Raw genomic sequence first — 106078 nt, 5'->3', positions numbered from 1 at the left:
TTTACGTATTAGGCGCGAGACCACAAAGGGTCTGCAGGCCGAGCCGTGACGAAGACAATCCGGTATCCGGGTGAATTCCGTGGACTTTCACAAACACTTTACAGGAACTTGACTTCACACACAGACGCCTGGTACAGAAGAGAACGAATTTTCTGGAAGCGAGCTTCCTTTTTGCCTTCCAATTTCTCTTTTCTTTCCTCCTTTTCCTACTCTGTGAATGGGCGATGGAATCGAAAAGTTATTCTTTCTCTCCTTAAGAAAAACCCTTTAGAACTGTCAAAAGTTGGGTGAAATTATAGCTGCATCCCACTTGCACTGATGCAAAACCATCACCCAAATTCGTCAGCGCTTCCATCGCCTATTGACAGCCGCCAGCAGGAAAATGTAGCCTACTGTGGTGGTATCTTGTTGTGAGACTAGACAAGGAACATGAATTTTCTAGAGCTAAACATACAAAACTACAAAATGAAAACAAAAATCAAACGATTTGTAACCAACCGGTTACAAAAATGACTCCAGGATTGTTTACCTTTTTAGTATAATGGATGTCATCACCATTTAAGAGAAAAGAAGAAGGCTCAATTTCAACCTTATTTCGGGAAAAGAGAATGGCTTTGCTTTTGGCTGAATTGATAGGTAGAAGGTTCATGAGGGACTAGTTAAAAAGATTGTCCAAATCCGCGTCCAATTTAAAAGCAACTTGTGAACGGTTATGTATATCCACCTGCGTTACATAAGTACACTTGAATGTCATCGGCAAACAAATGAATATTGCAGTTATCACGAACTGATGGAAGATGATTAATAAAAAATTAAAATAACAGAGGGCCTAGAAAAGATCATTGAGGATCTCCATTAGAAATTGTGGTAAACTTTTATAGGATGTTATCTTGAAAAAAACGCTACCATCGAAATAGGACTTCACCAGATTGACTAAGGGTGAACTAAAATTGAAATATGATACAAGCTCCTCGTAAAGATTTGAATGTGAAACTTGTACAAACGCTTTTGAATAATGAATTAGCAGTAGGGTTGCGACTCTTTTTTGATCGATACACCTGGCACATTATCGTGAATTTTGATGAGTGCTGTTTCGGTACTATAATTTGAGCGGTATTCTGATTGAAATTCTTTGACCCTTCAATTCAGAATTTCTTCACTTATTTAAAAGTAAATAACTGATGTCAGAACAACTGCAATCTTGAAAAGATTGGGAAATGAGCATTTTTGTTTGCTTCAAACGAAAGTACTTTCCTGTGATTTATGGGTAGCTGTTCGAAATATCTATCTTTGATTAAAAAAAAAACCCCAACATGCCCTTTACGACTTGAAAAAAGAAACGAATATGTCCGTCCACCCGCACACCATTACTCATTGTGGGGGCAGTGAAAAATCAACCGATAAATGAAAACAGCCGATTCGCAACGACAAATCAAAACAACGCGAAACCTAATAAGCGCTTTGCCCGCTTTTTCCTCCTTCCAAGCTCCATTCGCTTTTCTCCAATTGATCGGAATAGAGATAAGAAATTTCCCAGAAGTTTCCCAGAGATCTAACGAGTTTTCTCCCCGAAAACCCAACTGCTCGATTGAGAGACTACACACTTAATTGGTTGATCATGGGTCTGGCACCGAATTTTCTTCCCAAAAGATCTGATTCTTGAGGAAAAATCTCTCAGATCAGATCCCGAGAAAAGCTAGCGCCAAGCCAGATTTTCCCGGGAGAGACTCACAGCGAATGGTGATCTCCGTTTCCTCGAGAACGCAGTCTGATTAATACGGTCGAGAAAGTTAGTCGCACACGCAAATTGGGTCAACGGATTGAAGTTTGAACCGAAATTAGAAAAAAGAATAACCGTTTCAGGGTGAAATCGAAGGCGAACGGCAGTAAATCTACTAGTGAAGATAAGTAGGTAATCGAGTAACTTCACCAAATAAGAGCATTTTCGAGGGAAGAAAATTGCTCCAAAGTGCCTTTTTTATGAAAAATCCGTTTGAAGTGAAGATTTATTTTTCAATGGTGAGGCCTGTAGTGAAAGATTACGTAAGCAATTTTCAGTTCAGTGATCGAGAAAACCACGCGGTCGGATGGGCCTTCTGATGTATGTACAAAAGAAAATTCTTTGATCCAGCAGCAAGTTGAAAACCCCAAATCAATTAAAAAAAACCTTAACAGCCTCTCAATCGAACGTCAGCGGGTGTGACGACCAAACAGATGATCGAAGAAAGGTGATTGTTATTTGACGACGCGGTCGATCGTCGTCGCCATCCGCGGTTTTTCGCACGATTTTTCCCCAGATTTGGGCTGGCACGTATCGAAAACGATGGTTTCGGGGAGACAATTTTGAGACGAAAAGCGGGAACACCAAAATTCAAGAAGGGAAAAAGATAATAATAGCACATTTTTGCTGTCGCGACCACATTTTCCGAACAGGCAGCAGCGCTCCTTCTGCTGGTTTATTTCGACTTGGAAGTGAGAAAACTCGGAGGGAAAACGGCACTTTTCTTTTATTTATTTTTCCTAGACCTTTTGCCTAGACACTCTAAACCTAAACACTCACCTAAAGAACTAACTTTGCTGCTCAACTAAGCCGCAGAGAAAGAGTGTTGTTATTGTTGTTCAAGTTAAGTCGAGTCAAGTCGTTTTCCCGTCGCTCCCACTTTTGTCACCTACATTTGCGCACCGATATGCTTTTCAATTTTGTCACACTGTGTTCACTGGGCCAGTGTTTATAATTAGTGACGAAAGAAAATTGTGCAGTTTTCTTAGTTTTTTCTCGTATTGTTCTGTTGTCGTGCGGGACTGTGTCAGGAAAATATGTATACTTTTGTTGTAACAAGACGCGGTTTAAGCTTAAGGTTTGCTTAGAAGATTAATCACTCGGGCACACTAGGATCGAAGTTAATATTTTATGAGATTTTTTTAAAGATTTCACTAACAAAAAAAATTTTTTAGAGAATTACCCATATTAAACCCAAAGGTGATGCAAACATAAAAAATCTCTATTCGTTTACCTTTTTGCTTTGCCATTTAGAAACTGTCTCTTCATATAAAAACAATGTTAGTCCAGCTTATGTTACAAGTTCATTTCTTAAATTTTCGCTGTGCGAATGAGAACTTCATACAGAGTGACGTAAATGAAGTTTGATGAAAACCAATTATTTTGAAAGATCGTTATTACAACCATCACAAATTTAAAATGGTCTTCCATTTACGCTAGGGTGGCAGCCAGATGGGTCATGTGGAATTTCGAAAGCCGACCATATAAGTTAACTAGATTGGCTCAAAAAACTGCCCTGTGCAAAATTTCAGCTCAACCGGACTCGACTTAGGGGTGCCTCAAAGTCGTCAAATTTTCGATTTTTTGACTCCCAAAAATTTGAAAATCTAAATTATAATTTCGATGCTAAATGACTACAGAATGCATTTTAAGTCACTTAAAATAAAAATTAAAATTTTTATTTTTCCGATTTTTTTTTCATCTTTTTAACTAGAAAACTTGCTCTTTGTGGGGATTTTTTTTTATTATCTGACAATTTGCGCCGAAGGTCTTAAGATTTTCCTCAAAATTAAAAGTTTGATTCATTTTTACGACTTAAAAAGGTATTTTTTCAGAATCCTAAAATTAGTATTTTTCGAGCTAGATTATTATGTTATTATGTTATTCTTCAACGAAAATCATAGAATAGCACATCCAAACGCATTTAAATTTTATGTTTTTCAAATCAAATACTTCGAAATTTTTGAACATAAAAAAATTAATATATAAAAATGAATTGGACTATATACGTTTGTTGGTTTGTTTGTTTGTTTGCACCTTATACAAATCCACACCGCTTAACCGACCATCTAGCAGACTTCACGTGCACGGGCTAGCAAATCAAAACCTGCTAATGATTGAAAATTTAAAGCGCAAATTTTGGCGAGTATTTTTTTCCATCAACTATTCAAAGCACGTGGTACCAGTACGAGATATTTGGATGCAATAATGATCGTACATTTTGGTTTGATAAATACATACAACTAGCCTGTTATGAATATTGAATTGAATTGAAGTGGTTTTCTAAGTGCTCCCTACCGCCGCTGAGGGCTTCTAGAGTTTATAAGAATATTCAGTGAACTGGAAAGTGAACAGTGAATTGACTTTCTCCGCTGAATAGCTAATTGGACTGAGTGCCGAAAACTGATAAACCGATTTTCATAAATTCAGCTTTTAAGAAACAACCATTTTCATATTTTTCGAATTCCTCTTAGAAAAAGAAAAATAAATTAGATTCAAAGTTATAAGTCGAGGGCTACGATTTCAAAATTGGTGAGATAATTAAATATTAGGTTTTTAGTTTTATACAATTCGTAACTTTTGAGTTATTGTTGGTCATCCATGGGTTCAATTCTACCATCCAAATTTGAGAAAACTTATTGTTGAATCATGTTGTACTGCGAATTCACACAAATAATATTTAAGAATCTTTACTTTGGTCACTCTTCACGATAATCAATGGGATAATTGTGTCCAAGAAAAGAAAAATTTAAACAGAACTCAAAAACCTTTTTCAGAACATTTTAAAATGGGCGATTTTTCAGTTCCAAGATGATTTGTTCTTGATAACTTTAAAAACTATTAGTGGAACTTTTAACATTTAACAAAAACTAATCATAAAACAGTGTGAAATTAAATAGTGAAAAAAACACACATAAAATTTAAAACATGCAAAGTAAGCCTTCAACAAGGTTCGGAAATCTTTTAGAAATTTCTAATCAAATAAAACTTGAAAATACCATTGCACGAGGAGATCATCCATCTTGAAAGGTGGGATAATCTCCGAAAGAGATTTTCATTAGATGGGGGATGGAAAAGATAAAAAAAAAAGTTTTATCTTTTAAAGATAAAAAATATAGGGCCATTCTATTCAAGCTTCCTGAAAAATTGTGGGTAAAAATAATGTTTTTCGTGATAGAATACATTAGCATTCAAGGGTTTTTTTTTGAATTTCTATTAATTAAAACTAACTATTAGTGCGAGTTGAATATTACACGCCTGAAAAATTATGCAACGTGTAATATGAAAGTAATGTAAATTTCAAAGCCACTGAATTTACGAAAAATATCCTATTGGAATTTGTTTTGTTTACTTTTTAAATAATACGATTCAATGGAGTTTTTTCATCTTTTTATTAACAAAACAATCTTTAAATAATGAACTTCGTTTGTTTTATTAATCTTCAAAAAAAAAATTGTCTTACACATTAATTATTTTAAAATTAACTTTCACTTTCTTTCGAAGTACAAGCAGAGTAACGTGGACCTCTTCCAGAACAACTTCCGCTGTCGCTGCTTCTTAAAAAAATCCGGAACAAACGAAATCGATGACAGCTTCAACAAATTACTTTGGCTCACGACTTGACTGAACACTTTGTATACACTTGTGTGTTCCTGTTTTTAACAGGTTTTATTTTTACATGACATTATCGCGTTCAGTTTAATGTAATACAGGGCCGTAGGAAGAACCGGCTCATGGGGATTTGACGACAAATTTTTCCCAAGAACATTTTTGCTTAAACAATGCCTACACAAGTGAAAAATTGTATATGTACTTAGTGCAAATTATTCAGATTAAAGTTATTTTGCATTAAACTGAGTTTAGTTTTGAAAATAAGTCCTAGGAGAAGCCAATTTTGTTCATGAAGCTTTCAAAAATATGGGTACTTGTGATATAACTCAGTTGATAAATCAGTTGCCTCCTGAGCTGATTTCATTGAGTTCGAGTTCAAGAGTAAACATCGATCACAGTTGTTCCAGATAGGTTTTTCAATATCTGGTGCGCCAACTGCATCGATAATCGAAACAAAAAAAAGGATTTTGAACTTTCATTCTGTAAATTTATTTTTCGGCATATCGGTGAAAAGTAGTTATGAAATTGATAAAGATGGATAGAGAAGTGAGAAGAAAATTTACAGATGTTGAAAAGAGCGAAAGAGCATTTTTGCGAGGAAACTTATTAACGTACACCATACTTTACCCTGCAACATTTCATTATTTAGGAGAAGTAGTACCGGGATAGAGGTGGCACTACCTTAACCTATACAATGAAATCTGGTTGGTCCGAAGTCTACATGTGGTGAACACGTATACTCCGGACGGGCCCGTCCGGAGTATACGTGTTCACCACATGTAGACTTCGGACCAACCAGATTTCATTGTATAGGTTAAGGTAGTGCCACCTCTATCCCGGTACTACTTCTCCTAAATAATGAAATGTTGCAGGGTAAAGTATGGTGTACGTTAATAAGTTTCCTCGCAAAAATGCTCTTTCGCTCTTTTCAACATCTGTAAATTTTCTTCTCACTTCTCTATCCATCTTTATCAATTTCATAACTACTTTTCACCGATATGCCGAAAAATAAATTTACAAAATTAATTAACGGTGGTTAACTTATCTTAAAGAACTTTCATTCAGAATTTTTTTTGTTAACTCACTTACTTTAGTAAGCTAATTCTTCTGAACCATAAGCATAAACATTTCAAGCATTGGGTGAAAATGTATCAAATATTCAGAAATAAATGTAAAAAATAAGGTTTGCGGTTCAAATAAGGTTTTTTTACTACTCTTGTAAACTCAATTAAAATTTAAGACTTAGTTAGAACCTTTGATTTTGATGAATCTGCAATATATGTAAATTTTGAAAATCAAATTTTCCAGCTGCATTTTTATAAGGATAAAAAAACAAATTCAAAAATTATCATTTAATATTTAATACTAGCTGATCCCATACGAACTCCGTTTCGATTTCAATTTAGAATATGCCCTGAACAGTTTGAATGAATGTCAATTTACAGGCATTGTTCAGATGCAATTCCGAACACACACATATAGGATCTCAGTGAAACTTCATGTTTCTTTGAAGAGATCTAAATTCTACTTAAGACTACTTACATCTTTCAAGGATATAATGGCTAGCATCTTATTAATGCTAACACCACCAACCCACAGAAAGAGTACTATGTATGCCGTGACCGAGACTCGATCTCATGACCTCTGGCTTAGAAGACTTGAACGCTATCCTCTAGGCCACAATCGTGCGGCAAGTAATTCCGAATGCTTTTTTAAGAAAATGCAAAAATGTTGAACACGTTATATGTACGATCAGTGATGGTAAATTTCGCCCGTCACGCTTGACCCGACTAATTTTGTTTCATCAAACGACTGGCACTGTTCTCAATTGACGGAGCCTCACTACTCGCATGACGGATAACGCACGACAACAATCAACATTTCTCCATCATCGATAGGCGAAGCTACTACACAAGGTCAAAATTTCTCTTGAGAGTGACTGGCAAATCTCTTCACACTTCGATCGGCTGCTGACGGCAGGTACAACTAATTGAACGACTTGCTGGCAGAGAGCAACAATAGCAATAAAAAACTGAAAACGAGCTTGCTGGCAGGAGCAACAATAATAATAAATGCGTTTCTTTTTCGTCATCGGTCGTTTGAATGCGATTGCTTGACTATGTCATTCTTTTAGCTTCAAATGACTGGGGAATGAATGACTGGCAAACGAAGTGACTGGTCGTTAAGGAACAGTCAATTGAGTTTGACGGACCAAGAGGCTTCACAGTCTCAGCTTCACGCCTCATGACGATGACTTTTGCCAAGCCTGTGTACGATCACTTTTTCTGTCGTTTTCTACTAAATTTGAAATCAGGATCAATTGACGGTGCCAAAACACCCCCGGTTATTAATTTTCGTTTCGATACGATACAAACTCACGTAATTATTGCAAAGCAAATTCCGCAACTAATAAGACACCCTTTTTTGTCATTTGATACACATATTGAAATCAGAAATCAAATGAACCTCCCAACCCCAATAAACCGTGAATAATTTTCGACTCGATCGTTGCAGATCGGCGGCCTCTTTTACGAACTTTTATCTCTGAAATCAATTACCGTTCCTTCAAAACTTCCGTGTGCAAATTTTCAAACCAATCCATTGCATAATAACGTCAATATCGCAAAAAAAACAATGAATAGTTAATATGGACGTCTTCTTTGGCCGACCCCTGACCCAAAATTGGAAAATTGGAATCAATTGTTCGTCCTTAATAATTTTTTGTGAGCAAATTTTCATTTCAATCCGATGTATAATAACGTCAATATCACAAAAAAATTGAAAAGATATCATATGGATGACCCCTTTTTGCCGGTCCCTTACACAAAATTTGATATTAACCTGAAATTGTTTGCACATCATTCAAAATTCTCGTGTACCAATTTTCTTCTGAATCCGATGTATAATATCATCAATATCGCAAAAATTGTGAATAGTTAATATGGACGACCCCTTTGACTGGCCTCTTATACAAAATTTTATACCGGCAATAGATTGCGTTTCCCTAAAAATATGTGAGCGGAAATTTTCTTCTCAATCCGATGAATAATAACGTCAATTTCCCAAAAATATTGAAAAATTGATATGGACGACCCCTTTTGCCGATCCCTTACACTAAATTTTATTCCTGGAATCCTTGATTGCTTGTCATTTGAAACTCTCGTGTACCAATTTTCATCTGAATCCGATGTATAATAACGCCAGTATTACAAAAATAGTGAACAGTGAATATGGACGACCCCTTTGGCTGGCCCCCTACCCAAATTTTGATAGCGGCAATCGATTGCCTGTCCCTAAAACCATCCGAGCGCAAATTTTTATCTCAATCCGATGTACACTAACGTCATTATCACAAAAATATTGAAAAGGTAATATGGACGACCCCTTTTGCCGGCCCCTGACTTCAAAATTCAATACCTGGAATCGATTTCTCATCTCTCAAAACCCCCATGTGCACATTTTCATCATGATTCGACGAAAAATAACGTGAAAAACGCGAAAACAATATTTGTCTTCTATGGACGACCCCCTTCAGAAGGGGTCAACCCAAATTCAGAAAACATTTTTCATCATTCCCGGTCCTAATGAGCACCCATGCTAAATTTTAGCTCTCTAGCACTTAAGACGACTGAGCCTATAGAGGACAAACAACACAGTAATTAAAGTTTTCAAAATCGATATCTAGATTTTTCAAAAAACAAATTCTTTGAAAAGAATTCAGATCTTATTTTTTATATGTGATTTTCACTAGGTTTGTGTTTCTAATCAGATTTTGATGAATTTAAAATTTTAATTTTGAATCTAGAATCGAAGTTATGAAACTCCAATCTCCTTCAATTTGAATCCCTGATGAAATTTTAACATCGAAATTTTAATATTGATCAAAAAACTTAAATTTGAGCTTAATCTGAATACAGACCCCGTTCGATTTTGGCAACATGCCCGTACATTTTGTGTTGCCAAAATCGAATGTTGCCAAAATCGAACGGTTTATTTTCTCATCTTTTTTTAAGTTATTTTTATAAAATAACTATGATTATTATCAAGAACGTTGTTTTCAGTAAATTTTCGACCATTTGTAGTAATTTTTTAATTTTTTCATCATGTTTTTGATGCATTTTGCACTTTTCTTGTTTTGTTTATAATATTTGTTTTCTTCTGTCATATTTGCTGTTTTTGTCATTCTTCATCATTTTTCAGTTGTTTTTGTCTTATCCAGTCTTTTATTTGAATTTGTTTTTTAACTTTTTGGATTTTTCATCTTTTTGTCATTTTTGAGTACTTCATAAAATTTTTAAAAATTTTTGGTTTTAATTGTTGTATTTAATCGCCATTTCAGAGCATAAAAACGTATTTATGATGTTTGTCTGAATTAAATTGGTCCTTTTATAACGAAAACTAAAAGGAAATGTTGTTTCCAAAAACCGTTCGATTTTGGCACATGTGCCAAAATCGGATGTTGCCAAAATCGAATGTTGCCAAAATCGAATGTTGCCAAAAACGAACGGGGTCTGTACAAACCTTGAATTTTAGTTCCAAGTCTTAATTTCGCATTTTGAACCCAAATTCTAAGCCTGAATCTAAATTCCGGATAAGAAATCCTATGAAATTGAAACAAAAACTGAAATTTGTATCAGAACCCTTGACCAGAAATCTTGTATTTGAATTTGAATTTATGGTTTTGAATATAATTTTTTTTCAATTATTTATTCGTAATTGAACTTGAAAATTTTTATAAAAATTGTGAATGACGCAATTTTTACATATTTTTAATTTCTGGACTCATGAAACTTTCTTATGATTCAACTCTGCACATAAATTGAGAATAAAAATTTCAGATTCCAATCTTAAAAGTGGTTTGAATTTCAAATATTTTTTTCATATTCCGAAATTCAGAGTTTTGAATATGAAAAATTCATCACATTTAAGATTGAAATGCAACACTTATGTTGGATCAAGTATCCGGACTTGGCAAATCCAGGCAATTTTATCCTGAAACCTTGCGAAATAAGGGCATATTATTTCAAGTTTTTCTTAAAAATCCGTCCTATATGCAGGCAAATTTCGGAATTATTCCTCTAAAATAAAGAAGAAAAAGACACGGAATACTGTTTTTTTATTTTTTCGAAAAACATCAGGCGATTCAGAATCATTACAAAAACCAGGCTTCCAAAAAATCGTTTATGTTTTTTGATAAAATTTTATTGAAAAAATAATTTGGAGACAAGATACATGATTCTAAGGACTCAATTGAAATTTTCGTTTGATTTTGCAAATAGAGTGAGAAAATCTGGTCCAAATCCGTACAATCTGGTAAGCTTAGTCTAACTTTATTGGGATTCAATATTTGGGACTCAATTACTACCAACAAGTGAGAAATTTTTTAAAAAACTGTGGTCCTGGAATGAGATTTCAAGGTTTTGGAGTCAAAATTGTTACACTATTGTTACTCTTGAATCATTTACGTAGTTGATCAAAATTTGATTAGAAAATTCAAATTTTATGTTTAGTACAAAATTTCACTGGGTATCTTCGAACCTTCATGGGGGGGGGGGTTTAACCCCCAAAAACCTCCCCGTTCCTACGGCCATGATGTAATATTATTTAAACTCCATGGCGTCGTACATTCCGTGTCGTGTAATTTCAGAAATTTCTAATTCAGTGCTGTTAAGAGTTTTGTGTGACCAGAAAAAAAAAGTAAAATTACATCATATATGATGTAACGAAAACGAAGCATCACTTATGGTGGAATTTTCAGAGCGAGTTGAATATTACACGTCTGTAAACTTCGAAAGACGTGTAAAATATGAAAATATGTAAAATTTTCAAGTCGTGTAATATTTAATTCGCACTGAAAATTCCGTCATATGTGATGCTTCTTTTTATTTACATCATATGTGATGTAAATTTACATCAAATAATCGCGTTCTGTGTCAAGTAATATTCGTGTCATTAAAATTCCGTGCTGTTACGGATTCAATAATTTTTAGTCTGTTATTTTACATTAATAAATCGCGTCTATATCATGTAATATTATAAATTTTCAATTTCAGTGTTATTAAGGATTCAGAGTTTTTTTGCTGTGTAGAACAATATTTACGTAAAAAATCATCGTCGGAGGCATTTGCAACTGATTCAAGGAATGTTTTGAGGTCGTGGCATGGAATTTCGATCCAATCTCTATTTCTTTTTTCCATTTAATGTTATTGCCAAGGTTCCATAAAATGTTGCTTGTTTTTCACAATTTTCAATTTAGTCTCCCCCCTCTCCCTCTTTCAAAATGTAGAGAGCTCATAAAAAAATTATTTGTGTCTAATAACGTCACATGCCACATTTAGCTCCATTTGTTTGATAAATTTTCAAGTTATGCGAAATGAAATATGAAAAAACTTGTCTTCTTTCCTACTCAGCCCTGAAAAAAGGGAGGGTCTAAAATTATTCGTACGCAAACAACCTCTATTGTAAAAGATGGTTCTTTTTTATTGATAAGTGCTAATCTTTTCCCCACCCACCAGCATTTCTAATAATCATACCGAGCGTTCAAGTAGGCGTTGCCTTGTAAGGACGATTTTCGCTTCAATTAAAAAGTTATTCGGAGTTCCTCTTCAGCCTCGAACGAGACCGGTCGCTTTTTGTGTTCGGTCTTCGTCCTCGACAAAGGTTATTGTTCTCTGAACTAAAAAGTGAGAAGTTGTAGTGGCGCGATCAGCCCATCGCCCGGTGAATCCTGACAATGTCTGTGTATCTGTGTATTGTTCTCGACGTTTTTGCGAAACTCGGTTACACAACTAAAATTATTTTTATCTCTAAAAAATGGTTTTCTTTACTTCATTATATATAAAAGAACGAAAAAAAAACAAAATTGTTTAAAATTTCCTTCTTCATAGTACATATCATAAAAATGATCACTCCAAGAACCGTATCCATTTGGCTTGCTAGCAACATCTAGCAACATCAAGATGATCGTAAACATGACGTCAAATTATAAATGACGTCATAGACACGAAGAAAGAAATTACAGCCCTCACTCCCACTCAGATTTGCTGTCGTCATGACGGAAAACTGTGAGGGAGGAAGAAGAAAGCTTTTTTAAACCAATTATTTTAATTTATTTAATAATTTTTATTTTTATTTTGTAGCGGACAGTTTACAACCGAACCAGTTTAATAATTTTTGGAGCCGAAGTTTAAATTCATAAAACCTTAATATGGTTTTCACCAAGGGCTACAACCTCGAAATTATTTAGAATAATCAATCATTGAAACTTCCTTCCCACATCGTATGGTACGATAGCGATTGTAACTTCGATACTTCGCCCAACGCTAGCAAAAGGTTGCTATGAGAAGGAGAAAACGACGTAAGGGACGCGTGCGGACAAAGCACGCCATCTCAATTTCCTTCATGCTGCTCGTGTTATTAAATATGAATTGACAAAAATTACAAAATTACAAAAATGACAAAATTGATAAAAATGACAAAAACCACGATAATGACAAAAATAGCAAAATTTCATCACTTGTCACTATTGTCATTTATATGAATTTTGCCAATTTTATCAACTTTAACTAGTTGATCAGTTTTATCAATTTTGTAAATTTTGTCGGTTTTATCAGTTTTGTTTTATTTTATTTTTTCAATTTTGATCATTTTATCAAATTAGACAATTTTTTCACCTTTGTCGATTTCGTTGATTGGATTGATTTTGCATATTTTGTCAATTTGATAAATTTCTAAAAAAACGATGTCGCCAAATTTGTCAATTTGGTTATTTTCAACTATATTTTTTTTAAATTTTATCATTTTTTCATTTTTTTTTAATTTTTTTTTTCATTTTTTTTTTTCATTTTCTTTTCTTTTTTTTTTTCATTTTTTTTTTTCATTTTTTTTTTAATTTTTTTTTATTTTTTTTTTCATTTTTTTTAATTTGATTTTTTTATCATTTTATTCAATTTTGGCAATTTTCCCGAAATTGCTCGTTATGTCAATTAGTTCATTTTTAAACTTTTTAAATGTTTTTGATTTTTTCCACCTTGTCATTTTTACAAATTGTGATATTTTTGACAATTTAAGCTTTTTTTTGTCAATTTTGACTTCTGTTGATTTCTCCAATTTTAAAATTATAAAATTCGAAATATTCACATTTTCAAAACTGTCAAAATTTAAATATGTATATTTTATTCGACCGATTATTGTACCCATGTAGCATCGTATTTTACTCTAGAAATTGTAATTATACTCAATAATTTTTCAATATATTCGTTTTATTCATTTCAGTGGTTACTCAGAGCAGACGTTTTTCTATTCATTTTCGATTTACTACGTTCGAAATTTTTTGATCATAGGCTACAATCCAGTGTCAAGTGTATTAAATCGTATTTTAAGGAGTTAAAACCATTTTTTTTTTCAAAAGCTTAACACATCTCGGACCAAAACCGAGATATCTCGTTTTTTAACTTACCGTGAATGCCCTACACTCAGAAGCATAACTCAAATGTTATAAATTTAAACATTGAACTATATTCTACAAAACTGAACACGACGCTTTTAGTTACTCAGAAATACTAAATTTGTAAAACTTGGGCCAGAGTGTTTCTCGGCTTAAATTTTTTTGCGGTCTTAATGTGTTAAGAAGAATCATCTTAAGAATGAAAAAATGTACTGACACTGGTATATGGGCAAGATTGACCCCATACACGTGCCTTGTACGACACACATTGTTAATTTATTTGATTCATTATCAGCGCCATCATTCACAGAGTTGTTTGCTGGCAAAACCGATGCTATACCCGTAACGTGTGACGTTGATAAATAACAAACAACACAGCACAAGCCCAGAATATCCCGTATCCCGCCGTATGCTTAAAATTTATTGAAGTTCGGTTCTAAAAATACAGCGCATTTGAATTTTGGGCAAATTTCTGTCCGTTTGGTTCAGATTTTGACGAGTCGACCCAAAACACAACACAACAATTGGTGTGAGACAAAAAGTGATGCTACCACAAAATGGCGTTCAACAGAAACGTTCCGTCCCAACTTACGTTTGCCGGTAGGCAAACATGTCAATGCTCTCTTTCCCCAGACTGACTGAAAAAAAATCAGCATCAGCTTAATTTGTTGGGGAGTTATTTTCTGCTGATTGAATACACCTGACAGTTTTTCACCGTTGAATGATCTTCTCGTATGGTTTTTCCTTCGATAATGAAAACTTGAAGAGAAGACGATCATTCTATTAAAATATATCAACAGCTATTCATTCATTCAAGCAAAAAAAACAGTCTGAAACGTTCAAGAAAAGTTCAATGACGAAATATTTGGCAAACAAACTAAAATTTTGACTAGCATTTGAAAAATTTAATCGCAAAAAAGAGACAAGTGCAGAGAAGCAATTTTTGATATGCAGTTCAAAATCTCACATTGACGTTTTCGAGAATCGATTTGCCATCGATTAAAATTTGAAATATTGAGACTATTGAATAAGGAACTACTGTGCCCACCTGTATTTCAAATTTTTGGCAACATTGATTTAGCCACACCAATTTCCACATACGAAATTTTATTGTATGAAAAAAAATGCAAGTCAAGGCGGTAAAACACGAAAAAACGATCACGCGAACGGTCAAGAAAGATAAACCCAACTGTAACATTTCGAGTAGGTATACACATATTAAAAATAGACCCCCTGAGTCCGAGGGCATTGCCTCGAGTTTGGTTTTTTGATGTGTGGATTTTGTACACGACAAACACCGAAACCCATCAGCGACTGTTCAGAATTTTTTTTCCTTAGAGTATTTACATCTGAAACGTATTAGTTGTTGGGGAGAAATTTTCCGATTTGGCATATGTGGGCAGAAGAAAAAATGTAAATCCAACGTTATGTGGTTTTAACCTTCCCAGCTGATCGAGCCGGATCAACGAAACTAGACTAGCGGAATAGCGTGATGGGCGAAGGTGAATCACATGTGCGAGGGTTTTCTGCTTGAACTTCACCTTAGGTTACACGATTTCAAGAGGTTGTTTCCACTTTAAGTTAATTTAAGATGGCCTTCCGGGGGATCGCCGAATATTTTTTGGGGAAATAAAACTCTTGTACTCAAATTTGAAAATTGTAATGCAGATGTTCAGATTTTTAGGTACAGTTTTTGGAACAAGATTAAAAAATAAAATTACAATGATCAGTTAAGTTTAGTTTTTTTTTTTTTCAAACTTACCAGACTGTGAAGGTATTTCCAGGAAAAAATTTATGTCAATACAGGTTATAGATCTCAAAAACTTTTAAAACTGCTATCGAAAATCTTACTTTCTACATTTCCTTTACGGATTGTAAATGTACTGTTATTATTCTGAAATGTACCACTCAAACGGATTTTTCGGCAATTGGTAGCCATGTTTAGTTTTTTTTAAAGCCATAATAAAAATTGAACCATCTTTTTGCAGCTACATAAAACAACTCAGGCATGGCGAAGAAAGGGAAAGCGAAGAATGGGACTGGGAAGCCGGACGAACAACCTGCTGCAGTCGTACCGGAACAACAAGCCGCGGAGACTGCTCCTGTTGAAGAACCGGTAAAGCCCGCCGAGCAAGTGAAACCAGCTGAACCAAGCAAAGCGGAACCTGCCAAACCGGCCACCAACGAGAAGAAACCAGCATCCCCGAAGCAAAACACCAAAGCAGCACCGGCCGCTAAGCCGAAAGATGTCAAGATCAACGAAACACCGATTGTAACCAAGATTGCTGCAGCCCCGGTTCGAAATGGAGCAACGACTGCTGGTGAAACAACCGGTGCCGAAGCGACTGCTAGCGAAGCCGAGGGAGCTGGTGGAGATGCAACCAACAAGAAAAAACGCAACCGTCGTCATCGTAGGAAGAAGCTGGAGCAAGGTGAAAACGCTGGAGCTTCCGAGGACCAAGCGAAGCAGGAACAATCCGGGGAACCGAAGCCGAAGAAGGAACACAAGAAAAAGCGAGCCAAGAGACTGCGGGCCCTTGCACTTGCCGAAGCATGTGCCAATGCTCAGATTGCATCTGCCGAGGGAGCGATCGCTCAGGATGCCACCAAACCTGCCGAAACCGTTGAAGTTTTACAGAAGAAGATCGTTATCGCTGAAAAGGTGCTGCAGCAAGTGCAACAGCAAACCAAGGAAGAGCAGAAGAAAATCGAAACACTGAAACCGGAGTCACCAAAATCGCAGCAGAAAAACAAGCAACAAGGTCGCAATCGTAATGACTCTGAATCGCAGAAAATAGCACAGAAGCAAGCCGAGGCTAAGCGATTGGGCGAAGAAAAAGACAAAGTGTTGAAGGAAACTCAGCGACTGGAACAAGAAAAGGCGGCTAAACAAGCTCAGCTCAAGGAACTGCAGGCGGAACAAGCGCAACAAGAAACAGCCGCACGCAAACTTCGCGAAGAAAAGGAACGCATCGCTCAAGAAACCGCTAAACTTACCGAACAATCGGCACGCGTTGAAGCAGTTGAGAAGAAGATCAACGAAATCGAAAAAGTGAAACAACAACGCAACAGGAAAGACTCCGACTCGAACAAACAGAAGAAGGAACTGGAACAAGAGAAGGCAGCCAAAGAGGCTCAACTCAAAGCACTGAAGGCGGAACAAACGAAAAATGAAGAGGCTGCCCAAAAGCTGCGTGACGAGAAGCAGCGTCTACAGGAATCTGCAAAGCAACCCGAACAACAACCCGCACCAGCAGATGTGGAAAAGCTGAAGCAACAGCGAACCCGGAAGGATTCCGATAAACAGAAGAAGGAACGCAAAGATTCAGAATCGGCAAAAAAGCAAAACGAAGCGCAGGCAAAAGCCGAGGAAGCTAAGAAGCTAGCAGCCGATAAGAAGGCGGCGGATGAGAAGGCAGCTGCCGAGAAAAAAGCCGCCGAGGAACAGGCGAAGGCAAAGCAGTTAGCGGAGAAGAAAGCAGCCGAAGAAAAGGCTGAAGCCGAAAAGAAGGCTGCCGAGGAGAAGGCCAAAAAGGCGGCAGCTGAAAAGGCGGCCGCGGAGGCCAAGAAGGCCGCTGAAGAAAAGGCCGCAGCTGAGAAGAAGGCTGCCGAAGAGAAGGCAAAGAAGGCGGCTGCCGAGAAGGCTGCTGCTGAAAAGGCTGCTGCACAAAAAGCAGCAGCTGAGAAGGCTGCTGCTGAAAAGGCCGCTGCCCAGAAGGCTGCGGCTGAAAAGGCTGCGGCTGAAAAAGCAGCTGCAGAGAAGGCCGCTGCTCAGAAAGCAGCAGCTGAAAAGGCTGCTGCCGAAAAGGCCGCTGCTGAGAAGGCCGCTGCTGAGAAGGCTGCTGCCGAGAAGGCCGCTGCTGAGAAGGCTGCTGCCGAGAAGGCCGCAGCTGAAAAGGCTGCTGCTGAGAAGGCTGCTGCTGAGAAGGCTGCTGCCGAAAAAGCCGCTGCTGAAAAGAAGGCTGCCGAGGAGAAAGCCAAAAAGGCTGCTGCAGAAAAAAAGGCAGCAGAAGAGAAGGCCGCTGCAGAGAAAAAGGCTGCCGCTGAAAAGAAGGCAGCGGAAGAGAAAGCTGCTGCAGAAAAGAAAGCAGCTGATGAGAAGGCCAAGAAGGCTGCTGCTGAAAAGGCTGCTGCTGAGAAGGCCGCTGCTCAAAAGGCAGCAGCCGAAAAAGCTGCCGCCGAAAAGGCCGCAGCTGAAAAGGCTGCCGCTGAAAAAGCTGCTGCTGAAAAGGCTGCTGCTGAAAAGGCTGCCGCTGAAAAGGCTGCTGCCGAAAAAGCCGCTGCGGAAAAGGCTGCCGCTGAGAAGGCTGCTGCCGAAAAGGTCGCTGCTGAAAAGGCTGCCGTTGCTAAAGCTCCAGTCGCTGCCGAGGCTAAAAAATCTGATAAACCGAACGAAAGTAAAGGGAAACAGGATTCTAAAGGGAACAAAAACAAGAATAATAAACGTACTCCAAAGAGCAGTGTGTCAGAAGAGGAAAAATCTACCGGTCCAAAAAACGTGGAAAGCAGCGGTTTTGTCTCATCTGCTAAACCCGAGCCAGTTGTCGCAAAATCGCTAGAAACTGCTGCCGTTACTGCTGTTGCTGCTGCCTGTCCCGTAGCTGCTGAAAAGAAACCTTCATCTCCAGAAAAGGCTGCTCCTCAAAAGGCTGCATCGAATGACCAAAAGAAGACTTCACCAACGCCAAAGACAACAGCACCCCCTGCTACCAAAGCTAAAACTCCTCCTCCAGCATCAGGCAAACCCAACACACCTTCCAAGTCACCAGAGAAGACAATTCCCAAAACCTCTCCGACTCCTACCCCACTTAAAAAAGCTCCTTCCCCGCCGAAAACTGTACCAGCAAAAGCCGCTCCAAAACCAAACACCCCTCCCACGACTCCAAAATCTAACAAAAAACCCGAACTTCCTCCAAAGCCCGAGTTCCTTAAGCGAAAATCACCTTCCGTAGAGAAGGAGAAGCTACCTGCCGGCAAGCCAGCGACTCCACCAGCCACCCCACCGACCCCCACGGAAGCTGTTGCTGCACCACAGGTATCAAATGCAACCCCAGCTCCCAGTCCTGCATCCACACCAGCAAGTCCTGCCCCACCTTCCCCTAGCACTGAAGCGCCCTCAACTTCGGACGCTGCAGCCGTTGCTCGGTTATCAGACGAGCTGAACGGAGCCGCCAAGAAACCTGCCGCTGCCAACAACAAATCGAAACCCGCCCCCAAAAAACCCGAAGTTCCTCCAAAACCCGACATCCACAACAAGAACGCAGCCAAAATGAAGACACCCATCAAACAACCTGCCGCCTCTGGAACGAAGGCTTCGACGGTAATTAGCAAACCGATACAGAGTGTAAAAGTGACATCAATTCAGTCTGATTCCAGGTCCCCAGCCACGGAGCTAAGTAAATCGGAAGCATTTAAGAAGAACATGGAGATTATTTCCACCCTAGCCGACATCCTGCTATCCCATCCCAAGAAAAAGAAATCCTCCCTGTCCCAAGATCCCGAAGAATCCGTTTCATCAACATCTCCCAGCAACAGTGACTCAGTAGACACATCTCAATCTTCACCAGACGACACCACACCTTCAAAATCGAATTCCAAAAGTCGAAAGTCAAGCTTAAATCTCGATCGCATTCTCTCGATCCTCCAAAGTGGTACACCAAATCCAAAGCCAGCTAATGGCAATGGTGCTGGGGCCACAGCCGAGGACGTCCAACCATCAACATCATCAGCAGCTTCATCGTCCACCAAACAACCCAAACCTACATCGCTGAAGGCCGATTCATTCGCGTCCCATCAATCCCTGCTAACCAAGGAAGCTATCCGTTCTCTGATGCCTACCTTGCAGGAGGTAAACCTTAAGTTTAACGTCGAAAAGCAGCTAGCGGCACTCAATGCGACCGCTGCCGCTGCCAAGCTGATGCCCAAAACCCTTCCACCGGGCACCGACACGACCGAAGACGACGAACTGGAGGAAAGCTTCGACGAGGAGGAGGAAGCGATCGAGTACAAATTCGCCCCTAGACCGGTATTTCTCGCCACCAACTGTCAGGTAAGCAAGGTTGTTAAGATGCGGTTGAGTATCGAGGATGCTGAATTTGTACTTTCAGATCTGCAAGAATCCACTGAGGAACATCGTCCAGTGCGAAAACTGCCGGATGGTGTCCTACTGTAGCGAAGAACACCGAATGTCCGACGGAAGTGTCCATCGAGACCTATGCGGTGTCATCATGGAACTTGCAAAGAGGAGAGGTAAGAATTTCAGCATCCGTTTTGAACACTTACTAACGCCGATGTTTTGCTTCCAGGTGGTCACATCTACAACCTGGCACACAAGTTGTCCGATCAGGAGTACCGCAATCTGCGGGTGCACACCTTAAACCAATCGGAGCAAATGCTCCAGCGGCCTTTGCAACCATTCGAACGAGAAATCCTTCTATTCCCGAGAACCTGCTGCTCACCGATGTGTCGCGAGTGGCGCCAAGATCTACTCACCGAATGCAAAGACTGCCGACAGGTTTCCTTCTGTGCTGAACATCCCGATCACTTGCTACCAACGCACTCCAAGTGGTGCAAATCGTTCTTCCTTTTCCAAAAGTTGATCCTCCGGCAGAAAATTCTCGGCCGCATCGAACCGGTTCTACCGATGCGAATCTTCAGCAAATCATTCCCCATTCCACCGAACATCGACGAAGTGATGAAGCTGCTGTATAAGAACTCAAACGGTAAGTCTACCACCTCCAATAATAAACCCTTTGATGAACAATAAAAGTAACCTTAACACTTTTTTCATCCATCCAACAACGTCAGTGCTCCGTGACGAGTGTGTCTACGCAACGCTGACACAGATCGCCACCGCACCGTTGACCGCACTGCACGGCTACCTGCAGACCGGTCTCAAACCATCAGAAACCTTCACCATCCATCTGGTCGGTGCCGAGTTGCAGTTTGAGGGTGACACCCTGGACAAGTGGGAAGCGTTCTTCCTGCATCTTGTGCCGGAGATCACGGAACTGCGCGTCGTCTTCGTCGGGCCGGAGCTGAACGTCGAGAATCTGCCCATCGATATCATCAGCCGAATTAGGTAGGACGTTGGGCACTACTGATAGGTGGTAGCAGCGAGAGCACTGTCGCGAGAAGCAATTGAGATTGCTGCTGATGGTGCCTGCGCTACGGAATGATCGTTATTTTGAATTCCAGCAGTCATGCGAGGCTTTGAAGATCAAATGCTTAGAACATTTCCCCGTCCGAGCTTCGTCAAAACAGTACTACCTATTTGTTTGTTTTGTTCCAAAACCGAGTTTTTTTTTATTACAATCTCCTCCATCTTTTTTACTTGTTTGGATGAGCTACTTTTTTATTATGGACATCCTTTAGGCACATCTGTACTTTTGTGCTATTACGACTACAATTCTACACATAATCAGGTATCAGAATGGAACTAACGCCTCTGTTCCCGGACATCGAGCTATCCTACCTCGATCGCAACTCTTCATCCAAGAAGTTCAATTAGCTAAACTTGAGTCTTATTGATGCATCGGGAACATTTGCAAGATTTATTGGACTACGCTAGACGATATGATTTTAATTACACCATCTTGGTTTCTGGTGAGCAAAGTGCAAACTTTTGAGCCTGGTCCTTGCTGAGCCATGTCGTAGAGAGCCATTCACTAGAACGACTAGATCGGTTGAATGTTAAGAACGGAATGACAATTTATCAAAACATGCTACATGCAACATGCATGCTGCTCAATGCTTCGAGGCGGAAGCATTGAGTGCTCTGAGAGGGAGCCCACACCTGGACAGCATACTCCATGATACTACGAACGGACGAGCAGTAGATGGCTTTCAGTGCATAAGTGTCGTCAAAATCACTTGTGTTTCGGCGAAGAAACCCAAGTGCTGCAAATCCCTTTGCCACGGTTAGCGCGATGTGCTCGGCGAAGGTGAGCCTATTGTCGATTTTAACCCCTAGATCAAGAATAGATTTTGTATTTTCCAAATAGAGGCCGGATAGCTGGCAGTCAAAATTTATAACATTTCTTGATCGGGTTAAATTAATGATCTTGCACTTTTTCAAATTTGCTTGCTTCCGTTCATCCGACACCAGCTCTCTAATGAAGCGATGTCGGCTTGCAAGGTGAGACATTCTACAGTGCTGTGAATCTTTCTAAAAATCTTCAGATCGTCGGCATACAAAAGAGTGTCGGATTGAAGAGTTGCACAAAGGTCGTTTACAAAGATTATAAAAAGAAGCGGTCCAAGGTGACTCCCCTGAGGAACTCCAGATGGGATGGCAAACGTTTCCGAGCACGAGTTTTTAATTTTCGTGAAGGCACGCCGGTCCGTGAGATATGACTCAATCCATTCAAGCGCCCATTCTGCATTTCGGACCTTTGGAACAAGCAGGCTGTTGTTTCTGCTTCTCGTTGCTAGCCCGTCGTTTGGTTGTAGCCAAGGCGTTGTTTTTTTCAAATTAAATTTCTTTTTCAAGTAAGTAAGTTCAATTAGTATAAAATTCAGGAAAAATATTCAGTTAGGCTTCCGCTTTTCCAAATCCGAATTGCCTTACGCTTAACCCGTGCCATCAGATTTTGTACAGCCACCTTGTCCACCTTTTTCACCGCAGAAAGCCAGTTTGCCTTGAACTGCTGCTCTTCCTTAGCAGTTTTTTGGTCTGCTTTAGGTTCCGCTTGACAATAGCCCAGTATGTCTCAATTGGTCGGAGCTCTGGCGTCATGGGAGGGTTCTTGTCCTTGGGAATCACCTGCACGTTGTTGGCGGCGTACCACTCCATGGCCTTTTTACCGTAATGGCAAGATGCCAAATCCGGCCAAAACAGTACGGAACAACCGTGTTTCTTCAGGAGAGGCAGCAGACGTTTATCCAAACACTCTTTCACGTAAATTTCTTGGTTGACTGTCCCGGAAGCTATAAAAATGCTGCTTTTCAAGCCACAGGTACAGATGGCTTGCCAAACCAGATATTTCTTCGCGAACTTTGACAGTTTCATGTGCTTGAAAATATCTGCTACCTTTCCCCTTCCTTTTGCCGTATAAAACTCCTGTCCCGGAAGCTGCTTGTAGTCGGCTTTGACGTAGGTTTCGTCGTCCATTACCACGCAGTCAAACTTCGTCAGCATCGTCGTGTACAGCCTCCGGGATCGCGCTTTGGCCGTCGTTTTTTGTTTATCATCGCGATTTGGAGTCACAACCTTCTTGTAAGTCGATAGTCCGGCTCGTTTTTTGGCTCGATGCACGATTGTAGACGATACACCCAGCTTATTTGCGGCACTCGGAGATAGAGGTTAAGGGTTCGCTTGAAACTACCGGCAACTCTCTTTGTCGACTCAGCGGCTTCCGGTTTTCGATTTCCACCTGATCCAGACTTTCTGGCTGTCGACAAACGTTCCCCAAACACTTTAATTACATTTGTAACGGTTGATTTGCCAACTTTTAGCGATTTTGCCAGCTTTGCGTGCGACTAGCTCGGGTTTTCGCGATGCGCGAGCAAAATTTTGATACGCTGCTCTTCTTCCTTGGACGGCCTCTTGACAACTGAAGAGTGAATTCCAAAATCAAAATAGGAGCAACATTCTACACACACACCTTCAAAATGAGGGGTGTTCAGGTTTTTTAAATGCAAAATTGAAAGAAATACGTCAAGTTGATATTGACCAAATTTTGACCGTATCACCTTTTATGTAGCATGTTTCATATCTCATATCTCAGATCTAATGTTTTAGGTCTCACTTCTCAAGCCTCAAAGGTAATTTCACTACCGATTTAAAAAAAAAAAATCAAGTGGTTTCGATCAAAAGGGACTGTGTTCTTTGAGATATCGATGTAAAAATACGTCATAATACAGTGTTAAAAAATCCTTGTTAAAAATTCATTCAAAAAACGTGTAAAAATGACCGCAGTTTACCTGCAAATCAAATCTTAGAAGACCCTTCTCGTGTTTCAATTCAATTTTTCAAATAGGAGTCGTATACATATTTAAGTCTTCTGGAAAACTGTACAAAAGAAGCGCTAAGCATAATTCTTCAAAAGTTTAGTATCAACTTTGCAGAGCCTCAAGGACGCAACGACCACAATTTTAGGCATTAAAAAGCAAATTTAAGAAAAATATTCAATCTGAAATTTCCATTTCATTTCGCATATTCCTAAGCATATGAACCATTACAGTCATGCTTTGTTTCACTTTTTTTTCCCCGTGATCATTGATCCAATGCTTATAAAATCGGTGTTAAAACATTCAACAAATATTGAAAATTTGAACTGCGAAGCATGCTACATCCAGAAGTTTCCAGAGAACCTCTTCAATCTGACGGCTTGACCCAAACCAATACTGATTGCCCCAAGAATGGTTTTTAAAGTTGATCCCCTGTGCTGCCGACCCTTCGCTTATGATGCCCAAACAGATAACCGGAAGCACCCTTCAAGGTAATTACCTTATCATTCGAAACTAGCAGTAGGTACGATCCAACTGATTGTTGTGCTAACACCCGTGTTCACACGTTCCAGAATGTGCCGAGCCTGCCGGATCAAATTCCGAACGGTGAAGTTCGACTTCCAATGCCGGCGGCTGTACCACGACTACTGGAAGGATTCTTGCTACACCAAACCAAACCTGGTGTGCTTCTATAATCCGGGACTGCACCGGTCCACCGGATTCGGTTTCCTGGATAGTTGGCCCCGAACCATCGCAGCTGCAACGGTAGCAAACTGTCCCATTTTGGTGACCGCTTACACCGAATACGAGAGCCCTCTGGATTTGGACCGATTGCAGAAAGAGACCCAGCGACCGTTGGCGATTGTGCAGGAACCGATCCCGAATCCCTTTGCTTCGCAGCGTCCCGATAGGAATTTCATATCCGAAGAAATTGCCCCTATGATTTTTAAGAACTTTTATTATTTTGTTGTTAAATGAAATATCAATTGTGCTTTTCTTTTTAAATTATTGAAAATCCTAAGCTAAATTGGAAAAGTTCCCCCATGATTGCTGGTTCACAATAATTCGAATTGGGAAATCTTTCCGACCCTACTAACATCTATTTTTCTCCAACTATCCTCTTACTTCCGTTAGAATGTGCCGCACCTGCCGGCTAAAGTGCCGGGTGGTCAAATTTGACTTCCAGTGCCGCCGATACTACCACGACTACCGTCAGGACAGAAGTTGCTATTCCCAACCGGATCTGATCTGCTTTTTCAATCCAATCCTCCATTCGACGGCCGGCTTCGGAGGATACGATACCTGGCCCCAGACCCTACAGGCGACGGCTGCCGTCGAATGTCCGATCGTTGTAACGGCCTATACCGAACTGGACGCCCCGCTGGATTTGGTCCGATTTGCCCATGAAGCCAACCGACCGCTGCAAATCGTCCAACAACCGATCCTCAACCCGTACGGATCCAAGAGGCCGGAACGAAACTTCATCACCGACGAACTGGTGCCGTTCATCTTCAAGAACTACTATTACTTTGTGGTGACTTGATTCAATCAATCTTAAACAAAAACTACGAGTGTCTATTGCTGTTCTGTTAATGGAACTGTTCACTACCTCTAAAACCGAAAAAAAAATCTTACAATAATCGAAACAACTCCAGAGATCCCCCACCCGCACCCTTAGAACTATTTCCGATAATTTCCATATTTTTCAACTTCGAAGCGTTTTATGCTCACGTACTACCAATTGTTTGTCGTGAAATAAACATTAAGTAATATTTTAAAGCTTGTTTTGGTATTTGATCCGAAATTTTTCGAAACTATAAGAATATCAGGAATACCAAGGTTATTTGAAAAAGAACTCAGAAGTGAATGTTGTAGAGAGTTATTGAGTAGAACGACTAGATCGGTTGAATGTTACAAACGGAATGACAATTTATTAAAAGATCATAATATCACCTTAATAACTATGACTTGCTACGACTTCTTCATTTCAACACTCCTCCCGAAGACGTAGTAATGCCCATACTGCTTCGGTTGATTTCAAATTTCGTTGATTGTAGAGGTTTGGTTAAACCGTCGGCCATCTGCTCCTCCGTTCCCACGTAGATTAGATCAACGACGCCTCTCTCGACAACATCGCGAACATAATGATGCCGAATGTCGGTATGTTTCGTTCTCGGATTGTAGCTTCCATTTTTAGCAATCGCGAGACAACTTTGATTGTCGCACCGGATCTCGATCGGTGTCTGCTGCTGACCAAACATCGCCGTTATTCCATGCCACAAACTTGCTTCCTGGATCGCAGCCGATAACGCCATATATTCGGCCTCGCACGTTGATAAGGCCACTGTCGTCTGCTTCGTACACGACCAAGATATCGCTCCTCCTTGCGCCACGAATACTTACCCGCTTGTAGACGTGCGCTCATCCGGATCGGATCCGAGATCAGAGATAACGCATGACGTGCTTTGGTCCGGGATTCTTGTTAAACCGGCTCAGACAGTTAACAGCAAACAAAATATCTGGTCGGGTGCTCTGTGCCAGATACATGAGGCACCCAACTGCTTCTTGGTACGGAACATCCTTCATGGCTACCAATTCCTGTTCGGTTTTGGGGCTCATCTCGTTCGACAACCTCTCGCTTGTGTTCATGGGGATTTTCACGGGCTTGCTGTTTACCATGCCGAACCTCTTGAGCACCGACTCCACGGACGCTTCCTGGTCCAGTGTAATTCCATCCGCCGTCCTTTGAATGCGGATGCCTAGACAGTGATTCGCAATACCCAGGTCCTTCATGCGAAAACTGCTGCTCAATTGATCCTTCAGCTTGTCCATTTTGGCCCGCTCGTTTGACAACAGGATAATGTCGTCAACGTAGATTGCAACGATGAGAAGTGTATTGCCATCTACATCCACGTAAACGCAAGGATCGTACATCGTCGAAACCATGCCAAACTTTTTCAGTGCTGCGTCGAGTTTTTGGTTCCACACCGGGCTTGATTGTTTAAGCCCGTACAGAGCTTTATTCAGCTTACACACCTTTGTTCCTTCGGTAAATCCCATCGGCTGCTCCATGTAGATTGGTCACGGCGTCCATTTGGTCGAGTTCCAGATTGTACTTCGCGGCTAGGGCGAAGAGATATCGCAGTGAACTATACCTAACGACAGGAGCGTAGGTCTCTTCGTAGTCCTCCCCCTTTGGCTGCGAAAAACCTTTTACGACAAGCCGCGCCTTGTGCCGCTGCACTCGCCCATCGCTGTCCAATTTCGTTTTGGTTACCCACTTCATTTTGATTGCCTTCCCCCCAGGAGGAAGTTTGGAAAGGGACCACGTCTTGTTGGCAATCAAAGCATCGTATTCATCCTGCATGGCTCGCTTCCACAATTCACGGTCGTCACTTTTCAGAGCCTCTTGAAAAGTTTCAGGATCATCACCGAACCTCGCCAGCGGTTCGGTTGCCATCGCAACGCAACCATCGTCGTCGGAAGGCCCAGCATCGTAATCGTCATCGGTAAAACCACGGAAAACCTCCGAATCTTGTGAGCGGGGAGTCTGTGAAGGTTTGGAACGAGGAATACCAGCGCTTTCAACAATAAAATCCTTATACTTGCCTGGTAGCACGTGCTCCCGTCCGCTGCGTCTAAACACCTTTGACCTAGGTGGTTGAAAATTTTGTTGCGAAGGGAGCACAAGGTCGGTCAAAGTTGCTGTGAATGTATCACTCTCGGGGCTTGAACTTCCGGAACTATCATCGTCTGTGCCGGAAACATCGCCACAAACAACCAACTCGGATTCGTCATTCACCAACGACGCATCGGACCTCGGCTTCATTTCCTCGAACTCTTCAATGTTCTATTTCACTTCGGAGACAGGCTTGTCTCGTAGCACCGTGAAACCACCAATGCCGCTTGGTTTGCCCTGGTTCAGGAAAACCACTTCCCGACTGATGAAATTGGATTTCTTATTCGGATCGTAACACCTGTATCCTTTGGTTTCTTCATCGTAGCCAGTCATGATGCATTCATGTGATTTCGAATCCCACTTGGAACGCTTCTGCTTGGGGATCTGCACCATGATTCTCGAACCAAAAATGCGAACGTGCAAAGATTGGGGTTTCTTCCACACCATGCCTCATCGGGAGTCATCTCATGACCACTTGTTGGAGAACGGTTGATTAAGTACACCGCACACGCCACTGCCTCGGCCCAGAATCGTTTCGGTAATTTTGCTTCAAACAGCAGACAACGAGCCTTCTCGATAATGGTTCTGTTGGCCCGTTCCGCTGAACCATTCTGTTGTGGGGTGTAGTCCGTCGTCGTTTCGTGCCGAATGCCAGTGGATCTAAAATAATCTTGGAAACCTTGGTTACAGTATTCCTTACCATTGTCGGTGCGTATCGCCTTCAATTTCTTCCCGGTCTGGCGCTCCGCCATAGCGTGAAATTGTTTGAATACTGCCAACACTTCATCTTGAGATTTCGTTTCAGGAAATACACGAACATGCGGCGACTTTTGTCATCAATAAACGTGATGAAATAACGATTGCCGCCCAAGGAGTTTTCTTCCATCGGCCCAACTAAATCGGAATGAATTAGTTGTAAAACCTCCGTCGAACGTGAGCCACTTGTGCCAAACGGTAGCCTCGCCTGCTTCCCTATTTGGCAGATACCACAATCCTCAGATTCCTGAGTTGCGATTCGGATACCGTTCACCAATCCATTTGCCAACTTGTGAATACTTGGTACACTTAGGTGGCACAGCCTTTTGTGCCACAGATCCATCGACTCAGTTACGCTGCATACCATCGCTTTTGAGTGCCGCACATCCTTATCAAGCTTGAATTGATTGTTGATGTGACTTCCAATGGCGACCAAATCTCCACCGGCGTTGAAAACCTTGCATCCATCGTTCGTGAAATTCACGGTGTAACCTTTTCGGACCATGCTGCTGACCGACAAAAGATTAGCTGAGAGTGAGGGAATCAGCTGAACGTTGCTCACAGCTACACCTTCATTGTCGTTCCAACACTTTGGCCAAATTCGAGCTGTAGCAGATCCAACGATATCCATTTTTCCGCCATTCGCCGCCATCACAGTGCCAGAACTGTTCTGCACATCCTCCAACAAATCCTTGTTGGCCGTCATATGAGCATATACGGCCGAATCGAAGAACCAATCGCTTTTTTCACACGAGTCAAATGTGGAAAAAACCGTGCAAAAGGATTCACCTTTCCTTCCATTCTTGCATTGTTTGGCGATGTGTCCATAGTTACCACAGATTCTGGATTTCAGACCTTTAGAACAAGCAGGCTGTTGTTTCTGCTTCTCGTTGCTACCCCGTCGTTTGGTTGTTGCGAAGGCGTTGTTTTTTCCGTTGCTATGGTGATCATCGATTTCTTGAAGAAGTTTGGTTCTTACGTTATCACCAGAAATGACCACGCCGGAATTTTCCATGGCCATTATCATGGGCTTGAACTGCTTCGGTAACCCAGCAAGCAGCAACATACCGACCCACAAATCCGGAATTCTGAATCCAAGTGAGTTCAGTTGATTGGATGTTCCACTACTTCGTTGACGTAATCCTCCGAGCTTGAGCAAGCGTCCAGGGTCAATCGGAGTAATTTGTGAAGGAGACCAACCTGTCGAGCTAGACCCTTGTCTTCGAACGATCTCTCCAAACGGTCCAACGCTTCACGAGCCGCTTCCGCATCTTCGATATGGGTGTACAGGGATGGATCCACCAGTAAGATGATTTTCAGCTTGGCTTTCAAATCCGTTCTTTCGTCGACGTCTTCAAATGTCCCGTCCGGCTTTTGATTCGGCTTCACTGCGCCCCAAAGTCTCTCCAGCTGAAGAAATGTCTTCGCTGCGAACTTCCATGGCGACCAATTTGCTCTTCCGGTCAACCTTTCGATGGCAGGAAGACTTGATCTCACGTACGAGGTTCCAGCTACTTCGCCTCCGGCAGCTACAGTTCTTGACGATCTTGTTGTAGACATTTCAACCTTCTAGAAAACTTGCAGACAGGCCCATAACCTGTTGTAGAGAGCTATTGAGTAGAGCGACTAGATCGGTTGAATGTTACAAACGGAATGACAATTCATTAAAAGATCATAATAACACCGTAATAACTATGGCTTGCTACGACTTCTTCATTTCAACAGTGAACCTACATAAAATTTAGTATGTATACTGACGATAAGCCTTCCAGCGGGATTCAAACTAAAAGGGGGATCATAGACGTCGTGTTATTGTTAGTGACGAGGATCGTATTGAACAATTACAACAAACCCTATGATAGTAGATAGTTGATATCCTTGTTGAAATTTTTCGTCATTGGAAATAGAAGGCCCAGGAGGCTTTTAGAAACTCTGGCGACGATGTCATTGGCGTGAATGTTGAAATCCAGCCGCTGTCAATAATCACACCAAGATCTGTCACATTCTCAACTCGAACGGCTGCCTCGTTACCAAGAAAATAAACGACTTCTAACGGAAACCACTGACGGTAGAATTAAATTGCTACACATTTACTACGATTCAAAAGCAATTTAATGCCATCACACCAGGAAGCGAAGACGTTAAACTTGTCCTGCAGGAACTCGTTGATGTGGTAAAAACAATTTTAGGTCGTTGGCCTTAGCTAATTTTGGTCCAAGCAACAGCACATCGTTGAAATAAATCAGGAATAATATTGGTCCTAAATAACTCCCTTGTGGCACTCCAGATAAAGCAATAAGTTTCGTTACCAGATCCTGCCAGGTAGCTACAGAACCATTCCAGTAGGGATACCATTTTCCCGTATGTTTGAATAACGTGCCGCTATTAAGCCTTCTCCCATTCTAATCAGAGGGACACTCAAAAACGATTACAGTCGAGTTTGCCAATAGATTTTTCATGAATGAACCTGTCGAAAGCAGCTGACAGGTTGGGGTAAATGTCGTCGGCTGAGATCCTGAAGCAAAGCTGTCTGGTACAGTAGACGTGGACACCAAGGGGTGTGTGGGTCTCATAGAGCGCTTAGGCATAAAATCATGTTATTCATCTTTTTTCGTGAACCGGAAACATATAGGCTTCTTTCCATAAAGTAGAGAACGTTGACATATTGAGCGAGGCTTGAAAGATTAGTTTTATACTTAGAGGTGGCTGGTCAACCATCCGCCTTCATAATGGTATCATTATGTCTGTGGTATCAGCATCGACCACAATTCGAAAAAAAGAAGTGCTCAGTTGAAGGACGTTGCTTGCCACACTGGATAATTGCTCCGAGGATGTTGTGCCAGAGGCAAGCATACTACGGACTTTCTCTGCGAAAATATTATATATTTCACGGTCCGAAGTTGCCGACATATCAACCAAGAACATGTATGACGGCAAGCCGGTTTATTCCCGTTGATCCTTGAAGTAACGATTTAGGTCTAGTTTTAAAACCATACTGCATCCGGTTCAGGAAGCTCTGGAAGCAACGCGTACATACAATATAGGCTTGGTTGAGTTTGTGATCCTGATATTTGGCGTGAAACGACTCATGCCTGATGACAATCTTCGCTCGGTTCATTGGACAACAGGATGGCAGCGAAAAGGGTCTATTTGAATTCCGAAAAGCGATCATACATATTTTGAGGATTAGCCGAAAACACTTACCTGCATACAATTTCAGCTCAATCGGCCTTGATTTATAGGTGCCTTAAAGGGCTCAATGTTACAATGTTTTGACCCTTAAAAATCACCAAAGTAGGGATCAATGGAAATCGGGAAAATCGGAATTTTAATTTTGATGTGAAATAACTTGAAAATGCGTAAAACGTCGAGATATAGTGTTATCTAAAAAATCCGAATCTACACCCAAAATAATTTTGAAATTTTTTCTACGGGATTTTTCACGTAAATTTAGATTTTGTTGCATCCTATCGATTCTACGTGAGTTTTGTGTAACCACAGAGTATCAATAATGACCTGGTAAAAGCTACTTTACTTTCACATAACATACACATGAATTTCACGTAAATTCCAAGTGGATGATAGTGGTAATAAATTCTTATTCGAAAAGGGACTTTTTGTCAGTCAGCTTACTTGTTTTTTTTGCTATCGTCGGAAGTCGACCAGTAGACCACACTTGTCATCCTGCGGGGCCCTAGCACAAGCAATGCAAATCCGAGCGTCAGCAGCGTGGAGGTAAGTGTATATGGATTTTCCGGTCGGAAATTAATTCATTCTAAGCTGAGATTTGTGTTTGTTTCCAGCTTCGGAGAAAGCTTCTGGAAGCTCCGCCGAGTAGAAAAGGAAGGACCGTGAGAAGGAGCCGTCGGCACCGAGGAGACGATTCCAGTCAAGAAGGTGTTGGAGGTATATTTCAAGTGGCAATGGAATGGCGCACAAAGGTACATTATTCACATGGTTGAAATAAATTATGTTTGCGATAAAATAAAATTTATTTTTATTTTATATTACCGAAAGCAGAGACGAAAAAATATTAATAGAAAAGATTCAAACATCATTTCAATACTAAACACATTTCACGTAGCTTCCATCATCACATCGCGTTGAACTCACTTGAAATTCACGTAAGTTGTACGCGATATTCACCAAGCAAAAATTCCTATTGGGGGAGCGTTTACTTATTTTTTTCGTACAATTTACGTGAAAATCAATTGGATAAAAATTATGTAGTTTTTCACGTAGCCACGACGTGCGGATTATTTTGGGTGTACATTCTGGGACGTTTTTCGGAAATCTCGTGGCTTTAATGTAATATTTCAGAGTTGCCTTGTAAAATAAAACATCAATCGCTACAAACGACATTAACAAACTGGACGTTTACAAGTTATCTAAGACAAGGCTCAGACATCTGAATCAGATTTAAGATTCAGATTTCAGATTCAGATTTCGGATTCAGATTTCGGATTCCGATTTCAGATTCAGATTTCAGATTCAGATTTCAGATTCAGATTTCAGATTCAGATTTCAGATTTAGATTTCAGCTTCAGATTTCAGATTTCAGATTTCAGATTCAGATTTCAGATTCAGATTTCAGATTCAGATTTCAGATTCAGATTTCAGATTCAGATTTCAGATTCAGATTTCAGATTCAGATTTCAGATTCAGATTTCAGATTCAGATTTCAGATTCAGATTTCAGATTCAGATTTCAGATTCAGATTTCAGATTCAGATTTCAGATTCAGATTTCAGATTCAGATTTCAGATTCAGATTTCAGATTCAGATTCAGATTTCAGATTCAGATTTCAGATTCAGATTTCAGATTCAGATTTCAGATTCAGATTTCAGATTCAGATTTCAGATTCAGATTTCAGATTCAGATTTCAGATTCAGATTTCAGATTCAGATTTCAGATTCAGATTTCAGATTCAGATTTCAGATTCAGATTTCAGATTCAGATTTCAGATTCAGATTTCAGATTCAGATTTCAGATTCAGATTTCAGATTCAGATTTCAGATTTCAGATTCAGATTTCAGGTTCAGATTTCAGATTTCAGATTCAGATTTCAGATTCAGATTTCAAATTCAGATTTCAGATTTCAGATTCAGATTCAGATTTCAGATTTCAGATTTCAGATTCAGATTTCAGATTCAGATTTCAGATTTCAGATTTCAGATTTCAGATTCAGATTTCAGATTCAGGTTTCAGATTCAGATTCAGATTTCAGATTCAGATTTCAGATTCAGATTCAGATTTCAGATTCAGATTTCAGATTCAGATTTCAGATTCAGATTTCAGATTCAGATTTCAGATTCACATTTCAGATTCAGATTTCAAATTCAGATTTCAGATTCAGATTTCGGATTCAGATTTCAGACTCAGATTTCGGATTCTGATTTCAGATTCAGATTTCAGATTCAGATTTCAGATTCAGATTTCAGATTCAGATTTCAGATTCAGATTTCAGATTCAGATTTCAGATTCAGATTTCAGATTCAGATTTCAGATTCAGATTTCAGATTCAGATTTCAGATTCAGATTTCAGATTCAGATTTCAGATTCAGATTTCAGATTCAGATTTCAGATTCAGATTTCAGATTCAGATTTCAGATTCAGATTTCAGATTCAGATTTCAGATTCAGATTTCAGATTCAGATTTCAGATTCAGATTTCAGATTCAGATTTCAGATTCAGATTTCAGATTCAGATTTCAGATTCAGATTTCAGATTCAGATTTCAGATTCAGATTTCAGATTCAGATTTCAGATTCAGATTTCAGATTCAGATTTCAGATTCAGATTTCAGATTTCAGATTCAGATTTCAGGTTCAGATTTCAGATTTCAGATTCAGATTTCAGATTCAGATTTCAGATTCAGATTTCAGATTCAGATTTCAGATTCAGATTTCAGATTCAGATTTCAGATTCAGATTTCAGATTCAGATTTCAGATTCAGATTTCAGATTCAGATTTCAGATTCAGATTTCAGATTCAGATTTCAGATTCAGATTTCAGATTCAGATTTCAGATTCAGATTTCAGATTCAGATTTCAGATTCAGATTTCAGATTTCAGATTCAGATTTCAGGTTCAGATTTCAGATTTCAGATTCAGATTTCAGATTCAGATTTCAAATTCAGATTTCAGATTTCAGATTCAGATTCAGATTTCAGATTTCAGATTTCAGATTCAGATTTCAGATTCAGATTTCAGATTCAGATTTCAGATTCAGATTTCAGATTCAGATTTCGGATTCAGATTTCAGATTCAGATTTCAGATTCAGATTTCAGCTTCAGATTTCAGATTCAGATTTCAGATTCAGATTTCAGATTCAGATTTCAGATTCAGATTCAGATTTCAGATTTAGATTTCAGATTCAGATTTCAGATTCAGATTTCAGATTCAGATTTCAGATTCAGATTTCAGATTCAGATTTCAGATTCAGATTTCAGATTTAGATTTCAGATTCAGATTTCAGATTCAGATTTCAGATTCAGATTTCAGATTCAGATTTCAGATTTAGATTTCAGCTTCAGATTTCAGATTTCAGATTCAGATTTCAGATTCAGATTTCAGATTCAGATTTCAGATTCAGATTTCAGATTCAGATTTCAGATTCAGATTTCAGATTCAGATTTCAGATTCAGATTTCAGATTTCAGATTCAGATTTCAGATTCAGGTTTCAGATTCAGATTCAGATTTCAGATTCAGATTTCAGATTCAGATTCAGATTTCAGATTTCAGATTCAGATTTCAGATTCACATTTCAGATTCAGATTTCAAATTCAGATTTCAGATTCAGATTTCGGATTCAGATTTCAGACTCAGATTTCGGATTCTGATTTCAGATTCAGATTTCAGATTCAGATTTCAGATTCAGTTTTTAGATTGAGATTTCAGATTCATATTGCAGGTTTCATTGATTTGATAAGTTTAGATTCATCAAAATCGATGAAATTCGCGAAATAGTGTAATAAAATAAATAAACAATATTTTTAATCTAGTTGGTAGACAGACAGTGCAGTGCGGCTGTGCTCGAGGTTTTCTTTGGAGCTTGAACTCATGGCCATCAGCTTAAACAGTTAGAACTACATACCTTTTGCTTTCTTTTAGTTCTATGAATGGTCAAACAAATGGATCACGATTTTAATCATATATTTAAAATGGGTTCTGTTCGTTTGATTGTAAAGATTTCCAATATTATGAGGACAAAATATAAACTTACACATAGTGAAACTGTAGGGAAAAAAAAGTTAAACAAACATTACTCACATATAAGTTTGATTCCGCCTTAGGCTGATCCCTCGAACATTCCGACACCGAGCAGCAAATTCCGTCTGGTAAAATGCAACGTCAGGAACGGCGTCTGTTTGGTAGGGAACGACCGCATCAAATACGGTTCCCCATCGCGCACGTCCGGATTGTGTGAAACGTTCACATTTTCCCCGCTAATGTCTTCACACAGTTTGGAAAAGTCCCACAACTTCAGATTGCAGTCTAGCCCACCGGTTGCCAGAATCGTTCCATCCCGACTGAAACAAAGGGAATGAATGGAAGCAGAGTGACCGCAAAGGGCGGCCAACAGATGCCCATGAGCTAGGTCCCAAATGAGGACCCGACAATCAGCTGAACCGGATGCCAGATAGCGACCACACATCGAGAACACCATCGAGTGGATCGGGGCCTGTTTGCAGAAGAAAATAAAAAGGTTTTATTTATGGGGTTCATAATCTGAAATCTTTCAATTTGTCTACCTTATGACCGGTCATAAGTCTCAGATGATTGCCAACGCAAACGTCCCACAGCCGAACGGTTCGATCGCTGGAACCGGTTGCAACGTAGTTTGAGTTCGGGTGGAACACCACCACATCAACGTCCGACAGATGACCGGCGAAAATACGCAGCGGTTGGTGCGAGTCGGTGGCCCAAAGTCGAGCAGTTTTGTCGTGTGAACAGCTCACGAAATAGTGTCCATGGGGCGAGAATCGAACGTCCCACACTGAGAACTGGTGTCCCTTATAGACCACAACGCAGGTCCAAGTATGAAGTGACCACAAACGAATGGTACAATCTTCGGAGCAACTCAACAACAGGGTACGATCCGGCGAAAATGAGGCCCTGTAAACGGGACCACTGTGGCCGTACAGCATCCGGCTGATTTCTGCCTTCCGGTCATCCAACATTCGAATCAACACGTCATCGGCGTCCCGATCGATTTCTTTGAGCTGTTCGGCAGTTTTCATTTCTCGAAGCTTGACCGGTGTCAGCGACCACACCTTGATGGAGGAATCGGAGAATCCGATCGCTATGAGACTGGAGTCTTCGCAGATCTCGGCGCTGATTGGGAGAAATGTAATTGATAATTAAAATAATGTATTCAGTGATCTGTATTATACTTACCAAGTAACAGTATAGTTGGCATTCAGTAGCGTGTACATACACACCGAGGGGAGACAGTCCGGTCCCAGATTAAGTCTTTTGGATGCTTCTCGCAAAGACTTGATCTTCTCCATCTTGTCGACGTCCTTCAGTTTGGGCAAAGGGATTCTATCCAGTGGAGGAGCGTTGGGGTCTGATTTGGACTTTTTCGAAAACAGTGGATCCTTTTTGGCCTTTTTCTTTTTCGGTTTATCCGGTGCATCCGGATCCATATCATCGTCCTCTTCCGGTGGGGCCTGGACTAACGTTTGGACATCCGGTTCCTTCAGCAAACCATAATAAACTTTAACTTTGTTGTCCAATCGTTTGGCTTCTCCAATCATGGCACCGGAAGTGGCATCGCATTGCGATTTGTTCCGTGCCACACCTTCGTACAGATCAAAGAAAAGATGCTCATTGACAATGTTCAAAATGACCGATGCTTTCTTCTCATGGAGATGCCGCTTCAAAAGGGAAAGAGTATCTCGAGAAATTCTGATAGTAAATGCATTCGACTTGAACGTGTCCGTCAAATCATTTCCACTCATCTGATCCCGTTTGGTGACCATGGCCAATTTGGTCAGCTCATCTTGATAATAATATTCTTGCTCCGGTCCAAACTTAGAAATAAGCTTTTTCGCCTGCTCCTCGTGACTGTTGTAAACCAGTTCGATGTACATGTGAACCAGTACCGGATACAGAATCAACGCTAGCTCATGCCGGTAAATGTCCAGCGATTCCTCCACGAACCTTCGCAGCTCCATGTAGGAATTTTCGTAAATATCGGGATCACCTTCACTCTTGTAGGCAGCCAGGACGCTGTTTACCTCAGCCTCGCCGGCAGCATTCTCCGGAATGTCCGACAAACTAGCTTCTTTCTTGAGAATATCTTCCGTTCCCTGAAAATATCAAGCCCAGACGTGAAAGCCCGAACACTGAATTTTATGTCAATAACCTACCTTAAGATTGTACTTTTTCAAGACGGCCAGAACGGCCATCAAGTCTGTCTTGCTTTGGGCCATTCTGGGGCTAGAATTTCAATCCGTTTCGTGTAAAATTTCACTGAAGTTCACCAAATTTCACGATTTAAGAAGCGGAGCCCGCACAACGCATCAAGCAAAACGACGCTCCCGTCTGCGGTGGAAAAAGTAAACACAGAAATGACAACACGACGCTTTGTACACTCAAAATGAAGGTTACGATAATCAATTACCAAATTGGAAGAGGGTGAAAGTGCACCTAATTTTGAGCCAAACTCTTAAAAAAAACCCAAAACTCACACAGTCAGTATAAAAATAAAAATTTATGTGCGTTTACAATAGAGAGAAATCGAATATGATTTGCCGACAATGTGACTTATTCAGACTTCAGTTTATTTTTCACTTCCGATTCAGTTCTTCAAAACACCAAGAAATCTGCTTATTGAAATGTCTCAATTTTAAATGTTCTATAAAACATGTCTCACTGAAATTTGAGGACAACCAATTCGCTGTTTCGAAGCTGCGCTGGTGCCATCTGGAGTAGTACGATGAAGCGTGAGCAACATTCTGGGTAAACGATAAACTATAAAAGACTTTATAATCTTTTGAGTAAAATTTTCATAAATCCAAATGATTATGAAAAAAAACACTCCTTTGAAGATTTAAGTTTATTTTTCCACTTAAATCGTAATAAATTTGCCCGGTTGAAGAGTCAATTTTACTGTGATTGATCCATTTTAAACTAGTCAGTCGGTGAGAAAAAACCAAATGTAAAAATGTAAACCAATGTAAAATAATTGTTTGCGCCTATTTTCAAGATTTTCTTTTTTTTTCAAATTTGTTATCTATATTTTTATATTATATCTTTATATTGAACTTCATGTCATTTTGGCTGGTATGTATGCATGAACGTTGTTACTATCAACTAACTGTTGGATTAAGTTTAAATATAACATTTCATAAATAAGTTAGATATAAAAATGTATGAAGTTTCAGCTTAAGACAGTATAAAATGTTAAATTCTTAATTGAAATTCTTTACGGCTTTTGGTTGCATTAATTAAATTTTCAATAAGTTTCGCCAAAAACAAAATCAGACCATAAGGTCCGATAAAACGACAGAACATGATAATACCATTGAACGATGTCAATTGAATAGCATAAAAGTAATCTAAAATTGTGTAGTAGCTCGAGAATCTTGTTTTTATTCACTTAAACCACCATCAAATATAAACATCCACCCTCCAGCTTTCAAATTATTACGCCTGATTGTATGTAGCTGCAGAAGAAAACTTAGTAGAAAATAGCAAAAATCTATGGATTTTTGAATAGAAATTTCTAGCTTATCAATTGTTGGGGCTTTTCCAAATTTTGAAGAAATGTTAATTGACTTATCTTTTAACAAATTGCAATTGAAAATGTGCACTTGGCTTAATTTTTCATTCAAAAATATGTGAAATACTCCAAGAGGTTTTTGGAATAGTAAAAAAACCACATTTTTTGTCGTCGATTTACGATGCATCACGGCACATACAGATTTTCTCCTATAGCTCACAATAATCTCTGAACCTTTTACTTTAAGCATGTATTCACAATTTTTTGAAGATCCTTACCAAATCAGAAAAAATCATAATTTATTACAGGCTAGTATTTCCACCCATTTGTTTACGTTTTCTTGCACACACACGATCTGTCAAAAATTAGCTTCGAAATCGCGGATTTAAGTTCAAATTTCTTAATTTTCACGGTAACCAAAGTTACTCTAATCTGTATAAAAATCCATACAGTTTCAAGAAAAGTGTCTCCACGCACTTTTATGTTTGGGCGTTTTATGCAGAGCGTGTCTATAGAGCTTTTATACATTTGCGAGCTATCGGCCAGTTAGTCAATTCTGTATATTTTGACATGGGGATACCCATGCATTTTCAAAATTTCTTCAAAAAAGTGAAAGTTAATGAAATTTCTCAAAAAAAATCATAAAAATTTATTTTCTTGCGTAGCATTAATATCTTTATTGTAAATTAAATATATAAGACCGACCATCCTGGTGCCGGAATATTGCTTTTTAAATATTTTTTTTCGTTCAAACTCAAAACTAATATGGCTCAACTTGAAAGTCCCATAACATTTCATACCGATTAACATAGATGTTGACTCAAGGCCAGGAGGGCATGCAGAATTCTGAAAAAAAAAAATAATTTTAATCTATTGTAATAGCATAATAGAATCAGTTCGTCTTGTAACAATTAATTATACTGAAAACTTAATCGAAATCGAAAATGATCGAAAATCTTAGGAAAAACTTTGTTGGATAGAAAACATAAATTTTGTCTGATTGGGAACAAACACAATCATTAACGATTTTTGTGATACCTTTCCGATGAACCGAAACGGTTGCTCCCTCAAGCTGGCAGAATGGTAGAACGATGCACACCCATCGAGGATTGAACTGGTTGGTGTTATGTCGGGTATTTCGGAGTATAAAGTTCGTACAACTTACTCGGATGGCCGTCGTACCAAACTGAATCTTTTATTCGGCTCACACTTGGAACATGGTCAATTGTATAATCAAGGTATGTCAAATTGTTGTTTATGATTGTATTAGTCTTCGGGCGTAGTGTACGACACTACACTCCTCCCTTTCTTTATAAATTTGTTATTTCATTAAGCGTAAAGTCTTTGAGATAGGCTGGTCGTTTGGAATCCCTTCGAGCACGTTTTCGACATTCGTTTGTCGTTTCCTTCTCGAGACTTTCGTTTCGCGTTTCCTTCTCGGGACTCCTTGTTTGGTGTAAGTCGGTCAACTCTGAATCTTCGCTATGAGGAGGCAGGTTGCATGATGTGGTCGCTCCTCCAGTTGTATCTGAAAAAAGCTTTTTGAGATGTGAGACATTTCTGTACATTGTAGTGCCAGTTGAATTGGATTTCAGTTTAACCCTTGACCCCTCCCTTTGGATAACCTCAAATTCTTCTGGGTCGAATGTTGTGGACAGTTTGTTATCTTTTTGAGTCCTTTTGACGACAACTGTTTCTCCCTCCTTCAAGCTATTGTGTTGTGTACCACGTCTGTTGTTGGCATATTCTGTAGATTGAAATTTCTTAGCCTTGTCACGGTCTTGGATTTCTTCGAGAATGTTTTCTGGTTTTGTCATCAATCCTGGTAACTTGTCTTTCATAATCCGTCCAAACATTAATGAGGAAGGAGCTACTCCAGTTGTTGAATGCGGCGTTGAGTTTTGCATCAAGACAAACATGCGTAGATCCCATTGCCAATCGGACCCTTGTTCTTGGGAAATTTTCATTCGTTTTCCGATTGTTCGATTTATTCGTTCCACCTCCCCGTTAGCTTGTGGCCAATACGGAATGGTTCTTCGATGTTCTATCCCAAATTGCTCCAAAAACTGACGAAACTCTCCGCTCACAAACTGTGGACCGTTATCTGTTCTTAGGGAAACGGGCATGCCAAATCTACAAAACGTTTCGTGAAAAGCACGAACGGTGAGGGTAGCGGTGATGGTTTTCATTATTATTACTTCTGTGAACCTACTAAAGTAGTCGATTATCACCAGCAAATTGTGCCCTGACGGAAATGGTCCGGTAAAGTCAATGGCCAAGTGAGCCCATGCCCTATCTGGTAATTTTGTGGAACAGATTGGTTCTGGTGGGCTCAAGCCTGATACTAAGGTGCAAGCTTTACACTTTTTAACGTAGGATTCTACTTCTTTATCCATTAGTGGCCACCATACCTTCTGTCGTAGGTTTCGCTTCATTACCACTATACCGGGATGAGTTTCGTGAGCAATGTCCAGTACCCTCGATCTTAGTAAAGTAGGTATTACTAGTCTATCTCCTCGGATCAACAGGTTTCCGGACCTTGACAGTTCCGAAATGAACGGTTTGAAAACTTGAGGTACCTTACCCAATTCCCCTGTTTCTAACGCAGTTATTGTGTCCCTTAGCTCTGAATCTCTACTTGAGATGTCTTCAACTTCTTCAAGCGTAACAGCTTTGGGTATATCCAGTCTGGCCAAGTGATAAATGCAAGCTTCTTCTGAAGGGTCAAATTCCTTAGGAGTTTGTACTGATAATCTTGACAACGCGTCCGCCAAATTGCTGGATCCGGGTTTATAAACAATTTCAAAATTATAAGCTTGTAGTCTCATCACCCACCTTTCAATCCTTGCGCATGGTTTCGCTCGTACTGTAAACAAGAATTGAAGGGGTTTGCAGTCGGTAACTACCCGAATAAGAAAATACTGTTACCAAACAGTTACTATAATAGTTATACAACTATTTAGAACAGCGTAAAAAAACTTTTAGTAAACGATAACTGACATCGTAAAAAACATTCCACTAAATGTGAAATCCAAAACGACGGTCTGTTGAATATGGCGTTAAGTTATGTTACTGTTTAAAACTGTTAAAACAATTGTATGGGGCAACTGTTCTACAAACAGTTTGATAAAGGTTTATAAAACGCTTATGAACAACGTTTTCAGGGTGTTGGACTGTTTCTCGAATAAATATATGTGCATGCCTTTTTCGATGATTTATCAAACCGTATCCAAAACTGTTATAGTAATCGAAATGAAGATTATACGAATCGTTTGTACCAATATTACTGTATATTTGATGGTGTCTAATATAACGAACCATAAAAAAAAATGTAAGATTAGATCATGTCGTTAAACTTTTATAAGACGATAACCTCAAAGCTTAATAAATTCTAAAGAATAATGTTCATCAATCATCAAACTATTCTCAAAACCTTTTATTTTTCCGTAATTGTATGATCGTGTTATAAGTTTTTCATGACAATTTTCTATCCAATTGAACACTAACACTGGGTTAAATTTAGATATCCTTCAGAAGCTGTGGATCCTAATGTGAGGCCGGTTCAGCTAGGGGGTCGAGTTGGTCCATTGAAGGCTTCGTCACCGGGATAAGTGGTGCTTCCGAGAGATCTGTGATATTGCCACTCAAAATTGGTCACATTCTCAAACACGGAATGGCACGTTTCTCGAAATTTTTCCTCCATCAGTATTGCTGAAACAAAAACAATAAAATATTAGTACCTATTTAATTTCAAAATTAAGAAATAATTAACAAGTTTCCAATCATATTAATCTTCACTAACCGATGATGGTTTGCAGCTTCTTTGTCCTACTTCGTTTACATTTCATCAAACCAGGGAGGGGCAGGAAATCATCCATCCTAACCAACCGACTGCTGCTACCTCTTCGGAAGTGCTGTTTGCTCGTTCCCGATCTCCGAAAGCCGGTGTTCCATCTCCGCACACCTCGATAGCAAAAACAAAATCGCCAGTGCTGTCATTGTAGCTTATTCCACCTATTTTCATCATTTTTATGCTACAGTTCAATGGTAAAATGATGTGGTGTGGTTCTTCCGGAGACAGTCGAATCGGTTTTGATTCTTTGGATTTACACGAGCTGGGATTCGTAGTGGTGGCCGGCTGCATTCTGGAGTGGTGAGGAAACGCTGAATCCAAGAACCGGATGAGTAGGTGCTTATTGAAGAACTCCGAGAACGCGAGACAAAATAACAATGAAATGAAATGCGATAAAAATGAAAACAAACTCAACGCCATTTTGAATTCTGATTGTCCTCTCTGATGAAGGCAGTGATGCCAGTTGACTGGTATTGAAAATTTTTCAGGAAATTCGAATTAATTATTTATTTGAGCCATATTTGTTGAAGTTGTTTTTGATAATATTTATATCGATTGAAAAAAAAAATTGAAATACAGTACTGATCATAATTGTATAAAGATTGGAAGCACGCGCACTGTCACTTCTACTTTGAACATCCATAACATTTTTTACTCTGAAGATATTTTTTGATCAAATTTACTGCGTAAAATAGATCAACTATCACACTATTATCCCCTATTATATCACAAAATTTGAGTTTTCTGAAGATTTTGTGGTCAGAGTTGTTGATCAAAAAATATCATCAGAGTAAAAAGTTATGGAAGTTCAAAGTCAAAGTGACATACGTGCTTTCAATTTCTATGCAATGATGAACGGTACAGTATGTTAAAAGAAGAATGATAAAGTTGAATGTTTACGTGTTTACTGAGTTTTATAATAATCTTCATATAAATATGAAGATGAATATAAACGTATTTATGCCACAGTTTAAAATTTATCCTTTATAAGTATAAATAGAGATGAAAAAACGATATGAACTAAAATACAAAATAATGTTGTTCATTCATATTTTCTTTAAGTTGTAAACTCATAAAAAAATTCTAAGAAAAATACAGATTATTAATTTATCGCGAATCAAAATTATTTAAAATCTTCCTGGCATCTCGGACTGCTAGTTTCGCTGAGTGAAAAATGCGCACGTTCGAGGTTTTAGTTCAAGATCATCTTTACCTTTCATATAAACATCACTTTTTACATGAACGTGAATGATTCGTTTTATTCCTTCTTGAAAAAAAAATCAAACAAGGTTTCACATTATTTCTACGACTACATGAACAGTCACTATTTCTGGATTAGTTTAATTACAGTATTGATTATACAAGTTAGGGTTTTTTAACATGCGGGTAGTTTGAATCTGGTTCCAAGAAGGTACAACCGGAATTTCTCGACCGCCCACACTAATGCCAACGCTTCCCGTTCCGCTGGAAGTATTTCTTTTCAAGGTCTGTCAAAGCTTTACTAGCAAATGATATGATTCGCGTGTTTTTATAAGTATCCATTTGCAACAAAACGGCACCCAAACCTGCCGGACTAGCATCTGCAACCAGGACACATGTATCTTTGGGATTAAAATAGCCGAGAAATTTTGAAATCTTAACTGATCTCTTTATGTCTTCGAAGGCATTTTGTTGCCTAGAGGTCCAATTGAATTTTTCCTCAGTTCTAAGAAGTTGTCTGATTGGCTCGGTTTTGTCGGCCAGATTTGGGATGAATCGACCGATGTATGTTACCAATCCCAGGAAGCTTCTTAGTTCCGATATATTATTGGGTGCTCGAAAAGACTCTATGGCTGCAATTTTGCTTTCAGTGGGTCGAATTCCGTGTTTTGACAGTTTGTGACCCAGAAACTCTATCTCGGACGCATTAAAAACACATTTATCTTTGTTAAGTAAGATATTAGAATCATCCAGTCTATTTAACAGTGCTTTCAGACGTCTGTCATGCTCATCTTGAGAACCTCCAGTAACTAATATATCGTCGAGATATACAATTACTCCCTCGAGTCCCGCGACTATTGATTCCATTACTTTTTGGAATAACTCGGGTGCGCAACTTATACCAAACATTAAACGTTTGAACCTGTCAAGGGAAAATTGTATTTATCAATAGAGAGAATAAAAACAAGAAAAAAAAAACACGTTTACATTGTTTCTCCTGAAGCAAAAGTTTATTTTAATACATTGTTTTTTTTTTATTATACAAAGGAATATCTGACTCGTTTGGATTTTACCTGAATAATCCCTGTTTTGTTATGAACGTGGTTATGCCTCTGGAACGTTCAGATATCTCCACCTGATGGTATGCCTCTTTGATGTCAACCTTGGAAAACAAGGTTGCTCCGTTTATTGATCCAAACAACTCGTCCACAATCGGTAAGGGGTGAGTTTCTCTTAACACCGCCTGGTTAGCTTTCCGCATGTCGACACATAGCCTTATCTCTCCAGAATCTTTCAGTATAGGAACAACTGGTGACACCCATGCTGAAGGTTCTTGAACTCTTTCGATAATATCTTGTTCTAGAATAAGGTTGCCAGAATTTTTTCCACTCCCATCCGGGCCTAGCAATTCCGGGCATTTTTTCAAAAAAACCTGGCAAAATCCGGGCATGGATTTCAATTTTTCAAATCCAAAAACCGGGCAAAAACCTGGCAAAATTTAGGTGTAATTATACATAATAGCAAAAAAATGCAAAAAAAAAATTGAAATTAATATTTTATTAATGTAATTGCAGACTTCCAAAAACTTTTTGGAACACTTAAATATTTAAAGGTTTATGAAAGTAAATCAGCGAAATTATTTGAAACAACCGTTGAAAATTTCCATACCGTTAATCGATTTTGCTGAAACTTACTCAAAAACTTTAATTTTTTTTTTGGTGTCTTTGTGAAAATTGTGAAAAAATCCGGGCAATATCCGGACTATTTTCACGATATCCGGGCAACCGGGCCGGACCGGACTTTATCGAAATTTTGCATCAAATATCCGGGCAAACCCGGATAAAACCGGGCAATCTGGCAAGCTTATTCTAGAAGATATCGAAGTTTAGCTGCTACCTTTTCCTCCAAAGCAAATGGTACTCTTCTATACGCTTGCTGTATTGGCTGAACGTCATGATTAATAGGAATCTCAACTATAACTCCTTTGATCTTTGGAAAAGTGTTCGTTTCTTTTAAAGAATTGATGTTGAAACCGATTTTCAAAACATTCAATAGTTTTGCAGTTTCATCTCCAAGGAGACATTGCTTCCCATCTTCTGCTATGTAGAACTGCGCTATGGTTTTATTATCCCCGGCTCTTATTTCTGACGTGAACATTCCAACCAATTTCAAAGGTTTTTCAGAACCATACGCTTTGAAAGAACGATCTACGTTTGATTCGAAACGAACATCTGCTCTTGATTTTCGCAACTTATCCCATGTCTTCAAGTCAATCAGATTGGCTGCCGCTCCTGAATCAATAGCCATCGGGATTCGAACTCCACCAATCTCAAATGGGAAAATATTTTGACCCATAACGAAACAAATTTCATCGTCTTTGTTATGCAACTCTTTTTCGATAGTTTTCTCGGGAAAGACAGCTCTGATCCGTTTAGCGGATGGCTCTCCTTCTGCTCGGGTGCACCAATTTGCGAAATGGCCAATTTTACTACACTTGTAGCATTGAGCATCTTTGGCCAGACATTCGTGGGAGTCCTTGATATGTCCGCGTTGACCGCAGCCGAAACAAATCCTATTATCGACCTTAAACTGCTGTCTATCCGTTGGGAAACTTTTTCGATGAATGTTTGATGATTGATAACCTCCACGTTGACGAATGTTTTGAAAATCTCGGTGGAAACTTGTGTTATCTTTTCCAATCCATCTTCCACGGGAACTATTTCCAAAATCAGGTCGCATAGTTCGCACATTTGAAGCATCTTGTCGGGGATATAGATAGGTTCTTGGGGCCCATCTGCCTTGGGAGTCATAACCATACTCTGGTCGCATAGATCGTTGTTGGGCTTGTTATACTGGTAGCGACGTTCTGATGACGGCATAAGCGATGAACAGTACGGACGTGAAGTCAATATTGGTCCATCAAACTGGTGTTGTTGAACACCAACCTTGCAAACTGCACCTGTTGGTCTTAGTGAAACTTCCGCGCTTTCTAGCTCTTTGCACTGTTCTTCTACTTCCTCAAGCGTCCTACCAATAGCTACTACTTCGTTCAACGTGCGATCTTTTTCCAAAACCTTTTTTCTAAGAGCTTTAGACGTGCTATGTTCCCCAATTTGATCAATTATCATGGATTCAAAAGTGGCTTCATCAAAATCGCAACGACTTGCCTGAATGCGTAACCTCATTACAAAATCGTTGAATCTTTCCCCGGTTTGCTGTCTGATTCGTCGCAAAATATTTCTTTCATATGTACGTCTACCAGCCGATGGTTGGAAATGTGCATCTAGCTTTTCGATTGCCACATCGTAAAAAGGAGGGTCCTTAGTGACATAACGAACGTCATTTACTCCTGGTAAGTGCTCGAAAATATCCTGAAGTTCTGGACCACCCAAATGGAGCAATTGGTTTCTCTTAGCCCGCTGGCCTTTAATCGCATTGGCTTCCAGATAATATTCGAAAGCTCGTTTCCATTTCCGCCATTGAGAGGCGAGTTGTGCTTGGTCCACGTTAACATCGAATGGCTTTATCGCTCGTGAAGGATCCATGCTAATAAAAATAATCATTGTTAATTTTTTTTTTTTTTTTTTAGAAACAAAACTTCCTGTGGTGAAGTATCAATTATGCCTAGATACACAAGAAATTGCAACTTATGCGGTTTGAAATTTATTTTTACCACTCCGTCTTATTGTTCTCGCAGTGGAATAAATCCATCTAATCCGTCACATGTTCTCGCAAGAGATGGATAAAATATTTTGAAATGTGTTCTTGTTATTATTCTAAGCACAGTCGGTTATTGATTGCTTGACTTATTCAAAGTTATTCCCTGTTTTTTTTTATACTTCCAGTTTAAAAATTTACCTTAGCTTACTTCTTGTTCTGCGTATCAAATAATAAAAAAAAACAAATGTTTATTAGAGGTGAAATTTTCTCGCATTGTAAACTCTGTCAATTCAGCAACACTGTTTTACTACGACTTATCATCGATGACAATTATTCAACTGGCCAGCAAGAGAACAAGAAAGTCAAAGTACACTCACTCACCGACCTTGTTTCCTTTCCTTGGATTTGCATTATTATTTTCCCCTTGCATTTATACAATCACAACTACATCGATTCATGTACAAAGCGAATCACGCAAACATGTTTATTTGCCTCTTTCCTTTTTTTTCACGACTCTGACTCTCAGTCATTCCTCCAAACGTTTGCTAACGATATCTCGACACCAACACACGCGTGTGAATCCGACCCTCGGTCCTTTTCACAATGTTTCGAATATAGTGGCTCATTCATTTTTGTAAAACAAATTTCTCCCACGAATCTGACTCTCGGTCCCTTTGCCAAACGTTAGTTCAAAATATCTAAGTCAAGCGTGAGTTTTCAAAAGGACGTATGTCGCAAAAGTAAACAAATTGAGTTACTGTTTGCACGGTATAGTAAATTTTATTTTCTTCTGTATGAATTAACTGTTTGTACAAAAAAAAAATAATATGCCGTTAGCTAAAAAAATATACAAACGACCTATGTCATCTTTTCTCAGTGTTTTCGAAATTCTTCTTTACACCTCTTTTTGGTAAAACGACGCATCTTTCAAAACAAATAATATCGCACACACAGCAGATAGGATCGCAGCAAACCGTCGTATGCGTCAAATCAGATACGTCGGTTTTTTCACATCATTGCAGATGCGTCAGTTTTAAAATAATTATTATTTTAAAACTGACGCATCTGCAATGATGTGAAAAAACCGACGTATCTGATTTGACGCATAATGAAAACAATTTGTCCAAGCGACGTATCATAAAGGGTGTATGTAAATATTAAACTGTCACAACGACGAATCATTATGGCGTATGTGAAAAAAAACTCAACAATACGGTGTAAAATATTTTTTTTAACAAATTCACTAGGAAACAGCAAAAAATCCAGTATGCCCAAACCTATAATTAAAACATTATTGTTTTTCCTACAGCTGCCATGATAAAACTTGATTCTAGATCAAACAGCTTTAAATAGCATTTATTTATATTAACATAATTTTGTCCCTCCTTTTTCTCAGATTTTGTCTGATGTTACATACGTCCTTTTGAAAACTCACGCTTGAAGTACAAACACACGCGTGTGAATCCGGCGCTCGGCCCTTTTCACCATTTTTCGAATATTGTGAATAATTCATCTTTTAATCTAGTGAAGAAAGTTTTCCTTTTTCTTCCTGAATATTATGGATTTCGATATCTACCAGTGTTTGTGAATCCGACACTCGGTCCTTTTCACATCTCTCCCAATGTAATTCATTACACAACGGCTCTCTCCAAAACAGTAAATCCGGCGCTCGGCCCATTTTACGTTTTTTTCCGTTCACTTTGCTCCTGGTGCAATGATATTGGAGCACTAAAAATAAATGAAAACTTACTTACGTGTCCAAAGTTTCTAATTGCGATGTTGGAAAAGGAAAAATCTAGCCTCAGTAGAGCTACGAAAACTACGAGCAGTATTTTCCTCCGGGCGATTCGATCAGCTGTTCTGTGGGACTCACTAAGCCTCGTTGCTTAACTGTTTTCATCTCCTTTCACTGGAGTCACAAACACAATTACCATCACATTTTTCTCTCTCTGAGTTACCCAAATCGCTCTGCTGGTAACACTACAACCACACTTTTCCACTCGGTCTTGAATTTTTCATGAATTTAAAAGATGGCCACTTCTAAAGATTTTTTCATTTTCACCCATAAATTGATTTTTTTTCCGATATAAACCCATTTTATTTGAAACACAACTTCCATCATAACCAACTCTTGGTCATTTGACTTCATCGGTATCCCTTCTTTCACTACCCGCCAATTCAATTAAATTCTCAAGATCACATTTTCGGAAACCATCTTTAATACCATAGCCATCAATCTATATAGCTCCAATTTTCACCACAGGTAACTTTTGATTTCTTTTCTAGAAATTAGATCACATTTTCGCATTTTCGGAAGCCATCTTTAATACCATAGCCATCAATCTATATAGCCACAATTTTCACCACAGGTAACTTTTGATTTCTTTTCTAGAAATTATTTCTTATACTTTCGGTACTTACATATTTCACTCCCGTTCAATTAACTTTTTCGCAAACACAAAACGCAACCGCAAAAGACCGCTTTTTTCCGTCGTCGCCAGTGTTATGTCGGGTATTTCGGAGTATAAAGTTCGTACAACTTACTCGGATGGCCGTCGTACCAAACTGAATCTTTTATTCGTCTCACACTTGGAACATGGTCAATTGTATAATCAAGGTATGTCAAATTGTTGTTTATGATTGTATTAGTCTTCGGGCGTAGTGTACGACACTACAGTTGGCAATGTCCGGATTGGCACCGAGAATATTTCAGGTCAGATCCAACATCTCTTGGTTCAGCTCGTTCCCCAGCTGTTTCTGTAGTATCAGTCCCGTACCTGCGTTTCGACTTCCCGTTCCTTTATCTTAACAAGTACCAAACGTCTGTGCTGTAGTTAAAAAAAATCAAATATGGAAAATCAGGAACTGCAAAAAATTTCAAGCGTCTTAACACTTTGGTAAATGTTGTTTGACATACCTTTTTCTGTGTTATGAGCTTTTGCTTTTGCAGGATTCGGATGCCGTTTTCTGCTGTCGTTCTTGAGGACGTCCTTTCCACTTTCTTCGAACTCGAATCGGGAATGGTTCTGGTTGCTGTGACATACGAAACGGAGCTGATCTATATCCTTCTTCTCGGAAGCGGAGACTGCTGCAGTCACTAAAAATGTAACATAATTCTAAGATTATTGTTCATGAGAATTAAATTTTTAATTCTTACTCAACCAGCCGCCGGCACCTCGCGGCACTTGTAGACGATAATAATAACACATACTTCCTAGGTTGTTTCCTGATGCACATTATCGGATAGCGGTCGATTTTTATTCTATTAAGCCCAATCTGAAATGAAAAAATAAAAAACGAATCAATTGTAGCAGTTTTAATAAAATATTTTACATCAACGCACCAATTTCCAAAGCCCAAATGAAGAGAAGCGACAGATTTTGCAAAGGAAAAGTTAAAATTGATGATTTTACCTCGAATTAATAGCCCATATTAATAAAACAGTTTGATTGTTACTCCATCCATCATCAGAAAGCACAAGTGATTTTTCTTTTTTTCGCTTCGACATCCCTTCAAATAAAATTCCAACAACAGCAAACTTTTTATACAGAGCTGAATAATCGAGATTTAGTTCAAAACTGTATACTGACAACCCAAAACTACTCAGAATTGCATTGGGGATATGCAAATTATGAACAACAACCGATTAGTTATGCTCAACGTATAACCGCAACGCATTTTATGAATAACTCAATTTTTCCGTGTTGATTTTGGCGATGGGACAGTGTATGAAAAAAAAACTTCATTTTCATCAAGCCCGTTCAACAGCCAATTGAAATCGGTTTCAATCGATTTCGATTGGTAAATTGTTGTTCACTCAGCCAATGTTGTGATCGAAACTAATCCAATTGACGTTCAATGAAGCCAATCGGATTCGATCGAAACCAATCGAAATCGATCAAGCTCGAGAGCAGGATTCGTTTCTATCGGTTTCTATCGCACTAACACAAATGCAGTTGTTTACTGTCAAAAAACAGCTGATTCGGTTTGTTTTTAATTTTTAAGTTTGAAAGTGATGTCATTCGGTGTGGTGTCCCCTGTCGTGTACTGAGTCGGTGGTGCTGTGCCGTGCTAAGTCGGTGTCGGTGGTGCTGTGTTGGTCGGTGCTGCTGTGTCGGTGGTGCTGTGCCAATCATGCTGGGTCGGTGTTGCTGTGAAAGTCGTACTCTGCCTGGTATTCTGACTCGATGGTGCTGTGCCAGTGAGAGTGATGTCGGGCGATGTGGTGTCGGCGGTCATACGGTGCTCCCGCCCGGGGAGTGAAAAAAAAACGATGTTAGCAAATTAGTTTTGTTTTTTAAGTTAACCGGAGAATAAATTTATATAAGTTGTATATTGATATAAGAAATAAAATATTTAATAAAAATAAAACGCTAGCTTTTAAAAAAAACTTTATACGCATCGTTGTTTTTTTATTTTCTTTTACTTTTACTCAGTTTTTTTTTGTTTTGGAAAATAAAATTAAAGATCATTTCGATTTTGCTTTTTTTAAATAAGACAATCAATCCAGAAACCTCACAGTGTATAGCTGAATAACAAAATGACAATAAACACAGCGCGTTAGTATTAGTGTCTGGCTGTTCATTCAGCAGCCTGATAGAAATCGATCGAAGTCAATTGGAAAAACAGCTGATCAACTGTCAATCCATTTCAATTGATTTCGATTGAGTTCTGTTGAACACACCTATCGTTTTCAAACAGTTCTGTATATATAATTTGTTTCAGTGTCGCCATGCGCGCAAAAAATTAGTAAACAAAACAGACACGCGTAAACGGAATTCAATTCCGGAATTTCCACTAGTTTTGCCGCAGGAAACTGTTAATTTGTAGTTTAAGTGATTGAAGTTGTTTGCGAAACATGATCACATCCGAAACAAACCGAGCAACGATAGTGAAAGGCCGGCTTCTTCGCGAAAACGGCATCAAAGTTTTGGACGAATGGCTCACCGGATGCGTTTCATTCTGCTTACAAGTAAGTCCATGTAACTCGATTTGTTTTCAGCTAGTCATCACAAAAAACTTTTTAAACCTATGTATTTGAAACATTTTTGTTAATTAGGAGAATTTAAATCCGATTATGTAATACCCGTTAAGATTAAAAAAAAAAAAAAAGAATGCAATGGGATTTTTTAATTGAACTTTCATTCAAAAATTTGTAGGAAAATCCCAAAATCTCCAACGAATCGCTGTACAAATTCACCTTCGAACAGTGGTTGCTGGCCGACCTGGCCGAAATTGGCGTTTCCTGTCTACCGGAATCGGTGGACACCGAAATAAAATGCTTCACCCTGAGCGGACAGTATCCGCTGCAGCTGAACTTTCTCCTAGATATTTCGGAATCATGTTACGATCAGTTGCGAAATCTTTACAACAAAAAGCTAGACGAAGCAGACGATGAAATCCAGATGCGCAAAAACGCCAACCAACACGTGAAGAAAAAGCGAATGTTGAAGCTGGAACTGACCGATGGAAAACGAACGATTGTTGGGATGGAACACAGTCCGATTTCGGTGTTGAACACCAAACTACCACCGGGGGTAAAAATTCTTGTTATGGGACCAATAAAATGCATCAATAGGGTTTTATTTTTAGAACCTAAGAATATACGGGTTCTAGGGGGGGAGGTTGATACACTCCTAATTACCAATGCCTTCGAGAATATTCTCTTGAAGGCCTTGAATCAACCCTTGAATCCGACTCCTAGGACCGAGTATGAAGAAGTAGTAGTGGAACAAAATCGTAAAAATGCCTACAACAATATTGCTGCTGTTCCGATGGTATTTGCTTCTCCAGCAAAACCGACCCCGAACAGACACAACGGACAATCGAACGACGATTGGGATGACGATATGTTCCTCGGTATCAATCTGGACGGTATTGAGCAACCTAACAGTAAACCACCGGAACAAGTTCCAACTATCAGCACTCTAATGGATGATGACGACGATCTAGAAATCATAAACGTCCCAGAAGAGGAAATCATGAACCAGCAGGTTTCCTCTACTAGAACTTCTCAACCATCTCCACCGGTTAGGCAAACTCCTCGGAAGCGAGTCAACTACCGGTTGCCTTCGTTTGACGGCCCAGATGACGATATAGACGCCCTTAGCAATCTAGAAAATGAAATCCGCAACGAGCAAATGCAAGCGCCGTTCCTGGAAGACGAACCAGAACCTCCTATGTCTTCACCGGCAGTCGTACAACCTACAAAACGACCTCGTGTGTTTCCCGAAGATCCAAAATCCCCTCCCAAGAAACCTTCAACATCGGTTACCGCCATCGATGATGGCCAACGACCATCGACGAGTAAAAATTTCGACAAGTGCTCGGTATCAGCCTTTTTCGATGACAGTCTCGATGGAGATGACGACGCCTTCGAAGAACCTGTAGTACAATCGCAACGGGATGACATTTGCTCCCCGAGGTATCGGTTCCAAATCGAAGGCTACAGTCTAGTGACAGTAACGCAGATCAGTCAACTGAGCGATGCCCAGCGAGATGAGATGACTTTCGTTGTATTTGGGGAGGTTGAGGAAGTTTTTGAACGCATTCGGGTTACCGATGAGGGTTGGAAACTGGGCGTGATGGTGACGGATCGATCCGAGCGGGTGTTGCCGGTAAGAATGCCATGATTTCAAACAAATTCAAAAGCTTTTTTAATCAAATAGTTTTGTTGCAGGTACGCTTCCACAGTTCCGTTATCAGTTCTATGGTTGGGCATGAGGCTAGTGAAATTCAGCAGATGAAAAGGGCGAAGAACCCCCAAGTGATGAAACTGCTTGAAGAGGTAATTTTTTTTACTGCGTTGCAACTGAACGATATCCACTTCATGTCTAGCATACAAACAAGGCCTAAAAATTAAACGGCTACATCACTTAATTTGCTAGACCCTGTGAAGGCGCACACTTCTTCAGAAAATTTCAATAAAACTAATAGCCATATGTTTTCTTATCCCCAGATTCTGGTAACATTCAAAAATCAGCTTCAAGAGCTGCGGTGCTTTATTCGTGTTCGGTACCACAAGGGAAACGACTTTCCTTTTGCGATGGAGCTGTACGAGTGCACACCGCCCCGGCTATCGATCCTGTCAGACAAGATCGAACGGGAAAACGCCAGACACTTGCTGGAACTGATGCCAACCAACGGCTAGGGTCGAATGTGATATCTTCTGTTGAATGAGGTAAGACTTTTTTTTTATTGTCTTTAGTTTTTATGTTCGTAACATGTTGTCCTTAAAAATATATGTATATATTTAGCCTAACTTTTTGAAAGTTCTTTTTAATTATTCACATTTTTTGAGTAGAATGTACGTTGATCTTGAAGAAACATCACAATAAGGTAGGGTCAACAGAGTAAAAACAAGTTTGATCTTCGAAATCTCCCTTCCGTCTTTAAACTTCAAAAAAACTTAACGTTCTAAGAGGAATAGTTGTGGTCTCTAACGGAAAACCGTCAATGCATCGGTTTAAACACCAGCAGCTTTGCCTGTTCGTATGTGATCCACATGACAACATTCCACGAAACCAGTCGGGCAAAGGAAGGCACAAAGCCCTTGTAGAATGCGGCCATACCTTCCTTGCTGCCCATTTTGATGGCACAATCGATCGCCCCCGAGTATTGTCCTTTGGGTGAGTTCATGTATCGCGTTTTAACCACGTCAACGGGCGACGCGACGACAGTGGCCGCAAATCCGGCCACCAGGGCCGCACTGAAATGTAACCGCACATCGTTCGGGATGGAGGTGTAGGTGAGCAAAACATCCTTGACCACGTCATAGCACACGATTTCGGCCACGTTGATGATAGCATTGCGTCCGATGTTCGGAACCGCTCCCTTCCACAGTCCCCGGACACCTTCCTCGCGGCCGATCGTCCGGTAGGCTTCCAGTGTGGAAGTATACCGACGACCTGTGGCGGAACGGGAAGCCGCCTGGAAACGCACCTTGACCACGTCCGTAGGGTGAGCTAGCATAACCGCTAGACCACCGGTAGTCAGACCGGCGCTGATTCGAGTTAACAGTTGGAGGCCAGCCTCATTTTCTGTTTAAAGAAAAACACATTTTAGTCCTCAAAAAACTTTTCTACAAATACGCTTGCTCACCTTTGAAAATACCCGCGTAGAACACCTTCACGGTATCGTAGAGGCCCAGGCGAATCGAGGAGAAGCACATTTGGCGCTGCAGTCCAGCTGATAGGCCACTGTACAGGGTGAGGAAGCCCTCCTGGCGGGTGATGGTGGCGATCGTGCCGACCAAACCCCGGTATTGAACATGCTGATGGGTTCCGGGGATGATTGGAATGGCGGCAGGGTTAAGTTTCAGAGCATTTAGGGCGCTGTTCCCGATGCTGCTGCTCACCGTTGTGGCTGGGGTCGCTTTCAGAACTCCCGTTGTCCTCAGCGGTTGTTCTCCTTGGATCTGCAAAAAATGGGGGAAAATTGTGAGTACTTCAATAATTTTGCAGTGAGTTTTGTATTAGGTTGCTCTTCCTATAGAAGGGTATATGAAGATTATATTATAATTGTTAAGGTTTGAAAAGTCACCAGCAGATGTATTCAATTGGTAATTGGCCGTCCTAGAGATTTTTTGTAAATATTGAATTATACCGCCAGTTTTACCTACGGAGGATCGAATAACTTGATGAATTTACACCTCTTTTCGTATGACTAAGAATGTCGATTTGACCCTTTTCGTGGTCCAGAGGGTGGTTCAGAGGGTACAGAGAGGGTCTAGAGCGTGGGAGCAAATCCAGTTATAAGAATGGTCAAGAGAACCGCATTTTCCCTATCACCTTCTGATGACCACAGTGGCTGGTGCACTCGTGGAACAGGTTGGGTGAATGACAGAACTGGTGGTCATTCCTTTACTGCTTTTGTGAAGGAATAAAATCTGGTCATCTGCAACGGTCAGTAGTGGTTAAAGGGTGGTTATCTGCCGTTCAGGTAATTACCTGGCGAGTCTTGCAGGAGCTGCTGCATCAACTAGCGCTGAGTTGGCCTTGAGCCTCGTAAGGTTTTATGTCAATCTTTTGCAAAGTTCCCAAAAAGAGATAGTATGAGAACCATTAAAGATGACTGCATCTGCGGAAGTTGGATTAGGACCCATATAGCATAGAGAACTCATGTGATCATCAAAAGTCATCGACTTATTTTCCTTGATTATACCGAACTGCCATGGTCCAAATAGTAGCTAGAGACGTCTTCTTGCGAGCGTAGCAATGTCGAAACTACGATACGGAGGAGCGATTTGGAACTCCGCCCTAGATGTAGAGTGCAACAGAACGAAATTACGGAGCAAACATCGGCTGATAGCCATCCCAAGTAACACAGATTATGCCAACTAGCATTAGGAAGTTTTATCATGGTTTAATTATCGCATTTTTTTGTGCAGCTCGTTTTATGGCGGTTTTATTATGGTCATGCAGAATGCTTATAATTTTTTTCGACCATATGTTTTCAGATGGTTTTGAAAACGCTAATAAAACTTTTATTAAACATGCTGTTTTAGTTATTTTGAAAGAGTTGTGAATGCTTTTTTTAAGCTATAATAAAACACAAACCTAGAAGTTTGCTCCAAGCTTTCTTTTGCATGTTTTATAATAGCACTCAGTGCATGATTATTAAACCGCCATAAAACTTAGTGACAGTTCTCGATCAAGATGTCAAAACAGGACACGCTCAGATTAGATAGCACATATTTGAATTGGAACTCCCATTTTTACACATTTTTGGTAAGTTATGCGTGTTGGTTTTGAGTTAAAATTAAAAAAATACATCTTTGAAAACTTGAAATCACCGAAAGTGGTATGAATATCTTTACAATATGAGTATTGAGTGAAAGGGCCCAAATAGTAGGAAAAAAAATTGTTGCTTGACGCCATCATTAATTCAAGATGGCGGCTTCCGCTTTTATTTTCAAAGCTGTAAATTACTGAAAATATCGTGAAACCTTCACAATATGGTTATAAGGTGAAAGTAATAAGAGAGTAGAATAAGAGTAGAAGTCAAATTTCGTTGCCCGTCGCCATCTTAAATCCAAGATGGCGGCTACCACTCAACTTGAAAATACTGTAAATGACTGAAAATCGCATTAAACCTATATTATAGGGGTATAAGTTGAAAGAAATCAACCGGTAGAAGTTGAATTTCGCTATCTGACGCCATCTTGAAATCCAAGATGGTGGCTTCAGCTGAACTTAAAAATACTGTAAATGAATGAAAATAGCATGAAACTCCCAAATATTTTGTATTGGGTTTTCGCGTTTCTCTGAAAATCTGTAAGTGACTGAAAATCCCACAAAAACCACCACAATACAGACCCCGTTCGTTTTTGGCAACATTCGATTTTGACAACATCGAATTTGGTACACGTGCCTAAATCAGACAGTTAACAGAAACAACATAACCCTATAGTTTTCGCAAGAATAAGACCAATACAATTTAAACATAATAGCATGATAGGAATAATAGAATTACATAAATGGCAAAAAAAAACAAAAACTATAAACAAAACATGAAAAGTGCTAAATGCATTAGAAACATAATGAAAAAATAATAAAAGTGATTTAAAATGATCTAAATTGTCTTAAAATAGTAGGTTTAATGTAGTATTACGTGATAAAAGTTGTGTTCAAGCGATTTTCATTGATTAACAGTATTTTAAATTCAGTGGAAGCTGCCATCTTGGATTTCAAGATGGCGTCGGAAAGAAAAAAATCGACTTCTAGTTTAGCCCTTTCACCCAATACCCGTATAGTGGTGGTTTAATGCGACTTTTTGTCAGCATTAAGCATTAAAAGTTGAGCGGATGCCGCCATATTGGATTTCAAGATGGCGTCTGATAGCGAAATTCAACTTCTACTCGTTAAGCCCTTTCACCCGATACCCATTTTGTTGGGGTTTCATGCGATTTCAAGTCATTTACACCATTTTAAAGTTCAGCGGAAGCCGCCATCTTGGATTTCAAGATGGCGTCAGACAACGAAATTTGACTTCAACTCATGATTTATTCCACGGGTCATTCAAAACCAATCCCTTTTCATTCAAAAAGTCTGTCCTCATTTACTGTACTAATGATTAACAACTCAGAAATGAGGAACTCAACCTTAGCGTGTAATTGGTTGGCTTGCGAGAGAAACGTCAAATCGTAGCTTTTTTTGGGGTCATCATTAAACCATAATAAAACTATGAATTGACTCACGCCATGTTGGTTGCAAAATCGAAGGGCACAAAATGACGCCATGTTGATGGATTCACAATGCAAGCATTGGAAAAAAAAATTTCAGGCTTTTTTCCATCAATTCCATCATGATTGACCATCAGATATGACGAGGCGCATTTATTTTAAGATACTATTTCATATACATTTTACCTAAAATCTTGACTGGCAGTAGAAAAGAAGCTCAATATATGGTTAAAACATTGGTTTTTTTAGCTATTAATTTTACCAGATCATATCTGAATAATGCAATCATCATTCATCAACCATTATGGTTGCTGGGAAAAATAAAAAAAAAACTCCGAGAACTGACAGAACCGAAAAAACAAAAATTTCTAACATGTTTTATAATAGCTTTTTAAAAGCTTTGGTGACCAAAATTGATGACCAACAATTATATGTCTTGATGACGTTTCTAGGGTAGGGCCAAATAGCCTGATTTTGGCTTTATTAGAGTCCAGGTGATGTTATAGAATGCGCTTTAGCTTTTTATGAAGATTAATGCGATAGTCCAAACGATATTTTGCTGACCATAATAAAGCTAAAATTGTTACTTGGGATGTGATTGTCCTTTTCATATAGGACCATCAATTGTGTGCCTATATCTAGTTCACTTTTTGGAGACCTTCGACAAAACTCTGGCGAAAGATAAGGAGTGTTACGAAACAAGAGCTGTTTGAAGAGTGCGTAATGCTCAACGAATAATTAGTGGTATGAATAAGGTTTAGCAATTGCTTCGATAGCTTTTACTTAGCTCGAAATCAATCAAAGCAAAAGTCCAAAGCATTTGCTTAGTTTGGTATGAATAAACATTTTCTAAGCGGATGTGTACTAAAGTCTTAGAACATAGCTTTTGCTTCGAAAAATAGAGCTATCCAACCAGCAGAATCTGAAGTTTTCTAAAGTAAAATGAAAGAAGACGATCAGAAAATTGAAAAGTACGGCTAAAGTAGCCTTGAACTCGACGAAGCGGTTGGTGGGTGTAAGAACGACCGGAATTTTTTTTTGTAAATGCGTGCTCGTATGTTGATGTTTAAAGAAAAATGAAAACATATTCGAATATTGTCAAACACAAAATTGCCTAACTTTAATATTTATCATAAGCTCTTCCACATGTATTCGGATCGGGATAATCCGATGTATAAAAAATAGTAATAGGCGCGCATTTTAATTTAGATATTTTTTAAATCTTAGGATTATAACAAAATTATATAAAAATGATAGATCTGTATAATATTTTAAATTATTACAATTTATTTCTTACTTTGAGCCAATTGGGACTTCTTTCACTATAGCCAGTTTTTTTTTAATTTGAAATATTTACTAATTGATTTGTTTAATCTTAGACGAATGATTTTATACAACGACAGGAATATGAAAAAAGTTGGGTTATCACTTCGAATTTTCTTTATCCAAGTTGAAAATGCCTTTTTGAATTGTTTTGAAGTGAAATATTGCTAATTTGATAAATTCATGACGTTATTAAAGATTTTTTTATTGGAAAAGTCTGCTACCGAGCATGCTTAGAAAATAAAGCAATAGCTAGGAGATTTGTCGAGCAATTGCTTCAGATTTGAGCTTTATTCATACCAAACTAGCTTGTTCTAAAAGTAAAAGCTCCTGACTGAGAAAACAGCTGTCAAAAAAACTTTATTCATAACAACCGAAGCAATTGCTTTAAGCGACTGCTCGACTGCTCGATTTAGTTTAGCAAAAGCAATAACTAGTTTTTTTTCATACCACCCAATAGGTGGTATGAAAAAACCCTAGCAATTGCTTTTGCTAAACTAAATCGAGCATTCGAGCAGTCGCAGAAAGCAATTGCTTCGGTTGATATGAATAAAGTTTTTTCTGACAGCTGTTTTCTCAGTCAGGAGCTTTTACTTTTAGTACAAGCTAGTTTGGTATGAATAAAGCCCAAATCTGAAGCAATCGCTCGAGAAATCTCCTAGCAATTACTTTATTTTCTAAGCATGCTTGGTAGCAGACTTTTCCAATAAACAAATTCTTCAACAACGTCATGAATTTATAAAATGAGCAATATTACACTTCAATACAATTTAAAAAGGCATTTTCAACATAGATAAAGAACAGTCGAAGTGATAACCCAACTTTTTTCATATTCCTGTCGTTGTATGAAATGATTCGTCTAAGATGAAACAAAACAAATCAATAAGTAATTATTTCAAATAAAAAAAAAATCCGGCTACAGTGGAAGAAGTCCCAATCGGCTTGAAGTTGGAAGAAAGTTGTAATAATTTAAAACATAATTCCGATCTCCCAAATTTATATGATTTTTTTATAATTCAAAGATTAAAAAAAAAACATCTAAGTTAAGATGCGCGCCTATTGCCTATTTTTTTTATATAGCGGATTATCCCAATCCGAAAACGTGTGGGAGAGCTTATGACAAATGTTAAAAAGCTAGGCCATTTTTTGTTTGACAATATTCAATTTTCTTTAAACATCAACATACGAGCATGTATTGACTTAAATTTTTCCGATCGTTCTTACACCCACCACCATTTCATGGCTATTTTAATCGTACTTTTCAATTTTTTGATCGTCTTCTTTAATTTTACTTTAGAAAATTTCAGATTCTGCTGGTTGGATAGCTCTTTTTTTCGAAGCAAAAGCTATGTTCTAAGACTTTAGTACACATCTGCTAAGCAAATGTTTATTCATACCAAACTAAGCAAATGCTTTGGGCTTTTGCTTTGCTTGATTTCGAGCAAAGTAAAAGCTACCGAAGCAATTGCTAAACCTTATTCATACCACTAAATGTCAATATTCAAGTGGCAGAAGCAATGCAACGCACTGAAAAATTCAAGATGGACACATAGGCGGCTTTCCTTCGGCTTTTAAATTAAATAAATCGTAAGAATGGAGAGGTCATCTTCTATCTAACATACTTCTTTTCGGGTCATGGGTGCTTTAAAAATTCCTTCGTCGGTTCAAGCTCATCGCTTTCCATATTCTTGCCAAGGACATTCCTATAGAAGCAGGTTCGGACCCGCTGTCCTCCACAAATCGTGTTCAAAACTCTATTTTCTTACATCCGACAATTCCAAACGAAGTGATTTTAATAATTAACTCTCTCAAAAACAAAAAATGCTGTGGTCATGATAAGATTTCAGTTTCTCTTCTTAATGATAATTGTGATGATTTTTCAACTCTTCCGAGTCACGAATAGCGATGGCCAAAAGAATCCGCAGCTCGAAGCGCCAACAGTAAGTCGCATAAATGGCGTCAACTCGGAAGCGCCTTCGCTGGCTGAAATAGAAGCGGCAATCAAAAACATGAAATCCAACAAAGCACCTGGGATCGATCGCATCCCTGCTGAAATGCTGAAAGCCGACCCTGCCCTATCAGCACAAATGTTGCACCGTCTTTTCGCTGACATCTGGGATACTGCAACATTCCCGGCCGACTGGATGCAGGGTATCCTCGTAAAGGTCCCGAAGAAAGGTGACCTGACAGAGTGCGGTAACTGGCGAGGCATAACGTTGATCTGTACAACCCTCAAAGTACTCTGCAAAGTGATCCTGAACAGGATCCAGGAGAAAATTGACGCTACACTCCGACGGCACCAAGCTGGATTCCGATCCGGACGATCATGTGTGGACCACATCACAACGCTACGAATCATACTGGAACAAATCAACGAATTCCAGGACTCTCTTCTGCTTGTTTTCGTTGATTTCGAAAAAGCATTTGACCGACTTTACCATGAAAACATCTGGGCGGCTCTAAAGCGACGAGGGGTCCCAGAGAAACTAGTCCATCTCATCGAAACACAATACGAGGCATTTTCGTGCAAGGTCTTGCACGATGGTGTCTTGTCCGAACCAATCCCGGTAACTGCTGGAGTGAGACAAGGATGTATCTTATCACCGCTACTTTTTCTCATCGTAATGGATGAGATTCTGACTGGATCGATCGACTGTGCACCGAACCGAGGATTGCCGTGGAATCCTTCAACAATGGAGCAATTGAACGACCTTGACCTGGCTGACGATATTGTTTTGCTCGCCCAAACACAACCGGATATGCAGAGCAAACTCGACGACCTCACCGAAAGTTCCAAGGCAGCAGGTCTCAAAGTCAATGTCGGAAAGACCAAGTCGATGGAGATCAACACAGCAAATCCCTCCAGTTTCATGGTAGCTGGGCAGCAAGTTGAGAAAGTGGAGTGCTTCCAGTATCTTGGTAGCCAGATAACGCCTGATGGTGATACCAGGAAAGACATCGAAACCCGGATCAGAAAGGCCCGATATGCGTCTGCGAGTCTCCGAAACATCTGGCGGTCACGCCAGATCCGAATCTTCAACTCAAACGTCAAATCCGTATTGCTGTACGGGTGCGAAACTTGGTGCACATATGCGGTAACGACGCGAAAACTAAAAGTATTTGTAAATCGCTGCCTGCGAAATATCATCCGCGCTTGGTGGCCTGGCAACTGGATCTCAAATGAGGAACTACATCGCCGGTGTCATCAAAGGCCGCTAGAAATCGAGATTCGAGATTCGAGATTCGGGATTCGGGATTCGGGAGATGGAAAGATGAAAACGAGATTTGCAGAGAGGCGCTAGATTGGAATCCAGAAGGTCATCGAAGAAGAGGCAGGCCCAGAAACTCGTGGCGGCGAAGCCTAGCTGCTGAAATCCGAACTGTCGACGAGAATCTTGACAGGGACCAGGTGAAGACGCTGGCTCCGGATCGTCAACAGTGAATGTCTTTTACCACGGCCCTATCCACCGAAGGATCGGCGCGGGATCATTAAGTAAGTAAGTAAGTACGCAGGTAATTCTCGAGCAATATCCATGTCTCGTGCCCGTAGGGAACAGCCGTCATGTACAGATTACACTTCGTGCGAGGGCTAAAGGCGCCCGCACAATAGCACGTCGGACGTCGCGTCGCGTCAGCTGTCAACGTTGTCATTGAGTACTAAAACGCTGACGCGACGCATTGCCATTTATTTGCAGCACAATACAGCGTCCACTGACAAGGCTTTTCAGTATTTTTGAGACCAAACTCGGGGTGCTAAACATCACAAAACACAGAAAAATGACGATGATTTTATTTTTGAGTGTATTTGTGTCGAATTTTAACAAAAAATCTTAAAAAAACAATATTCAAAAACCCAGCCAACGCATTGGAATTTTGATTTATTTCAAAACAGAAACGTCAACGCTGGAGAACGCTGCTGTTTAGAACAAGTTTAGCGTTTTAGTACAATGCTGTCACTGACGCGACGCACCATTGTGGTGGCTCAAACGGAAAATGGTATCCCCAAAATGAAATGTCAACGCGACGCTGACGCGACGCGACGTACGACGGGCTATTGTGTGGGCGCCTTAAGTCTCGACCACAGTTGTTTGTGTCCATAGTATTTTCGCTGATCATACGCCACCGGATCTCGACTGGACAAGTGGGTTCAAAACACCTTCTAGCGTCACGTTGTACATCATGCATAGATCATTGCCTTGTCAAAGCCCCCTGCGTGATTCGAATGAACTCGACGATTCACCCGAAATCCGCTCACAGCACTGCGTTCCATCGTCACCTTGATCAGTCTCGTCAGCTTCCCGGAAAAGCCGTTCACGTCCAAAGCTTGCCGGCCGAATAGGCTGAACAGTCATTAGGCCGGCTGAATGATCATTTGGCCTGACGATCATTCGGCCTAGTATCCATTCGGCCTTTGACCAAATGTCCCATTCGGCATATTGTCCTATTCGGCCGAACATCCTTCTGAAAAGTTCACATGGAATCTGGTCGCATCTTTTCGTTTACTGCAGCGCTCCTAGTTGTCACATCGCGAATCTATTGACAGTGTTTTGATCCGTAAGGTTTGTTTACTTAGTGGTGAAAATTTCATCAAGATTGAAGCAGTCAGTCAAAAGTTATCGACGATGGAACGCGAAAGGCGAGAGAAAATTCTGCACACTCACGTAGAGAAACCGACGTGGTCAGGGGTAAAGATCGCGAAATTCCTGAAATATCCTAAATCGACTGTAAATTCCGTGCTGCAACGTTACCGGGAGACCCTTACGGTGGATCGAGCAAAACAAACCAGGCGTAAAAGTTTAACATATGACCGAAAGCTGCGAACAAAGGTAATTCGATCAGTTCACAATAATCCTGGAATCTCCTGGCGAAAAAGTTCAAGACGAATCACAGTACAGCTCGACGAATTTGTTTGCGAGAAGGCTTGCGGTCGTATCATGCAAGCAAACACCCCAACAGGACGCTGAAACAAAACCTGGTTGCCAAAACCAGGGCAAGGAAGTTGTACGAGAAAGTGTTGACCAAGTACAACGGATGCATTTTGATGGACGACGAAACTTACGTCAAAATGGATTTTGAACAAATACCCGGTAACGAATTTCACCTTGCGAAGCGTAAAGGGAATGTTGCGGGTAGATTCAAGTTTGTTTTCGCAGATAAATTTGCTCGTAGTTGATGATTTGGCAAGGGATCTGTAGTTATGGGAAGAAGACTAAGATTTTCATCTCTGGGGACACAATGAATGGAAATGTTTACAAAGAAGAATGTCTCCAGAAAAGGGTTTTGCCATTCATTCGGTCCCACAAAGGTCCGGTGAAGTTCTGGCCGGACCTGGCAAACTGCCACTACAGCCGGGTGTCGTTAAGTGGTATAAAGAGAACAAGATCGATTTTGTTGAAAAAAGTATCAATCCACCAAACTGTCCGGATTTTCGTCCCATCGAGAAATATTGGGCAAAGTTAAGGGAAAACTGAAGAAATGTGGCAGAACCATGAAAAAACCCGCTCAAATGGAAAAGTGGTGGAACAAGATGGCGAATAAGGTTACCAGCAGTAGTGTACAGAAAATGATGGGTGGTATCGCAAAAAAAGTTCAAAAAATCATCCGAAAAGCTGACGAATGATTTTTATGTATTTTTTCCTTAAAGTGCAATAAAACCCTACAAAATGACATTTTTACTTTTGTTGTACGTTATTTCTTTGCGGAGAAATGATCTTTTTTATCCGACCAGATTCTATGTGAAACAGACTTTATCTATATCGATTAGCTCATTCGATTAGGTTGCAACATAACGGCACCAAGAAATTAAAATCAATTTAAATATAGCCACTTCCCATATGCACTGTCATTGATCATGAACTCTCTCTCTCTGTCTCTTGTCTCTACCTTGCAAATCGTACAAGGTAGTCGTCACCCGCCACTATGCTTCCCCGTTCTCTACTAACAACCTATGATCTAACAAGCCATTTATCTCAGCTGTTAGTATACAAGCATCGTGGCATCAGATGTTCGACCGACGACATGAACTCAGAGTAGGTATTACTACGTCACGGTTCAAAGTCCAAACAAGCAGAAACTCCACCGGCCAGTTTACTATCAATCGCAGAAGATAAGTAGTTTCATTCACGTGAACGTCTGTGTATAAGACTGGGTCAATTCGAACGAAAAAATTTTTGGTTTTCAAATTTGTTGGATGTGAAATCGAAACAAACTTGAATAAAACATGACTTGTATTTGGACCTAAGTTCGATTTATCTGTTGATTTGTTGTTAGTGGCTTGTCTTTCGAGGTAAACTACGGCATTACGTCGATGATGGACTTACTAAGTGAGATGCGGATATAGGGTTATATATAGAAGTTGTATGTTTTCATAGAATAGGGCAGAAAATACTAAGTAACATTCAGAAATGTGACTACAGTTTCTTTTAGCGACACCACCGCGCTAATTATCAACCTATTAATGATGTGCTGATATGCTAACACCTGCTATGTAAGGTATTTAATCATAATCGTTAATCGCTCGCTTCCTCCAGGAAATACACCCTTCTAGTCCACTAATAGTTATACGTTTAGCAGTTTGGTTCAGCAGCTTCAGTTAATGTTTACTATTATGTGTGTACAACTGTACCGATTGATTCCAATCATCGGAGCAGCTGATAGGGAACTAGCCCATGTAACTACACCTACAACTACAAACACTGCAAATTGGACTTTGGAATCAAAGTAAAACCATCCGGAGACAGATAGACAGACAGGATTCCCCGCGCGGTTTTCTTATGAGGCCATAAACTGTTGTTGAGCTCAATCAAGTCATTTGTTTTTCCCGATTGAAACCTAACTATTTACTCACATTGCATTGGTGGTGATGATTTATTGCACCAATCATACTGACCTTGTTTTGAATAGTTAATAGGTTGCTACCGATCGTTAACGGCCAACGAACGGTCAGCGAATGAATTTGTGAATGAATTGGACCTATAAAGTGGAACTGGGGTTAAAAAGGGCTTCCAAAGTCCAAAGTTTTTCGTTTTCGTGCTGTGTCGTTGGTCGTTGATCAGTGAATTTTGAAAGGGCTCCACTCGCCCTGGGGTGACTCAAAAGAATGTGCTCTGTTTTTTTGTTTATATTCAAACAGTTTTCGAATGAGAATAGAACTTCAAACGACGGTGCTCGAAAAATACTGATTTTCAATCATTTTATTCATAATGTATAGGTGTATTTTTTCGTATATCTTCGAGTTGCTAGAATGTATCAATATTAATCTGGTTAAGAATCAAATCAAGTTAGTTTTTTTGTACATTCTTATTTTGAAAAAAAAATGTTCATATCAGTAGAGAGCATTGCCATGGATTTGGTCTAGCGAATCTGCAAAAATCACTGTTTAAGCTTCTAACTTAAACAGTTGGAGATCGATTGTTGCAAAAATTTTATTCAGATGTCCTTTCAATCATTCTGCACAAATGCTTTGAAGATCTCTAGCTGCTGTGAGATACCAAAAAAAGGTTTCAAACCGATGTATCTCGCTGTCTTTTAAAAGATTTTAGCTCAAGCTGAAGCTAATAACAGAGAGAATAGACGTACAAGCTGAAACAAAAAATCTTCAAAAAGGTGTGTAAAAATTTCAGTCTTACCCAGCAGATTCTAGGCATCCCAAAGCGGGGTACTTTGAAGCAGGGCCGTAGGAAGAACCGAGTGGTCCTTAACCTAAAGGGTGGCCTAAATATTTATAATGAAACCTTAAGAATCAAAATATGGATCGATTGTTAAAATCTTTGAATTTGTTTAAGAGTCTGGTAGATCAAACTTATTTGATTCGAGCATAAAATAAGTTCTTTTAAGGGTAGCCTTCGATATCTTGAAAAAAACTTATTCTATACTCAAATCAAACAAGCCATATCTTCCAAACTCTTTCCAATTCCAAGGTTATAACCTTTGATGAAAATAAATATAAAAATTTCCACATAAAAAAGAACAGTAGAAAAGCTATAAAAAAATTTCGGATCAAATTTACTTGATGCAAACTTTAACCAAATTTATGATTTTAGTTGGAAATTTGGCTTAAAAAAAGTTAAACAATACACCGAGAAAATATAGAATTTTGTGCAGATTTTTTAAGGTGAAGATGGGGTACCGTAAACTGGGGGAACTTTGTTAACTATGATCAACATGAAATTTTTGCAGATAATCATCATTAACTAAGTCTGAAGTTAAAATATATGAAAACTGTTTTCTACGTTTGAAAGCCTATAAATTGAGTTTCTAATAGGCTAAACTTGGATTGTAGTTGAAAACATCCCTCCTGAAATAATGAAACAGGGTTGCTAGCGAACCGGGAATACCGGGAAAATTTCGGCACCTCACCGGGAAAATTGTCATTTTAGGAATTTTTTCACGGAATTTCAAAAATATTTTTAAAATAATTTCTAAATTTAAGAGCTTTTTTTGACAGTCTCAATAAAGATTTATCTCATGAACGCTTATTTTCGTTCATTAGTAAACAAACGAGGTTTGATCGTTTTTTTAACTAATTACGGAGCAATATGCGATTCTACGCGTGTGCTACACTAACAAGTAAAACTTAAATTTTATGAATTTAATAATGAAACTATTATCGATTTTCTCGTTTAAAGAGGTTTCTAACTTCAGCAACATATAAAAACATTAAAGTGATCTTGAAATGCAGCTATTCAATGTGTACCGTAAACTGGGGGAACTTTGATCAGCGGGGTAACTTTGATCAACGTGAAATTTTTGCAGATAATCATCATTAACTAAGTATAAAGTTAAAATATCTAAAAACGGTTTACTACGTTTGAAAGCCTGTAAACTGAGTTACAAATAAGCTTAATATTGATTTCATTAGGAGATTTTTCATATTACTTAAAATACAATTCTAAAATCTTAAAAAACAGGTTTTTTTAAAGCTTACAAACAAACATCTTTCCTGATCAAATTTAAGAATTTAGAAGCAAATGGGTTGTTTAATGTGAAATTTTAACTTTTTTCTTGGTTAAGCTCAAGTTTAATTGTTATTTTTATGGTCATTTGATGATAATATTTTGATATTGAATAAAAAAACGGTCATTTTCCATGAAAAAGCTCGTATAGAAAAAATGACTAAAAACCCTATCAAATGGTTAAGTTTGAAGAAAAAAAGAAGATGGGAACTGTGCGAGGACTTAGGGAATTGCATGAAGGTAAAATTTTATTTGTTTTTGAGGCTAAAAAATATTGATAAATGTTTATAATTTTTGCCCCTAAATGTATGCAGCAACATTGTCCATCTTTTGAGTATATTTGATTTTGAAAGAAAACGTTCAAAACTCAATTAAGTTCAAACAAAAAATTACTGTTATCAATGTTTTGAGCCGTCTGTGCTAAATGGCATCCAAACAATAAATTTGAAGATGTTGAGAATTGAGATACGTAAAAACCATAGTGATCAAAGTTACCCCGAAACTCGAAATCTGGTTTTGGAACAAACATTCAATTATAACCACCAATGTCGTTTGAATTTTCTGCAATCAATGATCATGTTTAATACTCCTCACCTCAGTAAGGGTTTTAAAGCTTTAAGGTATTAAGAAAAGGCAACCCCTTCCAAAATATTCAAAAATAATTGAAAAAAGTGATCAAAGTTCCCCCAGTTTACGGTATATGATTAAATCCACTGATTTATAAGAAACCAGTTGATGCATTATTTCGAAGTTTTCTCGAGTGAGTTTCAATATGAAACTGTGGATATTTGCTCTTTGGTAACTCAATATTTTTTTGGTACCAAAACTTCAATAATCCTGGTATTTTATCTTATTTCCTTGGTCTAGTCAAGAAAATGACTCTAGCTTATAGGAGCTCTACACCGTCACGTGTGCTTTAAAAAGCCTTGGATTTGGTGTTTCCTCTCACTTATTGAGGTTTCTCGCTCATCCAGGTTCGACTGTACCAGTTTAGATTAAATTAATTCATGCAAAGAGCAAATAATTGGACTGCGTTAGACGTTTTCGAGCAGAGTTACGCCTTTTTTTACCAGAAAAAAAATATTTTTCATTGTTGTTGTTGTTGTACATTTCGTTTGAATTGGCCTGAGAAACGAAGCATTTTATCCCAAGTGTTCAGTTTCTGCGTTAAACTTTTGCTTAAAGTGTTCTATGTATTATGTAAAAATTATATCGAAAAAAGCTCCTGTCGAAACCAAGTTCATCTTTGAGCCAAGGTCTTTACCCTTATACAAAATGATAGCTTACATTCAAACGATTAAAGCTCAGATCTGTGTTGTACGCGATTTTCTAAATTTTCACGAATCTTTAGTTCAAATGACAAGAGCATTACTAAAGTTATTTATTGTTTTGTATTGGAAAGAAAAACAGTTTTTTTCTAAAACAGGATTCTTAGGATTTGTACAAAAAAAATATAACTGCATTCAGAAAACAACTGAATATTTTCCTGCAATCTGATGATTTTAAGTTTTGTTAGACAAATCCCCATTCAAGTTGGCAAGCTGATTTTATAATATGTTCCGATGTATTTTTTTGCATTTTTCTATACAAACTAAACAATTTTTCTCTATAACTCTATCAAATTCTAGAAAATTTCACAGTTGCTGAAAAGTACAGTGAGGGGCAAAATAAAGTGTCCAAATTATTTTTTTTTTTCAATTTCTTTTATTTTTTTGGTTAAAATTCAACGAAAACACATCGTAATCATTTTTAAAATATTGTTTATTATGTTCTTTTCAATTTTTGTTAATGTTGCGCTGGAAAAAAAAGAAAGTTTTTCTGATAGATAAAAAACAGTTAATATTCCAAAAAAAAACAGGGGCAAAATAAAGTGTCCAGATCAGTACAGCTTCAAATAATTCAAACTGAAGGCAAACAAGAACGATTTAATAATGGGTATGGCCTCCTTCAGCCTTCAACACCTCCTGCAAGCGCTTCGGCACACTTTCAACAAGGTTGTGCAAGTGTTGTGGGTCGAGTTCCTCCCACGCATGCTCCATGGCATCAAAATAAGAATTTTTAATTTGTCACACCAGTCTTATCAATCAGAGCATCGAGGATGGCCCACAGATTTTCGATGGGGTTCAGATCAGGACTTTGTGAAGGCCATTCAAGGGGTTTGATGTGGCAGGAACGGGAAAATGACGTCATCAGATTGGCCGTATGCTTCGGATCGTTATTCTGCTGTAAAACGAAGCGCTCTCCGAGGCCCGTCTTGATGAGGGATACCTCGAGGTTTTCCGGCAGGATATTGCAATATGACTCAGCTGTCATGATTCCGTCAATTTTTACCAAATTGCTCACCCCACCCCAAGAAAAGCACCCCCACACCATCACGTTACTTCCTCCGTGCTTGACTGTTCCTTGGATATGGCGGTCTTGGAGCTCCTCACCCGACTTGCGCCACATATGATCCCGCTTCTTCCGGTGTACATTTAATACGCATGCGAAATATACTCGCAAGGCTGTCCCATCATTATTTTCTCCTCTGCATCAACAATATCCAAAACAAAAAAAAAGGACAAAATTCTACAACAATTATCTTAACATCTGTGAAGAAAGAAATAGGAAAGATAAAGTTTCAACCGAGAAATCCACGAAAGTTTATAAAAACTTTTAAAGCCGTTTTTCTCGGTTCGTTGTTTTTGCATATGGGACAGGCTTGTCATTAGCAGCAGTAAAGATTTTGTGTTATTTTTATGGTCATTTTGTGATATTTTTTGGATACTGGAAAAAACGGGCATTTTCTATGAGAAAGCCTGTGTAGAACACATGGTTAAAACCCTTCAAAAAGGTTAAATTTGAAAAAAAAAAAACATGGAAACAGTGGGAGGCCCTTGGCAATTGCATTGAACTCCAATTCTACTTTATATTTGTGTGTATAAACTAATTTGGATTAAAAAATTTGAAATCTGGAAATTGAATTGACAAGCGAATTAAATTCCTAAACAATTTTATGTTGATTGAAACACTCATTTACAAGCTAAACCTTTTTTTAATTTTTAATCTGCATTCTGAATCTGAATTCTGAACCTGAATTAAAAAATCGAACTCTGAATCCGTTTCCAAATTTCTATACGATGTCTGAAATGCACAAAAATACGATTTCCGAATCTTAATTCCAGATCAAAATTTTAAGAGTCTTGTTTTAGAGTCTTCATTCTTGAATGTATAATTAAAACTCTGTAGTTATGGTTTAATCTTTATTCATTAATTTAATTTTTTTTTTCAATCTGTATTGTGAATCTTAATAAAAATGTGAATTTTAAATCATGGATCTGAATCTGAGTTTTCAATTTTGGATCGCCATTTGGACCCTTTAATGTATAAATTTTGTGTAATAATTAAGTTTAAGAACTTCGAATTTGAATATCAAAATATTGAAAATGCATATGATTTGCGAAAAACATGATTCAAATTTGATATTAAACGCAGCACACTAGATTAGACTGCGCATTTATGACTGCGACATTAGACTGAGTCGATTTGGGGTCATTTTTGAATTTCTCAAACCCTGGGGTCTTAAAAGTTTCGGTTTGGTCCAAAACTCATCCATGATTTTTTGCAGAATTTTTAAGTAACATTTACATGAGTAAATTTGACCTTTTAGGTTTGTATGGGAAAATTGAATATTTTGTACTGAAAAATGAACATCATTTTTGTTTCTCCTGTGGAACCGAGCCAGCTAATGGGTTTTGTGCCAATTTATAAATTCCTTCAAGGAAATTTTCCGCTGAACAACTTTGTCGGATATCATAACTTCGTATCTTTTTAGACAAAAAAGTTATTAGCTGTTTAACAGGTGTATGTCTTTTTGGATTGATATACCATGAATTCAATTGACACCACTGCTTGTGCCCCACGAAGTATGTCATAAAAAGTGGTCTTGCAATACTCCGCTAGGCACCCAGCAGTGGTGTCAATTGAATTTCTTGTTTATCAATGCCAAAAGACATACACCTGTTAAGCAGCTAATAACTTTTTGTCTAAAATGATACGAAGTTATGATATTCGACAAAGTTGTTCAGCGGAAAATTTCCTTGAAGGAATTTATAAATTGGCACAAAAACCATAAGCAGGCTGGGTTCCACAGGAGAAACAAAAATGATGTTGATTTTTCAGTACAAAATATTCAATTTTCCCATACAAACCTAAAAGGTCAAATTTACTCATGTAAACGTTACTAAAAAATTCTTCAAAAAATCATGGATGAGTTTTGGACTAAACCAAAGCTTTTAAGACCCCAGGGTTTGAGAAATTCAAAAATGACCCCAAATCGACTCAGTCTACTGCGACATTTGTGAGAACTCGTACATTTGTGTGACCTGTCAAATCATATAAAGTTAGTAATGTTCGGGCACGACCGATGGGGGGGGTTCGGATTTCGGGGAATTTCCTTCCGTCTCCAGTCGACGGCATCCACCAACACAGGAATTCCAGGTAAGTCGCACAATTGATGGCACAGCAGCTGATCGCCCGCTCGGGGGGAAGATTTCGTTTGCACTTGGGGGTGTATCGTTGATGTGTTTCAAACACTTAGCAATTCAATTGCTTTCTCTACCACTAGATTTCGGATGCACTTATTGAACAGTCGCTTGATTGGACTAATAACTATTTATTAGCGAAGTGAAAACCCGTGCGTAGTATTCAACGTTACAAGTATGTTGGAAATATAAAGTTAGTATGTCGGAAATTTTTGAAAAGTTCTATCGATGGGATCGAAAGCTACACAATATTTCAGGCATGAACCTAAAAATGCAATTTCTATAGAATTTCGAACTGATGTCGGAATTTTTCACAGCCCAAATTTCTCAGAATCAACTTATTATAATTTTCGAAAAACTGCATTTTAACATGAAGAATTCTGAAATGTTTGAAAAAAATTGTGAATTGAAAGTTTCGAAAATGCTGTAATATTAAATCATCGAACAGATCATTTTTCATACAAAGGTTCAAAGCTTCGTACTTAAATGTTCATTACTTTAATGAACATTGGCCTAGAAACGCCCAATCGATTTCGGTCAAAATAGAAAGCAGATTTAAATTCCTGATATTATTTTGCAAAAAAAAAATGAATGACATACTTTAAGGTCTGCCAACCTACTGCTTCGAATTGTTGGTCTAAATTTCTCCATTATTGTTGTGAATTCTCTGTGATTTATGTTAAATTGGCCACTTAAGACTTGGGATAGCAGTGGAATAGCTTTTCAATATTTCAGAGTTGTCTAAAAAATGCATTAAACAAATATAAAGTAAGAAAATCTATGTCTATTGTAGTTGCAAATTATACATAGATAAACTAAGGGGTTTTAGAGGATGAAAAATGTTTCTGTGAAAATTGTAAAAGCTAAAATTTATTCACTGAAATACGTGTTGTGACTTGTGAGCCTACTTGGTTGAATGATCCTACTGAATAAATGCAATCGAAAGGTTCCCTTCAAGTTAACCACGGTATAAGAAAAGTTCAGATACTGGTATTTCATTAGCAACTTATTATCGTCTTCAGCGAGCGTTTTCGATTGATTAATGTCATTTCTTTGAGGGAGGGAAACGATAAAAATTATTAGTTAAAATATTGAAGAAAAAAAACGCAACGATGAAATGGGTCGAACAATCATTTCCGGAAAGCATTTGAGAAATGGAATTCTAACTCAACAGTAGGGTGGCAGCCAAATGGGTAATGTAGAATTTCCAACACCGACTATAAACATTTTGTAGATTGGCCCAAAAAAAACGGACCTGTGCAAAATTTCAGCTCAATCGGGTTTGATTTAGGAGTGCCTCATCCTAGCGCTCAAAGTTTCAAAAATCACCAGAGAGTGGACCGAAGAAAATCGAAATTTTAATTTTGATGCCAAACGAAACCTCAAGATCTGGTGGAATCTCGGAAAAATAGTTTTCGCCTTAGTCGATTTCTGGCAAAAAAAGATTTTTCTCGAGATAACAACGGATCTTGACGTTTTATGCATTTCTAAGTCGTTTGGCTGTAAAATTAAAATTTCGATTTTCCGAATTTCCTTTGATCCTCCCTTACGCGTTTTTTTTTTTTAATTTTGAAGTCTATTTTTGGCAAAACACAATTTTTCGAGGCAACACTAGATTTTTACGTTTTATGCATTTTTAAATCGTTAGGCATCAAAATAAAATTTCGATTTTTTCGATTTCCTTCGATTCCTTTTTGGTGATTTTTGAGGGTCGAAAAAACGAAACTTTGAGCGCTTTGAGACACAAAAAAAAACAAGTCCGATTGAGCAGAAATTTTGAACGGGTCAATCTGGTCGGTTTTTGAAATTTCATCTTGAAGATTTTCCCATGCCTCCCTACTAAACGGATTTAATTTTCATATCTTTTTAGAAAAGTAGATTAAAAATTTCAATCATTAAAGAAGTTTTAATTCATGTTTAGTTAAATCCTGAAATCAGGTTCGAATCCTGTTTCAAATAGTCAGTTTTACAATTTTTGTCAATTGTATTATTTTTGTCTTTGCTGTCATTTTTGTCATCACTGTCTTTTTGTCATTTCTGTAATTTCTGTCATTTTTTGTCATTTTCGTCATCTCTGTCTTTTTACTCATGTATATATAATTTCTGTAATTTCTCTAATTTTTTTCACTTCCGGTTATATTTTCTTTTCTGAACTTTTTTCGTCATTGTCTTTTTGTCATTTTTGTGATTTTGTTTGCCATTTCTGTCAATTTTGTAGTTTTGGTATTTTTCGCAATTTCTCTCATTTTTGTTATTTTCGTAATCTCTGTCAATGATGTAATTTCTATTCTTTTTGTAATACTTATCCTTTTTTTCATTGTCATTTTAGTAATTTTCGTATTTTTTGTTATTTTTATCATTTCTATCTTTTTTGTCGTTTCTGACGTTTTTGTCATTTCGGTAATTTTTGTCATTCTTGTCACTTCTGTTTTTTTTTTTTGCAATATTGGTCTTTTTTTGTGATTTATGTCATTTCTGTCGTTTTTCTGATTTTTGCATTTTTAGTCATTTCTGTCATTTTGGTAATTTCTGTCATACCTGTCTTTTTGTAATTTTTGTCATTCTAGTAATTTCTGTCTTTTTTGTCTGGTTCAGAATTGTCAATCTGAATTTTCAATATTTAACTTAAATACAAATTTCAGATTTTGAAAAATTAATCTGATATGCTTATTTAGAATATTAATCTGGAATTTGTATTCTAAATTTCAGAATCAGATTTGAAATCTGATCATAATCTGAAATCTTTTCTCTCACCCAAACACAAAAAAGGCAGCTCGTCGATTGAATATGGCTATTGTAACCATTGTAACCTATAATTTATCAAATTTTTACATTGCTCGTATCCGACAGCTATCTCACGTAAAAAAAAATACACCTTCTGATGATGATTCCAATGGTAGCAAGTAGCAACTTTTGTAAATTTTTGATCGGTGTAGGATTTGGGCGTGAATCTTCAACAAGCGACTTGCGTTTAAAACAGGGTTGCTAGCGAACCGGGAAAACCGGTAATACCGGGAAAAACTTTGGAGTTTCACAGCGTCACCGGGAAAACGTGAAAAGACCAGGAATTTCAGCACTCTACCGAAAAAATTGGCATGTTTGAATTTTTTTCCGGAATTTAAAAAAAAAAATAAAATTATTTCTAAATTTAAGAGCAGTTTTTGACAGTCTCGCTTATTTTCGTTAATAAGTACACAAACGATGTTTGAATCACTTTTTTAACTAATTGCGGAGCAATATGAGATATCTCATTTTTTCGCTCTCCGCAAGTGTGCTAGCATAACTCAACAAAACTACTAAGTATGAAACGTTTGGTTACTCAATGATACCTAATTTGTATAATTTGGTCCAGTGGCTTCTGATAGATACATATGTGGCGTGTCGAATGTTAGTGTTTCTCAGCGTAGATTTCTTTGCGGTCCTGAATGTGTTACGTAATAAAATTTTCTGTTATCTAATTTCGGACTCAAGTCGAATCTTGATAAGTGAGAGTCCAAAGGACTGGATTTTTTTCTCGCTTAAAAAAAGTGTTCAACTTATCCAGGTTCTCTTTTATGAAGGGTCAACAACAAACATATACATTAAAGTGATCTAGAAATGAAACTATTCATATGTATTTGATAAAAACTCACTGATTTATAAGACAGGAAACCAATTGATGCACCAGTTTGGTAACTGAATGTCATTTTGGTACCAAAACTTCAATACAAAAGTTATATTTTCTCTAATTTTTTTGGTCTAGTCAGGAAAACGGCTCTCACTTAAAGGAGGTTTTGAGCTTTAAAAAGCTTAGGACTTGGTATTTTCTCGCACTTATAGAGGTGTTTCGCTTATCCAGGTTCGACTGTACCAGTTTTAGTTTTCGACGTCAAATGATTCAGTTCGGTAAACATATTTTTTAAATTTGAAGTTTTTTAAGATAAATCCCCATTCAAGTTGACAAGCCGATTTAATGTTTTCTTGATGTGTTTTCTACATATTTCTATACAAACTATACAACTCTATACAAATTCTAGAAAATGGCTGAAAAGTACTACATTACAATTTCAAAATCAAGTTAACCGGACTTAATTTTGCAAAATTTTTGAAATTATGGAGCAAAACAATGAATAGATGCCAATTTCGTTAGATTCGTTTAAAAAATCATGAAAGTCTGTCAAATTGATACGAAAAGATGTGTCAAAAGACGTTGAAGTATTTGTCATGATATCTTAACAAGTTTTGGGATACAATTATTATTTGAGAATAAATATCGAAAAATCATCATTTATAACTGGGAAAAACCGGGGGATAACCGGGAAAAACTTTCGAATTTCAAATTGAAAAATCGTTAGCCATAATGGTTTAAAATCTTCAAACTTTTTTATGACGGTCGCCATATAAGCACTATAGAAGCTTCTCTTCCAAAAATTTGGCCTTAATTTTTAATTATCCGACTATACCAACATATTGTTGACGAACAAATGTTTAATTTACTTTCAATCTCAACACATTGCGTATCAAATATGAGATATCATGCCGGAAGTATGCTATACTTAGAAGCATAACTCAAACGTTCTATCTATATATATAAAAATGAATTTCTATCTGTCTGTCTGTTCCCTATAGACTCGGAAACTACTGAACCGATTTGCGTGAAACTTGGCAGGTGGGGGTATTGGAGGCAGGGGAAGGTTCCTATTGTGGTTTGAGACCCCTCCCTCTCTCATGAAGGAGGGGGAGGGGCCTCCCAAACAAAAGACAATTTTTTGCATAACTCGAGAACCCACCAAGCAAATGGTATCATATTTGGCATGGGGTGGTATTTGGGAACGAGGAATATTTCTATGAATATTTGGTACCCCTCCCTCCTTTCAGTGGCGTGATAGGAAGGGGGGGAGGGGGGCTACCTTACAATTTTTCATATAACTCGAGAACTAATCAAGATATTGGATCCAAATTTGGCATGGGAAGGTATTTGGATACGAAAAATATTTCAATGATTATTTGAGACCCCTCCCTCTTTCCAGTTGAAAGGGGGAGGGGCCTCTTTCATATTTTTTTATATAGTTCAAAAACTAATGAAGCAAATGGAACCAAATTTGGCATGGGAGGGTATTTGGATACGAAAAATATTTCTATGATTATTTGAGACCCCTCCCTCTTTCCAGTAGGGAAATATAAAGGGGGGGGGCTCTTTTATAGTTTTCAACATAACTAAGAAAGTTATTAAGCAAATTTAACCAAACTTGGCATGGGCGGGTATTTGGGAACGTGACATGTTCTAATGATTGTTTGAGACCCCTTCCTTCTTACAGCGGGGAGGAAGGAAAGAGGGAAGGGAGTTTCATACAATTTTTACTGCATAACTCAAGAACTACAACAGCAAATGGAACCAAATTTGGCATGGAACGATATTTGAGTACGAGAAATGCTTCTATGAATATTTGGTATCCCTCACTCTTTCGAAGAGGTGGATGAAAAGGGGGAGGCTAGGTCTCCCTTACAATTTTCAGTATAACTGGAGAGCTGATCAAGCAAATTGAACCATATTTGACATGTGAGTGTATTAGGATACGAGAAATGTTTCTATTATAAATTGAAGCCGTACTTTTTAAGCGGTAAGATATAAAGGAAGAAAGGCCATTTTTCTTTTGCATAAATCGAGAATTAATCGAGCAAATGAAACCGAATTTCATCATAATCATCAAAAAGTATTTGAGTACGAAAAATACTTTTATGAATATTAAGTTATCACCCCTCTATTGAAAGAAGAGAACGGAAAGGGGGATGGTACTCCCTTTCAAGTTTATACATAACTCAAAAATTTACTACTTAAATAAAACCAAATTTGGCATGGCATGGAATATAGGATGGGAAGAGGGAAGCTTACATTTAACTTTTATTTTATAAAATCCGAGGAATGAACAATACTTAACATGGAAAATCATTTTGGTATGACTCTATGATTATTTGACACATCATCCTCCTTTCAGTGAGAAGGTACATGGGAGGAGGGAGGTGAGCCCAATACAATTTTGTTAGCATATGTTCTCAATTTATGCTTAAGAAGCCAACAAATGGAAACAAATATGGCATGGAAAGGAACTTGGTTACGAGATATGTTCTACGATTGTTATAGACTCTTATGCTTTACAGTGTAGAGAGGGAAAGAAAGAAAGGGGCTCCATACAATTTTGGTTGTAAAGCTTAAATACTTATCAACCAATGGAACTATATTTGACATAAGAGGATTTTTGGGAATGAAAAAAAATGTTTGTTAAAGATTACAATCTCCATTCAGCAGGGGGTGAAGGGAAGGACAGGGGGGGGGGGGCTCTCTAATCAGTTTTTTAGCATAAATCCAGAACATATCAAGCAAAAACAACCATACTTTATAAGTTAGTTTATTTGCGAACGATTAATTTGGGACCCTTCTTTTTTAGGGCGAAACTTGAGGAAACAGATGAAAATTATCAGATCTTTAAAACAAATTTATAAATCAAGATTCAGAATATAAGTTATGGTTTGTGTTGCAATTTGAAACTCCAGCTGAAGCTCTCATTTTATAGTGGTTGCTTAATAATTTCGTCATAATTTGATTAAAAATAATACCAAAAACAATAAAAATTTGAATGATTTCTGAAAATATCATTTGATTCTGAAAGGTGTAGCAAAGCACACCGGGTCAGCTAGTGTTCTATAATTAAACTTTATTCGATAAAATTGAAATTTTGTCAACATTTGCCGTAACTCAAATAAGCTTTTTTTTTAAATCCGGTTCGATGATATCTGATAACGAATAAATAACGAATTTCGGTGTTTCTTGGTTTAGATTTTTTCGTGATCCTTAATGTGTTATTTCTTTGAAGTGGAATTTAAAGTTCAATCCACTCCACTACAAATCATCGGAAATTCTAATCATTGAACCCTTTTATCGACAGACTCTATCCATAGAGTAAAAAAGTTGATAAGTTCACTAGTCTTAGACCACACTCACCTGCAGCCGCACTTTGGCCGTGTCGAGCGGGAATGTTATGAAATCGGCAAAACAGGCGGACGTTCCGGCTGTGAGCAGCTTGACCGGCACCGATGCCGTCAGCTCCTGCCTCTGGGGAAACTGTTTGTTCATGGTGGTGGGTGATTCGGATTGTCGTCCACAGGCGTCTCTTACTAGAGAAGAAGATTGGACCGGTGGCAGATGATCTCTCTAGTCTAGCCAAGAGCTACTAGAGCGTTGTCCTTTGTACTTGTACTGGCTCAGTGATCGTTGCCACTAATTTTTTTTCCTCTTCGAAGCGCTTAGTACAAGACTAAGAGACGCGGAAATCGGCGCAGTTTGTTGGCTTTAGATGGAAAAGGACCATTGGAATCTGTGAAAATGAAGAAAAATGGTTCTCGTTAGTGAGATTTATTTCTTTGTTTAGACTAACGGTCTAGAGATCTGTTATGAACCGACAGAATTATTAAATATATATAAAATATTTTTTGTTACATCATAGAAAATTCAAGATTTTGTTGAAAAACTTTCATAACTTAAAAAAAAAGTTTTTTTTTAATTCTGAAATTTGGGATTCACTAGGGAAAGCTCCTTACCGTAGTTATTCTTTAAATTCTATTGTTTTACGATCATATTCCGATGTTCATAGAACCTTTTAATGTAAAAATACAATTTTTTTTATAACATCTCTAATTTATTCCAAAATTCAAAACACAAACAATAACCTTTTGTGCCGTAACTTTCTAAAAGCACTGTTCACCATTTTTGTTTGCCGGTTGATTATAAATGGGCTCGGCTTACCTTTTGTGTGGTCAATTATCGTTCCTCGGACGACGACGACGACGACGTCAATACAGAAAATCCATCGATCGGAAACGAACAAAACAACAACCGAAAAAAAACGGCTCAACAACAGCAGATACTGAAGCTGCTCCTTAAGTTCGATCGTTCTGCCATCATCAACTGGCAAAAAAGTGCCAAATTGCGCACATAGTTTTGTTGTTTTTGCTCTTTACGATAAGACGCAGGTTTAGTTTACCACCCCAAACAGGTAATGTGGTCGATAGGAGAATTTACGTTATTCACCAATCACCACGCATGATTCGGGCGATTATTTAGCACAGTAAAACTCACGACAACATTCCGCAACTAACTCCTTCTCATCCTTTGGAAATGATTGACGGAGGTTGTGTAAAGTTTTTTTGGGTATAAATAAGACACCGATCAGAAACACAATTCCAACTGCCGCGGTCGATCGAACGAGTCTTCGGCCGTCTAACTACTGACCGCATGACCGGTTATTGTGGGGAGGATCAGGCGCACTCACCGAACTACGGCGGAGTGTCTCCTTAGAAGGGTTCAGGAAAGGAGATTTACAACGTGTCTTTTTGTTTTGCATTTTGTTGCATCTTACCCCGGACAGGTGACTGAATTTAAAAAATATTTATTGAAAAAAATGGTGTTTGGCCGAAAAATATTTTTACACCAACAGTGTTGGTATAGGATGATGAAACCAGTAAAAAGTTTGTAGGTGATATCATTGAGCCAATCCATCATACTGGGTAAAGTTTTTTAAACCATCGAAAAATGTTAAAATTTGTACATTTATAGCTAAATTTGTTAAATTTTTAATAAAAATCAAAATCAGTTTTGTGGTATACAAATGTTGCATCTAACCCGGCTGCTGCATGATATCCAGTTTGACGGTAGTTTCCAATGAAGAAGTTTTTCGACTTTAATATTTGGGCAACACGGGCGACATCTGTTATGCATACTATAAACTACAAGTTATAAAACATGTAGCCGATTTTCCTCCTTCGGCAACAAAAACAATATATTTTACATTTTATCACTCCACCACAGTTTTTGTGTAATGGCACGATTCCAGATCCAACTTAAACACAGGATATACTCTGTGGAAGCTATTGAAGTGCTTTGCAGAGAAAACGATCACATTTGAAGGCAGTCTTTTTTGTTTAATAGCCATTCACCGCGTCAGATCGTTAGCGTCCCCAAGTACTGAACATTAAATTCCTAAAAAATTTCTCCTTGTTTGCCTCCGGGAAATACAGGCGAAACTTGTCAACGAAAAGTTTCTGGTTGGAAACCTGCCAGATGACCGCTAAAGGATTCATTTTGCTGTCCATTACGAAATTTACCAAAATATCTCCTCACAAGCAGTCCAAATATTTTGCGCACGATTTGTCCACCGTATTTTGTTTATTTTACTGGTGGGCAGCTTTCTACCTTGTAGAAATGAAGTCAGACCTGTTTATTAGTCAGCTAGACGAACCAGTCAGAAAAATTTATCTTTTTTTATCACTTCCTCTACTGGTATTTTCGAAGTGAGTTTGAAAAAACATTCTTTAACTTCTGATTTTAATTGAATAATTAATGGCATTTCGGTGAACGAACAACGAAAACCCGAAAACAGTTTACACATCGATCGAACCAGTACTCGCAATAGAAAACTTCACTTGAGCCGGCCGTACATTTCCTTTTGTCCGATCGGGGTACGAAAAACACCTAAATGTCATTGATGATTCAATTAAAATCATAAAACCAGCGGTGATAATCTGTTAACACATTCTTTACCTTCATGGAAGCAATCATCTTCACTTCTAATCAAATTTTAGCTAACTATCGGATTACCAAATACTTCTTAAACGATTTAGTCTGTGAATTTTGGTCGAATAGTTTATTTCCAGCTGTTTTTCGGTCTCCCAATGGGACTTTTCTGGATTTCTCTCGATCCTGCCCAAAATATTTTGTCAATGAACTCCAGTATTGGACGCTATCTCAAAAACTCAATTTTCATCCATGCATTCAAAAGTTATTCACAACACAAAGTGTTGTTTTTTTTTTCGAATACACTCCTTAACGTCTTTAGTTTTTCAAGGGTAGAGGTTTATTTAAAAAAAAAAATATATGAAAATAATTTTTTTTGTTATTATTTCTGCTTGGGGGAATATATCTAAGATATTTTAGTTGAAGATTTCAATTTAAATCAATAATCAACTTTCTCAAAAATTTTACTTGTAACTCAAAATAAACCAAGGCAATATTATTGTCACGAGCGTCATTGTTTATCAATTTCTGAAAATATTGAAATTCTTATTTCATTATTTTTTTGTTATGTTTTATACACATTCCGCACTTTTTTTGTTTTGTTTTGTTTACAATGTTAGTATGTATTATTTTTGTAATCTTTACCATTTCAAGCAGTTGAATCATTGTCTCAGAATTTTTGTTTTGTCATTTTCTAACTTTTCTTTATGTATGTTTTTAACACTAAACGTACCAGAGGCGGTTAAATGACGGTTTTTCAACTTTAAATGATGGTTATGCGTAATATAATTATTTTTTCACAAATTATACAATGCAACAATACAAAAAAAAAATTAAAACAAATTATGTTTGTAACTTTATGATTATTCATATTGAAGTACTTTCACATTAAAAGTTTCCGTATTAAATCGTAATTTTAGAAAACCTGAACCTAAAAGGTGAGCTGAATTCACTTTCGCCGATGTATAAAATCTTTGAATTTGTTTAAAAAAACAAAAAAAAAACGAACACAAACACATACAGGTTTGCTCGAAAAGATTCCTTTTTACTTCACTCTAAGCGTACATGTTTCGAGGATATGATGGCTAAGTAGTATCTTACAAATGCTAAAATCACCAACCCACAGAAAGAGTACTATATATGTCGTGACCAGGGTTCGACCTCATGCCCGCTGGCTTAGAAGACTAAAGCGCTATCCTCTACACCACGGTCTCCGGCAGTTTGAGAGTCTGATAGATTAAACTTAGTTTATTTGAGCATAAAATAAACTTTTAAGGAGAGGCTTCAATTTCTTTAAAAGAAATCATTATATACTCAATCAAACAAGCTATGCATCAAGAAAATTTAATCCGAAAATATGGTTATTTTTATCTCTTAATTTTTTTTTAATTTGATTTACTTTCATCAAAGTTTAAAATCTTTGTATTTGCAAAATAGTTTGGAGGATTGCAAATACAAAGGCACTATTTTGCAAATACAAAGATTTTAAACTTTGATGAAAGTAAATCAAATTAAAAAAAATTAAGAGATAAAAATAACCATATTTTCGGATTAAATTTTCTTGATGCATACTTGAACCATATTAATGTTTTTAGATTGAAGTTTGACTTTAAAAAGTTTTTCGCTTACCACTTGTATGCTCCATCAAAAAGCGTAATTTAATTGTTATAAATCTAATAATGAAACCTCATTCTAGAAAATTCAACACAACATTTGCCGTTACTCAAGTATATAAAATAGGCAAAATTTTATCTCTTGGCTCTGAAATGGAAAATGCCGAATTTTGGTGTCCTTAATGTGTTTATAATGGTATGCAATACACCGAGAAAATATAGAATTTTGTGATGATTGTTAGGTAAAGATCAGGTACATGTTTCTTTAACAGCAAATATTTTTCATAAAGAATAAATTCCATTGTGAAAATTCTGTAGATAAATAAAAAAAAATGGGTTTTTGCATAAAACAAAGAACTTAAATTCTACTTTTAATTCGTGATTTTCAATTGTGTTTACAAACTAATTTTGATTAAAAATTTAAATTTTGGAAATTGAATTAACAAGCAATCTTAAGTTTATGATCTCTTGAATTCCTCAACAATTTATGTTGATTGTAACATTTATTTACCAGCTAAATTTTTTTCTGCTATTTGTTCTCTGCATTCTGAATCTGAATTATGAACATGAATACAAAATTGCGCCTTGAATCTGTATCCGAATTTCGATACGATTTCTGAAATGTACAAACAATACGATATCCGATTCTTAATTCCAGATCAAAATTTTATGAGCCAAGTCTTGATAACCTTACTCTATTATCATAATTTGGTTCTGAATTTAAAATTTTAAGTGTAGAGTAGAATACCTCACTTGCTTTTTTGGATCCCCATGGAGGGGGTTAACCTAGGGTTACCATACCATACCATACTCTTTTAAAAGTAGATACATGTGCTCTTTTTCGATCGAAAAATGAGCGTACTCTTCTTTTTGTGAAATCTTGCGGATGTACTCTTTTTTTTGTTGAAAGACATTTTATCAGAGAATCGAACTTATTTCTTCCAGTTCTTAAGTTTGTATTCCTATATGTACAAGAAATCCGAAAGAAATGCATTCATGGCACGGTACTCCAGGATTCTTTACTTTGTTGAGTTTTCCAAACGATTTTAATTCAAAGCATCACAAATCTATTAAAATCAAATTTTTCATTTAAAATTAGTTTGCTATTTCATCAGCAGTACTTTTCTGTAAGTAAAAAAACAACAACTTCGAAAGTTTTGAAACCGCTTGTAAGAAAACCTTCTCCTAGGCGTCGAAATAACGTTTGAATATGCAATTAGCGCCAACAGCAAAACAGCAATTTGAATTTTTTTTTTAAATGCAACATTTTCTCATGTGCTGATCTCTATCTCTTCGAATAATCCAACGACCCTTTGACTTTTCACTAAAATTTGCAAGAAAATTAACAAAAACAAAAAACGATAACTTTCAATTTGTAAAAGCATTTTTTTAAAGTCATAATTGCCATGTAAATCACATAACTAGCGACTAATTTTCACTATTTGAATGACCTTTGATTTCCTGGTTTCTCCCGTTTCTTCTTAATATTTTGAAATATGATTTCAAAACCTTTTTTGGCTTTGAAGGATATGGTAACCCTAGTTCTTTAAACCCCAAAAAATTTGAACTTTTAGGTTTGTATGGAAAAATTGAATATTTTGTACTGAAAAATCAACATCATATTTGTTTCTTTTGTAAAAATTATGCAAAAAATCATGGATGATTTTTGAACCAAAACGAAAGTTTTCAGACCCCAGGGTTCGAGAAATTCAAAAATGATCCCAAATCGACTCAGTCTAGTGTGGTATATGGTATACCTTTTTAATTTACCTTTTTAATTTTTTTTTAAATCAGTTATTAAGTGCTCCACAAAAAAAGTTAGAAGCTATATGTTGCATACATGGCCGTAGGAACGGGGGGTGTTTTGGGGGTTAAACACCCCCCATGAGGGTCCAAAATGTCAAGGAAAATGTTCTTCTCTAAACTCGAAATTTAAATTCATAATAAAATTTCGATGAACGACTCAAGTTAATCAAGAGTAACAATCTCGTCTCAGAACTAAAACCAAAACCTCGAAATCTTATCTCAGGTCCACAATTCTTCTATAGATTTTCAAAAAATTTCTCACTTGTTGATAGAATCTTAAAGACTGTACTCGAAAAACGCTATCAAAAGTTATTCACATAATAAGTTGGTGCATAAATTTTGGGTACAGTCCTTAATTTCAAATATCGAATTTTCAATAAGATTAGATTAATAAAGGTCACCTGATTGCTCGGATTTCGATCGAAAGTTTTTACTTATTTGTAAATACAAAACAAAATTTAAATTGCGTGATAATAATTTTGTATTTTGTGTCCAAAACAATTTTAACAAAGTTTATCCAAATAAACTGGCTGGTGTGTTTCGATGAAAACAAACTACTTTTCGAGTTTTTTCTTCTTGATTTTAATTGAAGAATTCCTAAATATGTCCGGATATTGCGCTGATTTATGGTTGTAAACTTTGAAATCGTGTGCCTGGATTTTGCAAGGTTTTTAGATAAAATAACCCAGATTTTCCCTGCCCGGACAATTGCGGAAAAATATCTGGTGAGCTTAGGTTTGAATAATTTCCAATGCTCTGGTACCTTTTTTTTTCATAAATAAAATTTGTCGCCCATGACCGGATTGTGGAATCTTAATCCAGTTTATAGTTCTTGCTTTTCAGTTTGGTTCATCATTGAGACAAAATCATGATCCGAATCTTGGTTTTGCATTTAAAACTAAAATAAGATTCATTTGACATGTTCGAAACTCATCATTCCAGAATATAGCAAAATATTCAAAATAACATACCATTTTAAATTTGGATATGAGTTTTTTATCTTTAATTCTTATGCCGAATTAAAACTTATAGGGATTAAACATTTGTATTCAGGTTCAAAATGCAGAATTCAGATTCGGAATTAAAATTAAAAATTTCCCAACACAAAACACAAAACAGGTAAAAACCACTGTTATAAAATATGATCTAAACTCATTTTCTAAATTGCGTTCCTTGAAAAATCTAAGTTTCGATTTCTCACAGGATTTCGATTATGGAATAAATTATTAAGGATAAATTAATGTTGATAAAATAACTTGTACTTCATCTTCAGGTTCAGGAAATACATTTTATTTGTTTGTTGTTTAACATCATATTGTGGATACTAAACTAAAATCTGAATGTATCGAGTATAGAGGAATTAAAAAAAATCAATTTTGAACCCCAAATAAGTTTCATTTTAAAATAAAGCAATCAAGATCCCTTATTCATTTTTAAAAATTTCGAAAAAAAAATCTTATCACTTTTTGGACTTATTTTCGAAAGTAATGATTTGAAATAAATAACTATTAATATACATATATGTAAGAACTTAAACCCGGACAAAGAGGAAAAATTTTGTCACCAAAACCCCCCCTATGAGGCTGTTCTTCCTACGGCTCTGGTTGCATACATATGTATATGGAAATACCAATTTTTTAATTTCTTTAGATCATGGCCACAAAAAAATGTAAAAAAGTGGTGTAAAAAGCGTACTTTTTAATGAATCAATCGCCAAAGCTGTTCCAGTCACAATAAAAAAAATAGGAAAGGGAATTGGAAAGTTGGCGTAATTTGTGATATGTTGGCATCTTTAGATTTATAAAACACGAAACACAGAATTTTTAAAGACTATTCAAAGGTAGCTGTTCTTCGAACTTTTCATCAATCTGCATTTTCTGAGATTATTGTAGCAACTAAATTCAATTTTGCACTGAATTTTAAGTATGTTAACGCAAGGTTATTGCAATAAAAGTATATGCAAAAGAAAGGCCACTTGATACCACTTCTAGTGATGTAATAGCATTGGCGATGCGGTGCTTAGCCAAAATCTGATAAATAAAACAGTGAAGTAGTTTCTGAATTTGAAAAAATTAGCACAAATTCTTGCTTGGTAGGCGGGCGCAGTGGGTGGTAATAACTCAAACAAAGCCATTTCAAAAAATTCTGGATTTGCTTTCAGCATTTTTTTTCTCATATTCGAACCGCCAATGTTATAACATCACTAGAACCGATGAGAAATTTGTTTTATTGTGCCAAAATTTTTATCGCCTAAATCTTTTGTTAACATACTGAAAATTCAGTGCAAAGCCGAATTTAGATGTCAGAATAGTCTAAAAAAAATGCAAATTGATAAAAATTTATTAGCTTACTTTGACTAGCCGTCAAGAATTGTGTGTTTCGTGTTTTGTAAATCTATAAATGACAAAATGTCACAAATTACCCACTTTTTACATTTTTTGTGGTCGTGGGCTAGAGAAATTTCAAATAAATATTTCCATGACGTTGAAGCTTCCTAACTTCTGCCTTGTCTAAGTGGATTTTTTTTCGAGTATTTAATAACAGACTTACAGCCTTTTCCCGAAGCATGTTTTTCGGATTTTTTTAGACTTTGAATAACTTTAAAATTTATGATTGTAGCTTAATATTGTCTGAAAATCATATTTGAGTCACGTTACATGCTTTCCAAAACTCTAAATCTTGTAAACAATAAGTTGATAAACAAAAGAGTTTTAGCGGAAAAAGTTTGAGCCCCGGTAGTATGATACCTATTCATACCACCGGGGCTCACAATTATGTACAAACTGTCGGTATGTTTAATGTTACATTTTGACTATTTTTGGCAAAAAGTAACTTGTTAAGTTTGGAATTCAGAATAAAACAGAGAATAAAAATTCCTTAGAGTTCTATTTTCTTCTAAATCGTGAACCAATCTAGCGAGAGAGAAAAAACCTCAATCCAGGAACTAGCCCGCTGCCTGACCGGTCACCGGACCGGAGCCAGTCATCGGTAGCAGTCAGTCGATTTGAAGCCGAAATTTAACTTCCATAAGCGACTACCAATACCGACTGACATCGGAATAAAGGCGCATATAAATAAGGCTCAGCTGAGTGAGTGCCAATCAAAGGGGAGAACCCTCAATTTATCATGTCCTCTATCAGCAGCGAGCGTTCGGTCTTATCGGTTACTGATACCTACCCAAGTAGTATTTTTGCAACCTCTGGATGTCTGCCAATGGGCGCTCATTTTGGAGGCCCGTTTCGCGTTCAGTAAATGACTAAACCCCGACAGTTATTATCATCAGCATCAGGTGGACCTGCTTGCAACCTCGAACTTGACAAAGGAGTTCGTCGACTGACTAACTGACTTGCAGACGATTAAGTTTAACAGTATTCAGCGACGGTCGAATAACTACCTAGTCAACTTGTATCAACAATGACTGTACTGTACACACAGTTTAAAAAGTGGAATTCGAACACACGTGTATCCTGTAAAACTCGAACAAATTGAAGATGATAAAAAAATCCTTCATCTTCGACGACGAAACACACATTCTCGGTCGTACGATCTTGGTCGTTGATCCATGGCCGTGATTTAAAACCGGTTCTTTTATACTTATATCTACCAACTCGGTTACACAATTTTTGGGGGCTTGGTTTTGTAAGATGTTCGCTCAGGTGATTGGCGCGCCATGGCGGTAAGATAAGGGAGTCAAATTTATCAATGATTTTTATTGGTTTGCCAAAAACTTTCTATTGAGACTGCATGAAACACAAAATTAAAAGGAAGAAAATATTTCAAAACAATAATGATTTAAGCAATGAGTTTTAATTACTTATCTGAAAATTTGCGACGAAGTTCTACAAGGTATCCCCAAAATTTCAAATTTGATTACTTTTTGCAACTTAAAAAAAAAAACAATATTTTCGCAGATTTTTTCCAATTTTTAACATGAAAAATACCAAACCACATTTTAAATGGGAAAAAAAATGCATATATGTACATATGTAACTCTCCCGGAAAAAAAACCGGGAATTGAAAATCGCACCGGGAAAAATCCGGGAATTCAAACCCATCATCGGGAAAAATACAAAAAAAAAAACAAAAATTCAGTTTTAGTTTCAAGATCAGGGATTGTAAAATTCAAAATTCAGAATTATTATTTGAATTTCCTAGTCAGAACAGTTTAAATAATTTGTGGGAAGAAAATCATAAGTTTAAAATAAAAAAAAAAAAAACAAAGAACTCTTTGTTGCAAACTTGAAAATGTAAGAAAAGGTTAATTAAACATCATCGCAGAAAAATTATACCTTATATAAACCTTTTCTTGTTGTGTTGTTGTACATTTATTTAAACCCTCGTTAAATTAATGTACAACAACATAACAAGAGAAGGTTTATATAAGGTATAATTTTTCGGCGATGATGTTTAATTCAAGAATTAAACACAAGATTCAAATTAAAAATGAAAGTTCAAATCATGTTTATGCAAGGCACGGTGTTTCATAACAACAAATTTGCGGTGTTGAATAGGAAACTATTTCTTATTAAACGCACTGTTTCATAGGAGATAGTTTTCTATTTATTTTACTCCTAACTTCCTATCTGGACTTCAAGAAGGAGACTAGAGTAGACTAAATACTTTTTTTTTTAAATTGAGCTTCCCAATTCACTTTTTTGTAAATCAAAATAGTCGTTAAAATTTTCCAGAAAACTTCACTTTGAAGGATTTTAAAAGCTACGGTTCCTTTTAAAATTCCGAAAAATTAAAAAAAAATACTAATGAAATGGATTTCTAAGCTGATCCGTGGCAAAAATCTGAAGGAAAAGTAAAAATTTTCAATGGAAATATCCTTAAAATACACATAGGAATTTTTAGCAACGCTGTGAAGAATTTTCAAGAGCTTTGTAATGAGAGTGTGTTTATGTAGATTGAAGACAAAATGCTTTAAATCCTTTAAAAATGTTTTACCTCACTCATAATATGTTTGTGTTTTGATATAAGTATTAAAAAAAACGTTGTATTGAATGTTAATTTATTGTTGGTTTTGTTACACTATGTTGACAAACAAAATAACACAATGATTGCATTAGAATTGATCTTTTTTTCTTGTTCGAGAACACATGGCAAAAAATCACATTTTTCATTGCTGCCAAGAGTTCAAACAAGCCGTTCGTCGGCAAAACACCCGTTCATATTTTTGTCGTTTCTATTTGATCTCAAGTTTGTTGTCGTTCCTCTTTCCACAAATGTGGACCGATGATTTTTGTAAGTATTTTCATCTAGTTTATCAAAATTTCAAAACAGGCTCAATATGTTTTATTGAATAGTCTTAAGCCGGTTGTGAATGAAAAAAGTAAAAAAAAAACATTTCTTTCAGAAATGCTTATTAATATTGACAATTGAGATGATTAAGAAATATTTGGAGCTGTCAAGACTAAATCTATCCACATATGCTTAACATGTGAGGATTCAATAGAATTTTTTACTTTTTATTAAAAAAATACTTTTAAAAAAACTCTCCATTCTGTCTTTGCTTTGCTGTACTAATCTCTAAATGAATCGAACACAATTTCCGACAATTTGATCATTATTTTCGTAGAACTTAATTTAAAAAAAAATCTTTATTTCTCAATATATTAGAATGGAACTATTTTTTTTAATACGCTTCGAGTCATATTGATCCGGAGGGCGCGGGAATGTTAAGAGATGATTTTGACTAATTTGAGGGCGCTGAATCCAAATATGTAAGTTGCTTTTTTTCTACCAGTGTAATTTTTGATATTCAAGATCTAACTTTTTAAAAAGGGGCGATTTCTTAAAAAAAAAATTTGGCCAAACATTTCTAAGGTATTAAAATTAAAGGTGTTTAATTGAAGATCAAACTGAAAGTAAAAATTGACGTTTTATTATACTTGTAGGTACCTAATCCGGGGTAAGATTGATCACTTTTTTTAATATTTTTCGATTATTTTTAATGTTAAGAAGAATGTGGTTTGTTTCATATTACTCAAACCAGTACTGGACTCCTATGAACGTAAAACATGGTTGCAGAAATTTTTGAGACTACTTTAAATTTGGTTTAAAAATCGATTTCGTCTCTGTTAAGAATTTGATGCTTTGGGGTAACATTGATCAGTCTCTATTTTGACGGTTTTAACGAGTTTTCTTGATCATAAAGGATACAAAACACCTTTATAATATTTACAAATGCTAGTTTATCAACCGCTGAGGAAGTTCGGAACAACCTCAAATTGTATAAATTCAATCATGAAATTCTACCAAATCGAACACCACACGTTCGGTGGCTCAAAGATACTAAATTTGTAACTTTTGGTCCAGTGAATTCTGAGATACACAATGTTGAATTTCGCTGTTTCTTGGTTTATATTTCTTTGCGGTTAAAAAAAAACAAAATCGTGATTTTGAATTTGTTAAGGCCGACCAACAATGATGCTGCATAAATTTAGGGGCTAAATTTTTTAACATTACTTATAAAATTTTAACTACAAAAACAAATAAAATTTTGACTTCATACACCATTCCCCTGTATTTTTTCCTTCAAAGTTTATCATTTGATAGGATTTCTAGCCTTTTGTCCCAGACTGGCTTACTCTTGGAAAATGTAACTATACATTTACTAAAAAAAAAGTTGAACTCGCACATAAATCAACCTGCTGCTTCTAACCGCTTTGATTTCATCAGGAAGGGTGTTTGTTAGTGAGCCTTCGAATGAATAAATATTTCAAGATTTTGAAATCACACTTACAGTACCGTTCATAATTGTATAGAAATTGGAAGCAAGCGCACTGTCACTTCGACTTTGAACTTCCATAACTTTTTACTATGATGATATTTTTCGATCAAATTTTTTGCGTTAGTTAGATCAACTATCACACTATTATAACACGAAATTTGAACTATCTGCAGTTTGTGTGGCCTGAGAAACAGTAATTCTACGAAAATCGGACTTTTTGGCCTTTTCTCATTCAAACTGCAATATCTCTGAAACTACGCTACATTTTTTATTGAAATTTTGCAGAGTGATTGTGGAAAATTACAGGGGTGTAGCAATATTATCTGCTTTGCCAAAAATTTTTTGAGAAGTTAGTTGGAATAGAATTTCGCCCCATCAGCACGGATTCTTCAGAAAAAGATCGGTGGTCACAAATCTTTGCGAGTTCACCACACGCGTATTGGATTGGATGGTCAAGGGATTCCAAGTGGACTGCATCTACACCGATATGTCGAAGGCCTTTGATGTAGCAGGAATCAACGAAATTTTGGATGCATCAGCGCGAATTGGTATTGGAGGTAACATCCTACCCTGGATCGAGTCTTATTTGGTGAATAGACAACAGTACGTGTCTGTAAATTCTGTGTGCTCGGCACCCTTTGAAACGTCTTCCGGAGTGCCTCAAGGCAGTCACTTGGGACCTTTGCTATTCATTCTTCTAATGAATAATTTGCCGGACTCCCTTTCGGATGCTTTCGTACTGATTTACGCAGATGATGTGAAATTATTTTTACCAGTAAAAAGGATAGAAGATTGTAGAAAACTTCAGAACGATTTGAATGTGTTCTCTGAGTTTATAATCAGAACCAAGCTGAAAGTAAACAATTCCAAATGCGCAGCAATATCCTTTACAAGAAGTAGTACACCAATCCAGTTTACGTATTCTCTAAGTGGCGAAAGTATTGCAAGAGTTACCTGCATTAAGGGGGGGGTAGGGTCTAACACTTTAAAAAAATCGATTTTTTTATTTTTTTATTTTCTTATTGTAAAACATTTCAAGAATGTTGTGTCAAATTTTCAAGTCAATTGAAGCAAAACTGTAGAAATTATAGGCCTTTATCTCCTCCTATCTAATACTGCAAGAAAGCAAGAGCAGAAACTTCAAACGCGTTTTTCTCGAAAGCACATTTTCAAAGTCCGTGGACATCGTCATTTGAAAACTACTTATCCGATTCTTTTCAAATTTGGAACATATTTTCTACATATAAAATACCAGACCCCAACGTTTTTCTTTTTTGTTTTTTTTTTTACTTTGGGGAGATTTTACAGGTGAAAAATGGCGGATTTTTTCGTGAAAAATCGTAGTTTTTACTTCAAACAGCCACAAAAATTTCATAAGAGGGTAAGCCATGACTTTTTTGGCGACGGACGCGTTTTTGTTTTCCTCCATCCGAAAATTTAATTCATTTATCGTTTAAATAGGAAATTTGAAGTGAAATAGTGATAATCTTTGTTTAAATGCTCGCCAGAAGTTTCCTACGCGTTGTTTGATTAATTTTTATATATTCAAGCATCTTTGGGGAGCGTGAAATAGCGGTGTAGATTCAGTTCGATTTAAGTTAGCGCCCTGAGAAAAGAGTACTATGGGAAGTAAATCCCAAAATTGATATGTGGAGTGATATTTGAAGAATCAAGCTGGAGCTATTTTTGCACAACGGTTATTGATTTGAAATTTATGTGAAGAAAAATAAAGCACGGCGACCTTATCATTGGCTGACGATGCGGTTGTTGGATGAAGTGAAAGGAGGTTTTTGATAAGTTAATTGTGGAGTGAAAAATTAAAATACAGCTTGGTAGAATTCTTAAAAAAAGAGCAAAGCCTGAGTGTCTAAATTATTGCTCCCCCGCTCCCCCGGCTTGTGTGTTATTCGGAAAATGATTCAGTGGCATAGATTGCGTTAAGTGTTAAGTCTTGGGAAAAATGAAGAGGCTTGCACACGTGAAAAATGTTTGACACATTGCTTAAACACATTCATTTAATGATATTTTTGGTGGGACAGTATCAATGCTTCTTTTTTAATGATACAATGACAATGGTCTGCAGCACTGAATCCAAACATGTTCGCGAACCGGGAAGCTCCGATGCAGAACTACTAGAAGAAGGCGAACATCGTCACAGCAAGCGTTGCCTTGCAGCATTTGGTGAGGAACTTCCAATTTAACTTTTCCATATTCGCTCTTGACTGGTTTTATTTCAATTTCAACGTGGTGTTATGCTTCCTTTAAACGACACAATTTAACGGTAAAAATTCAGGAAAAAAAATAGAATTATTAATCTTTTATAATTTCATATGATGATATGAAGATTCAAAGCATTATAATCATAATACAAAATTCATTTCACATAATCTGAATTTATCATTATTCAGCTTTAACTATTATTTTCATCACTATGGGTAAACAGGTCTGCCTAATTGTTCAATTTACAGAAAAATTCAATTAGTCAAATACTTTTGTATCTGACTGAATTTATGAAATAAACCTTTTGAGCTCTTAAAGGGCTCGAAAGGTCCTGTGTCTACTAATGTTTTATTTTGTTCTTCTTTATTTTCAAGAGCGAGTAAAGGCGCTTTATCCTTGGTCAACGACCAGAAATGAGGGAACACAGAAATCTATTTAATACAGATGAGTGGAATAAAAATGATTAAAATTACTAATTTCCAATCCTCACTGATTATTTGTCATATTTTATGATTTCTGTGTTCAAAATAACTCATTTGCAACCGCTGAAGGATGGGTCATATTTCATAGGTTCCATTATCAACAAGGAGCACTTTTTTAGCTTATTTGCTTCCAACGTAATGCCCCTCGGAGCGTATGGTACTGGTGGTCCACGCTTCTTCTTTCTCCTTGTTCCTGATGTCTCTGCGTTCTCTGCTCCACAGTAGGCCCGACCATTTCATGTTTTTAATTATTTTAATGTTTTCATGTTAACTTAATTAAAAGCATGATGAAAGACAAAAAGAATAATAACAAATTTGTTTTATTCTTCGGGACTCAGACATAAGTTCTGGCTGTGGCAGTACGATTAGTGATTAGTGATGAAACAGCCACAAAAATTTCATAATTTTTTTTTTAAGTTAAATAAAAACGTTGGGGTTCAGAAAAACATGTATTTCAAATATTTTGCTTTGATTTTTTGACTTCAGATGATTCTGTGCTGAGATACAGTGTCCACCGCAAATCCTGTTTTCTAAAAGGCATCCTCGAAAGTGCTCCGTCACCAGCTCATTTTTCAATATTTTTCTACGAAAAAATTACTAAATGTTCTTTTAAAAATGCTTTGTATAATGCAAAAAATTTGAATACATTTGTTTGAACGATAGCTCTAGAAAAAAATCATGAAAATGGTGTTTTTTTATACCCGTTAGACCCTACCCCCCCTTAAGGATTTAGGCGTCCAATTGGATTCTGGATTGAGTTTCAGGGATCACATCAGCAGTGTAGTAGCAGATGGGCTTGCTTTGTTCGGAGTCGTGAGACGTTTCGCTGGAGAATTGAAGGACCCATACACCATCAAAAGCTTAGTGCGATCGAGGTTCGATTTCGCGAGTACAGTTTGGAGGCCTATGTACCAAACACACATAAACCGAATGGAAGCTGTTCAGAAGCGTTTCGTCAAATTTGCAGTGAGGAATCTTGCCTGGGGAGAGAGTTTACCGGAATATAAACAATTATGTTATCTGCTAGATTTGGAACTGTTAGAAAGTCGGCACCGCATAAATGATTCAACCTTTTTTCTTAAGGTAGGTAGAGGCTTGATGGACTCAACGTTTTTATGTTCCCGCTTGACAGCGAACATTAGCACTTTGACATTGAGGCGACGCAGGCGTTATGCGCTTGACCATCGCAGGACGAATTACAGCCGCAACGAACCAGCTTTCCGTTTTATGAGGGAGGCGAATAATATTAACGGTGAAATAGATCTCAATTTAAGCATCCCGACAATCAAGAAGCTCTATGTGTTATATTTAAGAAATCAACTCTATGTAAGATAATTTTAAGTAGTTCGGATGACGGGCTCGGCCCATATACCCTTAATAAATAAATAAATATAAAGCTAGCATGTCTGAAGTTTTCGAAAAGTTCTATCGATGAGATCAAAAGTTACGCGAAGTGCAATATTTCAGGCATGAACCTTGAACTGCGATTTCTATAGAATTTTGGACGAAAATTTCCATAGGAAAATCCTATTCCCTGTTTAACAACCAGTAACCTATTTCAACCGAAAAATCACAACAATATCGCAAGATTCTGATTTCAAAACACAAATGGATCATTTAATCCATTTTTTCTTTTCTTCATTGTTTTTGCCAGACATTTTTTTTCTGATTGGTGGAGGAAACGATATTATTCTCATGAATCGTCCAAAATTCTATAGAAATCGTAATTCAAGGTTCATGCCTGAAATATTGCACCTCGCGTAACTTTTGATCTCATCGATAGAACTTTTTGAAAACTTCGGACATGCTAGCTTTATATTTCAACAATCACTCAGCAAAATTTCAATAAAAAATGTAGCGTAGTTTCAGAGATATTGCAGTTTGAATGAGAAAAGTCCAAAAAGTCCGATTTTCGTAGAATTACTGTTTCTCAGGCCACACAAACTGCAGAAAGCTCAAATTTCGGGTTATAATAGTGTGATAGTTGATCTATCTAACGCAAAAAATTTGATCAAAAAATATCATCAGAGTAAAAAGTTATGGAAGTTCAAAGTCGAAGTGACAGTGCGCTTGCTTCCAATTTCTATTCAATTATGAACGGTACTGTATGTACATTTGAAATTTTCAAAAGCAAACCTAGTTTTTCCCAATTTTAAACTCAACTTATAGGTTTTTCAACGTAGAAAAAAGTTTTGAGATGTTTCAACTTTAAACTTAGTTTTGTAAAAATCGGTTGAGTAACAAGAGAGTCTTAGCGCAAAAATTGTTTCACGTCATTTCACCCACAGCAGTATGAATAGGTATACAACATACGCCATTCGAAATCTACTAAACTAAAAAAAATTAAAATTATAAAAAATAACGAGCATTTTGGAAATAAAATAGTTCTCTAATAACATTTGCGAAAAAAAAATATCGGTATTAGACATAATCGTCATTTAAAGTTCAAAAGACGTACTTCAGCATTTTTTTAATTTTGATGATATTTAAGCGTGATTCTAAAACATCCATAAAAATATGTTTCAAATTTATGTAATGAGTCGTTAACTCCAGCCTTGTTTTATTTTTAGAAAATGATGATTTTGTTCAATGAGATAAGTATGATAAAAAAAATACAAATCAATGAAATAAGTTGAAAATTTTGCTATATTTTGACTTAATTAGCCGGAAAAACCGGAAATTTAAAAATGAAAAGTTTTGACCACCCTGGAAATCATATCAAGCATATGAAAATGCATTGAAACTTAATCCTATGTATTTTTGGGAAAATCTGAAGACTTTCAGCTCAAACCCGCCAGGTAACAAAAAAAATCCCCAAAAACCAACGGAAATCTAATTACATATTTAAAAAACACGTGGATATTTTTGAGTCATCAAAAAGAATAGTCCCAGGGTAAGAATGAGTGAATTAGCCATTTTCAATCTTTTAAGTTATTAAATCTTGGCAAAATTTACCAAATACGTGTACGTTCTGACCTATTCGATTACTAAAAATAGTACGCCAACTTAAAAACTACCGATTATAAAAAAAACGCCATCTAACAAATCAATAATGTTTAGTAAGCATTTTTTAACATAAAATTCTTAAATTACACAAAAAAAGTTTCACAACATTATTGATAGCAAAACTCATATTTATTCCAAATTACCAATTGTACTATGTTGGTTCCTAAATTTTAATACTCATTCATAAAACTGTTTCCACTGAATTTTTTTTTGTTTGCGTGACTTCGATTTTTTTCAGTCATTTGATTATATTAAGGTTGCCACATTTCCCGCTTATATCCGAAGTTTGCCCGAATTTTTAAATACAATATTTGAAAAAGATCCGATCCAGTCCGGATGCCCGATTTTATTGAAAAAAGACCGGATTTTGCACGGATTTTTTTCACAACAAATTGTGTTGCAAATTTTTTTATTCATGCTTCTAAAACCAAATTGTTTAAGCAAGTTTTATAAAAACAATCATGAAAGGTTTTATGAAAGCCTAAAATACAATTTAAAAACTGCTGATGAGTTATGATGAAAAAAAAATCAAGTTTTTTTTCTTGATGTGTATAGAATAATTATGGGTTTTGAGCAAGTTTGCCCGAATACTGTTCGGACTTTTGATCAACAATTAGAAATAAAATGGAAACGTGGTGAAAAAATTCTGACAACCTTAGGTTATATGTCTGTTTAACAAGCTTTTTTAGGCACAGCAAATGTAACCAAAGACAAAAACGGTTGTTGCTAAAATCAAACTGTATTTTTTTATTGCAACGTTAAAATTTTTATCAAGAGATACACTTTCCGAAAATGTTATGACTGAAAATTGTCCAAACAATAATGTCTTGAACTGTATCTGAAAAAAGCTTTCGAGTATTCTTAAGCGTTTCGGGACAGTTCATGTCCTCGGCAACTGGAGCTTGTTGCACAGATTTTTGTAGAATGTCTTACATTTAACAAAACTTTTTAATTGTAAACTATTTTCCTAAATTATCATTTTTTACCTTTTCGGCGAGACTTCACTATTTTTCAGAAAACCGGTTCGGTTTCTGTTCATAGAAAGATTAAGGATTGGTTTGTTAAAACAAATCGCTACTCGCAAGGATTCAGAACAAAGTTCTGAAAATGATTTGACGGCTTCCACCTTGGCACGGCACCGAAGATCTTCATCAGATTGCGGGCATTGAATCGATCGAAGAGATGGCCAACAACATCATCTCCAACTTTAGAGGCAAATCAATACCATCGCAGAGATTCGCTCTCTTTACAATAAAGTTAGTTTTTAGGATCTAGGATTAAGTTGATACATTTTTTTTTTGCTCTACAGGATATTCTTCTATATATCAATACTTTATTGCTATAGCAAATTTAAATCAAATAAATAATGTTTAGAATTTACTGAATCAAAGAGTTAAACTGATCATAATTGATCTGAACTCTTAATTTACTTTAAAAATGTAACTTGAATGTAATGATTAAAAGACTAATAAAGACATATTTAAAAAAATCACTACTCGCTTCAAATAGCATGTTTACCATTGTTCATAAGACATCTTGAACTTGATTTTTCACTAAGGTGTTCCATTTGATCCTTAAAATGGGTAAACAAAATAAAATAGAATAAAAAAAGTATTTCGAGTACAAATCTGTCTTCAAAGGTAGTGAGTTAACCTGCAACATATTTTTTTTTACAAATATAGCAAAAAAAAAATAATTAAAAAAATTTACCCGAATCAAGATTGACAAAATTTTATGGAGAACTAGAAAATATTAACTAACTTTCCGTCACCACATTAGCGCCAACTGAAAGGGGAAGCAAAACTTTTTTAAGTAGCCAAAATTTCTCTCAATTTTTCTCAATTTTGGATAAGCTGATCGTAACTAGTGTCGGAATTTTCACCTTTTTAACAAGTTAATGTCTAAATTCTAGAACTGTGAGTGAATAAATCACAGTATATTTGAATTCATCGCTTCCAAATATTTAAGTCAAAATTAGCCTTAAAATTCTTTGCACCGCTGGAAAAAATAAAAACATTTTGTCACTTTCTATCCATGCAATCAAAGTGATGCACAAACAAGTGTTGCATTTTTATCGTTTACAGTCCTATTGTAACCCTGAGTAATCGATCGATTTTTCGATTCTTTCTGGAATTGATTCCGGCAATTTGGGAGGTAAAAAAAACATCAAATCTGAGGAAGCAAACTATCACTAAAAGAATCCAAGAACAAAATATAAATAAATAAACATTCTCGACGCCTGATTATCATGAATCGTATGTAAGTATCGTATAATTCAAATGTAAGATGAAATGGCCGGTTCATTTAGATTTTTTTTATTTCAATTCTATACGCACGATTTCGAAAATTTATTTTTCATTTTGTTTTTCAAAATTGATTCAATTTTAATTTTTTAGCACTCCGATCATATCTTTAAAAAACTATTTTTATTTTTTTTTTTCGATTATAGCTGTTTTAGCATCTTCTATTCGCGACCAGAATTGATCATCCTTAAAACATTTCGAACTTGAAAACTTCTTACCTTTCTAAAACATACCAAAATTGATGGCACTTTTGATTCGTTGCTTCGAAAAGCTTATGTTCAAGTTCACTGGTTTTCCTTTGGAATTAATCAACTCACTACTGTGGTCGAAAGCTTGCTAATCGCCCATCAAAAACAACACCCCCATTCACTTTTGCGATACCGAGTTTTGTTCGCCAAGATGCACAATATAGGCTAGGACTTCCTGTTTTCCACTTCACCAAAAACCCAACACTCAACACAATTTCCGTTCAATCACCAGCAAGGCTCGAGGTGTTAGGTCGATCGCGTTTGCTCAAATATCTTGAATGGTGGATCGATCACTACTGATCACTTCTTGATGTATAGCTTAAGTTTGAATTTTCTCGCGGTCTCCGTGATCCCTTCGCGCTGGGTGGGAACACGACTGAAGTCCGGCCCGAATGAACCGAACCGTTTTAAGGCGCCGTCGTCTGTGTTCATGCGATTGCAGATAGCGCACAGCACTGACGGACTAATCTATACAGCGGTGGTGCGATGGCGTCGAGCTGTCGACGACGACGTCGTCGTTGATACGCGCGCTATCGAACGTTTATTATTGGTCAGACTGATCTTTGCGCCAAATAATCATCACCAATAATGCGCGAGTGAAATGTGCTGAAGCTGGAATCGCTGACACGGCCAAGATAGTCACTTGGGCGTTGAGATTGTTTTCGAAGAGAAATAGATCAACCAAATCAACAAGTTTTGCAAAATGTGCTATATAGTTTTTTCAATCCACAAATAATGTTGGAAAAATTAGCACCTCAATATTGCAAACTGAAGTATAAATAAATATCAGTCAGGCCCAAACGATGTGTTGGTCCAGTTCAAACGGACTTTGCTTAAAATGTAGAATGTTGAGTTTCGTTTCATGTTGTTAAAGTTAAGACAAAAACTAAAATATTCATCCTAAACGCTTTGAAACAAGCTCTTTCTTTAAAAAACACTCGTGTTGATCGTGAGGGAATTTTGAAAGAAAATAAATAAACAGATAGTTTAGTAAGTATCTAAGAAAGAAAACAAAAAGACTAAAAAGACTAAAAAGACTAAAAAGACTAAAAAGACTAAAAAGACTAAAAAGACTAAAAAGACTAAAAAGACTAAAAAGACTAAAAAGACTAAAAAGACTAAAAAGACTAAAAAGACTAAAAAGACTAAAAAGACTAAAAAGACTAAAAAGACTAAAAAGACTAAAAAGACTAAAAAGACTAAAAAGACTAAAAAGACTAAAAAGACTAAAAAGACTAAAAAGACTAAAAAGACTAAAAAGACTAAAAAGACTAAAAAGACTAAAAAGACTAAAAAGACTAAAAAGACTAAAAAGACTAAAAAGACTAAAAAGACTAAAAAGACTAAAAAGACTAAAAAGACTAAAAAGACTAAAAAGACTAAAAAGACTAAAAAGACTAAAAAAAACTAAAAAGACTAAAAAGACTAAAAAGACTAAAAAGACTAAAAAGACTAAAAAGACTAAAAAGACTAAAAAGACTAAAAAGACTAAAAAGACTAAAAAGACTAAAAAGACTAAAAAGACTAAAAAGACTAAAAAGACTAAAAAGACTAAAAAGACTAAAAAGACTAAAAAGACTAAAAAGACTAAAAAGACTAAAAAGACTAAAAAGACTAAAAAGACTAAAAAGACTAAAAAGACTAAAAAGACTAAAAAGACTAAAAAGACTAAAAAGACTAAAAAGACTAAAAAGACTAAAAAGACTAAAAAGACTAAAAAGACTAAAAAGACTAAAAAGACTAAAAAGACTAAAAAGACTAAAAAGACTAAAAAGACTAAAAAGACTAAAAAGACTAAAAAGACTAAAAAGACTAAAACGACTATAAAGACTAAAAAGACTAAAAAGACTAAAAAGACTAAAAAGACTAAAAAGACTAAAAAGACTAAAAAGACTAAAAAGACTAAAAAGACTAAAAAGACTAAAAAGACTAAAAAGACTAAAAAGACTAAAAAGACTAAAAAGACTAAAAAGACTAAAAAGACTAAAAAGACTAAAAAGACTAAAAAGACTAAAAAGACTAAAAAGACTAAAAAGACTAAAAAGACTAAAAAGACTAAAAAGACTAAAAAGACTAAAAAGACTAAAAAGACTAAAAAGACTAAAAAGACTAAAAAGACTAAAAAGACTAAAAAGACTAAAAAGACTAAAAAGACTAAAAAGACTAAAAAGACTAAAAAGACTAAAAAGACTAAAAAGACTAAAAAGACTAAAAAGACTAAAAAGACTAAAAAGACTAAAAAGACTAAAAAGACTAAAAAGACCAAAAAGACTAAAAAGACTAAAAAGACTAAAAAGACTAAAAAGACTAAAAAGACTAAAAAGACTAAAAAGACTAAAAAGACTAAAAAGACTAAAAAGACTAAAAAGACTAAAAAGACTAAAAAGACTAAAAAGACTAAAAAGACTAAAAAGACTAAAAAGACTAAAAGGACTAAAAAGACTAAAAAGACTAAAAAGACTGATACGACTAAAAAGACTAAAAAGACTAAAAACACTAAAAAGACTAAGAAAACAAAAAAACACTAAAAAGACTAAAAAGAATGAAAAGACTAAAACGTCTAAAAAGACTAAAAAGACTAAAAAGGCCAAAAAGACTAAAAAGACTAAAAAGACTAAAAAGACTAAAAAGACTAAAAAGACTAAAAAGACTAAAAAGACTAAAAAGACTAAAAAGACTAAAAAGACTAAAAAGACTAAAAAGACTAAAAAGACTAAAAGGACTAAAAAGACTAAAAAGACTAAAAAGACTAAAAAGACTAAAAAGACTTAAAAGACTAAAAAGACTAAACAGACTAAAAAGAATAAAAAGACTAAAAAGACTAAAAACACTAAAAAGACAAAAAAAAACTAAAAAGACTAGAAAGGCTGATAAGACTAAAAAGACTAAAAAGACTAAAAAGACTAAAATGACTAAAAAGAATAAAAAGACTTAAAAGATTGGAAAGACCAAAAAGACTAAAAAGACTAAAAAGACTAAAAAGGAGACGAGAAATACTAAAATGACAAAAAATACTTAAAAGACAAAAAAAAACAATAATGTCAAAACTGACAAAAATATTAGAATACATTTTGATTTTTTTTTTTTTCATTTCATTAATTTGCAATGCACATTTCGAAATCCATTACCTATCCAAAAAACATAATCGAAAAATAAGACAAAGAAGTCAAAAAAGGACTCAGTAGGCTGTACCTGTAAATGACAGGCGCTTTTTTTGAGGAGGAAAAAGTATTTAAGAACTATAAATTGAAAAAAAATTGAATTGTTAAAAGTGTTTGTAATTTAACTTGGTCAATTCCCGGGAGAAAGCATGCTGCCCTTTAGCTGCGTTACGCACAAACACGTGGATTTTGGAAGCTACCAGAAAAAAATGCTGATGAAAAAGGGCGAATCTCAGGTTTCCCAGTATCAACCATACGGAAGAAATGCAGAACGCGTACATGTTCATCGAGGGAGAATGACCTTAATGGGTTAAATTCCTATAAAAAAAGGAAAAAAAAGATTATGAAGTTCTAGAATGGAGAATTGCAGGATGAAGATAAAGTTCTAGCAAATCCGAAAGAAACATAGAGTTAAGTTTTTTTTTTATTTTCTTAAAAATGGTGCAAGATTATTTTTACGTTTCGATGAACCGAAAAGTTCCTTCGCCAACATGTTTATCTGATTTTACTCATACTTGAAAAAACTGTATTTCATCTTTTAAAACACATTTATTAGAAAAAAATATCCACGTTCGGGAACAAACTCCTTTTAATTTACTGGAATGATGTCAATGATTTTCAATAATTAAAAATGATTCCTTCATTTTGTTGATTGATTTGATGAATTGCGATTTAAAATGTGTTTTTTTTTCAATTAGAGACAATATAGAGTGATAGACAACATTTATTTATTTATTTACTAGCTGATTTTACCCGGCCTTGCCCGGGTTCACATAAAATATAAATCAAAATTAGTCTTTTGACTTTTCGAAATTGTCTAAGCTTTGTTTTCATTATTATACCTAATTTGGCCCATGTTTGGCCATGTAAACTTTGTAAGTCTTTTTAAATTAATAGTTTGTATTAATTCAAATTCAAAAATATTTTCCCTTCAATGCTTATTCATATTATATAGCAAAAAACTATCTTTTAGGTTGAGTAGATTTGGCCTTTTATTTGAGGCTCTTGTAGGCAAAGGGGCTTAAGTGCATATTAGTTAATTTCGAGAAATTAGGCATATGAGTTTTTGTAATTGGTCATTTTTCATACATAAATCGAACATTTTTAATTTTTTTTCGAACGTAAAAGTGTGTAATTAAAATGCTTAAAACATGAAAAAATCAACAAATAAAGTTTGTAATATCAAAAATCATTTTAACACTATTCATTCAATTCGATTATATTTGCACTTATACCCATTTGGCTCTAAAGGTCTAATTTTTGATGGATGGATGATATCCCCGTACGGTGGTTTATTTAAGTTTT

At 37.0% G+C, this 106078-nt stretch overlaps 5 protein-coding genes across 11 annotated transcripts; 2 read left to right on the top strand and 3 right to left on the bottom strand.

The window, feature by feature from the left end:
• The first annotated feature begins 1748 nt into the window (after positions 1–1748).
• Positions 1749–25568, top strand: LOC129745716 (axoneme-associated protein mst101(2)). Of its 5 annotated transcripts, none has more exons than XM_055739031.1 (7): positions 1749–1908; positions 15827–18873; positions 19684–19887; positions 19946–20087; positions 20144–20560; positions 20646–20919; positions 24924–25568. In XM_055739031.1, the coding sequence occupies exons 2-7, from the start codon at positions 15847–15849 to the stop codon at positions 25330–25332; spliced, it is 4473 nt and encodes a 1490-aa protein (XP_055595006.1). In that variant the 5' UTR covers positions 1749–1908; positions 15827–15846; the 3' UTR covers positions 25333–25568. The 5 variants fall into 5 exon arrangements, with proteins under 5 accessions (XP_055595006.1, XP_055595004.1, XP_055595005.1 ...); XM_055739029.1 differs by having other exon boundaries at positions 15827–19158; positions 19204–19887; positions 24362–25057; XM_055739030.1 differs by lacking the exon at positions 24924–25568 and adding an exon at positions 24124–24325 and having other exon boundaries at positions 15827–19158; positions 19204–19887.
• A 9794-nt stretch (positions 25569–35362) lies between these two features.
• Positions 35363–37775, bottom strand: LOC129745635 (transcription initiation factor TFIID subunit 5). Its single transcript, XM_055738841.1, has 4 exons — positions 37602–37775; positions 36625–37541; positions 35979–36561; positions 35363–35908 (listed from the first exon to the last, which is right to left on the bottom strand). The coding sequence occupies exons 1-4, from the start codon at positions 37662–37664 to the stop codon at positions 35516–35518; spliced, it is 1956 nt and encodes a 651-aa protein (XP_055594816.1). The 5' UTR covers positions 37665–37775; the 3' UTR covers positions 35363–35515.
• A 2491-nt stretch (positions 37776–40266) lies between these two features.
• LOC129743195 (uncharacterized protein K02A2.6-like) lies at positions 40267–41784 on the bottom strand. The gene has a single exon (XM_055735170.1). The coding sequence runs from the start codon at positions 41782–41784 to the stop codon at positions 40267–40269; it is 1518 nt and encodes a 505-aa protein (XP_055591145.1).
• A 10638-nt stretch (positions 41785–52422) lies between these two features.
• On the top strand, positions 52423–54930 carry LOC129746291 (recQ-mediated genome instability protein 1-like). Its single transcript, XM_055739890.1, has 4 exons — positions 52423–52641; positions 52829–54286; positions 54349–54456; positions 54628–54930. The coding sequence occupies exons 1-4, from the start codon at positions 52528–52530 to the stop codon at positions 54817–54819; spliced, it is 1872 nt and encodes a 623-aa protein (XP_055595865.1). The 5' UTR covers positions 52423–52527; the 3' UTR covers positions 54820–54930.
• Positions 54863–102013, bottom strand: LOC129746292 (dicarboxylate carrier SLC25A8-like). 3 transcript variants are annotated; one of them, XM_055739891.1, is made up of 4 exons: positions 101583–102013; positions 80631–81003; positions 55770–56085; positions 54863–55708 (listed from the first exon to the last, which is right to left on the bottom strand). In XM_055739891.1, the coding sequence occupies exons 2-4, from the start codon at positions 80760–80762 to the stop codon at positions 55122–55124; spliced, it is 1035 nt and encodes a 344-aa protein (XP_055595866.1). In that variant the 5' UTR covers positions 80763–81003; positions 101583–102013; the 3' UTR covers positions 54863–55121. The 3 variants fall into 3 exon arrangements, with proteins under 3 accessions (XP_055595866.1, XP_055595867.1, XP_055595868.1); XM_055739892.1 differs by having other exon boundaries at positions 101598–102013; XM_055739893.1 differs by lacking the exon at positions 101583–102013 and adding an exon at positions 81432–81711.
• Positions 102014–106078: the final 4065 nt, after the last annotated feature.

This window comes from Uranotaenia lowii, chromosome 2 (genome assembly GCF_029784155.1).
Source record: "Uranotaenia lowii strain MFRU-FL chromosome 2, ASM2978415v1, whole genome shotgun sequence".
NCBI lineage: Eukaryota > Metazoa > Arthropoda > Insecta > Diptera > Culicidae > Uranotaenia > Uranotaenia lowii.
Note: the sequence above shows the minus strand (reverse complement) of the source record. Positions and strands in the feature narration are given on the sequence as shown.

What these genes read in the sequence shown, in the direction of transcription:
- LOC129745716 (XM_055739027.1), top strand. Translation starts at nt 15,847, where the DNA reads ATGGCGAAGAAAGGGAAAGCGAAGAATGGGACTGGGAAGCCGGACGAA. An exon ending in CTGGAACGAAGGCTTCGACG is followed by an intron (nt 19,159 to 19,203) that starts GTAATTAGCAAA and finishes ACATCAATTCAG; the next exon opens with TCTGATTCCAGGTCCCCAGC. An exon ending in GGAACTTGCAAAGAGGAGAG is followed by an intron (nt 20,088 to 20,143) that starts GTAAGAATTTCA and finishes TTTTGCTTCCAG; the next exon opens with GTGGTCACATCTACAACCTG.
- LOC129745635 (XM_055738841.1), bottom strand. Translation starts at nt 37,664, where the DNA reads ATGGCCCAAAGCAAGACAGACTTGATGGCCGTTCTGGCCGTCTTGAAA. An exon ending in TGAAAAAGTACAATCTTAAG is followed by an intron (nt 37,542 to 37,601) that starts GTAGGTTATTGA and finishes TGATATTTTCAG; the next exon opens with GGAACGGAAGATATTCTCAA. An exon ending in GACTTATGACCGGTCATAAG is followed by an intron (nt 35,909 to 35,978) that starts GTAGACAAATTG and finishes TTCTGCAAACAG; the next exon opens with GCCCCGATCCACTCGATGGT.
- LOC129743195 (XM_055735170.1), bottom strand. Translation starts at nt 41,784, where the DNA reads ATGAGACTACAAGCTTATAATTTTGAAATTGTTTATAAACCCGGATCC.
- LOC129746291 (XM_055739890.1), top strand. Translation starts at nt 52,528, where the DNA reads ATGATCACATCCGAAACAAACCGAGCAACGATAGTGAAAGGCCGGCTT. An exon ending in GCGTTTCATTCTGCTTACAA is followed by an intron (nt 52,642 to 52,828) that starts GTAAGTCCATGT and finishes AAAAATTTGTAG; the next exon opens with GAAAATCCCAAAATCTCCAA. An exon ending in GATCCGAGCGGGTGTTGCCG is followed by an intron (nt 54,287 to 54,348) that starts GTAAGAATGCCA and finishes GTTTTGTTGCAG; the next exon opens with GTACGCTTCCACAGTTCCGT.
- LOC129746292 (XM_055739891.1), bottom strand. Translation starts at nt 80,762, where the DNA reads ATGAACAAACAGTTTCCCCAGAGGCAGGAGCTGACGGCATCGGTGCCG. An exon ending in CGGCCAAAGTGCGGCTGCAG is followed by an intron (nt 56,086 to 80,630) that starts GTGAGTGTGGTC and finishes CATTTTTTGCAG; the next exon opens with ATCCAAGGAGAACAACCGCT. An exon ending in CTACGCGGGTATTTTCAAAG is followed by an intron (nt 55,709 to 55,769) that starts GTGAGCAAGCGT and finishes TTCTTTAAACAG; the next exon opens with AAAATGAGGCTGGCCTCCAA.